At 39.9% G+C, this 138,645-nt stretch overlaps 2 protein-coding genes across 2 annotated transcripts; one reads left to right on the forward strand and one right to left on the reverse strand.

Moving 5' to 3' along the window:
* Positions 1–18,640: 18,640 nt before the first annotated feature.
* LOC139821850 (uncharacterized) lies at positions 18,641–114,951 on the forward strand. The gene is made up of 7 exons (XM_071793207.1): positions 18,641–18,997; positions 23,244–23,812; positions 60,081–60,198; positions 80,945–81,069; positions 112,286–112,527; positions 112,758–112,890; positions 113,164–114,951. Exons 2-7 carry the CDS (start codon positions 23,581–23,583, stop codon positions 113,937–113,939), a joined length of 1,626 nt encoding a protein of 541 aa, XP_071649308.1. The 5' UTR covers positions 18,641–18,997; positions 23,244–23,580; the 3' UTR covers positions 113,940–114,951.
* On the reverse strand, positions 85,656–90,454 carry LOC139822167 (phospholipase A2-like). The gene is made up of 5 exons (XM_071793769.1): positions 90,373–90,454; positions 89,663–90,128; positions 88,685–88,844; positions 88,477–88,620; positions 85,656–88,210 (listed from the first exon to the last, which is right to left on the reverse strand). Exons 2-5 carry the CDS (start codon positions 89,817–89,819, stop codon positions 87,997–87,999), a joined length of 675 nt encoding a protein of 224 aa, XP_071649870.1. The 5' UTR covers positions 89,820–90,128; positions 90,373–90,454; the 3' UTR covers positions 85,656–87,996.
* Positions 114,952–138,645: the final 23,694 nt, after the last annotated feature.

Raw genomic sequence — 138,645 nt, forward strand, 5'->3', positions numbered from 1 at the left:
TAATTTTACAAAATTTTTTTACAATGTGATCATTGGAAATCTTAATGATTGTAATATTTATTAATTATTGCTTTTTCCATGACTGTATAATTTTTCCCGATTGTTGCTCTCAAGAAATAAAATTTCTCGTAATAGGGAGAAAAATAATAATCTCAATTTAAAGCAGCTTCCTGAAAAATTTCCACAATCTTACAACTTCGTAAATCGAGATTTTTATTGGTTTCTACTTGTCCGCCCCCTTTTTTTGTACGATTATTTGGATAACTTAATTGTCCTGTCCTCGTAAAACAGCAATTGCTCGGCAATACCGTGGACTGTAAGTGCGTTACACGTTTCCTATTACGCAAGCCGTGTTTCCTATTGCACCCGGTTCGAGTTATTGGGAATAAAAAGAACAAAAGCCGGCATTCGATGAATTCAATGCCGGTGGCCGCGAATATTGGGCCAATAAAGGACCCTCTATAAAGCGCCGAGGTTGTGTATTTCTTTCAGGATATTTTGTCACAAAGCGAACGCGACTCTATACTCCGTATACACTCGCTTAATTTGTCCAATTGTTTCTATTTCCTTTGCAAACCTACCAAACTTTTTTTCCGTGAAAACGGTATTCAACGCAAAAACGCGATTGCCGCGTACCGGCAAGTGCACAACATATAACGGAACATTTATCGCGGTATTATTTCATCCCCAGCGGGGACGGACGGGACGCACCTTCGATCACACTGATTACCGCCGCTATCGGTGGTCCAGTTAGTTTCAGTCGACCTCGTCGACGATGTTTCGCGTGCACGCGGGCGCGCTGATCTGCGCCCTCGCCGCTCTACCTGGGCGTGCGGATCGAGTGGCTGCGCCGCGGCCGACCTCGTGGACTCGAACCTGGTGGTGCGAAACGTCGAGCGACACATCGACCTGCAGTCCCGGCTGACGAAGACCAGCACCCGGGTGGTGCTGGACAACAGCGGCCGGGACCGTAGTGTCCCGAGCTTCCTCTTCTGCCTGGACGACTCCCAGAGCCAGTCGGTCAGTTACGTGGCGGCGCGGGTGGAGCCCGATAAGCTCGAGCTGAAGGTGAAGGTGGCCAATTCTCTGTCTTGCTGGAGCACGACACTTACCGCAAAGACAAAGACAACAGAGTCCAATTAGCACTATACTAACACATATAATGTAAAGAGTAAAATTATCCATAACGAATCACGTCCGCACTGCGAGTCCGGCGGATTTGATATGATTCGTTATGATTTCGCGAGCCGGCAGCTCCCTCCACTACGCACACGTAATGCTGGGTCTACAATGCGAGTCGTGGGTCGTGGATCGTAGAAAATTGACCAATCACATTCGAATTTAAGGAGAATAATCTTCTTCTTCTTCTTCTTCTAGTTATTAGCACAGCTATTTCCTTTTCGGTTAAGTTAATGAATTATTCAATTCGTCTGTGAAACTGCGTAGTATGGTAGAAACTGGTTCGATTAAATTGTTCTTCAAACTCGGAAATGTGTATATGTTTTTGTGTGCGTATAATTGTGTGTGTATGTCCGCGCTGTCGGGAATTCGGGTTGATGCCGTAGGTTCGTTAAGCCCAAGGAACTGCGCGGATCACTTCCCTCTGCGGCCAAGGAGAATAATCGACTGTGATTGGCACTGATTGGTCAATTTCTTGCGAGTCTCTTTTCTATTTTCACAAAAATTGAACCTTGACATTTTACGTACCAAAGTTTTAGAATATTATACGAAATTATGCAAACTATATTGAAACTAATAAAATAAAGTTTTTAATTTCTCAAGAGCTTTTTATACCTGCGTCATAAATCACAACTTTCCATATCTCATTGCAGATATGTTTAAAATAATGAATATAATTAAGTTTCCTATCAACGACAATCCTTTCGCGTTTTACCTTTCTAGATGCACGACTTTACATCGCCCGCTTTTCTTTAGATCTTTATGTGTGCATAATGCGTCATTTCGCCACATTTATAAATATCACATTTCCTTTTCATAAACACATTAACTTCTCATGAAATATAACGCATCGCACATTCGCACAGTTATTACGACGAATAATTTATTAATTTTATTTTTATTTTCAGGTTTCCCGTTACGCTTTGGATCATAATAAAAGATAAGTACACCTATTACGTTAATTAATCGTAAAACTGAAAATATAACGCATCTTTCGCCGGTACAATAACAAAAATCTCGAATATTGCGTTTTCGAACGTAACAATTAAGTGACGAGTTGTAATTATCAAATTATTCGTTTTGCAGTTGTTGAATTTTTATTATCAATGTGGTTTGCTCTTAGTATTAAACGTGTGTTATGTTATCTTTAATTACAGTTCTATTTTAGCTTCAAGTTTAGCTTCAAGTGTAATATGAAAAAGTATTAACGTTTAGAATTTTTTCCAATAATAAACTAGGCAAATCTTGAACAAGTCAAATACGATGGAACCGAATAGTAAAGCAAGAAGTTATAAATATTCAAACAATTGTTATGTTTATAATCTTTTTCACGAAGATGAGCTCACCGCAATGTTTGCCAAAAAGAGCGGGTGTAGCTTAGTGAATAATCGCACGTACCACTTTTTTCCAATAAATTAACGTTTCAAAAATTTATTAACGCTATTCAATTCATGTTTTTGATTGCATGCTTGCATAGAATTATTCGTAATTTTAATAATATTTTTTAACGGCAATAATTAAAAACTGGTTCGTTAAAATAATCGAAAACCTCATTGAGAAAAATATGACGATGCTTGCAAATTTAATCGATCAGTCGGAGGACCGGAATATGAAACACAAAGGAATTCATATTTAAATAAGGAGTGAGCCCCACGCCGCCGGATTTCTGGTATATTCTCGTGTTTCATTGTATTTTTCAGCTTTGACTACCGGAGAGACGGTTTCAACATTATTTTCTTGCTTCCGCCATGACGACCGCCCTGAGCGAAAAACTTTCCGGAAGTCAAACCAACTCATGCTGGCTCGATTTAACTCGAAACATAAAAGCTTGTTCAGCTTGTTAACTTGGAATAACTGTGGAAGTTATTTTCGCGAAATTACGATTTAAGCGCGCAAAAAGGGCCGGTTGGCGACTGAATCTCTTTTGTGTTTCGTCTCCCATTGTTTATTAAATATAGAGACCAATTTTGACGGTAAGCTTAAATCGCCGAATAAGAGAAGCGCGTTTCTCCTTGGCGTTTTTATTTCATCCCTCCCTCTCGCTAAGCTAGGTCCAAACTGAGGGATTAACTCGGATTTGTTGATCGCGGTAGCTTAAACAAATTCGTCGAGGTAGACTGCTAAACAGTCGGGACACTTTCCGTCGACAGGAAATTTGATGAGGGTCCGGCTGACAAACAAAAGAAATAAACTATATGCAAGGGAGAGAGCGAGAGAGAGAGACGACGAATCGTCCTGAAGGCGATAAAAGCCCTCGGCGCTACCCTCTCGAAGTGTCCTTCACGAAAGTGCGCCCGTTTGTCCCTCAACCCTCATTCACGAGCTTTCGTCGTGACGGCAGCCAAACGTGTTTAGGCAAACGAGCCTTCTCAGCCCGGAGGGTGTGTATCGCCCCGCATCCTCTCGAGTCCCGGGGGGGAAAATTGCTGATGGGTTGCGATGAGAGCGATCAACGATTAAGTTTATGTGTTTCGGTTTGGGAAAAGTGGATGGATCTGTCTGGGGTACGAAATGTTGGGAATTTTAGGACATCAATCATCAACAGCAATCGTCAAAGCCACGAGAAGGAAAGCTTGATTACTTGAAATAATTATAGAATTTCAAAACTAAAATTCTAAATTTGATGTCTTTTTAGGGAACATATAAATAAAATAAAATAAATATAATAAAAATAGAATTATTTACCGTTGAGATAAATTATCCTATTTGTAACTTGTGTAATTGTTTAGTAACTTTTAGTACGTGAAAATTCACTTGCGTCTTCCTTTTTCTTCGTAAAGATATAATAGTTGACTGCCAGCACTCTTGCGTCTGCAATAAATTGGAAAATGTTCTCGCTAAATCAGATACATTGGAGTTTAACTCAATTAACAGCAACATTGTAAATGTATCCTGGATGCTGTATAGGAATTCTAGAATACTTGGAACATTGTACGGTTGAATTTTCAGAACTTTCGATAAATATAACATATTGCACGGTTCGCGCATTGAATGCCTAGGACATTGAATGTTCATATAGCTTACGGCAAAAGAGCCTTAAAGTGCCAGGGAATCCCGAGCGCAGTTAAAGAGGTTTCAAAACGCTCGCAGTTTTGGACGGCAGTAATTGCAAAAGCTTGCAACGTTATATACTCTTATAACCGCGCATTTGCATCCGCGCGTATAAGCGAAGGAGGGATGCTCTCGCTCTGAGCATCATCCGTTTGTTTACGTAACTCGCTTTAACAGAATTTACTGCAACGCGATACCGCCATATGCGTTACGCCGGTAATTGAGCCGCGCGAGAGGAAAAGCGGAGAACGGAGGTAAAGCGAACAAGGTAATGGCCGCGAGATTACGAGAGAGAGAGAGAGAGAGAGAGAGAGCGGAGAATCCTTTCCCGTTTCTCCCGATCCCGAAGAGCCCCGGTCCATTCCTCGAATTTCCTTCGGCGGTAGACGCTGGGATAACAATTTGCAAGGGACGTAAACGTGCCAGATGCCCGCGAGGGCCCGAGGAACGCTTCGCTTCGATGGGAATCGATTCTCTCCGCCGCGCGCGAAGACCACTCGTCCGCTCGCAGAATCCGGGATACTGCATTCAGCTTCTCCGTAATGGCGGCGAAGTTAATAGACCGAATGAGATTCATCGACTGAGATCGTCTTTCCTGGGCCATTGATTCTTTTAGCTCCGGACGCAGGTTTAATTGTTAACATCCTGCAACCGCGTTCAACCGTCATGATTTTTTGATACCTATAGAAAAATTACGCGACGATAATTAACTTGTATAAAAATATTATAACAGTTGTATATTATAGCAATAAGTTACCATTATAACTTTCAAGATACGTAAAATATATGATTAAAAATGATGAATAACACAAGCCTACGATTTAAAGGTCGGAGCAACATAGAGTTTTATGTCCATAGGTTATTATAACCTTTGAACATAAACTTGCCTTTAAAACTGGATCAAATTATGAACTTAGTCTCCGTTATTTACAATTTTATAAGCGTGATAATTTAATGTAATGCTTCGAAATTGCTTTGTTAATTATCTAACGTAAGAAACGGGTGTAATTTCCGTTAAACTCCTTGGTAGATGTGGAAGGCATAGTTTCAGACTGTATCTAGAGGGCCGGTTTATTGAGCTGAGAGAAGAGGAAATCGATTGTTCATGGAGATTCCAGAATGGAGGGCACCCGAAGGATTCTCCAGGATCCCGATGGTTAGCACCTACCCCCGTAATAGCACACTCTAACAATGAAATATCATTGTGTAATACGTTTCAAGTTACTCCGAATAGAACTAAACGAGGCTTAGAGCCTCCTCGCACTCGAATAATAATCATACCCATTTTATTTTCGCGACCCCGATCCAATTTCCGCGATTATTCGAAACTCTCGCGAACTGGACGAAATCTCTGATGAACTTACCGGTAAACTCCGATTCGACGTAGTCCTGATTGTTAATTCAGCCGCTCGGTTTCCGGAACTTAGTTACAGAACATAAATTAAGACTTCGGGAAGTCGCCGGCTGCGTTGCTCGATCATTAGCGGCTCTCCTGCAATGGAAATCACAATTAATAATATTCAAAAACCTTTTCGATTGGAAAGAAGAATCGACGTGAATACAAATTTCGTATATGTATTTCAATCAGTAAATCAATCTTTTAAATATAATTCTCTTTATCTAATCTGTAATTAAGAGTTATAAATAATTGAGACAGTTCTTCTATTTTATAATAATAAAGGCTCACAAGATTAAAAATCAATCGAAGAAAAATGGAGCATTGAGCCGTAACAAGGTGTTTGGTGTTCATATATTCTATACTTAAGTAAAGAAGTAACAAATTATATACATACTTTACATATACAATATTCCAACTTAATACACTGCGCGCCGCAAATTTGTCGGACTTGCAACATAGCTATCTTGGAACATTATATAATACCCTTCCCTCCCCGGAATTAAATCGACGCGATTTAATTGCTTAAAAAACTGTAAAGAATTTATTGCGAAAAATTAATCGATTGACTTCTATTTTATATTTTACATTTATTTGTTTTACTTTACAGATTATTAATTATCCAAAGTGTTATATATATATAAATTATCATTAATTTTTAATTTATATTTTTTTATGTCGATTATTTGTCAGTGTACGAAAATTAGCGTGCTATTATCGTAATACATCCGTACATATATATATATATTTATATTTCCTTTTCACCGGTGTCTCTTCGCGTCTTGAAAAGATATCAGGCGATGGTTTATCAACGAAGGAAGGGAAGCACGATACGGTGCGGCAAAGATCCTGAAGCCTCACAGATGTGAAAGAGTCGATCGTAAAATATCTCGTTTCCCGACAGAGAAATATGCGTTCTTATTTGATATTTACTACGGTTTACATTTCAAGTCTGACATAATATTTGTTGAATGTCGAACGATAATGCAAGAATAAAGTCATCTCTATTTTCGTGTATAATTCGTGTGCAATTATGATTGAGAAAAAGTAAAGTGAAAATACATTTTGATTACTATTATATCATTAGCATGGTTTCATTAATTAATTAGCACGTTAAATTAATTAATGTAATAAAATATTCTTTAAAAAATATATTTATTATTATATAGATACATTTTATGTTACATTAAGAATTTATATATTTTTAGATGAAGTTTTATTATAATATAAAATTTAAATCCATAATATACATTTAATTTATAATGTAGGTAAGTTTTTTATTATTGTAATTAAATTATGGGATAATTTTAATAAAACCGCGGTTGAGAAAGTATCTGAATAAATATCTGTTAATGCATGCACATTATTTGTTTCCCTTTGTTTTTCTTATAATCAGGAAATTGATTAAATTTATTTATACTATTATTATAAAGTAATAAACAGCTGTAAATAAAATAAATAAGAAAAATATTTATTTATTCATTTACCGCTGATTATATTTTTTGTATTTAAAGCATCAGGCTTTTCTACTTAGGACATTAGATAAGATGATGGTGAGAGTTTAAGTCGGTCGATATTATCCTTACCATCCCGGCGCGTAATGATAATTAATAACCGAGGAATGTTGAGGATAATTAATTGTCGGGAAATAATTAATAGCGTGCCGTGGTAAAATAAACATGATTGAACCGTAATTTATTATCTGCGAGCTCTCGACTGGATAAATATTAAACAGCGAATTCTACAAAAGAGCCCGTTAATTACCCATATGACTATATATATTCTTTCATATATATTTCACACGTTGACAGCGCATTCTGTTAATGAACAATTTTTGTTGAACTATATGTATAATATATTTCTGAAAGGTTCATTTCTTGACTACATATGGTATCAGTCACGTTTGGATGAAAACGTACGAGACACATTGTCACTTGAATCGGTATTTTTTAGGCTCTAGAATGCGCGTTAAACAGAGCAATCGTCTTTTTTTATTTTTACAAGGATCTAAAGTATATCGCGACTTTACGAGCGCTTTCATGATCGCGCGAGCGTAACGCGCGACGAGATGTTAAACATAAGACGTAATATTACGCCGTCGACGTTGACGTCGATGTCGATGTCGACATCGACATCGGCGTCGACGTCGACATCGACATAGACATCAACGTCACCCTCGTCATTCGGCTTTAATGCACATCGTATTATACGTTTATACGCGCCCTCATTGCCGCATTTATGGACGGTCTTGCAATTACACAATAGCGAACGGAAAAAGTCGCTCCGGTTAACGTTGTACGATAATTCTCCTTGAAGTATTACGATTTTTTTCTATCTTTTCTTTTTTTCTCTTTCAATATTATTGAGAAATTCTATTTAGAACATTTTATAGATGTGAACTTTATAATAAACAAGAACATATACATTATTAGTAGAATATGTGTTTCTATTAAAAAAAAAAAAAAAAAAAACAATTACAATTTATAGTCTATACGCCAGGTTGATTGAGCATTTTTATCGAGGTTGATGGCTTAAGTTAATGTTTTTTTATGTTTTTTGGGTCGTAGAACAAGAATCTGTAAATAGTTTTTTCGTAAGTCAATGCAATAAAAAGTTATTAACAATTTATTTGCTTAAATTGCCCTAGCGATCAAACTATATATACATCCTATAAAAAAAATAAGCTCGAGAAAATTTGTTCCTCTTTTCACGACGAACAAAACTGGCGTTTGAATTTTTCCAAAATCTTGATTATTGACGGAAATATGTCATTTTTAGGTAATTACTGATGCCTACGCGTCGCGGAGTACCCTAGGCGTGCGCGCTCGCGCTCAATTTTATTGTTAAAACAATTGAAACTCTGAACTTGTCTAAACTTGCAAAAACACGTCTACGTGCGTGAAAGTCCAGTACTCCTTGCGTATGGTAGGGTACTCCGCGACGCGTAGGCAGTAATTACCTAAAAATTAACATATTTTCGTCAATAATCAAGATTTTGGAAAAATTCAAACGCCATTTTGTTCGTCGTGGAAAGAGGAACAAATTTTCTCTAGTTCATTTTTTTACAGGATGTATGTTTGATCGCTTAGAGCAATTTAAACCAATAAATTGTTAATAACTTTTTATTGCATCGACTTATGAAAAAGCTATTTACAGATTCTTGTTCTACGACCCATAAAAAAACATTAACTTAAGCCACCAACCTCGATAAAAATGCTCAATCGACCTGGCGTATAGACTATTAAATTGTAATCTATATATATTTAATATAAAAATAGAAAGGATTGAATTTTTTACATATATCTTATTGAGTGCCATTTCTTGTTATTCATATATTTTATAAATTTAGCTTATGATTAGATTATTGTAATTAAAGATTGGTTTCTTAATTTATTTGAAAAATTTAAATGAAAAAGTTATTTTCATCTTCTAAAGGAAGCAGGAATTAGTTATTTTCTCGTTTTTGCTTCTCAGAATTACGTTTCTGGCAGACTGTACCTTACCCAATTTGATGTTCGGTTTGATTGGTTCGATTTAGGTTCGCCCTAATTCGATCCAGCAGTTACCACGCAATCGGCATAACGATTGGTGTTGGCAATGTTGGCATGCCAACAATTGCATCGTCGAATCACCCGCCAGGATTTTGATCCTTCATTAGCGCGCTTAGTGCTTTTCGCGATCGGGTGACGTCACGATCATATTAATTAAGAAGGCAGCACAGATGAATTTCTATAATTCATCGATTTAACATTATAGCTGTTAAATATAAACGGTCTTAAGCAAAGTTTCAATTTTACGACAAACGAGGGGAAATCAAACCACTCTCTCTCTCTCGAGGCCGTATTTAAATATCTCCGTAATAATACAAATGCCACTAATTTGTATTTAAGAGAGAAAATTTCCAGCGACGACTTATAATAACAAAATTGAAACGTGGCCGCGGGCGACCCATTAAATAATTCCGGCCGGGCAAAACAGCGCTTTCATCGCTCAGTTTCCACATCGTCCGCACAGATATTATTATCCGAAGAATGGTCGTTCAGGTCGCACGGGGCGGGGAGGGGGGGGAGGAGGAGGTAGTAGTTGTCGGGGAAGGTTCGGTTCCCTGAGTAAACCCGAGGCTTTCCTTTCGACGAGCTTTCGGTATTGTACCCGGGCGAGCTCGCGCACGTAAATACCATGATTGATGGGATAGAAACAGCTCTTGAATCGCCCTCCCTTTTCCACTGCCTTCCCCGCCCCCCTTCTTCGCCTATCCTCACTTGCCGACCATCCGCGAGAGAGAGAGAGACCACTCTCGTACGAAGTTTACAAGGAGGCCACAATGGGCCGAGCAGTGCCGATTTTCTGTGCAACCCCTCGCGATGGGCACTTAACACCCCATCCATCCCCGGTATTGTTTGATTGTTCAATGGCACGTGCTACGATCCATCCCTCCGGCCACATCCCCCGTCCCCTCGGTCGCTCGCTCACGGGCGCCTGTTCTTCGAACGGTTCTCTCGCGATTCACCGTTAGTGAAGCAGAGCTCACCCTCGGAGATCCTTAGAGACTCTCGAACATTTTTATAGGGATTCAGCGGCCCTTCAAAGACGCTTCCAAGGTATCTTCGGCGATTTTCCCAGGGGGTAATATATATACTACAGTTTCCATAAATTCTTCGAATAGTATATAACCAGTGTAATTAATAATTCAGCAGTGATAAGAGTTCTTGAATACTCTCTTCTCCGCATCGAACCGAGTATTTTTCTGCGCCGAGGAAATCTAGATCGGAAAATTAATTGCAAACTTGAAATTTTCTTTACGCATCGCAAACGACAGAAATAAGAGAAACAAATAAGAAAAGATAAAAAAATCTCAATTACAGGGCGAAGTCTTCCGTGCTATCGAGTCCGCAAATTATATATTGAAGTTTTCACGTCACACAAGGCGAATAAATTTTACAATTTTTTTTATCTGCAAAAAGGTCGATTTGTTTATGCAAATTCTTTATTTCACTGTTCATAATGCGTTAAAAATTGGTACAATTGTTTAATTAGTTAGATCAAGATGCGAAAAGCGCGTCGCTTTCTCGAGACGGACTAATTGCTCGACTTTACCAGGTGCATCAACCGTAAAACTAGGTATATACCCAGCCCGCAGGTACACCCGGTTAATTGAGTGGGAACAGACTGTCGCGGTTGACAACGCCCACAAAACCACCTCCACTCTTCCACGGGATGTCGATAGAATAACTGCCAGGTGTAAATACACTCCCGGATTCCCTTACAATCGCGAATTAACGTGCCTTTGCACTCAACAATCTGTCGATTATGAAAGTACTTTTGTTTTCGTTTTTTGATCCCTTTGAATTAACTACGTTTGTACGTTATAAGTGACTGACAAGTGGCTCAATTTAAATGGCATTGTGACATATTTATTAAACTCGAAAGAAAAAAACATCCGAAAAAGTACTAATTACTGAATTTTTAATAGCAATAGTTTTAAACCTCTTGGTTAGAAGTTTAGATATTTTTCAAATCTGAAATAATTAAAACTTACATCTCATAGTGCAAACATTATGCTTAATAAGCTGCTTGATAAATAATTGTTTGCTATCGTGTAAGTACCTATAATAACATTTATGTGAAAATTTGGGAAATTATTTGTGTAAATTCATAATTGTACAAAAAGGTAAATTATAATCATACTAAGTCTAATGATGAAAGAATCGTTAGTGTTGTGTTGCCGGAAAAGGGTTGAGACGTTGAGAGGAAGTGCGAGTGCTCGGGGACTTCAATTTAACTGGCGGGGTTCGATGGCCACTCGAAAGGCCGAGTGGGAATAAAACGTATTGCGGTGGGAGATCAAAGATGAAGGTCGTTGATCGAACATGCAGAAGGTATGTAGGTATATGTATGTGCGCGACGCATCGCCATTACCGTTCGAAATCCAAAGCGCCTGCTGGGACATCGCACAGAATTTTTATTCAGAGAGCATCTCTTTAGAGATGCGAGAGATCAAATTAGAACTCGAGACGTCAGATCAAAATATACTTACTCCCCTGCGCGTGAGCTCCTCGTTCAAATCCTTCCTTTTCGCGTTTCTTTATTCCGCTTCAATTTTGACAGCAAATATCGCGGAGTCACTGACGTTAAAAATTACCAGAGATTGTCACAATATAACAATACAATAATAACGATATTGCATTTAGAAAAATGTTATTTTCATTATTTTTTCGGATGTCAATTAATGTTTAAATTTTTGAATGCGCGAATTTTATACCGATGGAAATAGTTGTCACGAATATTTGACGAAAAATATGAAACATTTCCCAAATATTTTATAAATAAAAGCAAGTTTCGTGTACAGCGACGTACACAAACGCACATACACAATTGCACTTTTAATTTATATTATGTCATAAAAATTTATTATTTAATTACATTAATTCAAACTTTGTCGCTTTATTATCGATGCATGTTTAAAAAGTATCCTTTTATTTTTTTTATTACATTATACATATTACTCGTAGTAAAAGAGAGTATTATAAAGTACCTAATATCGCAGAAACATACTTCAACAATATTTACACGTCATATTATTTCCTATGTAATTTAATTAGAAAGCGAGGAAGACAAAAAGAGAGAGAAATTTGCGAGGAGGTATAGCTGAGGTGAGACGGTGACACAAGAAATGCGAGGAAAGGGGATGGGATGTGGGATGGGGTCGGGGCTGGGCTCGAAGCTCCAAGGGGAGATGGCAGGAATATATCCGTAGAATTGCACGTGATGCGAAAATTCGTTTACATGCTGCCGAGGCTGGCATCCCTATAATGTCTACCAATGCCGCGCATTCCATTCCGCTTGGATGACGCGTATTCCCCGAGACTTTATGTGCGTGTACGTGTATTTCGCGCCGCGAGTAGAAAATGCTGTCGCGAGACTCCGTGCCTACGAGCCGACGATTTTTAACAAACCCGTCTGGGATCGATATCAAAATTATATCTGCGATTCCCTTCGGTTTCCGCCGTTAATCGCGCGCTTCGAATAAAAATTCATTTTTTTTATAATAACAAAAACACGTTTGTGCTGTATTTTTTTTTCATTATCCAAGAATAATCTTTCTCGAAACTTTTGTAATTAGGTTGTTATATTTCAGGAACGCAACAATCCGTATTAAGTTCTCTTTTTCTTTACTATCATTAATTTTACGTGAAAATGAAATTTTTCTTCCGCAGCTCTTAAAGGATTTTTTTTTTTATAAGAGTATCATCTCTCTTTTTTTCGAAGAAGTTAATGAAATTGTGAAGAGCTTTTCAACTTTCATTATTTCGGTTTTTATTTTCATATAAACCATATCTCTGTAACATACTACATTAAAGAAATTAAAAGAAAGGTTTATGAGGAAAATTATTACAATATGCAAAGAGACATTTTGTATTCTTTAAAATGAAAATTCTTTAAATAAACTTTAAAAGTCTATGATATTTCACACACACACACACACACACATACTTTTCAATCGGAATTTATCCGTATTTATTTAATTTATCATGGAAGCGTAAGATTTCGAATATTTCTGAATTTTTTCTCGTGTAAGTTTACCTAATAAGTTTTCGTGCTCGCGCGCATCTTTCTGTTTTCCCGAGAAGCGCGAATATTATTATAATCAAATTCCGCTACCGACGTAATAGGTGGATTTTGCGTGACTTGTCGATCGTTCTGTATCGCCCTGCGCGTCCGGGGGATGAATACGAATGGCGAGTCAACGGGGCGTACCTGTTGGTAAGCAGACGCGCAATATGGAATATCGAATGCACTGACTCGGCTGTCTCGGCCAGACATCCCCGCGTAGTTCGACCACCGGATGCATCAAATGCACCAAATGCAGCGTGATAACGTCACTGACAGGACGTAGGGTCGGTAATTCGGCAACGACGTGAAAGGGGGTGGCGACACGGGGGGGGGGAAGGGCGGAGGGGGTTAGAGGAATAGTTCCATCCCCGCAACCCTCGCCCAGTCTGTCGCGAGTAATTTTCGAAATTGGCCTTCCAGGAACGCGACGGTTGATTCGACGCTCGTAAAAAATCGAGAGAGCGGTAGGGAGGGGAAGGAAGGGAGGAGAGGGTTGTGCGTTCGGGATGAATGATCGTTTCGATGGATGAAATACGGCGCCCCTAACAGGAGACTCGATGTGTACCGCGAGGAATAATATTCGCCCGTTTTGCGAAAGGCGCGTATTGAGATTTGTAATACGGTAGAAGTTTTTAGAGTACTCCGGCGCGCGCCATCGGGAGAGATACCGGTTACCCTCCGCGGAACACCCGCCGCAAACTCCGAGACTGATGTTTGAATTTCCGGAACTCCGCTGTTCTTCGGAACTTCAAATTCATAGACCTGGAGAGACTTTATAGAATTTGTTACCGCGGATATATGTCTGACGAGCGGGCTCTACTCCGAGGTGATCCCCCTGTACTCGGCGAGACGTGTGATCGGCGAGGTTGTATATATAGCGTATCTCCCCAAAGTTTGACATCGTTTTTGTTCCGGGGCTACTTATCCGCGCTCCATCATTCACGGTCACACGGTCTGCTCGGCGAGTGTATATACCTATACGGAGTAGGTTTACGTCGTTCCGTTGATTACGGTAAGTGTTCGGATGTTGATACTGCGAATGGTCAATACTCATCTTATCCTCGGCTTTCGCCGCGGAGACTTGTTTGCGGTGAGGGTCGTGCCGGAAAGCTCGCCGCAGAGCTTACCGGAAGTCGCTTCAGGAACAACAAGCGACGCTATACGCCTCGCTTTTTTCACTTCCTGTTGATCCTGTCCAGCGATCAACCGAGGATTATTTCAGTTTCAGATTTCAAGAGATAATGATCGTAATTTCAAATTGTTCAACTGTTCCTAGATAGTTAAATAAATCTTATATTACGCAAATAATACGTAGTATATTATATATTTTCAAAAGAGAGTTAAAATAATTTAATTTTAATTTCATACGTACATTTAATATGAATAATGCAATTACATATTCCAATTCAAACAGAGCTAACACTGCCGCACGTGATTTATTATACATTCTGTAATTAATAATTCCTGAGACACATTAAGCGTGTTAAATAAATTATTCTATTTCAAGGACTGAAATCTTTGCAAAAGTTATAACAATAGCCGCGGAAGGATTTCGTCGACTGCTTCACGGTTGAGATCAGAGGCTCTTTTGTTCCTTATACTTTTTAGCTTCTTCGCGAAGGAGACATCCCAAAGGAAGGGGCGCCGTGCAACGCTACCGCCCGGGGAGCCCTTTTATTGACGGTGATAAACATTTTTATGAACCCCACGCGAATTACTACTTTTTATAACTCTGTCGCTCGATCTGTCGCTTTCTCCAATCCCTAGCGTTTCCTCCCTCGGATGTGTCCTCGGAAAGTTTTCCCCCCTTTAAGGAAATTCAACATCGCGAGAGCTTGACGTAGCCTCCGACCGCGAGAGCTATGACTTTAGAGAGCGAGACTTGAAAACATAAAGAATTTTGCGACTTAAATATTTACGGGATCATAAATTTAAAATTAAAGGTAATCGAGTCATGAATTTAAAGAGCAGATTGCTGATATTGAGAGACATTAATATCACGATTAAAAAAAGATGGACTCAGTAAAGTTTGAAACATTCTGGAAAATTTGTTTGGTTGACAATAAATTACAATTTAAGCTATTAATACTCTGAATTGCTCATTTATTGTTTTTGAAATTTTCTACTTTGCAAACACGACTGACCTTAGTTTATTATTTTGGATTTTCAAACTTTGTACTTTTAAATCTTTCTGACAAAAGTGAAGTAATCGCGGCTTAAAGACTTTGGACTTCCTGCAAAAAGTGTCTCTTCATTATTACGATAGTTTTTGAGATCGTCAGTTTGCAAATAAGGATCTAAAAAAACTCATATTTTATTTATTTTAACCGACGTCGTTGCAGCGACAATGTTGCTGCCGTAAAACAAACAAATTCAACTTTATTCATTTAATTCAACTTCATGACATGTAAATCCCTGGTTCCCGGGATCCTTAGATCCGGGTAGGATTATATTGTGCCGCTCGTAGTCCAGACTGGCGCGCGCGTTCCATATAATTGCGTTATAATAGCCATCGCAGATGTCGGCTCGTTAAATTGTTAATACGGGGGGGAGGGGCGGCCGGAAATTCCCGGAAGTTAATTCTGCAGCCTTCTGGCTCTACTAGAGGAGAAGTTTAAAGAAGTTTCGCTCGATCATTTGCTCATCAGAAATTAATAACGTCCACCGGACACACTTCGCCTTATGCTGTCTCCCGATCGGCGGATTATTATCGGCAATTCTCTCGCTAATCCTGCCCTTTACCCGCGCAAAGTTTGAAAATTTTCGACGATCCCGTAACGAGTACCTTTGTCAAAAGGATCTCCGTGAACTCATCCCTTCTCTTTTCGATCTCCCTTTCTCCTCAGTTAATCCTGATCCCTTACAATGCGGTATTCCGAGTTTTCGTCATTGTTTGCGCAGCGAGTTTCCAGAAATTTCAGAATTCGGAGGAGCTACACGACAGCAGACAAGGTTCAACGACCTGAGATCCTAGGATAGACAGCGCGCCAGGAAGATCTAGGAAAGGAAAATGTAGACAGTCTCATCTTGTCACTCAGCGGTATCTCCGGAGTCTGAGGGAAGGATGTTGGATAAGGAGAGAGAGGCAAAAGTTTTGCAAAGATATTGTATTGTAATGGCGTGTTATATCTCCGAACGCTTTCACATGTAAATTAGCGTTTACAAACCGCGATGGTTATCGATATGTGCATTTGCGATATCTGTCACCGCGTACACACCGGTGTGTGGGCGGGCGATTAATTAAATAAACGGTGTAGACACCGACGTTAAATTCAACTAATTATATGATAAATATGACTTTTCTCCTTGTTTTCGCTGGAATTATTTAACGCATATTGGAAATCCATGATATAGCGTGCCAATTACAAGAGAATATGTGTGTGCGCTGGAGCCAAAATTTGCGCCTGATAATAAAGCGCACTAACATAAGCCGACAAAAATAGCCGTTTGATATCGGAATATTAAGTATCTGTGTATACATCTTAATTATTTCAAGTCAGCCAAATCAATGTGGGTGGAAGATAAACGATGAAATGTTGTTCTCGTTATTTATTTTAAAATTTACTTTAAAATAGAGAAATTTTACTCAAACTTTATTACTTAATTGCTATTTCTGTCAATTTGTTAAAAAAAATCTGTTATAAAAAAACCGAGGATGTAATAGAAAAAAAAGTAGTAGTATTGAACGAAATTGAACATCTTCGCGAGTGTGCGAGTATCATTAAATGTCAATGATCGATTAGACGATTAGAGTAAGCGGGGGGGCTTTCTTGGGGATTGACTTTGAACGTCTATATCGAAATTCAGATACGGACGGCGCCGGCGCTTCGATCTCGCGTGATAGGGAAGTTTTGTCGCGCCATTAATAATAATAAACGTCGCGACATCGATAATAACGCGTTTCTATAACGGCGCTCGTCGACTCGACGCGAAACGCGAAGACAAGGACGGACGGTGGGTAGGAAGAGGGGAACCGACCCCCCGGGGCACATACGTCTTCGCTTACGTTCAACGGGCGTTATTTTATTACGCCGTCCTAAATTTGCTCGGGTGTGTGTCGCGTTCCGTCTACTTCGAAATTTTTCTCCCTTACGACAGCCCACGTGACGCGCTCTATACCCCGATACTTTCTTTTACTACTTTCTGAAATTAACCCTCTAAAATCGAAGTGCTATACTTAAACGCCAAGATGTTGCCAGCTTTTAGTAGCTAATTCTTTAGTAGCTAGTTAATTTTCAGAAGCGAGAAACACACAACGAGAAATACGGATAAATGTCGGAGTGTATTTAATCCTTTTTCGGATACAGCGAGATTAAAATTATAGTTAATGGTTTATATTAATTAATTTTATAGTTATAAAGAAGGTCTTCAGACTTAAGTCAAGAGCAAATGAAATACGATTACAGACCACTTTAAGCTTATTAATTTTCAAGGTAATAAAATTTCATGGTAATGAAGATTGCAATGTCTTTCGCAACAAACGTTCTTTAACCCTCTCACGTCCGAAATATAAATATTCCTGATAAATATTAAATCGTTAACATCAAATAAAGCGGTGTACAATGAGAATTTAAGGAGTAAAATTTGAAGTAATTAATTCCACATATCTGATTTCTTCTGAAGAAAGCTGAAAACGTGTCAAATCTTTCGTGGCTAGTCCAAGAAATTTCAGATTTCGTTACGTAAATAATTTTTTATATTTTATAGTACTTATTATAATATTTTCTGTTAAAATCCAAGCAATTCTTTTAAAAACGAGCCTTAAGCGGTGTCTTTAATGAAAATTTAAGACGTAAGATTTAAGCTTTAAGCCTTAAGCCATAAGTTGACCAGCTACAGTCGAGTATTCTTCTCACATTCGACCGTAATTGGTCAATTTCTTACGGCTTAGGCTTAAAGCTTAAATCTTGCGTCTTAAATTTTCATTATGGACACCGATTAAGGCTCGTTTTTAAGAGAATTGCTTAAATTTTAACCAGAAAATATTGTAATAATTATAACTATAAAATATAAAAAATTATTTACGAGAGAAGTAAAATCCGAAATTTCTTTAACTAGAAAGATTTGATAAGTTTTCAGCTTTTTTAAGAAGTCAGATATGTGCTTCATCTTTATGTATAAAAATGCGCTTTTTTTTTAATTCTGGGCCGTTCTACAAGATACGCGAGGTTCCAAAAACAAAACTGAATAATCTGAAATGTTTTTCCTCGCGGGATCTGTGACAAAAATCGTCCGTAAAAAATCGCGCGGATACAGACACACGCGGCGAGACCCACACCCTCTTGGCTCAGTCACGCTCACCTACCCTCGGCGCCGCTTCCGCCCTCTTCCGCTGCCGTCGCGACGTTCGCCACCCCTCGTTCGGTGGAGGCGCACGTTTACAAAGGGCCAGTACGCCTCCAGCCGTCGGGCGGATCGAACGCGACGGCTCCGCACTCCTCGCGTCGCCGCTGAATCCTCTCGCGATCTCAGATTCGACGATCGGCGAACAATTTTCGCGCCCGACGCCATGGCCACTCGAGGATCGGGGACCGTCTTCCTCGCGATATCCTTGAGAGACACGTGCGCGGCCGTGCGCGTGTGTTACTCACAATGAGGCTCACAGCGACAATCAAGCGCGACTCCTGATCTTCCCTGTAAACGCACTCTCGATTACGAGCGAGGATAACGAGCAACGTGGACTGTCGATGTTGTTAAGATCGAGTTGAGCAACAAGAAGAACGACGCTTAAGGTGTCCTTGTATTGTATCTCCGGAGGTGGGTCCGAATTCTCAGAGCATTGCTTTCTTTCGAACGATATCAGCTCGTCTGCCACAAAACTTTTTTTTGTTATATTTTATTATCGAAGATAATTATTAATATTGATATCGTTAATATCAGGAAATGATAATATTTGAGCTGTGTGCACGAAATCTCCGAAGATAGGTGCGAATTCCTCCCCGCAGGATCATATTCCTAATCCCTAAATTCTTCGTCGACCACAATGCCTGCGACGTGCTCGGCGACGCGATATTCCAGCAATTCCGCACTGTAATAACTTGCGGTGTCCGATTTAGTATAAGTCCGATCGTAAAGAATAATCCGATTGTTAATGCGAGTCATTAGTATTAGGAACGGCGTTAAGGGACGAGGATTTTAGAGAACGCGTTTTCAAAGGGTGTTTCGCGAATCGGTTTGCCTCGGTGGATCTACATGATTATAATTTTCGTGCTTCCTATTTGTGTTTTGAATCGGAAAAACTTTGGCGCCCCAGGCCATTCGATTCGTATACTTTAAATATTGGCTGATCGTCCGACTTGACATCGAGCCGTTTCCCTCAGTTTTTCTCCCAAATATTTACCAACTGTTCGCAGTTTTTCGGGTATATATCTTTGGATTTATCTACAAATCTTTTCCCGAGATGTTTAATCTCGCATGATCGGCCGACCGTTCTTCACGTTTTCACATTCTTTTCCCGAGATCTTGAGATTATGTTAGTTTTTTTTTGTTCTTGAAACCAAGAGCTTGGCTATCATTTTATGATAACTGAATGATATAAAAAAATAATGTAACAAGATTTATTTTATATTTTCTCAAATATTGAATTCTTTAGGGTTCTTTAGGCCCTTATTCGGATCTTTAGGTCTATCTATTTTTAATTCGATTTTCCGTTCTTTCTTCAAAGTTTTAATTATTTCATTCATTGCGTTCTTGTATATTTTTTGTCCTCGTAACTCTATTTTACATATTGTCAGATCTTTCTTAATATTGTTATTAAACGGGCTTTCTTAGATTAGATAGATATATTCGCGTCACTAAACGCTGACACCCTTAGACACGGATAGGATTTTCCCGCATAATCTCGGGGGGTCGGGGTCACACCCCCTGGTCCGCGCCACTATTCACCCATCAGGACCTTATGGTTCTGTCCAGGATTTGGGACGCGAGCGGTCGCTCGTGACAGTAGAAAAATATCGCGCACGGCGCTCTCCGCTTTTTCCGCTCGGAGGGCCGGAGGGATGGCCGTCTGACACTGACACGTCGGTAATGACTTCAAAGAGATGTACAGGGCGGTCTGAATTACGGATTTGCCGCCGAACCGCCGCATTTTCAATCCCTCCGTCCTCGGCGCTCTATCGGGCTTTAAATTATTTGTTCAACGGCACAGTGCCGCGTGGTCCGTCCGTACGTCTTGCCGTAATTATTAAGAGAGAAGTAGAAAGTACAATTATATATTTCGCAAAATGACACCGTTGAACAGAGTGGACGTGCATTTTGCGACACAAAAATGCCCCCGCATTGTGCTCCGTATAAATATATTCTATCGTGAAAAAAAAATGCCGTGCATGCGCCCAACAAAATGTACATTACGCGGGCAATATATCCTCTATACCATGGCGTTTTAACTGCGTGCCTCTCGAAAACGTTAAAACATTCGTCCACCGCGAAATCGTTCTAATGCAAGGTAAATATTTTCCCGCCCGACGGGAATTGTTTTGCGCGAAGCAAATATTTTTCCGGGCGACGCAATCGTTTTAAATTGCATTCTTCTCTCTTTCCATTCTTTATTCGGTTCTCTCGCTCTCATTCCATTTCTCTCTCTCTCTAGGAATTTCTCGATCGACGAACCGAAATTTTCACATCGCGCCGCGCCGGCATCTCCCGGCGGGGACGGACGCGACTTGCTGGTTTTTAATTGAAAAACGTGTAATTTGTAATTTCCCACGGGTCGCCCCGGGGAAATGCGCGGGCGCGACACCGCCGAAATTACTTCGTCGGAAGCCAGCCGCGAAATCCTGGACGAGATTTTAACGATCGTTCGCTTTCCCCGTCGTCGTCGCTTCGGGTTTGATTAGAGCCCATGAACGCGGAAATCGCTCGTCGTCGTCGTCGTCGTCGTCGTCGTCGCGACGCGGAAACCGTAAAAAAATTGTCGCCCCGGCTCGCTCGCCCTCGCACGATTTTACGCTGACTCGTTCCGCCGTAACCGAGCCGTGCCTGGATCGAGCTTAATTAGCACGGCTGCGTGCCCCGCTGCCGTTCGTTAATGAGAGCTACCCAGGGGTGTGGCGCACGATCGCGTCTAGATTCTGGAGCCACGCCGTTTATTTACATGTCGATTGGGTAGCGTTGAGAGAATTTTAGAGCAAAGACTCAGCCTCCGCAAAATCTAGGAATTTCGGATGGAGCAAGTGCGGGTATTGTGAGATAGTGGGGCAATACGAACCATCACGATATCTAGCCTGTTAAATGCGTGTCAAAACTGGGTTCAGTTATTTTTAACGGTTTTCAAGTTGTCTAAAAAAAAAAAAGATTAGGGTATCCCATAATATCCGCATTTGCTCTATACAAATCAACGACGCGAACTTATTTCTCGCGCGTAATTTCACGTGGACATTCGAGCGGCAGTTCCGGATGGAACTGAGTTTGAGGTACCGCGTCCCTGCAGTGCGATTTGAATACTCCCTTGAATTCTCTTCACCGGGACGTTCGCTCATCGCTTATCCGTCTATTCATCTCGTCTCGCCGTCCTCGAAAGCTCACAGCGTCAACGGCGAATCGCGAGAACGCGTCGCAAACGCGCGACTCGCTGTTACGCTGAAAATGGAGGGAATAAAAAAGAGAATATATACGCTCACATATGCCGACCGTTTTGTCCGCCGGTTCCGCAACAGCCATTTTTATCGATGATCGCCGCGCCCCTGATGTTCGATTCGACCGGATGTTCCGACACCGGAATGCGTCCGCAATAAAACGGCGCCGGGATTGGCAGGGGCTGGTCGCTGGAAGTGTCGATGGAATGCGTTTTCAAACCCGCTGGCAAGGACGCCCGCGGTCCAGCCAATTTATTTCGCCGTTTTAACTATTTTTTGGATGCTTGAAAATACAACTGACGTTGACAGTAACAATGGTTATTACAACATTAATGTAACAGTTTTGCTTGTAACAGATATATGTCAGCACGTTTTAAGTGCGCGTAAGAGATTTACCACATGTTATTTATAATATTATGTTTGCAAAATACCATGCGTTAAAACAATTTCAGTGCATGCCTTAAAAATTTATCGAGTTCCCTTATTAGTATGAAAATAAATTATATTCTATCAGAGCGAAGCGCTGGTGAATTAGTTTTGCTAAATTATTTTGGCTTCACTATAAATTATTTATCGACATGTACGATCGAGAGAATTAAATATACGCGTGACACTAATTAGAGCGTTTATTGTATGTGTGCTTATGCTGAAAACAGACACGCAGGATTGACAAAGGATCTTTAAACTATGTCAGAACTTTTCTCCGTTACTCCGTATTCACGAAAAAGAGAGAGCAAGAGGTGGGAGGGGAGAGAAGAAGAAAGTGCAGAAATCCCGTTATGGAATTCTGGACTCTTGGCCGGCCAAAGTTCTCAAGGAGTAATTATAAAAGGAAAAAGAGAGAGGGAGCACGTCGCGGGCCCCCTGTCCCCCCTTTAAATTACGTAGTACGGGAAGTGTCGGAAAAGGGATGGAAGGTTTCCGTCAGGCGTGAATCGCGGTCGGTTCGAACTTTTAATTACGTGATACTCGGGATAGGTCGGTGGAAAGAGGGGGGCGGGGGGTGAGAAAGGGGACGGCGCGGGACGAGCGGAAAGAAAAAGACGCGGAACAGACTTAAGCAGCACTCGAAACTCCTTCCTAACAAGACCGGAAATCTGTCGAGGGCCCTTCGGGAAATGCCGGCGCGGCGCGGAGGTACGCCGTTTTTCAATTAATTAGTTCGAAGCGAAAGAATGACGCTGTAATTGCAACTGCCATCTGCAGCGAACATAAATCGCGCGCGGGCGCGAGCGCCTATTACGGGGTCGCGTCGATATAGATATATATACATTGCTCCGCAAAAACGGATCAGATACTTCCGTGTTTTTGTGTTTTTTACTCTTTTTTTTTTTCGCGGCTCGCCGCTCGTTCCGAGCTCGAGCCAGAGAGCAATTATTGCTATTATTTCGTTGTCAACGAGGGCGGGCGATTTTTATCGGCCTGCACAGCCGCGCGGAGATATGCTCTCGGCGCGGTTTTTCAAGTTCCAGCGGCGAAATCGGCGAGTGTTCCAAATGTTCTCCCGCACCCCTCGCACCGACGATGATCCTGCTGCTCTAGTCAAGAAAGACAAAACTTTGGAAGAACTACGTGGCTGTATGGTCGAGCAGCTGGATTTTTTTCTACAGCACGAAACCATAAACTTTGTAGAATTGCGCTCTTCAAGACGTTAGAGACTTAAGAGTAAAGGAATTCGGGCGGGGCGACGACTCGAAGAGGATCCTTCGCATCGAGGAGGCGATTCGCTAAACGATGTCACCCTGAAGACCGTTTCGGGAAACGAAGATGTGCTGCTCAGGTGGCCCAGGTGGTATCAGACTGACCAGATGTGGAGTCGTATGCGGCCTCGCCGCCCTGGCGGCCCTCGGCGTCGCTCTTTCGGGCCCGACCTGGCTGCATACCGAGGAGAGGCTCGCCGTGCCGGACGTACCGAAGAATGCCGCGGTCAGCGTGCGATTCAAGCTGGGGCTCTTCAGAGTCTGCTCGACGATCGTGAATCCCTCCAACCTGACGCTCCGTGAGTAACGATTATTTTCTTTATAGCGATTCGAGAGCGTCGTAAATGGAGAAAGTTTGAGGAGGACATCTCTAAAGGCCCCCGTATAATCAAAAATATAAGTAACGGAGAACAGATAAGGAATAAGAATTTAGGAACGGTTGCGCTTCAACCTCTTTCTTTTCAATTTTCCAGATTATGTAGTGTGTACAAGCTATAAAACTCATGTCGCTCATATTTTTTATTGTGCGTTGAACTGTTTTTTATTCCTGATTTCTTATTCCTACTCGCTAATATCTGTCCCTTGTTCCTTACATTTTTAATTATGCGGGGGCCTTAAAGAGACACCAGAGAGAGATGTTGCGTGGCTTCCGTTATAGCTCTGCACTGTAAAGCGGTGTCTACAATGAGAACGTAAGGAGTAAGATTTAAGCTTTAAGCCTTTCGAGTATTCTTTTTAAATTCGACTGTGATTGGTTCAATTTCTTACGACTTAAAGGGCTCAAAGCTTAAATCTTACTCCTTAAATTCTCATTGTAGACACGCTTTAACTTGCATTACTTTATCTTATTTTTGAAACTTTAAGAGATTATGCTGTTTAAAGATTTTTATGAGATGCACACATAACGGTTACGGTTAGAACCCTGTAACTTTAATAAATATTCACATTGTGAAAAATCATGGTTTTCACGAGCGCCCGAGGAGCTTTACAATTGGTTCCGCGAGAGAGTTCCGTCTCTGCCGTTTTCTTGACGAAATCTCGCAGCGCGACAGGATTTTCAGGAACGACGAGGAGTAAACGTAAAAACAAATGACAGCGGTTGTAAAGAGCGCGGCAGAAGGGAAGAAGGAAGGGGAATTTGTGGGAGGGGAAAGAAGGAACCAAGGGAAAAGGGGGGGCGCAGGGGAACATCCACGGATGGCGCGGTTACAAGGGTGGGTTGCAGCCACCCGGACGATGACAATTCCTTTTTATTTCCCTCACAGCCTCGTCTCTCGCTCGCTCAAGGCTTTCGACTTTTATTTCTCCCGTCGTCCTCGCCATTTCTTCAATCCCCGGAGTTCACTCCCGCGCTCACCTCCGCGCCGCGCGCGAGGGTGTGCCACCTGAATGCCGTTCACCGCCGTACGCGAGGTGTACTTAAATGTATTCCGCGATCGGGCGATCCATCCTTATTGTTCCGCGTCCTCTATCGGGTTTCAGTTCTTTGCGCGAGCCCCGTCGTTATTTATTCACGGTGATGGGCGTCGCAGCATCTATCAAGTTAGTAAAGGTCCATCGCGCCGCGAGAAAGAATTTTATCGCTTTCTTTCAGTCTTATTAAGATTTGTCGCGGTCTAGCGGACTTTGTTTCGATTGAATATTTAAGCTACTGTACCACGCATTTAACGCACTTTACCTCGTAAAGTGGGTTAAATACTCCAACTCTGTTTCACAACGTAAACTTGACCGAAAGTGTAGAGTAAATCGTTAATTTCTGATGAGTCACAAGTTAGTTCGATCGCAAAATTTCGACATTAAACTTAAAATTTATGGTTTTTAAAAGAAGAAGGCAGACAAGTTCTTAATTGTTTTTTTTTAGCAGAAGACAAAGCGATGAAGAGATTAAAGAAAAAAAGTGAAATTGTAAGCCGGAGTCAATCAAGTTTCGATATGTAAAGGTTGAAATAATTCAAACTAAAAGTAAAATGGGAAACTAAGATTAGTAAAGAATTTAATCGCCAACTTCTAGATAAAACCTAATAAACTCGAATAAAATCTAAGTGAATCTATGATTACGGTAAAATTTAATAATAAACTTTCGACAGATCGCGCAAGACTAAATAAAAGTTTTGTCAAATTAATTATCAGTCTGTTCTTTTTTCTTTCAATTTGATGGTATGGCTTAACTGTTTGAAGTTTTCACGCGAAATAGAAATTAAAAATACTGCACTCATACGTAAAAATTATGAAAGCGAGGGAATTCAAGCTAACAGCTTGGTTGTTAATTATCGGTTATTTACGCGGGCAAAGCCAAGCGAGAGATTTATATTTCGGCGAAACGCCATTATCTGGGTTGCATTGGAAACCCGTACACGCAGCGTTTCCATAATGGAGCCGCCATTCGTGCGCGCGTGGCCGTATTATTCGACGATTAATAAACGGTTTTATCTGCGGCAATCTTCTCCGGCGCGGCTAATAATTAATATTAAAGCTACGGAAATAGCGCGGCGGAAATCGACTTTCATCGAACATTCACCCGCACGTATCGCGGACGAGTATTTCTCAGTACATTTTCTAAATATAGAACTTGGTAGCGTACGCGGCGTATGATCTAAAATTTTATTCCAATTATTATATAATTATTTTTACGCTTGAAACGACTTAACGACGCGCGATATTTTTGCGTCCACGAGCGTCTGCTAATCTCGTTGGGTGATGTTCGTTATTAACACCCAACCTTTGAAGCTTTAAACGCGGAACGATGCGACGCGATTTTGGCGTTATTTCATTTCGATAATTTGCACGTGCTCCGGGAAAGCCTCGGAGATTGACCCCCTTTCGCGTCAACTCCGCTAAAAGCCCCAGAATATGTTACGGCACAGACAGTAACTGAATTAAATTCGAAAGTTCCGCTCGGGGAAAACCGTGGGAAAAGCCGGGGCTCCGCGCGGGGCCGGGTTGGTTCACCTGCAAGTAACCATGCCCTCAAGGCCGTGCCCTCCTCCTCCCCTTCCCACTCCCTTAAGAGAGATTGCGCGCGAGTTATTAGTTCAAATGAACGGTGAGAACAGCAAGGAAATACTTTTAAGCTCCAGATGGAGAGAAACGAGCCGACCGTCTCCGCGGAGACTTGTGATTTAAAGATGGCGAGCTATACCCAACCAGCCCCTCGTAAATCTCCGGCGCCCTTCGGAGTGATTTTTGCGCGTGGTATTTTGCTCGCCCGATAAGCGATCTTAACGGGCGAGAGAAATTTGATTGAAGTGCAAAGCCATATATAATTCACGTTGTTTTGCAAAATCTTCTCGCGTTTCTCCTGAATTTTTTAAAAGATTCGTTTCAAATTGAAGTATTATATCCTTTCATAATTTCTACCCTAAATTTCGCGGTTTTAATTTTAATGAATCTTTCTGTCTGCTGTAATTTCGATATTTTGTGACATAAAATTTTTAAATTCATTATTCTTTAATCCACAGTTTTCTATATCTAGCTGTGTTAATTATTCAATTTATAATACACGTGGGAAAAATGCCAACATATAATTCATGGCTTTAATTTATTTTGACTCATGTTGTTCCAGAAATGTTATTTTAATTCACATTAATTCGACCATCACAAGTTGATTCTGATAAACTCCACGTGTCAGTTAATTTAGCTGTTAGATTGCCGCTTTATATACGACAGTTTGCGCGCAGTGGGTTGCTTCTCCATCGTCCGTAACTGTAATTCACATTAATTCGTAGCGCTTTACTTTTTTGAGACATTCCGAGAAGAATGGGAGCTGAAGCGAGCGCAATCAAGGTAGAAAGAAACCGACAAATGGGGCGACTTTCCCTAGCGGTATCCCGCTGAATCCGCAGGACTAACGAGTCTTTATTATCCTTGTCATCGCGCGGTATTCGTTTCGTCGACAGAGGACTCGAAATCTCACTCTCGAAATCTTCCTCGACGTCAATTGGGTCAATTGGTCGCTTTGATGGCTAATGGCCGTGATGTGAATAGATTTAATAGAGCGATCCCCCGGAATGATACCTACTCCGATAAGGAAGTTCGATAGATCCCTCTGAACCTTCATTGATTAATTCGAATTAAAGAAGCGATATAATTTGCAATCATATATATATATATATATATATATATATATATATATATACACATATGAAATAGATAATTTGTATGTGCATTTGCGGCACGTGTAACATAATTAATCAATTAATACATCCCCAGATATTGCAATACAATTAATTACATTATTTATAGTTATTGTGATGTAATCAATTACATATATTAATGTAATTTATAATATATCTCTCACTTATCGGCATAGTTTAATTGTGCGAATTTAATAAATAAATTCATAAATATAAATTTGATTCAAATTTATGTTTATAACTTATGTATTATTGTTTTAATTGCAGTCTCTCTTTTCCTGTGAAAGAGAAATAATTATTTTAATTAAAACTCACCTTAATATTAATCTGTGTATATATATTAGAACAGTCAAACATAATTAAAATATTAACTTTTAAGCTGTAAATTAAGAGAACAAATAAATAGTGCTGTATTTTGTTTCATTATATTTGTTACCAGTAACTCGCTCTTTTATTTATTATCCATTATTATATTATTATTATTATTGCGAGAATTATGACGATAAAATTACTCGTTTAGTATATGCTAATTAAACAGGAATTCTGTATCGCAGAGAAGTCTAACGGAGAGGGATTTGCCTAAATCGACGCGTGTCGATAGTCGAGGCAGGTCTCGTTACGCGATCGGCAATTAATTACTGTCTTCGTAAAACTGCGGGACGCCAACAATTTGTCTTCATTGCCGGCGCGAAGACTTACCGAAGGGTCGCGAGCGGAAAGACAGAAGGGTGAAAAATAGGCGAAAGGGTGCATGCGACAGAGAGTGGAAGGGAAGGCGCGGCAGATTTTTGACGACGCGAGTCGCGCGAGCGAGATTTTATTCGAATGAAGTTACACAGAGTACAGCTTTTTTTTCTAATAAAGAAAAATTTCATTAGTACACGTTTTCGAGGATATGAATTATGGATGGTAAACAAAAATGGTAAACAAACGCGACGTAAAATTCCGCGAGTATCGGCTGACAAGATCGGACGGAATAAAATTATATAATCAACAAGCTGGAAGAAACGGAAATTCGTTGTTAATGTAAAATCTAAAGGATCTGACGTAGCTTACCGCGTGATCCTCATGTAAATCACCTAATCGCCATGCCGTTCAGTTTACGCCGGTTAAAAAGGAAATTCGGCACTCGGTATAAATCGCGAGCGGCGTGCGGCACGATAATAAGGTTATTTGTAATTCCGGGACTCGGGCTGATCAAATCTTCCTAATTTCCTGGATCTGCTCGCTTAAAATTCCGCTCGTAGGACGCGCCCGCTCCTCCGGCATTGTTGCGGAAAGTGTCCGGAATTACCACCGTGGAAGCCGGGTCCGGCGCGGCCGTAAAGGACTCGAAATAATGATCGGCGCTGTATTACTTCCTATAATGCTTTTTGCTGCTGCGAATCTAATTGTCGCGAGACGCTGCAGGAAACTCGAGAGTAACCAATGCGCGCGGCGCCCGCGCCGCTCTCCCGAGGAACGTCCTCGGGACGTCGTCAGACGTTATTATCGATCAATCTTATCTATTTTACGTCAGCTTCGTTTATTTTACGGCGCCTTGTCTCATTTTATTTTATCTTCTGTAATCTCCATTTCGTTTAATCAAAAATAATGAGCGCGTAAAGAAGAAACAGATAATCAAGTAGATATATATAGACTGACAAGAGCGGCGGGATTAGAATATATGGAAAATCCAAGTAGAATAACAAAGCTAAGTTCACAATTCTGCAGCGGATTTTGCGGCAATTAATCGCGCACGACTGTCGACTACTTTTGGCAGTGAACTGAAAGCGAGCTTTCAGGACGATTAAACGGGAAGTGTCCCTGAAATTCTGACCTGGCGAGGGAAACGCGTTCGCGATTATTAATAACAAACAAAGTCGTCAATATTCCGCACGGTTCGCTCAAAACGTCGTAATGTTTCGCGAAGCGTAAAATTGCGGCATTATTTTAGTCGCACGCTGACATTGGAAATGTTACTCCGCGAAATAATCGAACACGAGAATTGCACCAGATAATCCTTTTCTTTCATGTTTTCTTATTAGATTATTTTTTTGTAATTTAATTCTAATAACAGTACGAAAGTTGTATAAATTGTAACATAAAAATTCTTTTAAGATAAGTGCTCATATTAAAAAAGCAAATTAATTGAAATAATTAATTGAAATAATATTTAAATTATGAATTAAGAGAATGAACTATCGCGTCTTGTTGCAATTATTGGTTCACACAAGATAAAATTTATAATCCTGTAGCAGTAAAACCAAAAAAACATCTCAACGTGATATCGCCTTGACGCGAGAAAAACGAAGAAACTCGGCGTAAGCTCTTCGGAATTTATGCGACGATATTTCTACACGTTTGAAAGGTAGAACGAGGCTAGTCGTTGATAAATCAAGCTTTAATGCAGTCCGTGCAATTCCATAATTTTTCTCCGGTATTATTTTTCCTATCAACAAACCGCGCGACACGTTCCAAACAGATCTCTTTTTCGTGAATATATCATCTTTACGATTATTTCAACAATCGCATATGAAGTAGTCTCTTGCAACATAAAAAAGTAACTAGAAAGTTTGTTAAATTAGAAACCAGAAAGTATATAATATTTTAGTATGTGTCCTGAATTATTTCCTAATTATATAAGTGAAATTAAATTTAAAAGTACACGGAAATCTGAAAATTGATGATTTAGATGACATTTAAAAATATGGTAATTTATTAAAGCAAAATTACAAGTTAAATAACTAAAAATTGTTACGTATAACATTATAATTCAGTGTAAAACCAAAAAAGTTTTAATTATTTTATTAATTGTAGCTTTTTTTATTTAATTCATTAAAACTCTAATTAGTAACTTATTACTAGAATTAATATATCAGTAAATTGAAAAAGACAGTAATATTCTTTCAAGTACGTTGAAAGTTATGAATAAATTTTCATTTTTATGATTTCATATTATACTTCGTATTATATTTCATATTACATATTTATTTTCGATATACCATGAACATATTGTAATACTATTATTGATCTTACGAGGGATCTCTCACGTGCACACATATGGGCACACAAGCTTGAGGGCGTCCACCTTTCGACGTCTCGCAACCCCGAAGTAAATTACACATCCCCTTTGATCTCCCTGGCCGCGAACTCGCTCAGACTGTGAAGCTTCTGATACATTTTTCTCATCCCACGTTCTCGATTAGACTTTCGCGCGTCAAAGGGCAAGCCAGCTTGTGGAAGGGCAAGGGTACGGTTCGCCGTAATTTTCGAAAGGACGAGAAGGCGAAGTCATTTAGCAAAGCAACCTCTTAAAGCGATACATCAGATGTATTATATACCGCGATATTAAATTATGGACCTCACAATATCTTCAAGGTACGAAGAATTATGGTATGCTTAATTGAGTGTAAAGAATTTAAGTAGTTTATACAATTGCGAGATATAACTCAGAACTGGAATAAAAAAACTCGTTTCCCATAAAAACATCCATTTCTTCTTTTCATTTTATAAAACATGTAACATGAAATACGGTGATAAGAGAGTATAGGTGTCTGATGTACAATATTATTTTATTATTTTTCCAACCATTATCTTCTCTGATCTGAAAATCTTGTTTTTCTATCATTATCTCTTCGAAACGTTAACGTGGATAACATTCATGAATTAATTATAAACTTAGAAAAACGAAACGAGAGACGGGCTGAGATATGAGAAAGAAAGAGGAGATGGAAGAGAGAGCGGGGGAAAGCACGTAGGCGAAATAAAAGAAGAAATAAGAAAAGTATAGAAATTGGGAATTTTTCGGTGGGTGGGCTTTTGCAACGCGATTGATCTTACGAGACGTACATCGCATCCCCGCGTTTCCCACCCCTGTGTTAACACACTCGACATCGTGGCGCGGCGCGCGATCGACGTGCTCGGCGACTTTTAGGAGTCCGTGGTTTCGGGAGATCCGAAGAAAATCTCAGGGATTTCCCGGCGGCGGCGGCCACGAGTAAAAAGGGAAAGAATGTCGTGGCAGGGTGCTACGAGGGGTCCCCTGGATAGAAAAGGGGAGAGTCGAGAGGAGAAAGGGCGGAAAGGGGGGGTGAGGGCGGGGGAGAGCAAAGTCAGGGGTATGGGTAAGCAGTAAGAAACCCGGATCGACTACCTGATGGGTCGGCGCCATGTACCAGATGTTCGGTCTGGTTCGCGGCGCCATGGATTCTGGAATCGACAGGATCAAGACGCGCAAAAAACTTTTTTCGATTTACCGCCCGACAAGCGCGTGCGCGCGCACGAGCGCTTCGTCCTGTCGTTGATGTGTATATATACCGCAGGAGGGTGAAAGAATCTTGAAATTGTGATGCACAAGTGATTTTCTTGCTGAGCCGCCCGCTATTGAATTTGACATTGAAATCGCGCGGTTGAAAGTTTCACTGTTCCGGAGAACTGTGCGAGTTATGACAGTCGAATTATATATTTTCAAGTTGGACTGAAAAAATTCTAAGCACAGAAAAACCAAATTCTATATCTTGAAAATTTGAAAGGGTTCATAACTTCGTTATAATTCCGCAATTCCGCATTGCAAGGTTTTGTTTTAATTTTCTTATTTAATTATTCGTATTATTTCAACAAAATTGAGATTTTAATAATTAAATTATTATCCCATAAAAATCGAGAGTTATAATATATTATTTTTATATCTTGGTAATCTTGTTATCGATATGTCGATTTAAAGTTAGGTTGCGATGGAAATCGCAAGTTAGTTGACTTAAAATTGCATTACGATGAAAGATATAATAAAAACATAAATGTTCGGGTTTTAATGGAATTTTGTTTCGAGGATTTCCTTTTATTGGATAGTAACGTGTTGGAAAGTTACTAAAGTTAGACGGATACAAAGTTACTGAGGACGAACGACATGTCGACGCAGTCGCCCGCTATTTTCGCCCGGCTATTTTCTTTTAATCCTCTCTCGCCGCCGTTTTTCCGCGCTAATAACGAGTGGCGGCCTCGATCGTCGCCATTAGCGGTCCAGCACCGTCCTCGTTTCCGTCGCAGACACGAATTAATACAGCTTTCCGAGGGAATCGTTGCGAACGAGGGAGCGCCGCGACAGAAAGCCCGAAGAATTTATGTTTCGTTGGCAATTAAGAGCTGAAACGAGCGGATTACGCGAGTCTACGATCGTCGCGGCGTCCGCGATTATCCCAAGATGAATCGAATCAGTCACTACCGAAGCTACGTAACCAGACAATTACTTAGATTAATTTATTATATTAATTATTTTACTTCAGAGCACTTATACTAAAAAAATATTGCATCAATTTTGACAATATATAATAGTTAATATTAAAAACATATTTTAGTCATTGTAACATTTTTGTGAGAAAGGTTTTTGGAATATTATAAAATTGACAATTATTTTTGGCATTAATTATTCTTTTGCAGATTGCTGTATATATTTATATACTCTTTTTATTTATTAATTAATTTATTTTTTTGTATTTATTTCTTTAATTATTTTATTATTTTAGGAATATTACTATCCTGATTAATATTCTAATAACTTTTAAATACATATAAAGAAAAATTGCAATAAATAAAGAATTATCTAAACGTGTTTAAAATGATGACAAGTTATGAATTTTATTCTAATTAATTTTGCCGATGCTTAAGAAATTTGTTCCACAAGGAAAGAAGAAAATATTCGCTGCGACGATGATTTTTGTATTCAGACATTTTCATAAACGCGAAGCGGAGTTTGAGCACGTCTCTTGATTTAAGTACAAAACCGGTATCATTTTGCAGCAGAATATAAAGGAAAAGGAAGAAGCGCGGATGTAAAGCGAAAAGGGTGCAAGATGGAAGTAGTTCGAGAAACTTTCATTAATCCTCCGCGGCGCGTTCAAAGCGTTTTAATTTCGTGTAGGGTACAAAAGAATTATTCGGATCGCCAGTTGAAAAACTGCATTATACTATTCGCTATTCGTACAGATGGAATCAACGTACAATATTGTTTCAGATTTAACTATCGAAGTTCTTTTCAGCTATGTATAATTGCACAGATTTTAGACATTTTACTGGAAAGATTAAGAACTGTTTAATCTTCCAAAAAATACACAACGTATCTTGAACACAACTTATCTTGAAAATGAACTGTTCATTTTCTTACTTAAGCATTTTTAATCTGGATATATTTCAAAATCCATTAAAAATAATTGCTAACAATAAAAATATGGAAAAATCTTTTTTTTAATTAAGGAATTCATACATAGTAAATGTAAATGTAATAATAATTTATATACGAGACATTTATTTACTTATTATGATTATGTTCGTTTTTCGAACGTAAAATTATTTTTCTTATTTGTAAGAAAAGGCATATCGATGCAATTTTCATTTAAAAATATAATTTCGTAGCAACAGATAACCGTGTGTATGCCAGTCAATAAACTGTCGGTCGCGCGATCAAAGCGTAATAAACGCTTGCGACTTCGGCATTCGGTAGTTGGTTTTTTAAGGATTGGATTCCGATATCGCGCTGACTGCGGATTGGCCGGGCATAGTAGGATTTTGCGGAACCGCGAAAAATACCCGTTCCTTAATTGAAATTCCATCGCGTATTTTTTCGAAACGGCTCGGTTATCGGCTCAATTACGCGTTTCAAGCATATACCCTTTTTCTATTCATCACGTGTCAATTATCATCATTTGTATACAATTGTGGAAAATATAATAGTTTCAAAATTTTAAAGTCCCGGTGTCATAAAAGCTCTCAGCGTTCAGAGGTATCGAGATTTAATAATTCAAAAAGTATATCTTAAGACGATTATGTAAAATATCGTGATTCTCTTGATAGAAAAAATCCTGTAATTTTAATGTTGAATTTGAATTCTCGTATTCTATCCAAAGACAGTCTTTTCACTGAAAATATATTTCTAAAAAATGTTTTTAATCGGGCATTAAACAGAGCTTTTCTACGTTTGTGATGAATTTCAATCTCGCTCATACGCGACCATGCGCGCAGTGAAATATACAGGAATATTATAAATAAACAGCACTTTTTTATTTTTCTCTAAAAAAATAGTTTCATTTCATCAAGAGATTATTAATAAGAATAACAGTTCCTTATCGGGACGACAGCTGAAGCAGAATCCACACGTTAATCATTTTCCACCGTATCGCAGTTCTATTTCTATATATATGTATATGTATATCTCCGCTAATTCACCGTGATTGCGTGACATATCCAGCAGATCTATACGATCGCAATACGCGATAAACAAAATGATGCGCGCGACATATTTCACGCGAGCTATGTCACGTTCGACGTTCAACGGCGAAGTGATCGATCGTCGTCGCGCGATCGATACGCAATACGCGAATCCCCAGATCTCCGCACCCCCGCCCGTTCTCCGCCCAGCGTTTAAGCCGGGAATTTAATGCACGCGCTCCCTTATTCGCTCGCGCATTTACTTTGCAACCCAGGTATCGGTAGGATTTCCGCCTTGCGTCCGTTGGGTTGACAATGGCTATATGGGATTTGCTTCGAATCAATAGCGTCGATCAATAATACTGTGCAAAAATTAAATCACGAATGTGTCCACAGCATGTCGATCGGTACGCGATTCAAAAGCATAAACGTGGAATGTACTCGCATGTAGAATTCACAAAAATTGTTTTACAAGATCCTGTGCATGTTTGACGACCTCTATAATATTTGCTTATTCTATGCTTTATACACAATATATTAGACATACTTAATAAAATTTTATTTAATAAAATAGTAACATATCATATTCGCGAGAAAAAAATATGTCCTTTATATAAAAGATTCGCTTCGCTGTGTCGTACGCTGAAAAAAATAAAATATCACGCGTTTGCACAAACCGACCCCTGAATATTTCTCTTGTTTTTTTCACTCGAATTATTCCATTCTCGATTTCACGGACAGAATCCTCCTCCTCCCACTCTCCCTCTTCGCGAGCTATTACATCCCCGCGCAGCCGGCGCGCCTTTAATGGCTTTCTCGTTACAACGAATGTGTTAATAACCATCAAGAAAAGTTCTCGCAGCGGCACGAACGCAGCGTTGTCTTTTTGTTCGACGGAGACTCGCGGGTTTACCTCGTCACGGCTTATTTAAATAATTTTTTTTTATAAGAAAATTTTATGAAATAAAGAGTTTATTCGATCTTAAAATATAGTAATTTAGATAACATTGCTTAAACCAGTTATTTAAAAAACCAACTACGAAAAACTTAACTACAAATTTAATAACTTGTAGGTAATAATTAATCACAATGCGAATAATGGTGTGCAAATTTTGCAACCATTTGCCGCCATTTAAATACCAAAGTTCGGAAAAAAGTGATGTGAATATAATGTCGGTTATTTCAATATTGAAACTTTGCACAGGATAATATCGAAAATGCAGATTTTTGTCAAAAAGATCGGCTCGATACTTTTCATGTTTGTTGATGTAAAAAATTGATGTAACAAATTAATAAGACTTGTTTGTTGACGTAAAAAATTGATGTAACAAATTAATAAAACTTGTTTTTATCGATATCGAGCTAGAACGGATTTTCCCGGACCGGAAGTTCTGAAGTGGAAGAGCAGATAAGGCAGATTCGATATCAGAAATAATATCTCGCGCCCAGACTGGTAATCAAGTGACTCGACCTTCCGGTGTGGCGGCGCTTCCGGTTTCCCCGCCCGTCGCGGTCATTAAACAATGCAATTCGCGATTGTACTCGACCGAGAAATTAATTTTCCGGCTTCGTTAGTGCCATAATGAGCTCGTCGGCGCCGATCGTGCGGCAAAATGCACGACTCATCGCGCTTTTCGCCAATACGTTCGACCATTGTCAGCAGAATTTCCGCGATGCAATTTCGATTGTCGGTTATTCTTTAATAGACCGAAATACCGAAACGTTCCAAATAATAAACGACCGTTTCGAGTATCGCGAACATTTTAATTGTACAACTTTTGAAATCTATTCATTAATGAATGAGTTCAAAAATAATAAATAACTAATACACCATATTTAAAGTAGGAGAATTTTAATTAATCTTCAAACAATTTTATTAAATATTAGAAATTTGCATTATAAAATATTTGTTGAAACTTATAAAATAATTATAAAACAATCTCCCTGATTTAGTGATGTCATTAAGTCAAAAAGGTCATAAATATTGTAGACTGTTAAAGTGTTTAATTTTTGCTTTATGTGTGGCAGCTTCATATTTTATTATTAAACTCCCGCCAGGAGAGATCAACGGACTTCATAAATGCAATTAAATATTTTATAGCAAGTTCTAAATCTGCGAGAGCACCGATATAACTCTTTCCCAAGTCACGTATTAACATTTCCTAGTCAAGTTCCGATCTAACGGAACAAAAGTAAGAAAAGTACGCAACTTTATTTGTACAATTACGTTTTTGTTTTTGCCCGCGCGTTAAACAGCGTATAAAAGATCGCACTAAATTTCTGCGATGTCAAATTTAAGCAAATGACAAGAGGAAATCGAGTTTTTCGATGAAACGCCAGATTCGCGAGTCGATATTATTTGAATGGCGCCTTGTGCCGGATGCAAGAAAGCGTAGCATTTCCGCTAAGTTTCTCTATACAGATGATCATTAACATGTTAACTTTATGTAATTCTGAATACACATATTTTTCAATTTATATATATATTTTTTTAAACTTTACAGAGTTTTTTTGTAACTGTTGGTATAACCAAAAGGGAATTACACATGAAAAGATAAATAAAAACGTAGAATAAAAAATATGGTTTCTCTTTTTCGAAAAAATCAACTTTAAAGTTTAGACGATTAATTATATATCTTTGCTTTTTTAACATGTAAATTGTAAATAAGACAGCGCAGGCTTCTCTGTTTCATTCAATTTATTAATATCTTGAAGCTTCCTGGTGCACGGGCTCGAATTTCGAATAAACGCCGTGAATTTCAGCGCATTGAAACTAATGCGATATCCCTGTTGTGTGACCCGAAACGAGGACGCTTAGCGAAAAGAACGGCGAAATTAGAGACAGAAAGAGAGAGAGAGAGAGAGAGAGAGAGGAGGAATGGGGGACAGAATGAAAGAGACAGAGAGGTTGGCTTTTATTATGCCGCAATTCTACACTCGCGGGGGTACGACATAGGATATTAAATTTATTCGCAAGTCGACGCCAAGGGAGAAATCGAGCGTGCTCGAGCTTCCTACCCTGGGCCCTTCGTATATATATCCTCCGCCGCACGAGTTCCCTTTTCGATTTGCCTTGGCAGCGGTCCACCTACAACCGTAGTCCTCCCCCTCGCTTTCCACCAACCGATTTACATGATCTCGTGGAAACAACTCTCGCAGACGATCTTCTTGTCCGGAATGAGAAATCTTCGGTCTTTAAGTAAGCTTTCAGCCCGGTAAATTTGGAGGGCTCTGCCTCCCCATTCCCGACTACGCTTCATCATGTCGAAGAACGAGGCATTTCACGTCCGAACAGTTGAAGATTATAAGGCGGGAAGATAAAGCTCATGGAAATCACTAAATTACATTTAAAGTTCAGAAGCACGGAATTAAGTGACAGAAATAATTTTTAATATTAAAAAAATATGACTTTTAAAAAGAAACGTTTTAGGAAATATTACAAACATTTCCGCGTGTAATGAACTGTGCAGGATGTCAAACTAAAGTAACAATACAAGGCGAGAAGATAAAGCTCATATAGAAATCATCAGTTTACATTTAAAATTCAGAAGTTCGGAATTAAATGTAAATTAAGTGACAAAAATAATTTTTATTATTAAAAAATATGAAGACTTTTGAAAAAGAACCGTTTCGAGAAATATTATAAACACAATTGTAATCGTGCAGGATGTCGAACTACCGATAATCATGAAAACAGAGAATTTTAAAAAATATTTATTATTTTTCTCGCAGTAATCGTAGAGTTCAGAATAAGTTAGCAAATATTTACAAAGCTCAAATTATTCTTAATACGAGTGTTCTTATTTCACGCGTTACCGTAGTGCACAACAAATCTTGACCAACGTAACGTTGCCACACTGGATGTAGCATTAATTCCTGCAAAAAGTTTCATTAAACCCAGACGGCATCCGATAAAAGGAGAAATAAAAGAGAGAGAGTGAGAAAGAGAGGGAATCGCGGAGAGACCGTCACGATGCAGTTCACTGCAGTCGGCTTATAGCGTCGCTAACGTAGAAAACCCTCGGAGGATTCTGCACATACGTCCTGCAGGAAACTTCCAGATGGCGAGTCTTCCACGCCGGCGATGGCGGAGCCGGGGAAAAAGCGCGGAAAAAGCGCGGGCACGGGGAAGCTGGAGGGTGCAGGAGGGCGCGCGAGAGAGGGTGTGTAGCGCTGTAACTTGTCGGCATTAAGCCAATTAAGATGACGCATGGCTGCGAAACTTTCGCCACCGCCGGAACGATCAATTTCGCTGCCGCGCCGAGTCCTGCATGCAACGGCAACGATTCCATCGAAGAGCTGGTCGGGAGCGCCGGACTCTGCTGCGCTTGTTCGCATCTTACAGCAGAAAGTCTGTCCGGGGAGAATTCGACGCATTCAATCGGGGAATTTCAATCTGCAAAGATTACGAAGTAAATGCGTTTTAAACATATAACTGAGAAAAAAATATTTAGATAAAAAAAATTATTTATTTAGATTGTTAGCTTATTTATTTAATATAATACACATATTTATTTAAAATTAAATATTTTTATTCAATTTAAATAAAAATATTTAATTCAAAATAAATATGTGTATTATATTAAGTAAATAAGCTCTTGGCCACAATCTAAATAAATATTTTTTTGCATCTAAATATTTTTTTTCTCAGTGTACAATATACATATTAAAAAGAAAGAAAAAATATACATCTATATATACATACTATTTTCTTTTCAATTAAGTTTGAGATTGCGTTTTTCTCTCAATCATATGATATATATTATAAATATGTATTTTCTAGACCCAAGAAAATAACACAAGTTATACGAGAAGCAAGTTGCAAGGTTTTCCATTTTAATTGGTATAGTGAGTTATATTTAGAACATTTTTGAGAGAAATGTTTGAGACAAAAGCCGTAGGGTTCCGAGGGAGCAACAATGTGGCGTAATATATTGCTGGAAAAACCATCCCTTTCGAGAAGTGACAGTAATTTTAATTTCAAATAGCAATCTCTATTTTTTTGCATATCTTGAAAGGACTTTTCAAAAGCCTTTCAGCAGATACTAAATCCCTCGCAACATTAAAAAAAACTCATTCATCAATTCCAAGAAAAAAGTAATATCTTGCAGGAAGATTTTTCTTACAAAAATTGTGGTAACTTGAAGAGCCAATAATACAGCTTGTTAGATTATTTTCAACAAGCTATCATATATATGAGGTCGAAAAGAATATTTTACGCCATGTTGTTGCTCTCCGCCCCGGGAGCTACACAACTTTTGTTTGAAACATTTTGCTCAAAAATGCATTGTTTTCGAAATAATACACTACATCAATTATATCAAAATAAATCACCTTGTACAACGACTCAAATAATAATGTATACTAAAAATTTGTTCTTTATACAACTTTTAATTAATTAATTTTTTTCAGGGCCTATTGTATTTAACTATCACTATAAAGTATAAACTTATTAAAGAAAAGAAACGACATTAATAAATTAATAATAAATAAGTATATAATAATTTTTAGACACTCACAAACAAAATCTACGATCCATAAGATAACTGAGCGTTACAATTATGTACTCTAATGTACATTAACTAGAGAAAAGGATAAATATCGGTAATACGGGAATACTGATAACGTATAGGAATTCGAGAGTATTTCGAAATTGTTAAGCGAAGTATCGCGCGAGCGAGGAAACGTTCTGTGGTTAACTGTGCACAATGATGCTGCCGCCTGGTATTTCTGCATCGTGGCCTAGCGCATCCAGGGCAACCCGATCGCGTACAGCGCGGGTGTGTACTCGTTGATTTTCCGCGAGGAAAACGACGCAACGGGGTATCGATTGTCTCCGGCCGCGGCGGAAGTGTCTTTCGCAGCGAGAGACGCCGCGCCGCATTCCCGGCGCGTATCTCGAATCGAGTTCTCGATTCTGGAGCAGGTCGGCTTTCAAATGCGGTTAACTAACCGGAAGTGACGAGCAGGCAGGCGCGTTGAATGCGCCGGGAATCGTCCGTGAAACGCGCCGGTCGATTTTTCGCGCGAGCGCGAGAATACCGCGCGTTTTTTCTCCCCCGTGCGCGCATCAAACCTATATCGGCCGTTGCACGTCACGTTCCATTGCGTTAAAGAAGATATCAAGAAAATAATTTTATTTATATCTTGTATACGATGTACGAAAGCAGGTATCATTTTTTTTTTAATGTAAACTCACGTAGAGAATATTTTGTGATCTAATTGGGAATCAATTCAATTGTTTAAAATATTTAAGGTTTTTATTTTACATTAGAATTTAACGAAACGTTTAAAACTCTTTGAGTGTTCATCATTCACAATTACACAAATATTTAAAATATTTATTGCTAATAAATACTGTAAGTATTTAAATAATAAAAATATTCGAAATGTTTCAAGTGTTTTATTTAAATTTTTCTACATTATAAGTGAATATTTTAACTGAAACTATATATTATATTTACGAGTCAAATATGTTACTGTTATTGTTTTGCAACTGTGGAACATTTTACACATTTTTTAAATTTTATATTATAAATCCCACTACAGTAATTTTTGCTTCCTCATAGAGGAAGCTTTGTTTTTAATATAAATGTTTATATAATAATTTTTAATAAAATATTTGAATTAAAATGTTGAAATTGATCCTGTAGGTACATTTTGTGAAATAAAAATACTTTATATTTTAATTTAAAATATAAACTTCAACTAAAAATAAAAATTGTTTTATCTTTATTATATGAACAAAAATAATTTAGAATTATAATCTTAGGACTTCACCCTTTTTTTGCTTGTTTAAAAACAATTATATTGTAATTCATTTCAAATTTTATTTATATAAATTTATGTATTTTTTAATAATTTTTAATTAAATAAACAAATATTTTTCATAATTACTACTATTTTAAAATATAACAATTAAATAATATTGTGATTAATATATACGTAACTTTCATTTTTTATTCTGTTGAATTTGATACAGAAATGGAATTCCTCTCATTTCAGTCCATAAAAATATTTTATCAATTTCATTAGTGAAAAAAAAGATGCAATTTCTGCATTGTTTAATTTTAAAGAAAGATCCGTGCTTATGACAAAAATATATTCTAATTAGTATTTATTCGAGCCAAATTTTGACATTCTGTTCTAAACCTGTGATATATCTGAAAAGAAAATCACCAAATTCCACGAGTTTTTACTATAGAACAATTTTATCTAAATCTTTTTTCTATACGTAAAAAAAAATTTATAGACAGATTGTCCTCGGAGGACTTCGGTTCCTGAAAGACTCGGTCGGGGTGAACGTCCGACCGAAGATCCATCTCAGTTTAGTTCGTTTCTTTTTTTAATTCGTCTTTTTCACTTCGTATCCTTTTTAAAAGGCCTAATATCGCCGACACGTATCGCTATTCACTCGAGGAAGTCTCGCTTTCTTTTTGCCGTCTTCCTTCTTCCGTCGGCGCTCTCCTCCTCGCTCTATCCTGCCTCGGCTCATCGATTTCACTCCCTACGTCGCCCGCGCTCTTCTCTATACGACCACTTCCGTCAGCGCGAATACGAAAGGGACGTCGAAAAGTTTTGTTCTCCCGCCGCGATGTCTTCCATTTCCATCGCCGTATCCTCCCCTACCTCCAGCCGGTCCCATTGCACCCTCCGTCCTCGCTTCTCTTCGTTTTTTCGCGTGCAGATTGAACTTTACAAGCGCGTATCCGCGAAAGTTCGCCACGACGAGGGAACGAAAAGGTAAAAGCCAAATGGAAATCAGCTACGCTGTTCCTTAAAATCGTCCGTGAAATTCATCGAGCATTTGACTGTGGGAGTTCCCGCGCTGTTTCCCAAAATCGCCTTGTGTCTGACAATTTTCAAATCTGCAGCTCAAGCGCAAAATCTTCGAAGTTTACTCACAAAGAAATCTATGAGAAGCGCTTGATGGGAACAAAAAATTACGAAGATATATTGTAGTGGGAGATTCGAAGCTGAGATATGCCGAGAACTTCAATATTGGAAGATTGCTTTAATTGTAAATAAAGTAAAAGATTGGCAATTTTTAAGTAGCGATTTGTTTAATGTTGAATTAAAAATTTTTTTTAAACCTCTCAAAATCGTGGCATTTAAAGGTATAATAATTTCTAAAAATGAGAAAATCGAAAAATATTATCTATCACTTCAAATGTAAAACTTTCGAGAAGTCTGGTAACTTGATCATTTTAAATAAAAAAAGAGGGTAATAGAGAGAGAGAGAGAGAGAGAGAGAGAGAGAGAAATATTGCAATTTTATATCTAAAATTTGTAGAAATATGCGTATTGAAAATTTCTTCTGAACGCTTGCTCGAGTGCGAGGAACATTAACTGTGTTTCCGGTGCATCGCCGTTGCTACATTCCCAAGAAGTTTCATCTCGCTGGAGATACCAACGTACACGTCTCTATCGAGCTGAGACATTGGCTAACTTTTAAAGTGTCATTACGTAGATGCGACGAGGTATCTCTCTCTGTATATTCCGAGTCTCGCAACGCTTGGTGTGTACCCAACAACGAATATAAGCCTCGCACGTGTATGTACGCGAATGTTACGCAACGTGAAAGTTTCCGTTTAAATTAAAATAAACTCTTTGAGAAGTATAATTAAGTGAATATAGCACTGTAGAGAAAAAAAGAGAATCAACGAAGAAATAAAAATAAAATTAGAATATAAAAATATTCAGTTTTTGTGCACGCAAAAGTGAATTCTTCTCTGGAAATCATAATTGCTAATCTATTATAAAACTATTTTACCATTATTACGAAATAACGTGTGTTATTAAAAAATTTTGTATATATTACATTTATTAAATCTTTTGACGTGTACACTTTGAAATTGTTAAACAATTTTGGCGAAGTCTACTCTAAGATTTTCGTCCTATACTTTATGAATTAAACATTTGAATATTGCGAAAAGTCACCGGGTGCAGCTTTGAGCTCTTCCATTCCACGTACCGCGACACCTTATATTTTGGTTATTGCGAATTCCCCGGAGAAAGAATTTCATAACACGCGCAAGCGACGGCGAGAGCGACGAATGATAGAGAGAACGCTCGCAAAATTAATGGCGGCAATTAAATTACTGGCTATTTAATAACCGTGACTGTGTGTGTGTGTGCGGGGAAAAAAACGCGGCCGTTGTAACATCGTTGTTTAAACATAAAATTTAGTGCTTTCGTAAATAATGTTGCTCGCATTGTTTTGTTGTTGAGATATTTCAACGTCCCTGATGAAATATAAACTTTGCTGTTCATTTCGCCTGTCACGCACGATAATTCTGGTGTAACAGAGATCCGTCAGTCATTTTCATTGTGCAAACAAATCATTTTTTAAGCATAACTATTACGACTAATTTTGCAAGATTATCTCGTAAATATTAAAATTTTATTTTAATATTTATCAGATAATTAATTTTATTTTCTCATAATAAAATAAGAAAAGAAATATTATATTATTATGCAATAGCATCTTCATTATATTTTAATACTTGTTATGAAGTCGTCATTTAAAAAAGTTAATGCTAACAGATGTAGCCTGTGTTATATATAATAAACACAAAAATACTGTTTTATAACAGAAATAAATTTTTAGATAAATCAAGATTGTCTAAATTATTTACTTTATTCATTTATAATTTTATTATACTTTCGTAATATAATTAAATATGATATTTAATCCAGTATTCGATTTTATTTAATTTAGATATAGATGACATTTTTGTACGAAATTAATTATTTCATTGCAATTGATGATATCATACATCTGGAGGAATAATCATTAAAGTGATTAAACTTTTAGACGTCAATGCGTTTTGATCGCAATTTGCGTGGATAACTTCCAATTAGATTATATGATTTAGGGCAAACGGCTAGTAACGTAACCGCGTTTATTTACTTTAAAACTTAATATTAGTTCGCAACCAACATTTTGCTCCACGTTGACGCATGTTATTGTTGATAACATCGGCGCATCTTGTTCGCCGCTGCACATACAAATGCACACACATCTATATAGAGCTCACCAACACCGTGAGCCGAGACTGTCGGAGATTGCAGGGAACGGATAGGAACGAATGAGAGCGTGATGGAGGGAGACTTTGCTCCGAAAGTTTCCAAGGAACTCCACTTTTTTCTAATTTACACCTGGACCCCGGTATATACCCGCGAGGAAGTAGATCCTGGAAAAAGGAGTAGCGAAACGATAGTTTTTACGTCCCGCTCTCGTTGCTTCGTCTATCAGAACTCATATATCTAGCAGTATCCAAGTATCTCAATATCCAAGGATGTGAGAAGACCCGTGAAAGACGTGAAAAATAAAGAATTCAAGTTGAATTTACCAAGTTGTGTGTTAAATTAATTCCGGTTTCTCGAGAACTTCAATGATTATTCCTAACACGCAAAACGGTAAAAACAAAGCTCGGAAAGTTTTAAACTATTAAATGGAAGTCTTCTAAATTTTTATATGCTAAAATTATTTTTCTAACATCTAGTATTTTCCTAAGAATTTTAATAATTCGTATAATATAATAACACATTTAAAATACGCATTTTTTACGTTTAATCATCCAAATTCTTTGATAATATTATATAGAAATCGTAGAAATTTTGAGAAAAGATACATTTTATTAATTACTTGAAAATTCTAAAATTGAACTGCGAACAGAAATTTCAACATTTTGCAAATGCTAATCATTGTTTGTATAAACTTTAACTTTCTGAAAATTTGTAATTTTCAATATTTCTAATTCTTTAGAGATATGCGTGCGGCATATATTAGCACGGCTGGAGAGAGCGAATTTATGTGAACAAATTACAGGGGTTGCGCTTCAGCGATCGATCGTCCCTTTTCGAGCCCGAGCTTGCAAGTACTAGCTTGCGACATATTGTGCCGCGATAAATCGAGCTTCGACGAGCCTCAGAGTCTTATCGAGAAACCGAGGATTAACTGACGTAGCTGGGAAATGCTGAAGCTCGCATTCACTCGTCGACTAGAAAATCTTGCAGTAAACTTCGACGGTTTGAATATTCGCGAAAATGTCTACGACTATTGATCGGTATAAATTGCAAGCTCTATAATTGACCGAAATTTACGATTAACAAATTGTTTATAATTAAACTTTACTTGCCAAAAGTCGAAACAGAAATTCGCTGAGATACAAAATTAGAAAAAAAGAGTATAAATATAAATCAAACTCTTTATATTTTTCAGTCTTGAAATTTTCCATTTTATGCTGTTAATTGTATTACTAGGTACATTTTCAATCTTTCTTTTTCCCGAAGCTCGTTAAAGTCTTGAAAGTTTAAAAAATTTCAGACGTGTTTACGTTTGGAAACTTTGCGAAACGACTTTCAGTAATTTCTCATGTTTAGAAAGTTGAGCAACTTTGCGTTCCAAGATCGGTATTTTCGACGTCGCATCGGGGCGAAAGTTGGAATTAGCGAGCGGGAAATGTTTCATCGGGCTGAATTTTGCGAGAGCTGAAGCTCTTACTAATGCGAGTGCGCCCCCCGAGGCGGCTAACCGCTTAGACGGCGCATGCTAACAACGCGAGGACTTCCTTTTGGGAGATAACGTGACAAAATCTCAGGAAATGTAATTCGTCAGACGAGACCGGAGCGTGTCTGAGGAATCCTGAACCCTCGCCGGAGTAAAGGCATCCAGGATGCAAGTAGAACGGACCGGGGTCTCCGAAGGATGCAGCGGGAATGTTCTCGAGAAATTGCAACCCTGGCATGGTATTGCACATGAAGAAAGAGGAAGATAGGGAGGGAAAGAGAGATCCTCGAGAGAGAATCGCGCGGCTGGACCGCGACATTCTACCGCCAACGTGAATCTATTTTCTTCCCGTGCAGAAAAATGCAAAGCCGCAGGACGATCGGGAAACTCGAAGATTGGAAAATCTGAATATCTAACAAGTTGCGGATTTTTGATAGTTTGAATAACTGAATCCCCCGTTTTAAATAAATTGACCGATTTATATAAAATGATTGAACCGTAAGCGAGAGACGCCTCTTTACGTAAATGATAAAATAACTATACATGGTATTAAATCTCTTTTCAGAGCATCAAGTTACATTTACCTTTTTATTTCTTTAATTTGTTTATTTCGCAAATCCAACTCGAATAATTGGTAAGTTGCGAGCGGCGAGTCGAGATATTTTCAGTGAAATTCCCCGCCTATTACATATGGGCCATATCCTCTAAAGCTGTAAGCTCCGATCCACTAATGGCGAATTTAACTTGGTCCAATGAGTATGCACGATACTCGCGGACTCTCGTTCTCTCGGCGAATTCCGCATTAGATTTGCATTCGTGGCTTCGTGGCTTCGTGGCTTCAAAGACTCTCTCTTGACTTTTTCAAAAGTCTTCGCGGATATCACACGAATGGCTATCCGATCGGAGTTCTTTCCTCGCAATTCGGTCAGCTGACTTTCTCTACCTTTAAATTCTCAAACTTATTGTTAAAGAATTCCTGAATTCCTTAGCCGAGAGAGTTTCTGAGTTTTCTATTAAATATAACCGGACTTTTCTGGTCTGAACATAAAAAGACTTGAAGAAGATTTGAAAACAACGATAATAGAAATCTCCTTTTCTCAAATTTTCGGCTCTTGTCTTCTTCAGAGAGACAGCAAATTTCGGAGAATTGTTGAAAATTTATTTCGCAGATAGACGATCTTCCAAATTTTCATAATTTCTCGAATGGCCGGGCCGATTAGCCTGCGATCGGGCAATATCGCGCGCTCGCTCGCGCTTTGCGCGAGGGTGGTTGCGAGTACTCCAACTTAACGAGTATAATACGTGTCAAAGTTCTCTCAAAGCGGCCGCACCTGCAGCTCGGTATACGAGCACGAGCCTGAACTAGGCGGCAACTTGCCGCTAACTTGCCGGCAAAGTGCGTGATCCGGAGCTGGCGCTAAACTATGAGAAGGAAACGAGCTTACCCGTTTACTTACTTACATACCCCGGGAATGCCGTATATAGTCGTTCCGCCGAGCATTTTTGCATTTGCATTCCGAAATTTCGGCTCTTGACTACTCTTGTTCCTTGATGTGAAATGTAATCGACATCAGCTTGATTATACTTAGTATATATATATATTAATATATGAATAATATATACAATTAAAAAACGTATATCATGTAAATTAATATAAATTATTATATACATAAAATTATATAACTATAAATATACGTAAGTATATGCACATGTATGTTATACACACATTTCTATATACATGTATTACAAGAACGATTTATCTTGTGTGCTTGAAATGTTTAGTGGCGCTATTTCTGCCGTGCGCCATTATTTTTTGAAAATTCACGCTACTCGCGTACGTAAGGAGTGTAATAGGGAATAAACGATTCTCGAGTCATGTGATGAGACTACTTGCGCTGAAAGACTGCACTTAACCCACTCTTCCCCTCCTACATTAACCATCTCTTAACTTCTTACTCCTCATTGCTTTCTTCAAAGACGCTCCGTGAAATGCGTCGAATTGCAGGGAGTAGACGGCCGCCCCGGAGTGCATGAAATTGCCGCGCGTATATATGCCGGCGTATATGCTGCGTTTAGAAAACTTAAAGTGCCTCTCACGGGAGTCGATATTAAAAGTAAAGAATCTACTAGAAGTATTAAAGCTCGGAAATTTCTCAATAAAAGCGATTATGGGTATTTGAAATATCGACTTTTAATATTTCGTATTTCCTCGAATCCTCGATTTCTTCAGTATGTTTCTTCAAAGAATTTTCCGATTAAGTTCGTCGCAGAATGCAGATATATTTTCAAAATGCTAAGTCTCCCTTGAAATGAGAAAGCTTTTAAGGTTTAAAGCTCTCCCGTGAAATGCATTTATTCCAGCTATCTCTCTTCCTATAAATGGTAAATATTAAATCACCGATAGTTATGAGGCTACATTCGATAAAATTGAAAGGCCACTTCGAATCGACGATAAAAATGTCGAAATACAAATTTATAACCTCGCAAAAAAAAAAAAATAATTACAGCGCAATATTTTTAAAGAGGCATTTTAAATCTTGAAAACTTTACTCTCAAAGTTTTTCTCTAAGCGATGCTTCTGCTCCAAGTTGCACCATTTCCAAGTCAGCTGTGCAAAATTGACAAAAGTCTTCGACTTTGAGATCACGCGCAGAAGAAAGAAAAAATTATTTTCAACTTTGTCTTTAAAAGCTTTAAGTTTTCTTCTTAACATTGCTTCTTTGCCACCGATTTGAATGCTCTTTTATTTGGTTAAGGAGTGTATATTTAAAATATCAATTATTATTTATACCTTGCGACTGAATTCCGATTATTTAAAAATTTTTAATTTTACAATAATATATCATGTTACGCGTGTATTATCCCCGATCAATAATTTCTACGAAAACAATAACGAGCACAAGACTTCGAGAACCACTCGAATTTCTCGTAATTCTACGAGCTCGGTAGATCTGAAATTTTCCACATTCTCAAAGCTTTCCGAATCACGTTGCGTGTAATATGTAAGCTATTCCGAAATCCCGCGATTTGCTGGCCAACGATTTTCGACGAAGCGGACGAGCGAAGGGATGAAATTACGCGCGCAAACAAGCACAAACAATCGTTTTATCCCACAGATTTCAAGTCTTGATCTTGGTGGGGAGGAGAGAAGGGGTGGAGGGAGGGAGGGAGGGGGAGAGCGGTCTAAATGAATTTCTCCGGAAACGCGTTGAATCGATTAAACACGATGCGGGCGGTCGGTTGATTGAAATATCGAGTAAAAGCCGAGGGCCGATTCCCGCACCTGAGGCCGCCCGCGCCGCCGCCGCCGGGCGTCGCGTTGCGGAGAGCGCCCCGTTTACAAAAAAGAATCGTTACGAGGAAGTGTTAAACTATCGCTTAATAGCCGGCGGGTTCTGGCGCGCTTCCGGCCGCCGTTTACATAACGGCCGTATTTACGTGCAACGTGGCCCGATAAAAACAAAAATGGAGGAAGGGGGACTCGCGCATTCTACCGGTACTTTTACGACAGCGCGGATTAATAATGCGGAGCCGCAGCATGGTGAAATTTCAACTTTTAGTGCTTCGCTCTTTAAGCACTCTAGTTCGCGCGTTTTATGCCGCTGAAATGAGAATTGATGACGGGAAGCTGTGATGATATTAACTTTCACATCTCCCAATGTTTTTGAGGAAGAGTTAGGGGAGAGGGAAAAGAACTAACTTTATCTCGTAAATATCCAAAATACAGCGTTTGTGATTTGTTCGAAAGCAAACGGATAATTTTTTAATGTCTTGATGTCTTCGCGCAAAAATTGTCACGTCTGATCACTACTCTAATATTACTACTGAGAAATAACTAAATACAGAATTTCAAAGAAAGTATTCAAAGTTCATTGTTCGATTATTCGAAATGAGGCAGGTAACTTGGTACTGTCTCAGTTTTTACGAAAATTGTCATGTCTGATTACTGCTGTCGAGAAATACAAACAATTAAAATTTTCACTTACCATTGTCTTATTATAATTCATGAACAGCGATTTGTTCCAATTTGTTAAATATCCCAGTTTTGTGTTTCACAAAAAAACGAGACCACACGTGATATTCGCAGGAGCAACCAGAAAAATCTCTCTTTTGCCTTTTCAATGTAAAAATGTGAGGAAACGGAAAGTTATCACTTTTCTTTCTTCATCATTATTTTACGGCGCCTATGTCGTATTCGCGTTTCGAGCCGCCTCTCGTGGCGTTTCCGGTTGCAAGCGGGAAGCGAGAAGAAAAGCGAGAAAGAGAGAGGATCGTGGCGGGTGGTTGGAAGGGGGGAGGGAGGGGGACCGCGGAGAGCGATATTGATTTTGCAGCAACAAACCGGCGGCGGACGCATTTCATAGCCTACCAGACGTAGCCAGACGCACGTTCGACGTGGCTACCGGCGGGCTTACCGTTAAAAAGCTCGCGGAACCTTCGCCGGGAGTCTCGGCGAGAGATTTGATAAGCCACGCCCTGCAACCGCCGACCTTATCACCTACAAGGTTAGGCTTTATCGAAGTTTACAGGTCGGCGAATACGCGCTGGAGTCTTCCGAACGATTGCGAGTAATGCCGTCTCCCGCGCAAGATCATTCCTCTCTCCCTCCTCCTCTCTCTCTCTCTCTCTCTCTTTCTCTCCGCGTGTTCTTGGATATTTTTAAAAAGAGAAGAAACAAAGAGAAGAAGAGAAGAAGAGAAGAAGAGAAGAAGAAAAGAATAAAAGAAGAAAAGAAGAAAAGAAAAAGAAAAGAAGAAAGAAGAAGAGAAGAAGAAATAAATGTTTTCGAGGAAAATCCCGAAATCTTCATCTTTCCATTCCTTTATTTCTGTCATTTATAACTTTTGTTTATATATCCTGCGTGAGAAGGGACGGTATCGCAATTTTTCGAATTATTTTGGATAAAAGCGAGTGCGGGAGAGGTTGAGAAAAAATTCCGCGCGAGAGCCCGCTCGCGAAATGAAAGTTGATTCTTTCGCCCGTCGCTGTTTTGGATTGCCGGGAAAGCTTTTTCGACCGCATTGTCGGTGCAGCCGGCGACGTGACGTTGTAAAATGCATGTCAGCGCGGGCTTTATTAACGATCGCGCGCGCGCACGCGTGACGCGCGTGTATCGCACGGCGATACGCGCCATTGTCTCCCTGATACGCGCGATGTAATACAAATCGCGGCATAATGGAAGAATAGCGGCGCAGAAGTCGATGCCGACCGCTTTATCGCTTTATTATAAACGCTCAGACAAAGGGGATTTATGTGAAGACCGTCCTGTCACCGGCGGGAATTTCCATCCAAATGACGCGGAGCTATGTCAGCGCGACGTTTCATAATTTTTTTTTCATGCATATATATATATGTTCTTCAAAGAGATATATTTTTTCATATACGTTAACTTCAAAGTGCACATTTCAGCGAATAAAATTTTGTATGCAATAACGTGGATGTTTTTTTCGACATTTTCCTTCCCTAACAATAATTCCGCTTGGTATCTGAAGAGAGAAAATGATTTCACATGAGCTTCTACATATATTAGTTTCGTCAGAAGTCTTATAACTTTTGAGTTGAATCGGACTTAATAGAAGCGATACGCGAATGAATGAAATATTACGAGCGACAATCGATGTCATCAAAGTTGTCCGCGGATGTCGACAAGGAGGGATGATTACAGTCGATCAGAGGAGATCGCGTGATCAAAGGCCGGCTGGTAAGCGAAACACGTTCCTTCTGTCAACAAAGACGCTGGTTCACTTTGGCGAAGTCCTTGTCGATATCCTTGCGTGGACAACATGATGACACAAACACCGTCTTCGTCCGCGCAAGGCAATCGATCGTCGAGATCCCTTCTCGATCGCATTAGAGCCGCCGATAACGATGCGTTTGTTTGAATACACAAAGATGGTGGGTAATATAAGCACAGATACCATACACTGGAATTTTTCAATTCTCCTCGCGGCGTAAAATTCGAGCGCAATTAATCGCGCGCGTCGCTTTTAAGGCTAAAAAGCGACGCCCATCGGAAAATTATCAAGCTCTCTTAAATCGATTATCAGCTAAAAAGCACTTAGCGGCGGCCATTTCCACGCTAATAGACAGATACGCTTCAGCGCCGGCGAAGTGGAAGTGAAAAAAGAAGCTAATTATCAACAACTCATTTTGTCCCGACAACTTTCCATAATAATATGAAGATAAATAAAAAGAGCTGAAAGTCGTTTTCTATTTTCTAAACTCCGAATGTATCATATATTATCATTATAAAAAGAGATTGCTTTTCGAAACACATATGATTACAAAAAATTAATAATGTCTTTTAAATTTAACTGTGCCTATATCGAAACGTATAAACCGAAATTGTAAGTTTATATAAAACAACGTAATCGTAAATTTATGTGATGGAAAGAAGATTTCTCTTCAAGCGAAGATTCGTATAATTTTACGAATTCCAAAAGGCTCAAAACATTTTATCATCCTCGGATTCGCGGCGACCCTTCGCGCATCTTGGCGCTAATAAATCTTCGCTCGCGTGATGAGCCCGGCGGACTCCATTAAAATAAAACTACCGGGTGTGTGTGCGAGAGAGAGAAAGAGAGAGAGAAAATCATGGGCTCACTCGCCCGCGATGCGATGAGTCGTAAACGCGCGCGGCGGACCGGAAACGTTGGACCGGCGCCAAGAATCGAAGCTGCGCGCGTGTCTCGACAGATTTGTTGATGCTTCCTGATGTTGCCGACAAAAGGATCGCGAGCGAGAGCCGAAAAATGGTGGATCGACGAGGTCCTCGTCGATTTATTTCCCGTCAATACGCCGCTCCGTTGTTTATCATCCTATCCTCCTCGAGGATGCAACCCGTGCAAACTCGACCGGATGTGGCGATCTATTCTCCGTCGCGGGTAGGATGCGAAATGACTGCAAGAACATGAAGAATAGTTGCAATAAATAAATAAATAAATAAGCAAGCAGAGCGCGGGTACGTAATCTTGCAAAATGCAAGACTGCAGTGTATACGGATGCAAGACAAATGTCTTGGAGATGCAATTACTGCAGAAAATATTTAAGGTGTTTTTTTAAATCCTTTTTTCAATCTTTCTTTTCTCTCGAATATGTATAATATCAGTTTGTGTTGATTTTTGCAAATTTTAATATTTTTCTATATCTTAACAATTGAATTAATTTCTAGATTAGGAAATAACACGTTTAAAAATGGCCGTGTTTTTAAATAAATAAGCAAAAGTACTAATAAACGTTCGTAATCAGATAAATATGAAGATGGAAGAACAGCTCAGGCTCACCGAAAGAAGATAAAATGACAATTTGCGGGAAGTGAAACTTGTTGTGCGATAAAAACGAGGGCGTGTGTAGCTTTTTTAATTCCCCGCGTCTTTATCTAAATCCATCAAAAATGAATCAATGTCGGATTAACCGAACCGGAGACACCGCCGGAAGCATAGACGTAATCCCTTTTTATTCCTATCCTCAATCACGCCGTATCAAGCTATCCGCCCTCCCGCGCCCTCCGACTGCCCCCCCCCTCCTTTCCGTAATTTGCCGACTCGGCAATCTTTCTCTGATCACGGTATAGTTTGAATTTACTGCCTGATCCTGGGAGACGCCGACTTTTACGACGCAAGTAAAGGCGTGTCGCAATGCTCGACATCCCTCGACGAGTTTCCGAGCACTATTTTCGATATTTCTACATTTTTTATGTACGTCGTAAAACTCGAAAAATTCTCTGACGGACTCGAAGGTAACTTCCTCGCCGAAAAAAATTTAGCTCAAATTGCAATTACGGAAATATTGGCCGTGGGAAATTAGGGGTTTGCGGCAAGAAAACTTCCCAAGTGTGCAAGGGAATAACGAAGCGTTACCTTTTTTGGAGTAGTTTCGAGTGGCTCTTACTTCTCATGAGTTTTAATTTTACGAAGTTTCGCAAATTCGAAAAAAATTCAGACTGAAAACTTGCACATCAACGTATAGCTTAACGTATATTTAAAATCATTAATATTCGAAAAACGCTTTAAATAAGAAACTTTTATTCTTAAACTTTGCCACATATTTCTCAAGAAATTAATTTACTAAAATATAACTATTTTTTAAATGATGATATTTAAATAACTAAATAACGATTAATTAGAGAGGTATTCTATTTTTTGGTCGAGATTTCAGCGAAAGTCATTCGGTGTATCAACGCGCTTGGTGAAACATATAAGATCGTTGCCAGGGAACGTCCTGATGGGAAAGCGTATCAGGGCGGAAATGTTGAAAAAGGGGTGCGCGGCAGCCAATTTTTGTGAGTGCATCTTGAAATAATCATAGCTTCGGTAAGTGGAGTTCCTCGTATCTACCATATTCCGCGCATACAGGCCAATTCAAAAGAAAGCTCCTGTTTCGCGCCGCACAAAGGTCCAGATATTCCGAAGCTATTCATTATACGACTTTATATCGTCGGAACTTTTTTTAATAACACTTTGGCGAAGAACTGCGATTTTTGTAGACATCGTCGATGGAGTTATATTGCTGCACAACAGCACTCTGCCATATCTATATTAGATTTACTGCGATATTATACGTTATGTACAATTTTATATCACATGAAAGTAACATATAAACGTTCTAACAATCTCGTAAAGTAATATTGAATACGATAGAGGGTATTACACGCACGAGCAGAAAACATGGGCTGCGATCAGAAACATTGGTAACGGAGTTGCGTGAATTTCCGGGCCGTTCGAACCGGTGCGGCGATTCCTTTATCATGCGGCTTTTTCATTAGAATTACAAACAATTGCCTCGAGAATGCTTTTTAATCCCGGCCAATAAACCAATCGGGCTCGTTCCCGTAGCGGCGTCTTCCAGCCCGGCTGAAGAAGCTCTCACCCTCTTTTTCATCCCTCTCGCCAGAGTTCGACTCTCTTTTGTACTTTCTCTTTCTATTTCTTTTTCCTCATCTTTCCTCTCTTTCCCCTCTTTTTTCCTCTTTCTCTCTCTCTTTCTTCTTTTCTTTTACTCTCCCGAGACCGCCGATAGCGATGCTCGGCTCTCTCGTCGCTTTTTAAAACAATCGGCGCCCGTAAACAACGTCATTCCCAGCCTTTTGTTTCTGCCGCCATCTTGCAGCGAGCTGCAGTTAACATGCTGGTTGTTACTACACGGACAATTATTTTTATTGCTCGCAGTCCGACGTGTTTCCGGCGGCGACGGCGGTTTTAGACATTCATTCATCCTGAGGCAACGGGGTATAATCCGCAACGTTCGTTGCACCTCTATTCGGCTTTCAACAATAAATGTTTATTTTACTTTTCTTTACAAGTCTGTATGTACAATCGCACATACTTACATTTTAAGCGCGTTAACGATTTTTTTTAGTCATTTTACATTTTACAACCTTAACTGTTATTGTGTTTTATTACATACATAATTGTAATGTATTTTTTGATATTATTGTTATTTTATTACGTTCTCGTCACGTAAAAATAAGAATTTAATTTTAAATAAATTGTTGTTCCTAAACAAGAACAAATGTATCTTGCGATATTTAATATAAATATAAAATATTAACGAATGTATGTAATTAAAAAGTAACAGATTTGCAAATATTATTTATAATGACAATTTCAAATATTATTAAACAAATAGGGAGTATAAACACAGAAATAAATATTGTAGAATTTATAAATTTTATATTATATAAACATATACACATATCAATTTACTTTTTACGTTTGTGGTTACGGAAACTTCTGTTAATACTCTCTGTAAGCTCTCTTTAGTTGCATCCACTTAATTAATATGTTCTCATTATCTTCTTTTTCACTTGAAGCCATTGATTTTCTCTCATTTCTTGCTCACGTATGGCCGATTCGAGAAATTGTTATTACCATCGCTATTGTTGTTACTTGGAAACGACGAGAGATTTAGCTAGCGGTCATTCCGCGTGAAAGCTTTAAAGCCTTTGAAAGAGTAGACGAAAGCTCTTAGCATGTCGGAGTCGGTTAGCGGCGAGCGCTAAATGGAACTCGACGATTTAAGAGCGGTATGCAATCAGGTGAAACGCGATTATTTGTCGCAATATTCACGACATTTTCAGCGTTAGAAGGCTTCAGTAAATATGTTGGAAAAAACAAAAAGTTGCACAAAATATAAATCAAAATTTAATTTAAATCTGTATAATTCTAAATAAAAGTTTAATAGAATTTATATATATTCGTGTGTGTGTGTGTGAGTGTGTCATTTAAATTAATTTCTTATATAAGAAATTAAAATATATATGTAAGAAATATCATATACAATATACATATATGCATCAGGAATCTGTATAAAAAAATACGTAGATATTTTTGTTATTATTTTTTTCTATGATATATATTTTTAATATTTAATAAATGACACTGAATTAAATATATTAAAGGATTAAATAATTCCCTTTAATTTAATGTAACCCGAGGCACTTAATCAGACGCTAATTCTCAGTTCACGCCGTTGTCTTACTCGCCGTTTAGACAAACGCCATCATCCCGCGATCATCCCCTTAAGGGGGCTTGTTCCGGGCGCCGGAACGCCGCCCGCCTTTTAATTTTCGCCACGGCAAAAATCTCGAAATCCCGTCGCGATCCCGGGGCGCGAGGGACTCCCGAGGATTAATGGTGCAGGGCTGGCTGGGTGGGCACGGGTGTTGAACAGCGACGATTAAGCGTCGTCGCATAAGAATGCATCCCGAGCGCATAATAATCCCGGGCGATGCCTCATCGTGGCAATAAATGTCTCGCCGAGCGACGCCCGGTGTCATCGCCGCTGAAGGGAAAAGGTGGATAAATTGAAATTATCTTCCGCGCGTACCCCTCCGAAAGAGGGGGGGGGGGACGAGCTGCAACCCACAACTAAACCCGCCATCGCTCCGTCGTCGGTGTTAAGTCATCGTAAACAACGAGTGACGGCTCTGCGAGAGAAAAGCCGGTTGACTTATTACGTCCATCAGAGGACGCGTTCCGGATGACCGGACAATTTCGCGGAGTCGTATAATCTCATTCGTTCAACCGGTAAATATACCAGCGATATACGGCATACGCTATAGCGAGCGAATTTATACCTGTAGCGATGTTCGAGGCCGAGAAGAGAGACGCTTCGTCGAAACGCATCGCGGCGAGGTTTACCGCAAAACTTGATCATTTATCGCTATTTTCATACGCGAGCTGAAGTTCAACCGTGAACGTCGGTTTCTTGCGCGAGTGTGCACGCGCCACGCGCCTTTCATTAGCGGGAGTTGCCAGCCGGAAGGCAGAAGCGCGGTTAAAGTTGGGAAGCTGATTGGAGTACCTCGGCGGTTTACCGCTCTTCCCCGTTCTTTCCCTCCCCCACCCACGTTTATCTCCGCTTCCTCGTCTTTTCTCCCTTCTCCCGCCCATTCTCTCTTCGATCGTTTTCCAACTTTTCGAAAAGTGGCCGCGCTCATTAAGCACCAAAACAAACAATCCCAATGCAATTCAATGATCTTGTTTATTCCCACGAAAGTTACTCTCGCCATATTTGGGCGAAAGAAGCTATTGTTCGATTAGCGTTTCGAATTGCTTTTATCTTCTTGCCGATCGTCTCCCAACTTTTCAGACTCGAGGAATCTCCTTCGCCATTCGGGAATTCGACTTTGCAATTATTTCTGCGGTATGCTTCTCTCTTGGCAGAGAGAGGGGGGGCTTTGTCCGATTTCGCAATTTCAGAATTCACATTTTCGAACCGCGGCTCGTTTCATTTTCAACAAATTAGGAAATAAATTTTATAATTCTATTTTAGTAGGCAAAGTAAGGGCGTTCTAGGCCAGTTTGTGGTGGGGGGTATGACATCACCGGCGTGGTGGGGATGACGTCATCGGCGTGAAGAGGGGATGACGTCATCTGCGTGGAGGCAATGGCGGCATGTTTGCATCATTAATTAAATAATTATATTAATTAAATTAGGTTATAAAAATTATATTAATTTATAGGTTATAAATAATTAAATTAATTGAGTTAGGTTATGATTCATTATAACCTAATTTAATTAATTTAATTATTTATAACCTATAAATTAATATAATTTTTATAACCTAATTTAATTAATATAATTATTTAATTAATTCACGCTGATGACGTCATCCCCACCACGCCGGTGACGTCATACCCCCCACCACAAACTGGCCTAGAACGCCCTTACTTTGCCTACTTATTTTAAAGCAATTTAATTTGACGGACGTAAGGCTTAAAGGGTTAATCAGCGGGGAAAATTAACGGGTGATTTTTTTGCAATAAAAAGATCCGGACGAAAGTTGGCGAGCTCGAAGGAGTCTCATCGATTTTACAATCTACCCCCCTCGCGCAGACTATTATCCCCCTTTCTCTTTTCTTTCTTCTGATAACCCGACGTCTCTCCGCTCCTTTTCTTTTTCTTAATGTAGGTACGTCGCTGATTCGCAGTTAATGAAGCGAGAATGAACGTCGGCAGAGAAGAAAAAAGACGCGTTTTGCAGAAATGGGGAACGTGCGTCCCTAGGAATTTTTTCGCCCCGGCCGTCGAGATAGGAATTTTTTTTGCCGCTCGCGCAAGCGAAAATCTTGCGCGTAAATGGCCCGGCCAGGTTGAAATTATGTAGGTACCGAGAAGCGTGCCCGCGCCGCACTTTTCCCGCTGCTGCAGTTGCGATTCTTCCTCACGTTAGTGTTTCGGAGGAGGGGGAGGGGGCTATCGAGCGCAGAATATTGGACGGTTCATTTCCGGAGTATAATATTAATTTAGATAAAAATCTCATTAAAGCGTGTACGAAATGTGAATTAATCATTGTTAAATTAGTAAATAGCTGTTAATTAATTAGCTAGAAAAAAATAATATTGAAAACAGATATAAGTATAAGATAATCTGACATTTTTCGATAAAAATCATACTTTTTATCAAAGCCGATTACATCAATACAGAACGTCATCGCTTTACTATTCATTTATGTAGTAGATGTGATGTGTATTTCAGAACTTCTTTAATTTTTAAGAAGATGCATGTGTGTGTGAGATGCGTTTTTTTTTTAAGTCTGATACCTCCGGAAAAAAGCTAATATAATGAATCACTGAAGTCTCGCGCTTCTGATAGTAATTTTAATGACAGTTTTCCTGTATAAATTGATTTAAATTTAAATAAACGCAATATTTTCATATTTGATGTTAAATATACATGGTTGATACTAAATACATATGTATTAATACTAGAACTACCAAGAGGATCAAAAAATGATTTGTTTGACATTTTAAAAAATAATTATTATTTATTTTTAAAACATCACAGTTTCTCTGAAATTTTTTCTGATTTTTATTAAAATATACAGATAATTAATTTTATAAACTTGTTTTCTCTTTTTCTTATTTTGATTCCTTCGGTAGAAACAGCTATAAGTTAATCTTTGGTAGTTCTAGTGTTAATATATTTAGTGAACAAAATATGTTAAACAATAATTGTATTAATATAAAATATACATTTTTGAAAAAAGATTTATACATCATATTTATATATTTTTTTACAATACAAAATTAAATTCTAAATTTTATTTCTTCTTATTTTTCTTTTACAACTTGTGTGTATATTTCATGTCGTGATTATTATTTTTCTAAAGCAAGAGCAGCAACCCTCCAAGCTATTGATGAAGGGCTTCTATTGAAATTAATTATTCCGTATAGTAGAATAAACTCCGATGCTCTATCGACTCGTCTGCTTTAATTTCTACTCTTGTTACAGCCTTTTCATTACCGCCGCCTTGTAGTTACGTGAGGTACAGCAGCCTGGAGGATGTGAGGCCGAAGGAGTTGGGCTTCCCTCAATTAGAATTCACGCCCACGGTCGTCTCAAAAATACGGTAAGGCTGCTCTGCTTGCCCCGTTCATTCCTATATAATCACAATCACGCCATTGTTAACTCGCTATTAAAAGGGAAGCGAACGCGCGCCCGCCCTTGCGAATTGTCAAGAGACGGCTTCTTAAAGGGGCCCGAATTTAATTATGCCGGGTCGGTAAGCCCCCCCTCCCCCTTTCCCGCTCTCCTTTCCCTGTCGGAGAGGGAACGGAGTGCCTTCCGCGCACCGAGCGAATCTTCTAATTAGCGATGCGGTGGCTGCCTTTTGCACGCACCGGGGAAAATTTGCGTCGCAAACACGATAGGGTGGGTCCGGGGTCCGGCGTAAAGGGCGAACTCGTTTCAGGCGCGACGCGCGGGCGGAGGGCGTCGTCCTGTTTTGCTTACAACGCAAACTAATTACGCTCGGTAATCGAACGCGCGATCGAATCAGTCAATCAGGAAATTCCACGTCTGAAATCCGCGACGTCGCGGGACAGAGCGATGGCACATGGGAACGCGAGTTAAAATTGACTTGTTAATTATAGAGTGGGATTTTTTTGCGAAACGAAAAGAAACAAAGGGAAAGAGATATTTCCAAATTTCCAGAAAAATAAAAAAATATCTACAGATTGCTGAACTAATTCTGGTCAAAATCTTTCTGTGGAATAATTTAAAGTAGCTTGAGAGTTGCATCATTACACTATTGATTTAATCAGACTCATCGATTATTCCTTTTACATAATTTAACATTTATCATTTACTAGTTATTATTAATTATTTTTTATTATATCCGGAAGAATGAGAGGCGAGACTAAATAAAATTGGGAACATCTGAAAAGTCCGCCGTGAATATTTCGTTGTCAATTATATTAGTAAAAGTCGTACAGCTGCAAATAACAATTTATTAATAAAAGATCGATTTTTATACATGCTGCAATGCGCGCGTCGCGCGAGTATAAAACACGTTACGTATTTTAATTAGACTGACGACATATGTGGAGCAATGTTCGGCGTTCGATATTAATTAACGACTAATTATAAAGCAATATTTGTGCGACCGAAATCATACGACGTATTCTCGTCAGTGATATCTCTTAGTACGGAGATGATGGACTTAAATATCCTATATATGCAAACCGTGAGCGATGCAAGGATATTTCACATTACTATTATTATTATATTATGCATCGTTATTATTATCACAACCACTTCTGACAGAATCTGCGAGCGGCTGGTATGATTTGCAAATATTTGCCGTTGACTTCGAATATCGATTTTGAAATACTGATTACACGGGTGAAAGAAGAACCAGCGGGCGGGAACGGAGGTGGGGGGAATGGAGAAATGGAACGATGGGTAAAATTGATTCGTGGGCAAACAGGCGGTGGACGCAGCGAGCTAGAAAAATTGTATTGACTGGCCAAATAATTCGCCGCGCATGAACCTCCGTTGCCCGACATTATTTAAACAAGAAATGTTTGTCTGCGGTGCCGGCCGCAAGAATGCACATTTAATTGAAGGGCCCAGGCAGTCGCGCTATTTCAGCGGCGAATTTTGGAGATTCCCGAGGTATCCCGTGGATCCGGTGAAATCCTCAGGATTCTCAGGATACACACACACACACACACACCCACCTACGGATTCTCAAAGATTAGCTATAACTCACAGAGATTCCGGGATGTCCTCTGAGATCTCTCGAGATACGTTATAGATATGACGATCACGTTTGAATGCGCGCGAAGCCAAGAGTCGAATTAACTTCCTCGTCAGATCGAACGTCAGTCGGCGCTCTTGAGCTTTTTGCTTAAAAGAACGCGACGTTTTACGTAATATGCAAGATACGAAAGTTCGAAGAGTTATTCAAATTTAAAGAGCCTGCTGTCACTTATACGCTGTTTATTATACGTTTTAATAAGCTGCTCTTCTTTAAAAGTTGAGAGCGCGAATTTAATCTCGAAACATGTGCTCGCAACGTCATGCATTTTAGATCTGATTAAAGACTCTTGGAAACACATAAATATATAGATAAAGAAGATTTAAATACGTATAAAGATAAAGATAAGTTTTAAAGAATCCAGATTATTTATTAGATGAAATAAGTAATATTAATCAGTAACAAAATATGCTATACATACATTTAGTTACAAATAATAGCCGGTATATTTGGTAATCCTGTAATTAACGTTTATGCGAGAAGAATAAATTAATTATTATTAATCACTCCACTCTCTATTTTTCTGATTACCAGTTTGACCGAGCGTCAGTCTAGATCAGATTCAATTTATGTTTAATAGATCGCTGTTTAATAAGGCTCCCAATTTCGCTCCGAAACGACATTTCAGATCTGAGGTAAAGCCGCAAAACACGAAGGCACCTTAGTCGATCGTCTCGATATTCCGCCGTCGTAGCGACGAGTATTACAGAGCAGAGGCGCGGCTGCGGTATCGCATCGTGCACACTCATGCATCAGGGTACGTCCTGATACAAAGGAACGTGTCCTGTATGACGTGCCAAGGCTCCGACTGATCTCTCTCTATCTCTCTCCCTCTCTCTCCTCCCCCTTCCACCCTCCCCCATCACTCTCTCTGATTCTGGCTTTCTCTTTCGCTCCTAATATCTGTCTTCTCTTCTATACATCGCGTATAGAGCAACAATAATTTAGTTATTGAGACCGCCGATAACGTTGCGGCCGGGACGGCCACTGATGTAGCTTGATTAACGAAAATTCTCCTTACTCCACAACGGGCACGTGTTCCGTGTGTATGTACGAGCATTCGCCCGGCCGATGTTTACGCGGGCACCTCTGGACGCCGCGGGCGGAATTAACCGGCGCGATGCGGTGTAATTGAAGCACCACCGGGGGAAATGGTATCTCCCACCTCGTGGAGGATAATTATCGCAGAGAAAGGGAAAAGGTTCGGTATAGCGCGTCTTGGTTTACCTCTAATATCTCTGTAGATAATTTTCACGGAACAATCGGTAAATATCAGAAAGTGTCAGATTTATTTAACATTAATTAACGTTTTGCTATCATTGTTAGCTTCAACTTAATATACCCTGTTATTGTTATCTTTGACTTACTATAAAAGATACATGTGAAACATTTCCGGCGTTATTCTATGACACTTACCCACTATCTTTTAAAGAAGATCTTAAGCGGCTTACAAGTTCATCTGATGTCCCTCCATTAAATTTTTTCTTCAGAAAAGCTTGAAAAGTAAAATTATGCCACACTGGATTCTATACAAGATCTACATCAAAAGATGGTGAATGAACAATATCGCCGGAAATATTTCAAAATCTCCAATATTGAAAAAAGTCTTTATTATTGTATAAATGTATAGAGACATCCGCTCAAATTAAAAAGAAACAATTGTAAAGAGAATTGAAGGATCTTTAACCTTTGTTGTGCACACCTCTTCAAAATTACGTATTGTGCACAGGGGGTCTATTAGACCCCAGTCACTTTTAAACGTTTATTACAAACGTACAATTCGTTATTTTGACTCAAACAAAATTGCTGGCTATTGTTCAAAGCTTCCAAAATAAGGTCTAATAGGTTTCATTAATATTTTGCAACATAAAAGAATTATAAATGATATGTTAACTAAAAAAACCGAAAAATGGACTTTTCACTTAAAAATGCATAAAAAATTCAATTTTTAATATTTTTTAATAATTTTTGCGGGATTACTTTCTTGAAATACTACACTTTCAAGGAAAAATATTAGTTTATAGCGGAGTTGAAAAAAGTATATTTATATTGCTATGAAATCACGCGTTTTTCAACTTCTCACCACTGCCAAGAGCAGACTAAAGCCAGGCGGGCAAAACTATGTATAGAATCTTGAAGTGTTATCCCTAAACTACAGGTAAATGGCAGCACAGGTCCCGATCCGCATTGTACGTATTAGAAAAACGCGTTTGAAAATACGCTGGGGTCTAAAAGACCCAGTGTGCACAACAAAGGTTAAAACTGTATCACTTAACTCCTATTGCCGTTTCAGATTTTTGAAAGAGTAGCTACCCTGATCAAAAGAATGTAGCAGAGCACAGTTGAATTTATCACAATTATATTTCTCTTAAAAACAAAATTGATGTTGACTTGTTCGAAAATTTTTGTTGACTTGTCCAGTATATATAGATAAATTCATTTTAATCACAAAGCGAAAAAAAGGCGTGGTATTCTACAGATATCTTCTCATATTTTTTTAGCAATCTTTTGGAAAAAGGTTGAATTCCGATATCTCAATAAACCAGAGAATCCCGTGTAGGTCTTGTATTTTAAATAGCTTCACAGATTTTTCAGAAACGCTCTTAGAAAACTTAGATATCCTGAAAAAAGTCTAAGAGGCTTATGAAGAATTCAAATCATTTTCGATCCCAGAAAGAAGACTCCCAAGAAACGATCGGATCTTCTCGGTTTCTGGAGCAGCTGGGAATTTCTGTATTCTCGGAGCGAATCCCGCGGGAAATATTGTCGGGCGTCTCCGAAGATTTTTATAGAGCGGACGACGAGCGGGGAATGTCGAACGAGTAACGACTATTTCTCGGCGGAAAATAATCGCGCGGTCTCGCCCGGGGTCTCGCGAGTTCGCCGTGCGCCAAGCAAACGTGCCGGGAGTTACCCAGTCGAGAGGATTCCGCCATTTTAAACGACAATTCGCATTAGCACGGGCTACAGAGCGACTGATTGCCACGGACTTCTCATCCGCTCTTTGATAGTTCCGCGCGCCAAGTTTTGGCCGCGAAGCTCCGTCAAAGCCACCGGAACTCAGCGTAAACTCATCCATTCCGGCCGCAAAACTTCCCCGGGAACTGTCGCTGTCATCGTGCCAAATCGTCGTCGTGCCGGGGAACTGCGGACGCGGACGCGGACGCGGAACGTCGGGAACCGGGAATCGACAGGCCGACTGCCGGGAGATTAGCTTAAAAGTTTAACTCTATAAGCCTGTGTGGAACGACGATAATGATCATAAATCTATGAGGATTATGTGCATCTTTGTTTCCAAACCAAGTTAAATGGCGAGAACGTCTTACAAGTTCTGTCTTGAGTTAGTGAACTCTCCGGAAGGGAGAGAGATTCATTCAAATTTTATAAACCAATTTTAGAAACTGATTTATAAGTTATGATAAATAATTTTGGGCAAATTCATGTAGAAACAAATCATATCTACATTTTTATATTACTATGATGCATTACAAAGAATAGGAGTTTTTCTTCAAATTTTCTCGGATGCAATGACACTCCCTTTGTTTAATAACAAAGGCGACAATAAAAAAAATAAGAAAAGATAGAAATTCCAGCTGAGTGCTGTTCCCGGAAACGTATAATTCTAATTCCTCAAGTAGCAATTCATTCCATCCCCGAAGGAACGATAAAGGGCGAAGGTCGGACGAAGGCTAGACATTTAAATTAAGTGGCTTCCTTCGAAATTAGATCAGGGAAAATGTTCACCGTGAGTGTTTTCCGTCGCCATGACTTGACCAGAATATTTCGATCGAATAAGAGAGTGTAATTGGACCATATACGATTTTGAGAAAGAAATCCAGAGAAAAGAGATTTTTAACAAAAGTTGAATGATTTGTATGCGTATGTGAGTATGTGTATGTGGAATTTTTTTTAAATATTGTTATATTTATAATGAATTTTTCACGAATTATGAATTTACTTCTCCAAAAAATTTTTGTCTTAAACTTTCCTTCCACTTTACTCGAAATTACTTAAATAGTAGTTAACAAAACTACTATTTAAGTAATAATTTATAAGAAATAATAAACAGAAGTCACACATATAATTTAAAGACTTTTAAGTATGTGATTTGGATGAATAACTTTTGACAATTTTAATTCCAAATTCTAAATTTGTTCTGACTTTTTCTGATTCGTACAAATAAATGTAAAATAAATTCATTCTTTATTTTCTTTTTGATTCTCCAATCTATTTTTACTCCTTATTATATTGGCTAATATCTGCGAGATTTTTCCAACGGTAAAGATGATACGCTTGATAGGTATCGGCGAGCTGATAACCTGAATTTATTTGCAAAGTATATGAGAGAGATCGCCAATATTTGTTATTAGCAATTATACGTCGATTTCAAGGAAATATTCCACTCTCCGTGCCTTCAAGCAGTTTACAATATATATCGTGTTACAACATGTAGAAGCTGTGTATCGATAAAGTTGGGATACTCGGAGAGCCTCACATTTTTCGACATAATTAAATTTATGTTTTCATAATTTTTATATCTTTTATAAGTAAGTACTTGAAAGAAATTCTCCATAGCGATACAAGAGTTTCGAGAAATATTCTACCGGCATCTCTCTTAATATATTTTAATAATTACATAACGCGTTTAAGCCTTTATTTTATTCTTACAAAAATAATTAAACTATTTCAACTTGAAATATTTTAGGTAAAGTATAATTTGCACACTATTTTCTGTGAATTTAATTTTATTGAAATTACATCATTACGTGGCTTCTCGATTATTGAGCTTTCACAAATTGTATTGTTAGATTCCACTTCAATCTTGCACGCAACGTTTCAATCGATTGTTAGTATCGGTTTACGATTAAACGCTCGCGCTTTCCATAACGTGCTTTCCACAACGTGCGAGATAATTTTAGTCATCAAGACGCAAATCGACGCCCTTGTTTCGCTCACGCTACATTTATTCGCTATTAGTGATACATGATTTAGCCCGGCCTCTCTCCCTGACCCTTTCCGGTCTACGAATTCTCTCCGCCGTTCCTTCCGCGCTATCGCCGCACTATCCCTCATAATTCGCGACGATATCATTATTATGCGTCGATGTTCTACAATACTTCAGATAACATTAAGAACGTAAACTGAAAAAAATTAAAGTGAAATAAATAATTCGTTAATTGTGAGACACATTTAATAGAAAACAAATTTATGATGTAACTTTTAGCAGTTTGTTTCAAATTGATTCGGAATTTCTCTCTCAAAAGTTCCGTTATTTTCAGGCAAACTCATTAAATATCACGCAGGTTTTTGGGAGCGTCATAAATCTCTTTTTCAAAAGACAACCGAGTTCGATTCATAGTTTAGCTAAAAATAATATTGATATTACAAGTTCGAAAGTTGAGTTTTTTAAATTGACTGACGATAAAAAGTTCAACTCGGTTTCGGAGCTTGAGATCGATCAGTACCGGCGTGTTCTTGCGAGAACCGAAAGAAGCAGTTAAAGGCGCCTCCGTTGACGCGCGGGACGCTCGCACATGCATCGGAATTGCAAATGCTATCAGTGGGATAAAAATTGGCTGTCACCTGACGCGAAACGAAAAGAGGAAAAAGAGTGGCAGCTCGTCGTCTGGAAAAAGGCGTGGGGGCAGATGATGGGGGCGGGAGAGGGTGGAGAGCGGGCGTGGAGCGCCCGGTTGAAATTAATTTCCATCGCGCTTGCTTTCTCTCTCTCTCTCTCTCTCTCTCTCTCTCTCTCTCTCTCAAATATTCCAAATTTTGTAAAAGACACGTCTCGTGCCGTCGGATATGGAAATCGATCCCTGGCGATTATTTCTCGATCGAGGGGGTCGGCGACGTAACGAACTCGGAAAAATGCGTCGGGACGCGCTGCAGTGACAATTTACTCGGCTAAATGCGTAACAGACTATCCGGGATGTATTTTAAATCCCCGGTTCGTGAATGTGCATGTGCCATGCGCGCGTAGGACATATATCTATATTTTTTTAATAATAATTTTTCTTTCAAACGCACGCACGACACTCTTGTGTGACAGGTTGTGTGAAACCTGTTAAATATTTAAATTAATCCTTTTACACACACACGCGCGTGCGGTCGCCGGTCTTTTTCGAAAGCCCGCAATAAATAACTCGACAGCCCTGTTTCCGTTGCAAAACTAATTTCGCGCCGCGCCGGCGGGGACTCAGGTGGGTCGCGACAAACCGCGCGCAACTCTCGGCTTGAATAATTTCTGTTTTAGTGAAAAAAAAAGACACGGTATTTCGGAATTAAAGCGGCAGAATCGGACGGACGTGCAAATTATCTGTTCCTATTTATATTTGATGTATCAAATTACAGTCCTCGCGGAATGTTTGACAATCGACGACAAGCGAATATGTGTTTCCTGTGAAATTTTTAGAATTCTTTTTTAGTAAAAATGTTGCAAAAAATTCCTTTTATACTTATTTAAATTATAACATTTTATGCAATAAATCTCAAATTAAAGCTCTATTAAAATAAAATTATAATTGTTTGCAAAACCAATTATATTGAAAAGAAATATATTCTCTTCAGTGTATTCTAATAAAATAATATCTGAGAAAGTAACTTTCTGAAGAGACGTCACGTTTCGCTTAGAAAAAAAATCCACGAATGCGATATAAATATTACGATACAAATCGTTGAATTTATACAGATGATCGGCGATGAGAAAGTCGCACGGTCTCTTCGAGAGTTGATAATCGGCCAGAGAGATTCGCGAGAGATAGGCGCGGCTGCAATTCTAATAATGCACTCGAGGAAGCACGTCGTTTTGGTGCAACAGGTGACGCGACTCGAAATTGTCAGCGTTTCATCTGATGATAAAATCAGGCCACATAGGTTGTACAATGCAGACGAGGAGCTTGCCTCGTTCCTGAAATCGGCCCGCGATGCAATCAGGCGTTTCAGCGCCGATATGCATCGGACCAGTTGCACTAGCGCGCGCGTCGCCTCTGTGTTTTACAAATCACGCGATTCTCCTTCTATCAATATATACTTTATCAAATAACGTAAAAAACTTCGTTAACGGAAGATCTCCAGGAAGGAAGAGCTCAAATTGTAATTTAAACCGTTACAGATATATATTTTTAAATTAGATACTATATATATATTTTTATTCGCGGAACGAAAACACTAAATATTTAAGCGATTTTAAAGAGGATATGTGAAAGTGATTATATTAAGTAACAGATTATTTCTTGCAGTCTTGGACATTTTAAAACTTCAAACCAGGAACATCACATTTTACCCTGTCTTTCTTCAACACATAAATCGGACACAAGTGGAAGGATTAATTTATTGTAATACCCGTGGAAGATTTTGGCGCCACTCATCATCCACTTTGCGAACGAGCGAGATAAGATTTTTCGGAAATTTATCGGGGCGTCGTAGTGCTGCCGTTCGAGCTTTAGGGCTCTCATTTTCGCCGGCACGCTTATCGAGCCGAAACCTTATCGAGTCGCGAGAAAAGATCGGGGATCTATCGGGGTGGAGGCGGCCGAAAGAAAATGTCCGACCTGTAAAATGCAGAGACGCGTATAGGTAACTCTTTCCCCCCCCCCCTTCTCCTTTGTTTTCTCTCCCTCCTCGCGTTCTTGGACAATTTATCAGGGATTTCGGTTCGAATCCTGCGGGCTATCGTTTCGCGCGCACACGACCTATATTTTTTACAATTTTTTTTTCCCTCCAAGCCGTTTTTCACGCCGCGAGTCCGTGCGGGTTTTATCGAACTTATCCCGAAAATAACGCCATATAATTTACCGGACAGAATGGGGAGGAGGAAAATAAGCTGCGGCTTATTTTATCGATCCCTTGAATCTTCGGCTATTAGTATCTTTTTTGCGTTTTTAACATCTTCAGTACCATTTAGTTATAGAGTCAATAAATCTCTGCTTTTTATATCTCGAAGCTATTAAATTTTCAAATTCCAGAGAAAGAATACCAGAGTATCTAATTCCTCGAATAGGTAAAATTGAAAATTTTTGAATTGTAAGTTTCAGCTTAGAAAAATTTTATCTTTGTGTTAAAGAATGCTCTTCTCTTATCTTTCATTAATAGAAATTAAATTTTATAAAAAATATATATTTATTAGAATTGGGAGATAAATCGTTTTCATATTCAACGAGTTTATGAAGTTAGTACATCGATCGATACCTCCAATCGTGTGTGTCAAGTTATTATAATGTAAACTTCGCTTAAGGGTTCCGATCGTAAATTAGTCTCCCCGCGACACGGAAGTCGACCGCGAACCCGCCAATAACTCATCACACACCATCGAAAGCCACTTATGATGACGACTCGACTGTCTTTCTCCGATCAGGAGAAGGGTACCTTATACCTTATCTAATGCAGGATCGCGATTCAATAAGTTCAAGGAATTCGCAGAGAAGGTTCCTAAATTTATAAGAAAAAAAACTAGAGGCGGATCGCGTGGGGGATCCGATGGCTCGATAAGTCCGCGGGATCTGAGGGTTTGATCAGATGGAGCCAGAAATCTATGAAGTTCTAAAAATCTCTAGAATCTCCGGAGAGTCTCAGAATAACCCTCGGGGAGAAAAACGTCGCGCCACTTCGCGGCCGCCATTCAGCCCGGGGAATAACGGGCGAGGAGGGCGATTTCCAATCTTTGTGCCCGAAAATCGTCCTTTATCCCTCAGCCAGAATCACCGGCCGGGAGGAAAGAAGTATAAGGATATAACATCGTCCGGGAAAACTTCCCCCGTTGCCCTCTTTCCCCTGGCCGGGCCCAGGCCAGGAGCCGAGAAGACCGAGTTCTCGAGCCAGAGGGTATAGTTCGGATTACAGGCAAAATACGTCGAAATCGAATTCCTTCATCCCGTGCGGCCGGCTTTCTCCCTTCCTTTGTGCGTCGTCTCCTTGCGAAAACATTGTGATGAAATGTCCGTTCTATTTATCTGTTTTATTTATAAAAATGATAGAGTAGTGTAAATCGCAACCTGACGTTTAAAATTGCCATTCGTATGTTAAATACGAAAAATTGCCATTCGTATGTTAAATTGGGATTAAGATATATAAAATTTTTTGTAGGAGCGCTTAAATAAGGCGAAGATACAATTACGAAATTATAGCAAAACTGTCTATATTTTTATATTCTCCTCTCTCTTTCTTATCACTAGATTAATATATTCAAATTATCTGTTTTGTTAACTCTTCTACTTTCTCTCTTTTTATGCTTTTCATTGATATGATCAGCTATTATTTTCCATCGTTTTTTTTTTCAAAATAAGCTCTTTTGAATTTTAATTACGGTTTAAAAAAGTAAGTCTTTTTTGCAACCTTGATTGTGCTCGTATCTTTTCACAATTATAATTTTTCTTAACTGATCAAAGTATAGTCTATTCATTTCTGATATAAGAAAGGACTTATAAGAATTGGTTCAGTATATAGGAGAAAAGGTATATAAAGATGAAAAACATGATTTTATAGGAGAGCACTTCAAAAGTTTTGATGCTTTGGTGTCACGATCTCATATTTCTTGCAGCAATTTGTCCTCTTTTTCTTTATCTATTTCAAATCGAGACTGCAGGTGAAAGCTACCAAGAGACAATTTAAATAATGAAACAAATTTCTTTAATTATCTCTTAATAATCTACTTTTAATTATTCAAATGAAATTATTCGAAAGGATTATTTGTCCAATTTTATTTTGAGATAGATATATTAAAAAATTATTTTATACAGCTAAAAATGTTATACAAGAAACAATGTACTTCGGTAAAGAAATTTTTTAAAATTAATATTCTTGTTATTTTTAAGTGCCGTACTTTCTCTTGAAATACGTGACCGCTTAATTACGTGAATCTTCCATTCACTCTCTCGGATCTTGAATCCTATATTAAGCCAAATCCTATATGGTAAGTCGGGATAAAAACGGCCATCAAAAATAATTAAACAACGTACGCGGGACTCGCGCTACGACAGAGGGATTGTAGCGAATAAAGTCTCGAAATTTCGTGGCTTCCATCCATTTTGTCGTTTCGCCCTTGCCTTTCGCCGCTTTACTCTATTTGGCGCAAGAATAAACTCCCGTTGAGAAGATAAAGAGTTGGCCGGCTGCACAGAAAAAGAAGGATGCGAGAGGAACGTGACAAAGAATATTGCGGAGGAAATAGATCGGAGGATGCGACAGCAGTTTGACAACGTAAACACGGCTGCCTTATGAGTCAAGAACGCTTAATCCAGTCGAGAATGAAAAGCATTTTTGCAGATATCAAAAATTTTATTTGATAGAGGGGGGAGAGAGAAAAGAGCATTCTAATTATTGTCTTTGCGCATTATCTCAACAAAAGATAAAAAAATAGTTTATTATTTGATTTAAAAATTATTTTCAAGTATTTTTAAAAAGTTCTCTTACGTCATTAGTTACAAATTTGAGATACCTAAATTGTTAAATGGAAAATAAAACTCAAAGATTGCTTAAATAATAGTCTGTTTAAAGTCACGAGACCTCCCCGTTTTGTTTAGTTTTTAAAAAATAAACCTAATAATTACTGTAAAATCATTAAAATGACATATAAACGTCTATATACAGTGGTTATCAAGGAGTTTCTAAAAACAAATCTTTTTTCATCTCCTTATCACTCAGAGGATCTTTCTTTATCTCGATATGATTTTATACATGAATTTTGAGGGAATATACCTTTTCCCCAGAAATTCCACCGCGATAATGGCGTCCGACTCGTCTCTTTTTCGGTCGAAAGTAATTCAGTGATCGAGGCGTTGAAGCGCCGCGACGGATGAAATCCCGGGGGGGATAGGAGAGTCGGGAGGGAAGACAGCCGAGAGTTCTCGGGGAAGAATCCATTCGCCATTCTTCCAGATGGCTATTCAGCTACATGTTAAATGGTGGTATCCCCTCACACCCCCTGGACTCGCCCGGGACTCATCATTTGTCTCATTCTGCATCCCGCGACGTCCTCTTTTCGCAACCGTCTCGCAACGAAGAGCTGTGCACTCTCTCTATCTCTCTCTCTCTCTCCCTCTTTCTCTCTGTGTCTGTCTCTCTGTCGCTCTCTCCCACCGCCACACCTCTGGACACCCGCGGTAGCCATCTTGCCGCCCTTTTCTACGTGCCCATTGTTACTGGCCCTTCATTGTCTCCCGTCGACGTAACTCGCTCGACCGGCACACGCTCGCGTCGGAAGCGGAAACGTTGGGGGCGCGTCTGCTCGTGTTCCGCGTTCCGCTCGCGAAAAAAAAAGAGAGAAAAACAGGGAAAATCCACGAAAATTGCGGTGAGGTGAAAGCTAAAACGTTATACGTGCATAGTCGACACTAATTTAAATGTCTAATTAATTACTGAGTGATACTACTGATTACATTAAGGTAGCATTTTAAATATGAGCGGAATCAGTTTTTCTCTTTAGAGTCGAAATTTCACGTTAAATATATATATATTCCGTATATTCTAAAAAACTTCTTAACGTTCTACGTCGAATATCTTTATGAACAATTTAATTAAATTACTGTTTTAATTAAAATAAAATTTACAAAACAAACAATTTATCAGTATGACTAACACATACTTATAAAATTTTTGTCAGAGAAGCTGTATTTTATAATGTAATTTCAGTCATTTGATGTAAAACAATCTCGCAAAAAAATAAAAACCTTTTTTTTTTAAATGCAATTAATAATGAAATAAACGTATCGAGTTTTCGCCGTCTGACCATCAGATATCGTTATTTCTACTCCCTCCCGCGTATATGAAATCACGTCGAGCAACCACGCGTGCAAAACTGGCATGATCGACGTACGAATAAGGGCAAAATTCACGGATGAATTACATGGCGCCAACCGAACGTTTGGAATTCTCGTTTATCAAATACGTGACGTCTTTAGCCGCTTAAATTAAACGAGCCCCGTTGTAACTACTCCGAATACGAACATTTATCTTCGTACAGTAACCGGTCCCCCTGTTTCCCGACGTGCCTTTAGATGCCCTTTGCGATACTCGTTTTTCGTTATGTCAAACGGCATCCCCCTTCTTCCATTCGCCACGACCCTTAATGATCCCGATATTCATCTTATTTAAAGAGATGCGAAGAAATGTGCCGCGAGAGCATTGATCATTAAGCCCACTTTAGACGATTTATAACTCGCGTGAGATTTCATGGTGGAATTTTATTTATAATTTTTTCGTGCCATATATCCTGACGTATATGATGTATATTCTGATTTTTCAAGTATCTTTTACATATATTGTACACGGCTCATGAGATTATGAATAGAATTACATCCTAAATTTAGACGCGAAATTTCAGATCGCCTAAAGTGGATTTAAAATTGAACGAAGAAACGAGGCTTTTTATGGCCTCGCGCGAAACACGTGCATCACACCGAATGTACTGAAATAGGAATCGTTCGATTTCCTTATGCTGAACAGGTTGAAAGGAAGCCCGTGGGATTTCGCGCGATTCTGCCGCTTTCGCGCCGTGGATATATTTTTGAAGATTGGCAATTCGCGAGGTATCGCGCGCAGAGCGCGTAATATCAGACGAATAACATTAGACGAACAGTCGGAATTTTATCCGAATTAATAACGGCGAGGCGGAACCAACGTTTGACGTTAGCTACGGCTTCTTCGAGCTTTCGGGGATCAAAGACTTAGTTTAATTAGAAGCGTTCTCTATCTCCTGTAGGAAAAGCGTCGCGCGCCGGGGCGCGCTTCAAAGCGCGGCCATAATCCGCGCGTTAACGAGCCTGGCGCACTAAAATCGTTACTTTGACGCGTCGCAATTATTTATTGTGACGAGAGTCTGCTAAATTGGCTTCTTGCGATCTACGACGAAAGACACCGTGATCAAAGCGCGTATTTACTTTAATCAGTCGGCGGGATCGCTACGCTGCGCTTACTATTTGAGGGGATTAACGCGAATCCGGAATGTCGTGCGAGTATTTAAGTGACAAGCAGCGAGAAATAATTGTCAGCTGAAGGATTGAGAAAGCGATTTTACAGACCTTTCGTCCAGGAGCGAAATTAATCATCGAAATTAATCTTCGCGTAATAAATTAATTTCAAAACAAAAAAATGATTGATCGTGTTATTTTTTTCTTGTAATTTAGTTGCAAGACAATATATATTTTTGGTCTAAAAGTCCAACACGTCTATCTTGATATTATCTTTAAAATAATATTGAAGAAGAAATTACATACATATATATATATATATATATAATATATCCTGATGTTATATACCGAAAATCTCCTCATTAAAGTTATTTAAATTTAAAAATAGAATTAGTTATAGTTAACAAAAAAAGTCGAGAACAAAATATATTTTTGATCTGAGAGTCCAATACATCCTAAGTATTATTATTCGTATAATCCACCTATTTTGTTATTATCTTTTTAAAATAATATTAAAGAAAAAATTGTACATATAATATCTTGATGTTAACAAATGTTAACAATGTTAACAATGAGCTTCCCTCATTAAATTTATTTAAATTTGAAAATTAGTTGTAATTAACAGGAGAAGTTGTGCTTTTGAGCCTATCAGAGATGCTGCGCGACGAAGACAAATAATGGACCGAAGCAATAATTGTATCGCTCTGTGACTAAAATGATGAGGCTTCGACCATGAAATGGGCTGTTCTCGTGACAGCACTCTTCAAGCAAAAAGCGGAGGCATCACCCGCATCACACGAGCTAGAGGTCAATAATTCGGGGGAAGATGCAACGCGATGCGACGCCGACACCGGGTGAAGTGGCACTCTCGCGAAATCCGACGCTCTCTCGACGCTCGCGTGACAGCGCCACGCCGCACCGCGCCGCGCCGCGTCTTCTGAAATTTCACGCCCAAGTGTAAGATGCTGTAAGCTGGAACGCCCGCGTCCGCACGCGGACGGAGATACATTAGCGCGAACGTGACGCGGACGAATTGATCGAGTTTGTCGGCGGCGATAACGAGATAACTTTTAAAAATATATCCGTTCTCACACAGGCGCGCGCGTTCTACATTGTGCAATCACGTCCGGCGCGCTTTCTCTCACGCAAAGATTTGTTTCTGCAAAGTTTCCTAATTCGATTCCGATTTGTACGCTGCAGCTTGCCATCGGCTGCAAAATTAACGACAATAAAAATGGAGATGTTTCTCCATTCCGGAAATTGCACGACGTTTCACTCTTCGCGCTTCTCGCTCGTTTTGGACGAAGGATTAATATAAATAAATGACAATTATTAATCGATTTGTGACAGAGGTATTGCGATGCATCTCTCTGCTGCTTGGTTTCACGTACCAGTTGATAAACCTCGTACAAATATCCAATATGGTAATAAATGCAAAAAACGAAAAGAGAACGAGGCGCTTAGCGCGCGTGTTGGGTTTGCAACGATAAACACGCGTGTACATAACGAGAGAATTAACGGGAAAAAATGATTCATCGCGTAATAATACCCCGCGTCGCATGGGGAAAACGGAGCGTTATCGCGCGGATCACAATCGCGGCGATTTACGCACGACAATTGAACGCGCCCCGATATTCGCGCGGACGAATATACGAACGGCAAATGAAATGGGCGCAACGAGTGGCGTTTAAAGTAGCGCGTAATAAAATAAATCGAACGCGCGGCGATTAATACGCGGACGGGTTATTATAGCGGCGGGGGGGGGGGCGTGTGAAGGGGGCGCGTGGGCGCCCCCTTGCCGTAAATAACAATAAAACTCTATTAATGTGGTAGCGCTGATAGTTACCCCGGCCTGGCGTCGAGCCAGGAACATACCGCGTCGGCTATTCACCCCGCGAAATACATGCCTTCCCTACCCACCTCGTGCTCTCGGGAGGGTGGATGATGGCGCGCGCGCGCGCTCCCGGGCGTGGGGCACGAAGGGTTGCGCGCTCTCGCATACCGATCCTACGTCCGTATGTAATGCAGAACGGTTATGTGGCATTACGCACCGGGATAGGCACTCCGAAACTGGGCAATGGCGCCGTATCACTGACCGGCCGCTCGTCAAATTGTCCAAATTGGTCCGGAGCAAACATCGGGATGCTTGCGGTCGATGATGTAACGCATCCTGATCGTCGTAAACGTCTTTCTCGGGTTGGACGAGCGTATTTCTTTCGTAGAGATTATATTTGGACGTACGTAGAATCATATTATCCGTATTAAAGAGATAAGAGACATTGAGCGGTAGTTAACGATCTCAGCATTTGATATACATATATTGAATTATATTGCAATTAATATACATATAAGATTAAAAGACAGATGAAAGATTCGCGCACGTATTAAATTGATTAAGGTAAGAATATAGAATTAATTAAGATTGGATTTTTATTTTGTATTATAGACTAAAATTACACTCTCAGCATTATTTAAATTTATAAATATCTAAAATGGATACATGTATATTGTATATAGGGTGAGACATCTTGTATAACTTATGCGTTGTATGAAAAATTTTTATATACAAAAGTTGGATGATTTCAAGAAGGTCATTATATAGTAATATACTTTTTCTTATAAATAGATACGTTTTAGAGATTTAAAGTCAACTTTGGTTTTTAAAATAAAATGTATTTTTTTTATAGGAGGTAATTGAATTCTGAGTATAAATGTATTATCGCTTATTGGCCCCGAAACTTAAGTACTTAAGTACTTGATTACATTTTTTATGTAATTGTATTTTTAGATTGCAAAATAAAGTATGTACTACACACAGTAACATATACACAGAAAGAAGAGAAGTGTCAAATCAACACTTTATACTTATATTTATATACTTGTAGATACGCAAGTATATATAATCTTGAAATGAGATTATATTGCATTAAACGAAGAAAACTTGCTTGAACGAAGATTTATATAGTTAAACGAAGTTTTATATAGTTCAATCAGGAAAAAAAAGTTGAAATAAAAAGTTGAAATTCTTATAAGAAGATTATATTTTCTTGCGTATATACAAGTATATCAGTGTTGGTTTAACACTCTTTTTTTCTGTGTATAAAGTTTTATATATAAAACATAGTTTACTGTCTTAAAAGCATTAAGAATCTGAATCCGAAACCAGGCACGTAAAAATTGAGAACCTGGGTGTTTGCCATTCAAATAGGAAAAAAATTATAATGTTTGCTCGAGGAATATAAAAAAGTTAGCTTAAGCCGCGAGGGTCGGAAAAGACGCGAAAAAAAGGATCGCAGAGGCATCGGTGGGATAATCCATCCTCGGCCCCTCGAGCGAGAGCGTTTGTTTTCCCTCGATTGCTATCGAATCGAGGTGGAAACGATATTTGTCGCCCACTCGGAAAGGAACTTTCGTCGACTTCGTCCTCGAGGTAGCCCGAGGACGTTTCGCGCCGCGATCCTGGAAAGTCTCGACGATTTTTCCTCACGTACTTCCAAGGGAGCTTAATCGCGTCTTAACTACGTCTTCAACGAATTTTAACTATCTCGTACAAAATCATATCCAACATATGCCCACGCGACCAGGGTTCCTAATTCAAGAGTCTGAACAGCGTCGACAGCCTTAACTTTTTAAACATTGCAGGCATACACGAGAAAAAAAAACTAACTGCAGATATATTGATATATACATATATATACAGAATTATTTATATAAAAAATAATTCTGTATTATTTATGAGTTCGTTTATTTCATTTTTAAAATGTTGCTCTGTCTCAAGGTTGGAGATTTGGTAATATTCTAAAATATCCAAAAATTTTTGTGTTCTTATTTAATTTTTATTGGAAGTATTTGAAGCTTATATTTCCCCCAGAGCACTCAAGGGATTAACTGTACACAATATTCATCCAAAATTCAGATTTGCGAGATATACTGGAAACGCGATGTTGTGATCGATTTTCGCGGAGTTTACGTCGAAACATCGGTGAAACCGTGTCTTGCGAGACTTCTCGATTCCAGTCGCTTTGGGAGCAATGCGCTTTATTACGGTTAAACAGGCTGACCGAGCAGTATATTACCGCGGGACGGCTTTGATTTATTGCTCAGGCAGGTCTGCCAGCCCAGTGCCCAATATCCATACCCGGTCCCATCGGCGAACAACGCCGGGCGTCCCTATTCCCTCATCGCCGCGTCGACGCGTAGCTTTTCTCCTCGCCGACCGAAACTATTAATTCCCATCTCCCGCGGCGACCGACGCCGCATAATTCGATTCCACGGTATTACCGCACGACGACGGAACTGCGAGACGACGCGCGATTGCATTGTGGCGTGCAAGCCGAGAGTTTCGAGCTTTACGCTCTGAAACCTTGAGTTCCAGAGGCGCCAAAAGTGAGCCTTAATTTCGTCAAACTGTTCCGGCAGCCGTCCGACGGTCTCTCGATTTCGCGGAAAATAATTTATTTATGGCAAATTATGGAAATTTGTTACAATATCTTAGTTAATTGAATAATCATTTTAAATATCTTCTAATAAATAAACAAATTATGGTCAGTTCGTTCTTTATTTTTAATGTTCTCTTCAATCAGATTCTAAAACTAATGAATAACATTCGAAAAATATTGTGTCTTAACTTTAGACGGTTATTTTGCTGCCTTAAAGAATCCAATTGCGGTTGTTCTATACTGGATGACAATCATAGAAAGCCGCTGAAATTGCACAACTGTTATTCTATGATAAAAAAAATAAACAGAATGAAATAAATTAAACACTAGTTTGCTAATAAAAGGATAACGGGTTTCTCCTACAGTATTTAATTTATTTTATTCTGTCCACTCCTTCATCCCCAAATAACAGTTATTTAGCTTCAGCAACTTTCCGATTGTCATCCCGCATGCATGTGTTCAAGTTTCGTATTTCCCCCCTCCCGGAATTTCCAGATTACCAAATTTTCCTTGTTAAATAATTCTCCACGGCTTAACGTTCCGATCGTGCGCGAATGCCGCGCGATCGTCGATTCGATATCCAGAGATGCTTGGCTCCGTGCTCGCGCGGAAACAAGAGGCGCAACCGAACAAGGAGCCGAGCCGCCCCGTGAAATTGCCGCGCGCGAGATCGAGACTTAAACGTCGTCGAGGCAGGTCGATAGGCGGGCTGCTGCGCGCCGTTACCCGGTATGCCCCATTTACCCCGATAGCTACGAATACGTGTATTATAGCGCCCGCTTCGAAACTCGTCCCGCCGCGCCGGTGGTCGACCTCCACCTGCAAACGACAATCCCTCGCGATGTAACGACTCGCGTTCCTCCGGGGACGCAGGCTGCAACCGCGTCGTAAGAGGGGGGGATGAAAAGCCGGGGTGGGCGAAGGGTTAAGGGTGGAGTATGGCAGGAATGTTGCGAAACGTTTCGCGGAGTTGTAGACGCGCCGTCTTCGTTGAATTTCCAGCGTGGGAAATGTACTCGATATTCCTCGCGGCACTCTCGGGGTTTTTCTTTTCTTCACGGAATAAATTTGAGTTTATAGACGCGACTATTCCTCGCTTAGAACTAGACGTGTTCTTTTCCTAATCATTTTTCCAATTTAAGATGCATGGAACATTAATGGAACATGTTAATTCAATATCAAAGAGAATACTCGATAGTGTAAAAAATATATCCAAATAAATTAAAAATAATAATATACCTAAATAAATTAAAAATATAAATTAAAAATTTGACTCGGAAAGTCGACATTGTGTACAGAATGTTAAGTGGAGGAAGTCGCGATAGCTAAATCGCAATATTCATGATAGATATCGTCCTATTCGCTCTCGACGCTCGTAAAAATGATCTCGATCGATTATTCCGACTTTTACGATTTTTACTGGCAGTTTGACGCGCGTGAAAAAAAAATAGTACGACGTAAAGTCATACTTCAGCACTCTAATAAGGCTGCTATAAATTGATATCGATTCCAAGAGCGGGGTTGCAGCAATGACGGCCGATAGCTGCTGGCGTTATCGCTTTTTCTTCCCCCGGGAAACGCGACGTGGAAAAACATTTAAAAATAACACGCTTGAAATCCGCGGCGTTGCGAATGCACAAATGGAACCGTGGACACGGTTCCTCATCTTTAATGATCTATCTGATGAAATGTGTATTTTACTTGTTTCAGGATCTCCGCGCCCTTCCAGGTGGTCGCCGCGATTTTGATCTTCGCCGCGACGGTGTCGGCTCTGATCGGCCATTGCTATTCCGATCACAGGACCCTCGTGGCCTGCGGACTTTTCCTCCTAAGCGGTAAGTAAATACGTCATCGAACTTTCTCCCTTAACCATTTTTTTTAACTAAAAATCTTTACCGTTAATTATTCACTGTAACGAAGTAAAAGTTATTGATTTCGTATAATAAAATATATTTTGTTATTTTGATTGCGCAACTTAAATTGTTTTAGTTCCGTTCGTTTTCCCGCGTTGTCGGCGTCAATTCATCTCTACATGTTAAACATAATATCTATAGATTTTGTGATAACGATTCATTATGTGGGAAGCGCACGTATTTGGCAGCTCGCGGCTTACTTTACTTTCCCGGCAACTCAATTCTCGGGGGAGCGGGAATAGGGAGGGTGATGTCTCCATTCACGGCGAGATGCACACGTTCGCGCGCTGCAAAGGGGGTGGAAATGATCTATCTGCCCCCGCGGTTACAGGGGACCTGCGGATTACGGGCTGAGATCGGGATGCGCAGCGATCTAAACGCGTCCGTCGCCAAGGAACGCCGACGCCTTCCCATTTCCAAACCTTTCAGGACGCCCCGACCCCCGTATATCTTACCCTCCCGCTCGCCTTTCCTCACTTCCGCGACCTTTCTTCCTTTTTCTCATCCGGCAGGTGAGTCGATATCGTGTGCGCGCATGATTCAAACGAAATCGAAATTCGGGCAGGAGTGACGCGGGAATCGAAAGGGGGATGAGAAAGGGTCGGTAATATCGTCGCGCGGAGTCGAATTGATTTCTTCGGCGGCACGAGGGGGAGAGACGGAGAGAGGTATGGGTTTCAACATTTTAATAAAAACCACCCGCGGTTTTGTCGTCGGTGTCGATGAAGGATAGCGTTGCATGTATATGAGGGTAAAGTGGCGTCACGTGGACCACGCCGCTTCCTTCTTCCGAGAAAATCGTGCGGAAAACGTTCTTTCAAAATACATATAGCAAACACTTTCTTGCAATCCTTCTTCTCGCCGTGCCAAATACGACATTAATTGTATCCGATCTAAAACGCCCGCAATACTTTGACAATATTCTGGAGATTAATTAGGGTCGTAAATCATGGCACGAAAAAAAATGTTGTTTCAGAGAATAAGCGTGAAATTTGACGTGAAATCGATTACGTATTGAATAACACAGATAAATACGGGTATCAACTTGTCATATTGCCAATTTTCCACCAGAATCATTTCCGTATGACGTAGCGGGAATTATTCCAAGTACTTTAAAGTAATCTCTTTCGCAAACACGCTTATGCAAATCCCCGTTATACTGCCAAGTGCGCCGAGTTACAATCGTAGGAATGACATGTGATCTCTGACGAATGTTATACATATATGTAGCTTTTCAAGTTCGCTAACTCGCAATCACGCGAGATCTGACAAATTTAAATCGCGACGTATATGTTATCAATCTTTTCATCTTTTTATCTCTGTTTCCGATTAAACGTGCACTTTCAATAGATATATGCGAGAAGGTGTTATACGTCTATCTCATATAACTTTTCTAACTGATCGGTATTGTACGTCTACTTTGGGTAACTTATTATTCCGACCGCGTCCAGGCGGAGATCGATAGCAAGAAAAGCTCCTTCTGCTGGCAGCTAATTGTCACCACCGGTAGATAATTAACGTTTGTTTGTTAGACGTGCGCGTGTCGATTATGTCGAGAAAGGGGCCAGAATATTAATCAACTTTCACACTTTTTCGCATAATGAACCTCTTTATTTCAGAATTATACTAAACAAGAAAAGATTTTGATTTAAACTTTAATTTTAATCAGAAACATATATCTTATTCTTTTGAAATCAATCCTATTCTAATGAAAAGAACTTTAATATCTCGTGAATATCGGAGAAATTGAACTACACGATATGAAAACTATATACAATGAAAAAATGGGACAATAATCGTCGGGAAATCAATGAAATATTGTTAGCGCGAACCGAGAAGATTTAAGGCCCGTTTATAGTCGTTACTTGAATTTCACCTCAAAAGCGTGTCGGGTAAATATATTCAAAACAAACGAACGTGAGATCTGAAAGACATGATGCATTTTCCGCACAATCAGTATTGCTGTCAATATATGAATTTTTCATGCTCTCGCGCGATATATGTCTTTATGAATTTTCATATCAATTCATAAACATTCCATTGTTACGTTATCCATATGCTATTCAATTGATTTTTAATATATGTTAAAAATAAACGTTGTTTTAGAAAATCATATATTTTAAAAGCAAAATGATAAAAAAAATGTTAATATTTTTAGAAGATTGCAAAAGGGAGAGTTCGTATTATTTTTTACCGAGTTTATTAAAATATCGTTTATTATTTTTATACTTTCGAAATCGCTCTGCAAACGTCATACGACTAATATATCTTGCAATTAGTGTTCTACTCTCTAATAAAGCACTACAATGTGCTAATCGGTATAGCAAGCTCTTTGTGAACTCTATGTATGCGTATAAACATATCTTATTGTAGCCCATCCATTTCAAAGCATTGGATCTATGAAATGCTATATTTCTCTGATATTGTATCTTCTTGATTCAATATACGTGCATGCTACATGCACCCTGTGTGCAATATATCTGATGCAATATTTATTCGCAGATACATTACAGATCCGTTACCTCACTGCATGTAAAATAAAAGTTAATTTGTCACTCATCGATATCGTATGTAGCAACGGAGTTGCAAACAACATTGGAAACTACGTTGATCTGTAAAAATATCTCCCGGTTATTACGGCAAAATAATCAATGTTTTTAAAAAATATTATTTCACACATTGAGTTTTGCATTCATCTCAAATACAAATATTTATTTAAAAAATCATGTAATTTCCGGAGAATTTTTCATTTTAATAACGTTTTATAAACACAAATAAAGCTTTCTCTCTAATTCCTTTCCAAACAATTTGACTGAATAATTCAAGTGCAGAAATAAATGATTAATTCCGCATATAAGTTTATAATAAATATATTTATAATAAATTATATAGATATTATATATTATTACATAAATTAAGAAGATACAAAATATTAGAAAAATATATAATAATATGCCTCGCCGTTGCCCGATGCCTCAATTGCACACATAACACTCGCAGTTAATTACAATTGCACGACACTTTATACACAGCACTCTATGAAAGTTGAAATTAATTAAAATCCAATCTCTCGCAAATATACGAAGACAACACTCGAATGCCACACGTGAGTCATTTGGCTAAGTCAATTACTGCTCCATCTCATCGTGGCAATGCAGTGTTCTGAGTGAATAGCTTCTCTTTCAAGTACTGAGCATCTTTCATTAACATCAAGATAATGAAATTAACATCAAGAACATGCCTGCAAGAAATTATTGCAGAAATGTGATGCATGCGACATGTTGATACCAAAAGCACTAACACGAGCCAATCCGTCACTTTAGAATATTTAACGCGTCATAAAATAATTACTGTCAAATATCTTGTTCGACTCATCGCAAGTTGATTATTAAAAAATGATCGATTATATGAGCGGCTTTTAGTTATTTTTGAATCACTCAATCCGCGCGTTACTCTGCGCTCTCAATTTTGAAAATAGTGATAGAAAACTTAACTAGGTGGAAAAATTTAAATCGCGAAGCTAGATACATTCGATATACAAGCAAGAATTAATCGCCCGTAAATATTACAAGGTAATAATTTATCATTCTCGTTTCTCATTACTTCGATTCTTATCTCACCCAAATAAATAATGGTGCGAGATATCTAAATATAGTCATCGTCTGGCTTGTAAATCATTAATCACAAGTCAATTATTCACGCTGGTTGTGATTATTCATGCTTATTATTGTTTTTCTTCCCTGATAAGGCTGCAGCCCGAATTGAGCCTCCTAGAGAAAAGCCGCGCGTCCTACGTGGACCGGACGACTTTTTCTTAGTTTCGTTACAGTTGCAATTTTTATGAGAAGCAGTTATAAGCCCTCGACCTCCGTTCCACGGAGAATCCTTTATTTTTAATTCTTATTTATTCTTGTTGTTACTGTTTGGAGATTTTCCATTCTCCAAGGAACGGCGCAGTACTGATTTGTTTATCAACTCAGTTATCTTTGGAATTAAGTTCATGTTTCTATCACAGTGAAGTATTTACATACTCAAAATTCCTAGTATCGTATATACGAGATGGCAATTCCGGGAATCGAAACCGGATCTTTTGCTCGACAAACGTTGCTGTTGCACTGAGATATCCGGCGTACCACTATTATTATGCGATGCTAATTGTTCGCAAGAAACGATCGCGTTTTGTGAAATAATAACGTGATGGTATATATATAGAGCGGCTCGTGCTGCTGGTTACCGCCTCGAGCATCACCGAATTGCGAACGATAACACGATTGTTTACGCAGAACACTCAGTATGCCGCAAAAATAAGTGGCCGAGAGCCAGCCGAATATTAATGTCAAAATATTTAACGCATCATGGAATAAATTCACGCCGATTTATTCTCTCATTGCGTTTGACATTGATTACTCGATGAACGAATTATTATCGCGCATCATATCTGACATCTTTATTTGAAAACAAGATTATTTAATTTATTCGATCAATCCAATTAAAACAATTTATTCTGCATTTCTTATTTAATTTTTTACGAGAAATCATTATCGCTACATCGATGTGTCATAATTTATGGCATCTCTACAAATGAGGCCACACAATGTAATCTCACACTTCAAGATTGCGCCTACATCGATAGAAATTAAAAGACTCGAGGAAAAAAACCCTCAAAAGACTCCAATTAAAATTCTGTCAGCATCGCCGTTTCAATTCCGCCGTTAAAACTCCAATTAGAAATCCTGTGCAAACTGCAGTGACAATCGTGCGAAATATTAGGCGCTTTCATGCTTTCCGCGAGAAACATCAGAGAAAGGACTCACTCCTTGTACAACTTTTTATATTAGTAATTGCCATTTTCTTCAAGAGGACTTTATAATATGAGATACTTAAGGGAGGTTTTAAATATCGAGCGAGCCTCGAGTCGCGACGATATTTCCAACGGTGTTTTAATAGCGCCGCGGAAGGATAAAAAACGTGTACTTTAATGAAAGAAACTTGCCCATGCGAGGATCCGCGAAATAAAAAGCCGTCACGAATAAAAGGAGATTGATTTTTTGGGGGAAACTTGGTTTCTAGGTCGGGTCGATAGAAATGGGACGACCCGCGTAATGGATAAATCAAGCGCAAAACTCGCAAAATTTTATTCTCTATTATTCCTTTTCTGTGTAAAACACACATATATATAATATATAATTTGTGACTTATAATTGTTAATGTTTTTAACGTTGGTCATTGTTAGAGTACATGAGTAATATTTATAATTCTGTATTTTGTGCTAGGTGATAATAATTTAAGAAGCGGATCCAGAAAAGCATATATCATGCATGCAATAATTAGTTCATAGTCCAGCAAAATATGAAAGCGAGAATAAATTACATATACATGGGGTAGAAATAAACATATCGTTTGTTGAAAAATGAACGCGGAATGAACGTCCGCGAGCAGTAACGTGCGTAATAAGAGAAGTCTAAAAACAAGAGACACAAATTCTCGAACAACGTGCCGACTGTTGATTCGCATTAGCCACCCCTTTCCTCTCTCGCCTCATCTGATATTAATTCAGAAACACCCTTCGCGCGGAACGAGAGCGCCTCCGGCGAAACTTTCGCGCGGATTTTTGCATAATTGAACATTCTTTTCGCGTGAGAGGCGAGGGGCGGGAAAGGGGCGCGGAAGGAGTCGTGGGTAGTATGACTCCCAAGTTGCAAAAGGTAATGGAGAGAGAGAGAGAAAGTGAGGAGGAGGGAAGAGAAAGAGAGAGAGAGAGAGAGAGAGAGAGAGAGAGAGAGAGAGAGAGAGAGAGAGAGAGAGAGAGAAATCGCAGAATGGAGATAGCTTTGCTCATTCGCCCGCGTGTCTACAGCCTCGCGATAAAATTCTCGGCGGATTTTCAAGTAACCTCCCCCGTTCCCCGTGCCGCACCTCCGAACATAGCCGCCAGACTATCCGAGACGAAGCAATTTCGGAAGCGGACTTCGGAATCGCACTCGAGGGGCACGATTGCGCCAGTGCCGCGTTTAGACATGTGCCGCGCGTATACGTGTCAGCCTGAGGCCCTCGGTGTTTAGGAAGCGGAGAAATTTGCATGAATCAAAAAATTTTTATGCTGTTATTCCATTACATATGGAGCGCTTACAAGCCAGTTAATTGTGTTTAATCGTCATAAAAAACTTATTTTAAACGAAAAACCGACTCCCTAAGTGTATAAAATATTTCAGATATATGTGTGAAATATTTTCTAAGCAAAATCTAAATAATTAAAAACGTAGCTATAAAAAAACAATATTCTTATTGTTATTTATTGTAATAATCTCTCATTTATATCGCTTTCTCATTTTCATTTTTAAAAAAGCGAAGACAGTACATTAAATTGTTATGAATAATGTCATTGAATTTAAAATTTAAATATCTTAAACTCTAACTCTAGTAGCTTGAAGTTAAGTCGGAAAAGCATTTGGATGTAAAATATGTTCAGGGTGTTAAGGAGATCAATAATAAAGCGTTATTTTAATACGTTATTCCATATCATTGGAACACGGAAATTTCGAAGTGCTTTTAAGTGGAACAGTTAAATCCAGCGTTTGGATGTTATACAAAAACTATTTAATTAATACTTAGCTCTTAAAATGAAAAGTACGAGAAAACTAATATTTCTTGGAGTATAAAACTAAACATTGATTTTTATATAATTGACCTTATTACATATTTGATTTGGCGAATGTTTTTATACCTTAAAACGGTTGAAACTTTGAAAAGAAAAATTCTCCAAAAAGTCACAACACTCATAACTCATTATCTGTTTTCGATCGTTTTGACAGAAATGTGAGCCTGAACTGTAGCATTAAAATGGATTAATTATTGTTTTCGTTCGATCATTTCGTCCTTAAAACTGAAGCGCGAAAGTATGTATTCATCATTCTCATCATCCCAGGTTGAAACTTCGATGGCGGAGATCGATTTCGGCGTGGTGATGTTGTGTCGGTGGCCCGATTTTGGATCAACTCGGTCAAACTTCGCGCAGAAAACACGATGACCCTTACGGTCCATCTCTTCGATTATGTCAAGTCCCCTAATCAATGATATAATAATTAATTAATGATCGATGAGAAACTGATTGATGGCGTGCAACAAATAATTTCGACTAGTCGGTTCCATTTTCACTTAAAATTAATTGATCGATAACAATTAAACGAACATAATGCGTTTCGCCAATGGAACTTTAATAAAACGAGGATGACGATGCGCAAAATCATCAATATTATCGTCATGTCGATATAAATGATAAAACAATAATGTAAGTAATAAAAAAAAACTCGCGTATCTCACTGTACTTACTCATTTATGCATTCCTGAGGATCGTAGAAGGTACGGAAGCACTGCTTGCATCGTTTGAAGTATACTTTTCTCACGGCATATGGGTAAAAGCCGGATATTTGCTTCAAACAATCGTAAAATTGCAACTCGCACTCGCATAATGAGCTGTAAAAAGTCGAAAAGGAAAATGCACTCGCGCGCTTAACGAACCCAGTTAGTATTACGGTACCTTCTGCAAATTTTCGCGTTAAAAAGCCCATATTTTGTAGTTTTCGGTCTTATGTAGTCTTCGCAGCGATCGTGAGCTCTGCAACACTTGTCCATCTCCGAGTACATGCCCAGCTCGGAGTCGTCGCGGGCAATATTTCCCCGGCCGCACCAAAGAGTGCCTAAAGAAAGAAACGAAGCCGTGTAACAAAAAGATCATATAATTTATAATAATAAATATCAAAAAAACAAAAAAATAAAAATAATAAATTGCAAATTAACAATTAGTCGAGAAATTTTATATAAAATATGAATTACAAGGTACATTGTTTTTATAATATCAATTACAGGATATTAATATATGTCCTTTACAATAAAAATAAGATACTATTATTTTTTAAATATTTTACTGAAATTAAAAATTGTTAATTAAAAATTTTATCTTTATTTATATATAAATCAATTTATAATTTTTTAATATAAAAATTAATAAAATTAATTGAGCAGGAATTTTATGACGCACACAAAAGAAGCTAAATTAAAAATAACAATTAGCAATTACACATAAAATGTTTCAAAAGGAATTTCAAATAATTTAAAATTGTGTTAAGTTATTAAATTTTTAATGGTTTTAAAATAAATGAATGTCTTTTTCTGAATATAAATTCAGAGCTTAACAAATTATTTTATTATACATTTCTCATGAAATAAAAAAATAGTCGTTAAAAAATTGTTTGCAAAATATGAATAAAATACAAGTTACAAGATATAATGGTTTTATAATATCCATTATATAAAATAAACCATATAAAATAAAAACAAAATACTATTATATTTTAAATATTTAGCTGCTTTTGCTCAGCAAAATAAAAAGTATACATTAGTATGCTATTTAAATAAATAAAAAGAAATAAAAACGATTTAATTATCACAAATTCTAAAAGGCCTAATTTCTTAAAGCAATTAAAACTTTATTCAATATATAAATAAGGAAAATTACCTGGGAGGATTCCATGTCGAAGATTTGTAAATGATTTTAACGCGGATAAACCCCGTAAATAATCTTTCACACTGTGACCTTCCGTTACACCGTAATCATTAACAAACCGTGCAAGCACGCAAAATGCGATTAGACTAATCACACTGATCCCCCTCATTTCAAAATAATTAATGGAATTTATTAACAAGAACGTGAATTGCAAATTAATGTTAAGCCCCAAGCGTTCAATCCCAATGTCCAGATGAGATTTTCATAATACGTTCTATGATTAATTCACGTCGAAATTGCGCGTGTTAACATCGCGCGACACGAAACGAAACTGTTACGATGATCCGCTAAAAATACAAATTATGATACCGACGTTTAGATTTTATTAACGCGTACGCGCGATACTCGTTCACCGCACAGTATTTCCTGCCCGCGCGCTTCCTCACCGCCAGTTTCCTCGCGATGCCGACTTTAGTATCTAAAATTAACCAGATTTCAAACACATTGACTTTTCGACACAGATATGTGTGATGATAACACTTAATAATAGAATTATAATATGGCGTTATGTAATAAATTATAAATTAAAAGTAGAAATAAATTATTATTGCGTAATTTAACTTTCGTTTAATTAACTTTAACACAATTCACTGATATTCTTCTATCAATAATCACTTGAAACAAGAAGAGAATAATCAGGCAGAGCCTGAATGTGGTTTTACCGAGAGTCTTAATAAGACTGGCGAGTCAAGCAGGTAGCAGGCCAACGAGTTTTGTGGTTCTCTCTGTGGATCTCCCCTATTCAAGACACGTGTCTAAACTGAAGATAAAAACGGCAGTACGTGTATGCCAAAGAGAAACAGATTCCTGAAAGGTGGAGTCCCATCAGGTAGACAATTCTTATTGTTAGATAGGACAACACCTGAGTAATCGTTTTGAGACACAAATCAAGGCCGGAGACTCCGAGTTGTTGTCTTTGAAACGGTATCACCCAATATCAAATATCACTCTCTGTAAATTTAAACGGCGATCTAATCTCTTAATGCACAGCTCCTCAGATGTCTCGTTTTGACGTTTATGACGAGAAGATACCTCAGCCAAAATGTGCACGCCACTCCGATGATGAGTCATAGATAGATTGTGTACGATTTATTATTACTAAAGTTAGAAATCAGTTCTTTTTATATAATTTTCAAGTTCAGAAATCTTTGTTTTTAACATTGTCTTCACGACTGTAAATGTATTATTTTTCTTTTGTCACATAATAATCTTTTATTTATATAACGTAAGAAAATTATTAATTGTTTGCTTGAAAAGTTTTTAGACAACTTAGAAAAAAATTATCAAGTATAAGTTTCGGCGTATTTAATATTAAATGTTAAAAATCTGCCATCCGAGTTTTCACCGAAGAAAATATTATCCGAATTCGTTTGAACGAGCCGTAGATGTGATTGATTAATATCGCATTTATAAAATTACATCGCCGATGCAGGATTGAAGCTAAAGAGAAAATAAATCGCGGGGAATTCTCTTCCCTCCGAAAGTCGAGGGGAACTGAAATAAAATGGGGTGACGGGGGGTGTCTTCCTGGATTTCTGGCGGTGCTTTTTAGAGCTTTCTCTACATTATTTCAACTGGCCGACCGCTCTCCATCGACCTCTCGAAGCCTCTTTCGCTCGACTGCGCATTCCTTTTAACGATTTCGTCCCTCTCGGCCGCGACATCCGCTTTCGTTTCACGTTCTACTCTCGTTCTTCAAGGTTTCCGCCCGCGCCGCCGCCTGCCTTGCGTCTACCTTGACACCCTCACACACCCCGAGGATCCTCTTGGAATCGCGAGCGAGGAATTGTTTGGTAGGATATGAGGCTGAAGCGAAGATACGAAGAAGTTAACTGTAAATTTAACCTGACCTCTTTCCCCAAGTAACACTGGTAAAGGTTCGTCCTCACCTTTTAGCAAATCTCGAATACACTTTCTTTTTGTTTCAGTAACCTGTAAATTTATACCATCTGTATGCCTAACTTATTTCTTCTTTTTTATAACACATTTTTTAATGAAATTTTTAACAAAGTTTCGCTATTTTCCAATTTCTTTTTTACGCTCCTTATCTACAGAACTTGAACTTTTCTTAGGCTCTTTCTGTGTCTGATTCTTTGTAATCTAATTTTTATATTTTCGCTATTATTGTTTTTACATGTTTTTTTGTTTTTTTTTTTTTCAATTTTTGTATACATATATCTGTGCCTTTGTACCTTAAGAGTCTCTGGTTCTTAAATCCATTTGATACAGAAAATAGACCGACATTTGATATCAAAATAGACTTGACTAAGCGACAGCAAACTCGTGACAAGCCTCGTTGCAAAATACATTGCCGTAATTTAAAAAGGAGATAACGCTCCAAGGGAACAAGATCGGTGTAAAATTCAGTGGAAAAAGTCGGCGAGTCGAGCAATTGCGATTCAACTAACACGGAAATTGCGCGTGCAGGACGATTAAGGACGGGGTCGCGAAAGGGACTGCCGGCAGAAGAAAAGGAAGGAAGCCGCCTTGCGTTTCTTCGCCGACGGGCGCGGAAGGTGGTTTGCGTTAAGCTCTCGGCGCTCGCGTTTGTGCCGCATCACAAAAGGTTTGACATAGGTATGCGTGCGCGTGCTGCGGCCCGGCCTGGGTTAATGCACCGAGAAGCGCATTACCGCGAGGAGTGCTTACCGTCAAGGGAAGGAGCGAGTGCAAGGCCAGCAGTCACCGATGCACGCAGTCCCGCCCCTGCCGAGGCGTAGGAGGAGGGAGGGGGGGAGGGCGAAAATGTCGGCGAGCTAAAAACCGGAGGGCCATCCCTCCGTTTCGGCTGATGGGAAAAAAATGTTCACCACGATTTTTCTCGGCCGAACGTTTTATGGAATATATTTAAATTTCGTCGTTCTTTTATCGTGACGTTAAAATATTTAAAAATATTTGCCCCGCGCGCGTACGCAGAGATCGGTTCCCAATACGGTCTACTCGCTGGCCTAGATTTTTTTTTTTTCACAAATTCTATATTTGATTACTTGTGTTAATATTATACTTCTCTCTCGTGCAAATTAAAATGCAACTATGGTTTTCATTTCCATTAAAAAAAATTCTAGATAAATTGAACTGGAGAGGTCTATTCGCTGGCTGCCTGGATTTTTTTCACAAATTCTATTTGATTATTTGTGTTAATATTATCGCGTAAAAGAGTCACGGTGCAGTCTCGCTTCGCGTGTACTTGGCGCGAGACACTACCCGTGTCTCTTGATACTTCTCTCGATTGTATAAATTAAAATGCAGCCATTGTGTTAATTTCCATTAAAAAAAAATTCTAGATAAATTTCCAAATTTGGGGGGAGGAAAAATCATAATCGGACCTGGTGTCTAATTTTGCAGAAAGGAGTCGATATAAAATTATCAAATATGTATGAAATACATATATGTATTTAGAAGTGCATTTCCTAATATATTTTGTCTATTATCTTTATATTTGAAATAACATTTTGATTTCATTCCTTCTTTTCATGGCATTATATTTTAGCTTCTCCCTTATTACGTTTTGCACAGAAACACCATTAAGATGATTTCATATATTTCAACGTGTATAAATCTTTCCCCCATGTCTCCAATAGCAAATTTGTTGTTTTCCTCTTCCACCGTCTTTCACTTCCCGGTAGAGGTAAGAAGATGCTAATTACTTGGCTCGCGTTGCTGACTACGCGTAATGCGACGTTATCCTATCACAACCCACGGCTTTCATGCGAACTCCAGTTGACGACCTCGTCCCTCGTGCAGGTGGGCCGAGCGGAGCGGAATTCGCCCCGGCGGACAACCGAGGGAAATTATCTGCAACGACTGAAGTAATAACATTTAACTGTGCAGGGTGCACAGGGCGAGCCTCCCGGTGCCGAGGGTGCGGTGAAGGACCGGCGCGGCGTGGAATTATAAATTGTTGGGGCATAGTTGCGATTGTTTCGAGCCGAGGGTGAGAAGCTGCCGCGTCTTCCCCCTTCCTCCCCCCCTCCTCCCCGCCTCTGCGCGCGGGAGTAAAGACGATTATTTTCGTTCCTGTTTGCTTCCTGTTGTTTCCCTAAACGGGGAAGCGTTGCGCGATCCCCGCGGGGGTATAAGCCCGCGTTGTTTGCGACTCTGCTGCCGGAAAAATTATTTCGACTACGAAACCGACGGGTTGTAACGTTTTGAAATTCTACGCAGGAAAAGCGCGAACGTGGAAAATAAAAAAATGTAGAAGGATCGAAATTGAAGTGAAAAAAATATAACACGGAAATGAAAAGCCGTGTGTTTTTTTTTTAATTCTCTATATCCTTTTTTTATCTCTGTTTTCACTTTTAAAATAGAAACTACAGAGATAACACTTAGGATTATTTATTTCTGTTTTTAAAAAAAAAAGCTTCGCTCGCGTACGCTCGTGTAATCTGCGAATTGTAAATATGCGTAATATTTCATTATTCCGGTGTAATCCGTGATTACATTTGGAAGTTAAATATTCCAAATTGCAGCAGTAAAAGCCCTCGATATACGCTTTATCCCCTCTGTTATCCTCGCAATCTTCGAAAAGTGATTACCTTCTCGTCGTTATCCAAGGCTATCGTGCTTTTACGGGCAACCACCCGCGAGAGAATCCCGCTTTAAGAAAAGCGGGAAGGCTTTTCGGACCTTAAACATTTCTCTTTCATTGCGCGCGTGTTCTCTTTTTGCGCGGGGGGAAGGGGTGCGCGGCGGGGTCGGCAGTCACGAGGGTGGAAGAGCTCGTAAGTTCTTCACCTAACGCCCGTAATTACGTGTCCGGGAAACGGGAGGGGCGGGGGCAGACGGAAGAAAGAGATGGACACGAAAGATACCGATGGAAGACGGGAGCCGCAACGGCCGGCGCTTCGTCGGACTCTGATTTATATTGAGCTTCGCTGGACCCTAGTCGTCCCGACCTCAAACGGATTTTCGAGGGTTTACGTCGCGCAGCTTCCGAAATTCCGCCGAGGAATTTCCTCGGAATCCACAACCTCAGCCCGGATTGATTCATAGCTTTTACTTCTAATAGAAAGCCGCGAGGGGATCTGAGGGAAAAAGTGCACTTGCCGGAAACTGTCTGAATGTCTGCCAATTTTTTTAAGTATCGCGACGTTAAATTATGCATTTCAATAACCGACGTTAAATAAAATGTTAATTAAAAAATGTAGATAAGATGTTATCTACATTTTTAAATTAACATTTTATAAAAGTATAATAAGGAAAAGGAAATAATTGGAGGTTGCTGGTTTAATTATTCTAGCAAATTAATTCGCTCATCTCCAGTTGCTTTGCTCCGAAACTTGAAAGGCTACCGAGAAATGTACCCCGACATAATGATAAAAAAATTTGCTTTTATCTTTAAAATTATGCGTGCGGGCCAGAATTACAGAATATTCCGTATGTGAACAAATGCATCGCGCGAGCATATATCCGAGCTATCGCTATAGCTGCGACTCCGTGACTTTGCAAGAAGAGAATCTCGGGCTGTGTCGTTGACTCGTCTTCGGCAAGTCGCCCGTTCTCAGATTACTTCGTAATTCTCGTTATTCTCGTCATGTCGCAATCTGCAAGAAAGACCTCGTAAGAGGCACTCAAAGTTTCAAACGACAACGCGTGACTCCATTAAAAGTCGTCGCAGGAATCCGCGCGTTCGATTATAATAATAACTCTAGCTCGCCAATGTGCTCGCGAACTCTCCGCTTCGTACCCACTTTACGCCTCTCTCCTTTGAAGAAGCGCCCGAAAAAAAAAGAAGAACCCGGTGCTCCACGTGTAAAAAATTGTGAGAGCTTTTAGAGAGACAATAAAAATTCCTTCATTATTCGTGCGTCTTCCTCAGTTCAGCGCGGTTAAAAGCTCGGAAAGGGTTGCGAGCGCGTTCCAAGCTTCGTTAATGTGCATAATTTATGTTTTTAATAAATGTTAATCTCCGCGCCTCGCGGGGCAGAAATCGCGGCGCGGCGCGACGCCGCGCCGCACGCCAAACAAGCAGATTTAAAAAAATTTCCATATATCCCATAAACGCTTTGAGGTGGCGCGTTCATTAAAACGCCGTAGTGTAGAACGGAGATTAAGCTTTATTATAAAGACCGCAAGGGAAAACTGTCGGCCGCGCGACTAAATTTCCCAGCTGCATTGTGTCGTGGGATAGCCGGCCCGCAATCCTTCAGGCGTGACGAAAAGTTCGAGATTAAAAATGAAGGATACGGCGTAATTAATAATTTCATTTTTAAACAGTTTATAAATGCCGAAAGAGATACTATGCAGCATCTTCTTGTCCGCGTGTTATTTTATCTGAATAATATATTTTAATTTGTCACGAGGAAAAGATCTGACACAAGCTTTATGTCGATTATTTTTTTAACAATAACATTCAACAGAACGTATACAGTTATAGAAAGGTTCACCGAAACCGAGCGCTTTTAATAAAAATTTTTTCCAAGTTTACATACATCTCGAATATACAAACATCGATTTAAACGTTTGTATATATTCGAGATACACGTGAATTCTCGTTTTATCTTAAAATAAATAATACCGCACACATCGAAAACATCGTTTCGTTAAAATGGGTGAATTGAAACAATGAACTAAAAATGAAACTCGGGATGAAATAAACGGCTCGAATAAATGATCGCCTCGTTAATATTTTTTAGAATATGTATATATATATTTTTTTTTTATTATTCACTGATCTGCGCACTTCCGTCATTGTTATTTATGTTTTCCAGTCGTCCGGAGTGGTGCCACCGCCGCAATATCTAGAATCAATGCGGCACCGCCGGGTAACGGAACAATATTTTACCTGTCGCAACGGGCCCGTTTCCCCTCTCTCCGGGGACGGCGGCGGACTAGTTCCGGAAGTACCGCGGCTGCGAACTTCGACTCAATACGTCAGCAAACTTAAAATGGAAAGTTGACAATCCGCGGGCACGCCAGACATTTCGCCTCTGTCGCGTTCAATTTGAATAAACTCACGTCCGCCGGAGCCGCCACCTTCCCCCTCCTCCTTTCGCGCCTCTCATAGACGGCGGACGAGTTGTGTCCCTTTCGAAATTTATTTAAATTGCGTCACCATCGCGGCGCCCTTAAATAGGGTGCCTCTATTCAAGGAATGCCGCGAAACCCGACCGCCGCTATATAATATCGAGCGCCGAATTATTCTAAGCCACCATATTGGTGATCCAGCCACGCTCGGAGAGAGCCGTTAATAATTTACAATGCAAGTTGCGTTAGCTCATAATAACTCGCGCAAAGTTGGCCGCTCCGGTTGGTAATGACCATAATTAAATTAAGCGGCCCGCGGTATGAGACACGGCCGCTTTCTGTTTGCTTCAATAATAGCGTAATTCCTCGCAGCCGTGGCAAAATAATATATGATTTCGATGAAACGTCAGTCTCTCTACCTGGGATAAAGATTAAACGTTACTGTCATACGTATCCTTCAATTAGAATTTCATATTGTAGAATATTTCTCCAGTTTAATCACGATTGAAAAAGTAGCTATAAGCACGTTAATTAAATAAACTCAAAATTAGACTGGAAGTTCTCTATCTCAATTACATTATCCTTTTGCGTAAAAATTCCCGTCGTTTTCAAGCGCAAAAATGGAGATATGAAATATTTCGACTAAATTTTAAAATTCCACCGCGAGAAATTTTTTTCAGAGTCGGGGAAAACTAACTATCTTAGTTAAATAAAGATTTTAAATTCTACAAATAAACCATCTATGTTTAGATTAATTATAAATAATTACTCTAGATTTAAATAAAGATTTACAGTAAATTTAATAAATTTTATTAAGGTATATTTTCTATTTATTGGGGGAAGAAACGATTTCTTCTAAGCAACTTTGGTCTATTTTGGTCTTCTGCTGCGAGATCTCTTTCGCGGGGACCAAAATAGACCAAACAAACCGCGAAATCAGTAGGCGTATCGTCGATCCGAAAGTTCGCGCAATGATTAACGGGAATGTAAGTAAGACGAGAGGAGGGGAGGCGTAAATGAGATGGAGCGAATTAATGAGGCGCGAACGAATGCACGTACTTGGCGCCGATCGCGGCTTCCTCGGGGCAATTGGGAAATTGCACGCGTGCGTGGTGCACACGACGTGTCCCAGACAAACACGGAATATGTATCGTGAACTATATACGCGTATAGGTTGCCGCGCTTAATTGTCAGAAGGACACCCCAAACAACCGCAACTGCGTTCCTTTACCGCAATAACATCCATTGTTCTGCTAAACAAATTTTCGGCGCTGCATTACTGCTACAATTTGATAATGCACGACTTACATTATTACCTCGTGATCCAAATACATTTAGTTTCGAAAATTACATGTTAATCTTGAGCGCTGAAATCAACAAGTTGATATTTGCTCCATGATACTGATGCTAATGATACTAGATATCCGAGAGAATTAATTTTATAATAAATTGGTATAGTACATGGCATAATATAGTATACGGTATATTATACATATACAGTATGGAATATAGCATATAGTATAGAGTATGATATATAGTATAGCACAGTATATACAGTTGATAAAATAATACTTATAATTTTAATATACCTAATACCTATATTTAATAAATAATAATGATAATTTTGGCAGTAATGTTTTCAACACATTAAAATTACTTAATGATTTTGTTTCAATTAATGGTAATACGGTATGGACATGGATTTCAAGATTTTTCCTGATTATTATACAGAATATATTTTCGTACATTTCGCGTCGCTCCTCGACCGTTAAAAAACTTCATCAGGACCAACGACGTAATCCGACGTGAGAGCGGAACATGATAAATTGCAGTATATGTTTGTATATAAAGCGCGGTTTCCTGCTTGTGCAAATATTTGATGCGCGTGTGATTAATTGCGGTCGCCTAATTACCAGTGTACAGCTCAAAATTGCATCTGCATGCATACAGGATGAACCGTCGTTCTTCCCTCCGCGAGTTCTTTGATACAGTTCGTTTGCACTCGAAAATACGGCTCACCGCTATATTTCTTTTTAATATATAAGCTTTCGATTATTTTATTTTAATATTTAAAAAAGTGGCAAAAGTGTATTTTGTTCAAAACCCTTTGCGAAAAATCTTAATCTACGAGGATTATCTTTCATGTTAAAAATAAAGACATGGTATATTGAAATAGATAAAAAAATATATATATATGTATATGTAACATATTGGATCAATCCTCTTTTTCGTTTCTTAGTCTTAACTAATTTTAAATTAATATTTCCTTGTCGTAAGTAGTTTCGGTTTTTTTTTTACAAAGTATCGTTTTTTCTTTCCACATATCTACCGCATTTATAAGAGGATTTGTAACTGAAAGAGAAGGACGGTAATTTTCGGACACTCTGTAACTTGCGAGGCGCGCGACGGACGACACTGCGAGGGCGGTATTATTATTTGCAATATCACCGCGAACGGCCGCGAATTGCAAAATTTATCGAATATTCGTTGGAATATTCGTAAAAGCGCCCTCTTGCTAAATTAACGTAAACGAAGTTCAACGTACGTGAATAACGAGTAACTCACTTAATATCGCTAACGAAATAACGGCGCCGGCTTCACTAGCTTACTGATGATTTTGGCGGTTTGGGCATCGAGTTTTCCGAAAAAAAGAGAGAGAGGACGAGTAGTCGTAAACGAGTACGGGAAAAAAAAGACACCGTGTCCTATATAATAGAGATGTATAACAAATTACGCTTGTGTGATATATGTCGTTCATGCCCTTTCGATGATTTAATATTCTCCTCGTGAACATATATTGTATCGACATGTTGGCTACGATTCTCTTTTATGATATATTTTAAAGAAAATTCTAGATTCTTGGCAAATTCTTCTATACATGTCTGGAATCTTCCTTGTCCTTTTCTTCGAAGCATTTATTTATTCGGAGAAATATCTAAATGTTGATCATAAATTTGTAACATATGTACAACAATTTTATCTTTGTTTTTTTTTTTAAATAAGAAAAGGTAAATTGCGAGAAAATAACAAAATTATTAAAAACAAATAATCCAATTTTTAAGGTCAATTAATCTCGATTGATAGCAGAGAGTTTGCAGAATAAAACAATTTCAAATAAACCATTAAGTTTTCTTTTTCAATCTCAACGTTGTCGTCATTGTCTAACACAACAATAAATCTTATTTTTTAAAGACACTTATAAAGCTCTTTAACACTTATAAAGATCGAAGACACTGCTATAAAAAACTATAATTTGTCAATTACAATTTTTCACGTTTCAATCGTCGAAGAATGAAATTATAAGCCATGTGAAGCTTTTAATACAAAAACGTAAAATGTAAAGAAAATATTTGGGAAGCCACAAACAGCTAGAAGATATAATGATTGATATCTAATAGTGCACTCAGTGTTCTATATAGAAGGTGTATTATATCTATAGAATAGAATAATAGAAGATATTGTATACGCTCTTTGGAGATGAAACGAGGACGGCCCAGGGGTGGGAGGTACTCTAATGCAGCTTGTTATTGCGTTCAACGTGCAACAATGCTCGCTCACGCTCGAACGAACACAAATATGCTCCACGTAGCTGCTCTAAGACGCTACCGGGTGAATCGATTGTTTGGTTTCTCGCGTCGCCGGCTCCGTGTCCCCGGCAAATTGTGCGCAAGTCGTTATCAATGGGGTTTGCGACGGTTGCCGGTTTAAAGCGAATCGTCTCGTGCCCGATCATCCGGGATGGACTCCGCGCGAGCAAGCGTTATACCGGAAGTACAATAGTAATCCGCATTCGTCGCGAGAGTAGTATCCGTGGTTTCGTTTAAACACCCTAGGTATATTTCGTGAATTCTGGGGGACCGCGCATATTCCAGACTCACTGGATTCTACGGGTCATTGTGAGATGAAGTGGTCCAGCCGCCTAACGACGTCGTTATTATCACGCGGGGATGTACTACTTCTTAGTACGTGCTCGACGTTACGCCACTCGACTCACAAGAAAAGCGACTGCGCAAACCCCCGCTTCCGGTGGGAAGCATTCGGGGAAAGTGGGATACGGTCTACCTCCGCCTTGAGAATCCTCCATGTATTCTTTACTTTGAAGACATTCGTGTTTACAAATACGCAAAAGTGGAACTATTTACATCTCACGAAGTTCTGTTGTACCTTAAGATAAGTACTTGAGATTTATGTATGTGCAACCTATTGTGGCACACGCGAAACTTTATATTTTTGAAAAGAATTTTTTTAACTTCAGGCAATAGGCAATAAAATTCATAATGTTGTATTCTTACTTGGAAATTAAAGAAAAAGAACCCATCACAAGATTCCTTCAATTTTATCGAAAAGTGGAGAAGATTGTGATTTCGCTTCTGTAACTCTAAATAAACAATAAGTCAACATTTATCTTCTCGATAGATAACCTAGCTCAGAATTGATCATTTTTATGCAGTTTTATTTACTGCGGGATAACGGGGTGAGTTAAACGGTGCGAATCGATTCGGCGGCCCTTTGACTCGTGATCCACGGAAAACTCCGATGCAGAATTGATAAGGGATGCTGCATCGCGACCCTTCGGTGTGTCCCAATTTGTTAGAGGCCCGTGTGAATTACTTCGAGATAGAATCGGAGTATCGACGGGTACATTTGTACACATACATACATACGATAGGCCGATAGCCATTCCGTCGCAGCCTTCGCGCGTATAACTTCCGCGCGAATAGCGACAAGACTAATAGCGTTTTTCATTGGCAGAACTGGTGCGCACTCAGTGCACATTAAAGCAGTCGTACACAAATCAACCTAAAGTGTATGTTTAATACACATATAAACGAGTCACGAAATCTTCAATATTCTTTATTGTAATAATTGGTAAAATATGTATTAGGAATTTTATCAGTCGAAATATTTGCATTTTACTTTAAATATTAGAGATTAAATCAGTGTACAACTTTAATGTGCACTGAGTGCGCACCAGTTCTACCAATGAAAAACGCTAAATGCTCGCGGCATTGATATAGCACGATGGCATGCGATTACGATTGAGTAATACTGGTGTTAGGTGTAACGCGAATTCGTTTACGTGCCGCTTAATGTTTCCTGAATAATTTGGCGTCGCTGATCGCAAGTAAGTCATCAGCCCTATTGGCACTTCTAAAAGCCGATATTACTATCCTGTTCATAGACATATATAATGGACTAAACATTGGAGAGCTATATGCACTGCAAATCGAAGTGTTTCAATTTCAAGCGTTATACACGCATAATATAGAACACCAAAACCGAATTAAAACAAAACACTTATTAATCGAAAAAGCGTTTAAAGTAACGTTTAAAAAGTGACTACAAGAAAGTGTATTAATTAAAACACTTCGTACATACGTCTATGATCTTGTCAGAGTCAACGAGAAATATTTAGGACGATGGAATATAACGTGTGATGACAAGTTTTTTTGGAGATACGTATGTCGATGTCGATCATGGATGATAGTGATGGAGAGGAGTGGATGTTGGATGTAACGATGGTATGTGGAGGATGCGTCCCCAAAAATACCAAGCGACTCTCTGCGTCCGATGAGATCGTCGGTGAGAGTGTCGATCAGGGCGATGAATATTGTTGTCGAATTTGTATATATTTAGTCGGCGCGGTCGACCGCTCGCGAGAAAACGCAGCTAATTAATGTGTTGCCATCTCGGTAAGAGCCGCGCGCGGCCACCACACTTTAATTTTACCAAAGAATTTGTTTCTCCATATGAAAGATGATCAATCAAATCAATCGCAAAGTTTTTATATTAAATCCGATGGTTTATGCCCCAACAATAATTAAGAAGGAATACTTAGAATAATGGGATATAACGCATGCGTGTAATGACAAAGGATATAATACTTTAAAATAAAAAAATTTCTTTCTCCATGAATAAAAGATAGAATGATCAATCAAAAAGTTTCCGCTAAAATATCAGGAAATTTTGTATTAAATCCGATACTGCGACGATAATTAAACGCGGAAGGAATATTTTGAATAATAGGACATAATGTGTGCGTGTGTGATAATGGAGAAAAATATTTTTAATTTGTTAAAGAATTTTTGTTCCTGGATGAATAAATAATCAATCAAATCAATTGCAAAGTTTGATGAAGTATCGGAAGGTTTTGTATTAAACCCGACGGTTTATGCTGCAACGATAAATGTAACGGAATTCAAGTGTTGTTAATTCGTGCTGTGGAGATTGGACATAATAGCGATATTTTGCCGTAAAATATAGATGACGTTTCTGTTTTGTGTAGCTTACTCTAATTCAGTCGATAATAAAGTGACTTTATGCCGCAGTTATATATCGTTAAATTTGTTCGTTGTTATAGAATTGGCGCGGAGGGGTCAGGGGGTCGTGATCGGGGGTTAAATTAAATTCTAGCTGCACGTGGCATTGTGCTGAATTTTTAATATCCGACATTAATAGCGCATCGAGTGCCGGAAAGATATGCGATAACGCCGATATGCGCGGCGTTATGAAAATTCGCGCAAACACCCAAGGGCGGCAGGAGTGACATTATTTTCGCGCATTATTTCCCATATTTCGTGTCTTCCACCGTGCGGCATTAATCATTTTTTTTTTAATGAATTACGTAGTCGCGGTGCGCTAATATATTTTATTTACGCGTGTACAAAGCGCGCCGTTTTATCCAGCGCGGCATTATAAAATTAATCGCACTTCGACGATGCCAAAAGCAATACGCAATTGGATATCGCGTTTGATTTAATCGCCGTAACACGACCGCGATCGATACGTCGCGCGCGATATATTCCGATACACGGAGTGCGTAACAAATGCCGGAAATATTCGGATTATTAATCGTCAAAATAAATTTACAAAATAGAGACTGCGAAATTTTTTTTTATGAATAATTCGGCCGCCTGTGAGAGAATGCGCTTTAATAATACGAAATATAACGGACAGCGTGATCGTTAAAAGGCCAATTCTCTCGCTTAAATATCTATACCCTACTCTATATCAATATTCTGCATTTTACGTCAAATAGTATCCCTTTGATGTATTCAAACTCCATAATTTATTCGACTTTTCATTCGATTCGTACGTATAAAAAAAAAAGTAACAGAACATTTATAATTTGTATCGCGAGTGGACAAATCGGGCTGTTTGATTTATGGAAAATGACGAGGAAAGCCGGTCACGCGAGAAGAAAATTTTACAACAGCAAACTTCGAAGAGTGGATGAAAAAAAGTAGCCTGATCGAATCGCAAAGTCCGCGGAAAATTCGCAATTTCGCAGACGCGAAGCGGAGTAAAGCGTGTCGATGTACATCACGCGTTATTGGCCGCATTTGGGCGTGTAATTTCCGCGGCTAACGTCGGCTCCTCGGCAGGTCCGGAATTTAATATTAATACAGGGCGTTCGAATTTCGAGAATATCGTCTGCGATATCGGATGACCGATCTAATTCCCACGACAGCGCCAACGGCGACGGCGACGAGCGGTCGCCGCAAGCCCCTGCAGGAATGCATTTGCCTGGTTTTAGAGCACGCTCTCAAGACGGACGAGACGAGGAATGCGCCGACACGCAAACGAACCCGCTGACAGGCAGCCGCGCGCGGTTGGTTTTTATTCCTATTTTTTAATTAATTTCAGATCGCGACTAAAAATACCGAGAAAAATACCTTCCGTCTGCCACGGGAGTTCTTTCTGGGATTTAATGTTAATTAATTTATCGCGCGTATTAAAACTACAGAAGACACAGAGAAGCGATCGACAAACAGACAGAAGCAAAAGAATAATTCCGCATAGCGTGGAATCATCAAAGGCGAAAAAGTATGTAGTAATTATATGAAGTGAATTTTAAAGAAGAGAAATGTGTGAGATAATTCCAAGATACGCCGCCAAACTTTTCAGACACATCCAGGTTAACTGAGAGCTTCGCGTTAAAATTCTGTTAAAATAAAGTCCACTTAGAGCTAATGAAAAGGAGATTATCCTTCATTTGCGCTCGCGAAACTTGATTAGCCGAGAGAGCCGTTACTTTCTGTTATCAAATAATTATAATTTGCAACAAAATCTGATTGAGTTTGCGAATTCTTCGAATAAGAAATTCGCAAAACAAAAAAAAGGAAATCCGTTTGGCACAAACGGGGCAACCCTGGTTAGGCATTCGGTACACGATAACCGCAGATAACGGGATAGGCTGAGCGCTGAAAAAAGATCGCAATTGTTTATGCAAACAGCTGGATCGGAACAACGCGCGCGCGACGAAATTTATCGCGGTCGCTAAAAAAAAAAAAAAAAAAGAGGAAAAAGCGCGCGATCTCGGAATATCGAATTCTGTAAATCGCGGAATAGCATGGGGGAGAGCCGCGCGTCGCTTCCAGCGGGTTCACGTAACGCCGGGGCACGGCGCGCCGTCGCGCCGGGGACTGACGATGCGGGGAACGGTCCTTCCGGGTAGGGCGTGCGCGCGAATATTTCGAGCCGCGCGGCGTGCATTTCTGGCGCGGCTCCGGTGCATAAATTTCGGACGTGCCGGCTATGGTTTATACCAGCGGGATTAAATAACTTGACCCGCCAGCAACATATCACGGCCGTGTACGGCACGCGCGTCGACTCGGCCCCCTGCGCCCCCTGTCCGCTCCAACACCGACGTGATTGCAATGTACACGCGCACCCACGTCGATCTGCACGTCGCGATTTTTATTTATTCATGCAGTATCTCGCACGATTATCTCCATTATCGTTGTTGTTACTATACCTTTCTGTCATTAACGATATTAACGCAAAATCTATCGTAATAAGCTATCAATATTAATATTAACAACGGTGCTAAATCGTGCTAATTAATAAAATACTAATTAGCATGATTTTTGTGCTTTTTAATGGCCTGCTGTAATGTGTCAAAAAAGAACAATACACAATTTTTATTTTATTAAACATTATCGAGTTACTCTTTAAAAAAAAATCCTGCTCCAGAAATGTAAATGCGGATTCTCTCCGCACTGTAGGTGTTAGAACAACAATTTTGTTTATTTGAATAACAGTAATGAAGTTTGTTTGCGCAACTCGAGCCTCAAGCAATACGTGATCGACTATCAGTAATTTCTAGTATATACATGCGCCGTGCTCAATCGCCTGGCGCTTCGCGGTAAGAAACGAGGGATCTCCGGCCACTTCCGGCTGGAATGTCCGGTTCCGTAGTTTGATTAGCCAAGATTGGCAAAGCGTGTTACAAGTGCCGAACTAATCCCTACCGATACCTAGGTGAAAGCCCAGGCTCCAATAAGGTGAATCAAGTTTGTCAACTTTGATCTAAGGGACCGAGCACTTTCAAGGGACCGAACACAAGGGATACACGCGTGTTACGTTACCGGGAGGAGGGGGGAAGTCATAAGCAGGCCTGGATGAAAGAGAGTGCAATGACCCGACAACTTTCGACCCTGTTTAACCAGTAGATTATAATTACCGCTGACGAATTAGGTTTCGATGTACAGGCGAAGGATGAGCGAAGCGAGGGACGAGGAATGAGGAGGAAACTCGGTGAACTCTCTCGCATGAGAGAGACATGTAAATCTAACGACGATCTTGAAAATCTATATAATAAAAGCTTATTGGTGGAAATTAAACCTAAAAATCCGAATAATCGAAAATATCGAGGCTTTAATACATTTTTCAAGTTACAAGGAAAAGAAATTGACCAACCATATTGGCGTAGAATTCACGCCTTGAAGCCCATAATTGCGCGTACATACGTATCTATCAGTCTATCCTCCGTATCAATTTTCACAACTCGAGCAATATTAATTCTTTTTGCTCGGTTGATTCTATCTCAAATTTTGCTTTGTTTAATAAAATGGTATAAAATTAAGCTGTCAATAAACCTAAAAGATTAGAATAAAATACAGACTTTTATTCAAAAAATATTTTGAAAGAAAGAAAAGAAAAATAAAACAATATACACTTAAATAATAACAATATTTTCTATTATATCTGCAAGCATTAATTTCATTCTTTTTCTTATTTTTTTTTTTCGATATCTAACAATAAACTAAAAAATATATATATTTAATAGATTATATCGTAGTTGATATTAAAATTAATCTCTTGCTGTTTTTTAAAGATCTTGTCACTATATAGAGTACTATATAAAAAAATGGCAGAGGCGAAAATGTCTACTATATATATATATATATATATATATATATATATATATATATATATATATATATATATAAATTGAGAAAGATATAATTTCTTTTCTCCGGAAATTACTCTGTTTCTACTTTTTACTCACAAGATAGCTGTGAAATATTTTCCCTATTCCTTTTTCATTTACACGCAATACAGGTGTAAATTTTCTCTAAACAATTTGCGCTCTATGAAATTACTTCATTGCACAATACGACACCAAATTGCACCGGTAAATGGTTAAACCGATCAATAATGCGTCTATAACAATTACCTCTATTCTATATGAGCTTTGAATGTGTATATTCTTGTATGCACAATAGATCAACAGACGGTTATACGTGCTCAGACTGGTTTAAACATTTGCATTAATCTGCCCTATAGCCTATTTTAGTATACATATATAATATTAATATGTGTACAATGCATCTGTGAGATGTTAAATTTATCGATGAGTATATTCACAGATCCATTATCTCGGATTAAAATAAAAGATAATATGCCATTCACCGATACGATGGGCAACGCCGCGGAGTTGTAACTTCGTTAGAGCGGCATCGATTTGCAAAATACAAATATAAAATTCAAATTATAGCGCTTAAAATAATAAATATTTGCAGAAATATCGTGCACATCGAGTTTTTTATATGTCTACTTTATATTTATCGAGTCAATATTCACTAAAGTAATTATACAGTTCGTGAAAAAAGTCCTTTTCCTGAAGGTTTGATAAGGCATGATAAATAAGCTTTTTTCTTTCATTTTTCTCATACAAATATATGACTCAAATAAACGGAAGAAGACGTTTAATTAAGCAAGAAACAAATAGTATATAAATAATGAATTACTGTGGTTACATTACATGGTTACTTCATTCAACCATTCAGTTCTCTTTCCCAATGTTAAAATACACGAAATATTTTTAATTAACGGTAGATACGTTACTTTGCGTTCTTAACTTAAAAATAACGATGCTAAGGTCAACAGAAGATTCAAAAGCGCGATGCAAGATCTACTCGAAATAAATATTTTTAAAGAAATAATTATTGCCCGTAAAAATCGCAACAGAATGAAATTAATTTTTAATTCTCATTGTCCGTCGATTCTTTACTTCGAGTGTCGAACGAAATATCTGTTTTGGTAAACAGCCATCGCCTTGATGCGCTTATGAGTCGTTAATTGCCGAATCAATTAATCGCGCAGATCAATAGATAGTAATTATTCACTGGTGATTATGTTCCGAGACACAGTAATGGAATGATACATGAAATCCATCGATCCGAGTATCGAATGGTAGATCTTGCGTATGTAACAACTGCGCTATATGCGCAAAAAAACTGAAGAAAGAAACAAATATTAAAGCTGTATGCTAGCCAATGTATGCTGCCTCGAAATATTCAATGCTTCATAAAATAATTTCACATTTAATATATTTTAATAAAGCGTTATAATTTCACGTTAATATATTTTATTCCTTAATTTTCAAATTAATTTTGACGAATAGACTATTGTCGCACATTAAACCAAGCATTTATTTGAACAATAAAATTTATTTTTTTATTAAAAAGCAGTATTTCGGTGAATTATTTTTTTTTATTATTTTGTACAAAATTTTGTATCCCGAAGGCGATAAAATTATGGTGGTTTAAATGAATTGTGAAAAATCATTTTTGTGAATCCAATAAAAGAGAATAAAAGTATAATAAATGAAAGTTTAATAAAAGAAAATGAAATTCAGTCGTCGCGCAAGAAATATGGCGATACAGTTTTATTCTTTTGATTTATTAGAATCTCGCAATATTTCGTTTCATTCAAGATGAAAATTTGAAGGAGAAAAATAATAAGTTATATCATTTTCAGTTTCTAAGTATAAAACAAAGATAAACTTTATTTTTTAATAAAGTAGTTAATTAACTATTTACATTTTTACTAAAAAAGCTAAAATAATTTACGTATAACGCTACAAATTTGCTGTTAGTAATAAACTTTTCATTTTTCAATAAAAGCTGATTGTTATACTCTTATACGTAGCTCCAATGCATAAAAAAAATAGTAAAAGATATAATGCAAAAACTACAATAACCTCAATATTTCTGTATTATAATTTTATATATTCTAATCAACTATACATATATTATTAAAGTATTATATCGCATGTAATTTATGTAATTATATATGAAGTAATTTGTGGATACCTGTCTTTCGAAACATTTTTAATTTTATTCCACGTTGATGAGTAGAATATTAAAACTAGCTAAAATTAAAATTAAAAATAGCTCTGTGATGACGACTTATGTGTATGTAAAATCTGAATTTACTAATTAAATTCTTAAAAAGGAATGCAAAATGTTCGCTCACTCTTTTATGAGAGATAAACCTCTACTGAGAGAACGAAATATTAAAGAATTGCAATATTAAAGTACCAGGATCAAAGCTAATTTATGCTTTTTTTACGAGCGCTTTTAATTTACGAAATAATATACACAAAATGGAATCCCCTCTCCTGTCCCTCTCTCTCTCTCTCTCTCTCTCTCTCTCTCTCTCTCTTTCTCTGATTTTCTCGATTGCTGGAGATTGTCAGGACCTCCATTTTATTTATATATAACTTAGCGGAATTACAATCGACATGCTGATTTAGAATTTTTTCCCTGGTGTAGTCGCGCCTTGCTTTGCGTCCGCCGGCAGCCAGGACAGATCTTTGCTCAATTAATTAGCAGTAATTGCAATTTAGTCGACGAGCGTTGAAACAAGGACAGAGCTGGAAGTTTCCGCCGGTGTATTCGTGGCATTCGCTCGCAGTCTAATATTATTCGACTGCGAGAGCGGTACACAGGTACACCGAGAATTGCCAGCTGTAACAATAAAATTAATCCTTTGTTCGCGCGCGCAAAGATAAACTTATACAATCCATCATTGCGAAAATGTCCCTCGCGATTAAATCCGCGCGGAAAATTTGCGCGGATATTACAAACTTTTTATTTACGTGACTCGCAACGAAACCGTGCCACGTTAAATTCAGTTCTTAGGCAACGGATCGTATTTAAAGCACTCATTTCGAGGAATAAACGAAACACGAGAATTTTACAGTAACAATGGAATAAACTTCACAATCTGTAACATCCACTCGTGTTGAATTTTGCTGCACGCCATAGAAATTCAAATCGTAAATCACCCCGAGACGTCTCGATCGATGGAAGATACGCAGCAGCTATTAGGTTCCTCGTCGCAAATAAATTGATTCCCAAGCGAAATTATTATCTTATCATGTCGGTAAGTCGCTTTGTCGAGGAGGTCGAAGAGGATTCGGTATCCGGTGAGGCGGCCGCGTTGCAGCGACGAGCGAAAAGACTGAAGGGACAATTTCTTCCCCTTCATAAGCTGTCTCTCGCGGGCCGCCAATCCCGCTTTTATTATGACTCGATCGTTCGTATACTTTCCGTAAACCGTGCGGCGCTTCGCAATACGAGCGGCGTCGTTTCCTCGACAAATGCGGGATACTTATTCCCATGACAACGGTGACCGGAATGAAATCTTTATAGCTTATCGAACCGAGCGATATCCGGCTTCCGAGATCGCCACGTTCTAAAAGAGAAGTTACTTTGTAATCGATAGTCAATTCCTGATCTTCCTCATCTTAAAATACTCCCACGAACATACACGAACAAACACGTCGTTCCTTAGAGCTATAATGAACTCATTTGATCGTAGGTACGTATTTGCCAATTAAAGCCAATAATTTCAATAATTATCGAGGATATGCCAGTCGATCGCTGTAACGTTAAGCCCCTTGATCGTCTAACGTGTCACCGGCAGTCACCAGTGACCAGCACAAGCGTGCCCAATAACCGTTAGATTATCCTCGTAGCAGTGATCGATACTGACAGCATTATTGGGTTCTCCTCACTTTTCCGGACGGTGGTGTAATTGATGCGCTAGTCAATTAATATAACATGCGCGCATGACGGCGCATACTGATTAGACTCCAGATCCTCATTCCGCCTAGATTTCGACTTGGCGCTAATTTAGTTTTCGATCTAATCGCGTCCTTTCCACGTTCGCCAAACGGCGAACGTAAAAATTTGCATAGAAAGGCCGACGGTCGTTCATACGGCCAATTCAATCCCGACGATGCTACGTTAGCTGACGGGAGCTAAGCTGTTCCGTTATTGCGTTCTTATAACTGCGGATATTCGAGATGCGCACGGCGGACTGTTGTCGTGATATAGCGCGTACGGGGGCGATGCTCCGAATCCTTGAACATGTCCCGCGGTCACGTCTTACTTACTAGTTTGGCAATTTTATCCCGCTCCCGGTAGTTGCGCTTCAGCTCCTCGCTGTGTGCAGAGTGAAACTACTCGTAATTGAGAACTTCGTGTAAGGAATAATATATAGATGTCTTTAAAATGTATTTAGTAATGCAATTCATAATAGTTAATATGCACTGTTAAACTCGTAATGTCTAATTATATACTCAATTTGAGACGTTTTAATCATTCTTATAGCATTCTTATCGCCACTGTTCCTATTCAATATGTCGTTATGGTCAATAATAAATTTTGACACACATGGTAGTTAAAAATAACATAACGTTATTTAACTCAAGGTATTAGTTTAAACTTCATCTTTTAATATTTAACCCTTAAATGCCACACCTCTCATGAATCTCGTAAATGACGTGAGGGGTCTAAAAGACCCCAGCATGAAACATGTCTCCTTACTCATTGATTTTTTTATCTTTAGTTATGAAAATTTTTTTCAATGTTGTTCAAGGCTTAGAAAAGAGAATAAAATGCTTATATTGTTAAAATTTCAATTTCAACATAGTATAAAAAATTAATTAAACTTAGTACTGCTAAGTGTATAAACGGTCAATCACTCAACTATCATCAATGGGAGCATGAGCTCCATTTTTGGCAAGACCATTTGAAAATATATCATTTGTAAAGGGTCTGGGGTCCGCTGGACCCCGGGTGGCATTTAAAGGTTAACAGTATGGATTTTATTTTTTTGTTTAAAAAAAACCCCATATTTCTTAAATTTCTAACGATTTGACAAATTATTTCTACGAACAGGCAGTTTCAGTTATTTTACCGCATGTAATAAAAATGATATAATCTATATTTTTAATTTTAAGCGTTAAAAATAAAAAAATTATTACTTTGTTGAGATCTCAATTAATATTTTTACACATTGCTAATTAAGATTTTTCAAAAAATATCTTGAATATCTTGAAATTTAGTTGAGAAAAGTGCAATGACTCAATTATTATTAAAAAGAAGAAATATTTAATTTAGCCGCTATATATCATTTTCAAAACTGTCTCAATAATCAACCATTATTAAGAGAAAGAAATATTTAACCTTGCAATATATTATTTTCAAAATCATCGCAATGCATATAGAATGTATATGACTGTTCCAGGACTTTCCTTGGGCGGCGGCTTGATAGTTCTGGCGGCAGCGTTGTCGGACGCATCACTAGAATTACCGGGGAAATACAGTTTGCCGTCGACGGCCGGCATGCAAATGGACGATAACGGTCTACCTCAGTACCATTACGGCTGGTGCCTACAGCTCTCGGGATTAGCACTGATGCTCGCGGAAGTGGCGGCCGTTTTAACGATGTCCGGTTACATGGCGCGGTTCTCCACGGTCGAGGAGATGGTGAAGTTGTCGATTAAAACTCTCGCCGCGCGGATCGGATCGCGCGGTTTTAGTTAGGAATCCACTTGGACGCCCCATTAAAGGACCCACTAAAATGCGAAACAACATCCGTCCCGAGATCGCCCAAGTGGATTCCTAGCTTTATCGTCGACCGTCGTGTGTGTATTTCGCGCAGTCGCGGTTCGTTTAGAGTTTCGGTGGATATTCATGCTCTCTGCTCTCCTTTTTAGGTGAGGGTCATGGTCCCGGGCGCCGAGAGAAAGCTGAGGGAACAGAGGGGGTTCAGCTCGGAGTATCTCGTGAGGGCGCATCAGAAGTCGCCGGGACCGTCGCAGGCCCGACCCTTCGGTCAGCCAACCAAAAGTGGGTGAACTTATCGCTAAAGAGGGTGTCCCGCATATGTGCGATGATGCGGCGCACACCGTACATTTACGTAATTGCAAAGACCGAGGGATCCGTAGAGGTCTTACGATTGGCGAGTATACCCAAGATCCTGAGATCCGAGGAAAAATTCCAATGATCCATAAAAAATTAAAAAAAAAAAAATCTCCGAAGTGCTGCGGGACACCCTGTAAAATAATAAGCGCTCTTTCTTATGCCCACGGAGGAAAGTAAGTCCGCACTTCTGTGTCCTAGCGCCTCAAAAAATAGCCGAGGAAGGAACCTCGCTGCTCTGCAAGTCGGCGCCCGATATCTGCACGTCGAATCCACAGGCCATCAGTTACGTCGATAAGGCAGACCTGTCGCATGTCTTGCCGGTCTACCCGGACGGCAAAAACATCGACCCGCGATACAACAACTTCGACAAGTCGGAGGGCACCGTCATAGATTCCCGACTGAGCGGCTTCACCGATAAGGAAGGCTTCATCGACTCCCGGATTCTGTCCGAATCCAGGCAGAACATGATCGCCTTTACGGACAACAAGGAGATACCTCCCGACCAGGAGCAGCGGTACACCGAGTTCCCCGCGAGGAACACCGATCAGACTATCGTAGATTCCAGACTGAGCGGTTTCGTCGACAAGGAAGGTCTCCTCGACTCTAGATTGAGCGGCTACGTCGACAAGAATGAATCCTTGCTGGACACCCCGTTCGGTTATGACACTAGATTCAACAGTCTGGCCGGGCAGACCGTCCCGATTACGTTGAAGAATCAAAACGCCTCGGTGTCGGCCATTCAATCGCAGTATTTATATCAAAACTTTGGAACGATACACTCGGGCATTCTGAAAGTCTCGGAACCGGGCACCAGCTCCAGCTCCAATTCCAGCCAACGTAGCATGACCCTGCAAAACCCGAAGCGAAAGTCGCAGATCGCTCAGAACACTTTCAGCACGATGGAATGCGAGAAGAGAAAGCGAGCGTCCGGGCTAACTGGCAAGGCGAGCTTTTACACCGGCAGTGCTGTATGACCACCACCCCCGCCTCCGACCCTGAGGTAACTCTTAGAAGAGGACACCCCACTGTAGCCGAAACTCGACGTACGACTTTCGACTTAGGGGTTGGAGGATATATCCGATATATATTCGTCACTTGTCACTGATCGCGCGCAAAGAGGAGAGAAAAAAAAAAGGGATTTTTTTACCAGCTACAGATAACTCTCTGCCACATTTGCTAACAATGCGCTTGCCGATGTACGGTACATAAACGAAACACGCGTTCTTATCGACTATCGGCGTTGCAGGTTCCTACTATGGAAGAGATGCCAAAAGAATGTCAGAATTACGGCTATGGGCCGATATCACAGTCTCCGATTAACGTGATCCTCCGATTAAACTCACTCACTCTGCATCTCTTTCTAACTGTCCCCCTAGAAAGAGACGAAGAGTGAGTTTAATCGGAGGATCACGTTAATATCAACCCTATGTCGTGATAATGCGTTAAATTAAAGCGATATCGAGATAATTGGATTCGTAGTAGAATCTTCAAAAGTACAATTCGTGCAAAAGAATGAAATGCAAACGTAATTTTCCATAATCTGTCGATAACGTTGCGAGAAACGCAACTGATTAAATTAATTAAATGACAGATGAAAATGATGAACGATTCAGATTACTCTCTCATCATTTTATATAATGAAGAAGTAAGATAATGTCCGTCATTCGCTGTTAAGACTTTAACTTTAACTCAACATCGTAATCGCGTTTCAGCTGCATAACCAATCGAACAAAGCTGTAAGGTGTGAAATATTAATGTAGTCAATATGTTGTAATATAATTGGTGGTCGATATACTAAAGATAAGTTGGGCGCACAACTTTCGTATACTTTCATTTAATAATAAGTACCACGAAAATGCCGGTTGATGAAATTTCAAGTGTAATAGCTTATGATTAAGGATTTCCCTGATTTTTCTTTCAGCGACGTACACGCTCTAATTGTATCACTAATCGAGGACATATCAGAAATAAAAGCGTTTCCGTTGATTATGCTATGATTATTGGAAAGTCGATCATTTATTTTTAATTCGAACTTTACTGGCTTCGAATTCCTTCTGTAATTGGAATAAACGATAAATGTTTTATGCGCCCGCATAAAAAAGAATTAATACGTACATCAATATGCTGTAACAATCGTAGTTGAGTGTAATAAAATATTCCTTTTCTAATAACGTTGTTCTTCTCTCCTTTATCCTATTATATATATCATTTAGCATTCGATGCATGATAAAAGACAAATATTGATTTAATCTCACAATATATATTACTATTAATTCATTACGATGTAAATACTACTTTATTTACATAAGGTTATTTAAAAATATTAGCTGAATTCATCAATAAATTTTAAAATAAATTGTTACCTAGTAAAATGTCAATAATAGTATGTAATAAACATGTATAAATTTCATTCAAAGTTTTATCCAATAATTTTATTTTAAGTTCGCTCTATAAGATCGTGTCATAATTTAAGATAGAATTTTATGTGTCATGTAATATAAAAAACATTTAAAAAATTAAAAATACACCATTATAATAAATATATTAATACGGATGTATTAAAATAAATGGTGTATACATATAGAATTCTATTTAAAAACAACTAAATTTTTTTCTGGATATCTCTGATGCAAATTATAAATCTAAAGTGATGGGTCTTATGGATTTCTAGTCGGAGTGCAGCAAATATATATACAGAAGAACAGAATCAACTGATGATATATTGAAAGTTTGATGTAAATGCAATTTCGATTCAAAGATGGCACCGTTTCTAACACAAAACTCTGTTTAACTCGACGAGAAATCGGATAGATGGCGAAATGGTGTTCACATTAACAGCCGCTGCTTCTAATGTTTAATTAACGCCGCATAATTGGCCGGCCAATTAGCGCACGCCGTTTAATATTAATCTGCAATTTGAATTCATTTCAATGCGTTTAAAATTTATTGAATACATAATTAACGCGGCGTGTTGCGAATGCAGATGCGGGCGCGTGATGAGGATTGCTCGGCTTATCGTAGCTCGTTTTGAGAAATCCGAAACAAAAACCTATCCCCGTATTATTTGCAAAAGTATATTGCATGTGTCAGACGTTGCGAGCGATAACTTTCAGCTTGAATTGCAAAAAAGCAGTGTCAGTGACGAGCAAAGCCGTGAGGACCGGCGATTTTTCAAACGCGGCATGAAATTTTCAATGGAAGCGAATTTAAACCGCGATGGAAAAGTTAATTTCCTCATTTCCGGCGACGCTGCTTCCCTTCCGGCGGCGGGCATCGGTGGAATCGGCTGGAAAAGGGAACACAGAGTTGCTCATCTCTGTCATTTACCTCGCTACCTCGCAAACTACACCAACTCCCCCCCTCCTCCCCGCGCCTCGCCCCGAAATATCCCGTCAACCCCCTTCCCGCAATCTCGCACCCTCGAAACGAGCCACCTTCCCCTCGGCCGCTCTCTAGCCGTCTCACTCTAATCCAATTAAAAACGTCGGATCGCGCGAAACAGCGGCGCATCGACCACGAGAATTTTAATTGATGTTACAGGTACGAGAGAGGGTAGCTACCCCCGGGGAAGGGATCGTTATTGCATGCTCGCGAGACAGAGATGCACGCCAAGATTTTGTTCCATTGCAACGTTGCAACATTTATTGCCATAAACTTATTTCATCTCATTTGTGTCTCATTTTATATAACGATGAGGCAAAAAACACAGGAATAACATAAAATAAAAATTTTCCGCGTCGCGACGTGTCCGTTGGATATACTGGAAAATGCGGAAAACACGAAATAAAATAGATTACTAATAAAGAAATCTGTTTGAAAAAATTTCGGCAATTTTGAGATTTAACTTGTTTTAAAATTTTTCTCCCCTACACGCTCTGCGGAGGAAAAAAACTCTCAACATACTTTTGTATATTTACTAAACGACAGTAGATTTCGTATTTGCCAAAAAATGTGACGCACTGAAAACACAATAATAAAGAATAACGTATAATTATTAGCGTTTTGTTTCACTCGCGCCGGAATTTATAATATTAAGGGACGTTAAAAATTGGTGTGCATCGAGGAAAATCTGCGCGATCGTTCTCGCAATTCTTTCTGGGGAATCGACCGGCAAAGTACGGCCAGGGCTTTTTATTGCGTGTCCGACGGAAGCGCCAATCGGAATACTCGAGGTTCTTCCGCGTGAAAGTCACCGACAAGGGTGAAATCTAAGGGTGAATAACCCCCGAGGATAAAGCTCGGAAGATGGACTTCGAAAAAATCGGACTCCGTCCCGCAAATGGAGACGTTTTCACGACCATTCTCTCGACCGTTCTCGTGGGAAGGCGCGGACCTTATTTTTTTCTTCACCCTTGTCCCGTTTTGACCCGTAACACCACCGTCGCCGCACCCCCCGTTCGGCTTCGGACGGTTTATCACGTCCGTGAAAGCTCGTAAGCCCGTCGCATCGCTCTTTCCAGGGAAAGTTCGGCTCCCTCCATATCGAGAGGGAAAAAGTTGGGCTTTTCCCGAAATCCAAGAATTGTCAAATAAATTTCATTAACTTGCGTTTTGTATCAAGGCGTCAGTTTTTTTTCCACGACAAGATGGCACGGAAAACGGAAATTGCGACAAGAATAAATTCCGCGGTGGATAAAAGAGGAGAGCTAGAGAATGAGAGAGAGAAAATGGCGGCCAGACAGCCCGCGGGCGGCCAGGACTCGCTTGCCAAATGAAATTATCCTTTGGAAGCTACGGCGATCTCGAGGGTTAATTTCGCGAGACAGGATTGTCCTGGGGAGGCCCTCTGCCATCCCCGTCTGCTGCGCATCGGTATCACTATGGCCGGCCTCCGGCTTGACCATAATTTAATACATAATATGCCCCTCTAACCCCTGATAAGAGTGAATTTCACGTCGTCTCGAAAGCAGATTGCCAGAGTTTGTAAATATCCGCTGATAATCATAATTGACTATTTTTAGCAATACGGCTTATTAACATAATACTGTTTAAAAAGTATACAGAGTTTCGTAAATTTTCTTTATTTAAAGATTCCTTGATTTTTACTTTTGAACCTTGTAATAAATGCCATAATAATTACAAAGATGATAACAATGATATTAATAAGAATATGGGAAAGAGCGATTTAATCTTCAGCCGATTCTATCTCCCGGTCTCTTTTTCGTCAATCTTTTGTTACCTTGTTTAATAACTCGTGATGAATGTACCTCGCCTTCAGGTTCTCCAAGGAAAAGAATCCCCCGGGTGCCCGCGATATCTTTATTCTTTCTTCCCGCTTCAATCCCGTCAGAAATTAAAACGATAAATCCGGCACAGCCGCCGGCTGAAAAATACGACGCCGACGTCGCCGAATGAAATACGACGTTGTCGCGACGATGACAAAATTTCATGGTAAGAATTATTATTTTAATAGACAAAGCTTTTCGAAATTGTTAGGAAACTTGAATAAAGAATTCAAGAGACCAAACACAAATAAAAGAAGTTCCAAAGATTATAGGAAAATAAATAAGTGGAATAAGGATCTGAAGATTGTCGACTCCAAGGAATGCAGAAAGCCAAAGGATCTAAACTTCCTCAGTTTATATAAAAAATCACTAAATTTATAAAAACTAGAAGATCCGAAGATTTTGAAGAAATAAGAAAGAATGCGAGAATTTAACGATTTAAAATTGCAAAAAAGGTGAAAATATAAAATCTTAAGAATTCTATAAACCTTATACCTACATTTTATAATTTACAAGATCAGATTGTTTTCGAATATTTTCAGATGTAGCAGCGCTAATTCTTTTGCATTAAATATTTTTTAAATTTTAATTACATTTTTTTAAATATGCAACAGCTTCTTTTCAAAGATTTATTCCTACTTGGTGCCAATTTCTGATATCATACTATTTTTAGGTAGACAGACGCGTACACTTGGCACCTTTCTTATGCCTTTTTTTATAAAGTAAGTTTTTATAGATATTATTTAACCAGACGATCGCCGATATAATTAAAACGTTCAATTCACTGCCGAGGCCTATTAATTTCGACGTTAACTTGAGCGAAAATTCTCATCGCTCCTCTCGACCCTCGCTCACGGTTCGGCTCTAAATCTCGGGAACGTCGGAACAGTGATCCATCCGTCTCATTCTTCTCGCAAAATACGTCGGGATCGGGGGCTGCTGTGGCACGCAATTGGCACTTTAATCTGTATTCAATGACCGACGCGCGCAGTACGGAGCGAACTTTTTACGGGGGATTTGGCGCGGCGCGGAACGATCGCGTTCGTATCGGCCGTTTGCGGCGCGAAAACGCGCGTTCCGGTTCGTGCGCGTGGAACAAGTTCGAGAGGCTGGCGTTCGCCACCGGTTGCCATGGCGACCGGGGCCGTCTAAATCCGCGAAGCACCCTTCGCCCGCGGGGGGGGAGGAAAGGGAAGGGGGAGGGGAGGGGGCTAGAGAGCGAGGGAGGAAGCGGGAAAAGCGTAGGGAAGAGAGCGGGAAAGGGCTGCCCGGGGGGAGGGTGACAATGGGGGCGCTAAGTCTGGAGATTTGCAGGGAGCACGCCGGTTGGTCGGTTCATTGTTTCAACGCTGGCTTCCGTTGGAAAACGTATCGCCCGGCCTCGCCGTCGTCGGCGGAAAAACTCCGCCGACACGAAACTTACGCGGAGACGAACGACCGGCGTCGACCGGCGAATATAAATCGCGACATCGAGTCGCGATAACCATTCCCGCATCCTTTCGCCGAAGAAGTGTATATGTTAAAACAGAGAGAGAAGAAATATTGCGAATCGATCTTAATAAGAAATGCTGAAAAATGTATACATGCGATCGCGTGAACAATTCGATTTCAATTTTGAGAGAGATGCGTCGAAAGAGAAACACTGTTAAATATTAAAAGATGAAATTTAAACCAATAACTTGAGTTAAATAACAGTTTGTTGTTTTTAACTACCACGTGTGTCGGAATTTGTTATTTTAACATTAAACAATATTATTTTGACTTCATTGATTTAGTTAAATTAACGACATATTGAGTAGGAGCAGTGGCGACCTATGGAAATAATTAAAAATAAAAATTGAGTATAATTTGACGCTGCAAATTTAACCGTGTATAATATAAAATAGAATGTTAAGAATAAGATGCAGGAACAATAGCAAATATTTTTTCAAATATTTTGTAACGTATCCACTTTCAGTTGTCTTTCCACGGACTAATTACACGGCAATACGTCTAATTATCGTCGATGCGTAACCACCGCGATATTTTTTCGTGGCTACGAGTGTCTCTTTCAAGGGCCGTCTCTTCAGATCGGACAAGACGAGCCGGTAAAAGAATGAGCGGATAAGAAGAAGAGAGTGTAGAAGAAGAAGAAGTAGGAGAAGAGGGAGAAGAAAGAGAGAGAGAGAAAGTAGAAACGAGATGAAGAAGGGGGTGAAGGAGCGCGGCAGCTGTTGGCCAAATTAAGTGATCATCTCGTCATCATCAGTGAAGCCGCCGCGAGGGGGGAACGAGCCGCGTTGCTGCCACGTTGCTGCCGAAGCAATAGGCTTCGCGAGCCCCGTGAAATTAGCATCGGTGGGACTCAAGGGGGGGGAGGGCAAGAGGGACCGCGAGCGTTCCTCCGCATCCGTGCCGCTGATTGGAGAACCGCCGCGTCGTCGAGCGAGCTAACAGCGGAAGGGGTGGGGAGAACGTGGTCCGCGGGCCCGGGGACATGGATGGGCACGACGGGAGGAGAGGAGAGAATGAGAGAAGGAGACCGGACTTAGACGGATTTAATAAGCGCAAACGATAATCGCCGTATTTACGAGCGAAGCCAGAAGTCCATGGGCCCGAAATTAAATTATTGTCACAATAAAGATCGTCGAAGTCACGTGACGTGATGCTAGGATTACCAACAATTTTATCTTTTTTTTTTTTCAAAACGTATTAATTATATATTTTTTAATTGGGGATTTTTTAAATATTAAATTAATATTTTATTAATCGTTTATTATTATCGTTATTTTTGAATTAATTAGAACATTTGATAAATTTTTAAACTAAAATAGAAAGAGAATACTGTATTAAATTCTTCAAAGGGTTAATTATGATACTTCTGTAATTGCCATAGAAATGCAGTTATCTAGCATTACTACAAATGAAATAAAAATTTCCAATTCAATTGCAAAATAAATTCTATTCTTTTCAACTACATAAAAATATTGAAAATACGTTAAGAAGATCAAAATAAAGATATATATTCGAATGTCTCTAAGCATTTAAAATAATTCTACAAATGGCTGCAAAGGACATTCACCCAGACTGTGACGTGCAATTTAATCATACATTTTATCAAAATATAACTACCCAAAAATTATGAAGCGTATGGGAGCCAAGGAGGAGCCCAGCATTCAAAGATGCTAAAAAAGTAGCCGAGGTTATTCGAGCGTGGACGCGGCTTCATTACCAGATCCTCTCTCGAGGCGGGCTCTCTCAAAGCGGTGCCGAATTTCCGGGCCTAACACACGGATTCCACGAGTGCCGCTTCTCTCCTTAATCCGAGAACGATTATTTATGAACATAAGAGGCAACCTAACTCTGTCGCCTAAATAAGGTGTGGGTCGCGCATACCTGTACGGGCCCGTTATTAAATTATTATACGAGCGTAAGATTTACCGAGTTCTTTCGTCATCGGGGGACCACCGGGCCCCCGATGATTTCTTCACGCTTCGTTGTACCCCGTTGACGAATCGAAATTAGAACGACGAGACGCCGAGATGAGAGCGTTAGGTACGGCACGGATCCTCGGGATCCTGTAATTCGCAGTCTGATAAATAGACATCCAGTCGTGAGAGAATGCATATACAAAAAAATTTCGTTTTATGCTCTTTTCTCTTTATTTCTTTCCACTTTTTTTTTACGCTATAGGAATTTAATTCTCCGACGCGAAACTCCGCTGTTCGAACTTTGATCTGTCCTCTATCAATCTCTCCTCGCAGATTCAACGTCGATCCTAAGGCTGTCTAATCCTCTAATTATGTCACCCGCATAAATGATCACCATCGGCGGGATTATTCCAAGTGCCACACTGCCGTGTAGAAAGCGGATCCGCGCCGAAGAGAGAGGATCCGTACGGCACAGATCGAGATATCGGCATGCCGTAATCCCGCGCTCGGCAGCTCCCCCAAAATCCCCATAAAGTTCATAAATTTATCGCGCGGCGCGTCTGTCCTCCGCCGAGTCCCCCGCGCTTCTCTTCTTCACGTATACGCGGTCCGCCGTGTCCGCTCCGCGTCTCTTCTCTCCCCGTTCTCATCGTATAACTCAAAAATTCAAATTATGTATTCTATTAGGTGCGAGCGGTGCCGCGCTCGCGCAGGCGGCTCTCTCGGAGCGGAGAAAGGGTGACGGGAGCGAGGTGAGCGGCGCGGGCGCGACGCGACGGACGGAGAGAAGGGCCCCGCTTCTCTTCTCTCTCGTCGGAGAGGGTACAAAAGGAAGGGTCCGGTAGGTGCGCCGCGGACGCGGGGCGAAAGGTCCGGAAAAGAAATGAGAAAGAGTGTAATAAATTGGCGGTGAGATTATTCTCGACGTGCATTAAGACGTCAAGCGGCGCGACGGACGACCTGGAAAGTATTGCCCGACACTTTCCGCGCCCCTCCACGGGGCCCTCTCCTCCCTCTCTGCGGGCTACGTCGTCCCCCTCACCCCCACTATCTGGCGCGACGGGCCCCGCGGCTCGTAGAGCCCCGATATGACTTGGATCTTCTACGGCCCTGCGAGCGCGCGAGCACGAATAAGCTAATCGAGCGAACGTGCGAAACCCTCTTGAATTCGTTAGCGAGTCACACCATGTGACTTTTCGACACTTATCTAATCCCCCGGCAGGTTTTCCGTATTCCCATTATCTATCGTGTTATCTGCCTTAATAAATGATCGAGTTTAGTAATTGAGATAGGTTGTAGCTCTTTTTTTAAGTCAAAATTAGAAAAAAAAGTTATTACACTGTTAAATATTAAAGGATGAAACTTAAACATACCTTGAGTTAACAACATGAACATAAAAATAACATTTTGTTATTTTTAATTACCATGTCTGTCGAAATTTATTATTTTAATACAAGACAGTATTATTTTAACTTATCATTGGTTAAATTAACGACATATTTTATTTCAGTAGAAGCAGTGGCGAATGATTAAAAATAACTCGGAGTATATAATTTAACATACAAATTTAACAGTGCAATATCTTAAGAGACATTTGTCTTTCGTTACAAATCGATTAACACAAACGTTTTATAACTCTCTGTAGAAGTAATTAGTCAACAATGCCGTGCATGTTATGCATAAATCAAAAGATAAAATATTTTTCCACGATGAGTTGAATAAAACTGTTAAAATAATGAATGCTTATTTCATTGGGGCATAATGTAAAAAAGAATAAATTCTTCGATAAGGAGGCCGCGGCATTTAATCCGAACGAATCAGTTTTGTTGGATCTATTAAAAAAGGGCAGGAACGACGGGTTCCAATCTCGCCGGGCGATCTCTGTAGGGGTAAAGTTAACGTCGGTGGTTGTGTGTCGGAGGGTGTTAACGAGTCACGATCGTCTCGGCCGAAGGGAGGCGGCTTTTGTGCGGTCATCCGCGCGCGGTTCCAGGTGTTGCTCACGTAATATATTACTTAACACTTCTCTAGAAGATGGCCACGGGGGGTCCGTGAGGCCTAATTCTCCTAGTCGCGTCATCTTTCCGCCAGTATCAAGCCATCGATTCGGTGGAAGGAGAAAAAAAAAGGATTACCGGCCGTCAACCAATTTCGTTTTTGTGGAATCGATTGGATTCAACCAGCAAGAGTGATACATCAGTTGATTCATTATTCGGCGTGAGGCTCAGGAATTGATGAATAACGATAGTAGATGCGATTGAAAATGCAATCCCGTGTAATTAATGGAATCGAATTTGCACGATATTAAACTTATTAACACCACTGAGACCATTATTTTTCAAACGTCGAAACCATAGAGAGCAGCATTTATTTTCATCATTCATATAAAATTAAAAAATGATAAAAGTTGAGTATAAGATTCTAAATGTTTATTAAGAACATAAATATGAAATAAATGTACTTTAAAGAATATAGTTGAGACAAGAGTGCGAAATTGCTTGAAACATTCCGGGACATGTAAGGCTATTAGACAACGCTCGCATTCCCATGTGTTGTTTCATTCTTTTTGTTATGTTTCAAGCAAACTTTATATGATTTAGTTGGATATTGTTTCTTGACAGGAAACGGAATACGCGTCTTGGGAACTGCGTTCAATTATACTCGTCAATAAATACTGCTGTCTGGTTTTGACGTTTGAAAAATAAATACGACATTCATGGATTAAATTCAAAATTTGTATAGCTTCTTATATGATACAGCATTTTTTAAGAAATATTACAGTTTAATATAATTTTCAATAAATAACAATGCAAAAAGATTTTTTTAACTATTTACCGCAGAAAATCATATAACAAGTCGTTGTTTTCATACGTGAACGTAAGTACATATCACGAGTCAGATTACGGTCTCAATGAGTTAAGTGGCAACGAAACTGACTATCGGACTACTATTTCTGTTGCGGAATAATCATTTCTGATAGAAATGCGCCGTCGAATGTCCTTGCGCAGATATACCGCGTTGACGTGTTGACGCAAATGACAGTTCGTCGTCAAAATTCGCGAATGCAGGTTTGTTCGCGGCTTGCTATTGCGGCGCCGCGTTTCCCATGAAAGTCGCCGAAGGGTGTTATTTAAAAAGTTCGTGTTGCCGCGGCCATGCGGCGCGCGGTGCGGCAGGAATCGCGCGGCTCGGAAACGAGCCGAACTCGAGGAATTTAGTGACCGGTCCCTGGTCTGACAACCAATCATCCCGCCGAGGCCGAGGGAATGGGGGCGCGGAGAAGGAAGAGCGGCGGCAGGGGGGGAACAGGCCGGAGAACGTAATCTTACGTATCAATTAGCCCCACGGTCCGAGTCGGCCTTACCCCCCGCGGGCCTTTGACCGCGCGCCGCACCGTCTTCGAGGTGTGAGAACCGAGACACAGAGCGTGCATTCGTTTTACAACGTCTTCATCGGACCGATATCTCCTCTCTCTCCCGAGAAAACGGCGGAGGGAGGTGAAGGGGGAAGACACACCTGGAGGAGATGCACCCACGCCAGAAAGCCGATGAGTCATTGAGCCGCGACGGTGCCGGTTGCGATTCTTGGTAGCGGATTGGTCTCGATTGGAATTCCAAGTGTCGCGGCTCGTTCGATTAGCCTCGCGCTTAACGCAATTGCGCCGAAGGATTAATCAGGGTTAATCAATCCCCTGTAAGAAGATGAAAATAGAAAAGTGAAAGTCAGTCCTGAGATAAAAGATTAGTTTAACGAATAGGTCTAGTCGACAAGCGGTAAACTTACCAGTTTAAAATGTTAATTGAAGCTTTATTTATTAACTCTAAAAGTGGGGATGCCACTATACACACTGAAATCTAATTACAAAAAAGAGATCTTAAGTATAAGTGCACCGCAACCTGATAAGTCAAACTTAATTGTCATGGAAAGCTCAACGGGGTCTCGCGAGATGAATTTCTACATCAGACGCGGTATCCATCTGGCTGTTTAGCGAAATTCGCAACGGTACTCCGTCTGCCATACAATCGCTATCTTGAGCACGTTGATGTTTCTATTAAATACAGCTGCAATTTTCTCCCAACGATGGAGAGGATAACCCAATCCCTCGTTTCAATAACGACGTTGGATTCGTCGTAACGGTGCCCCGGCTCCGATAGGAGGAAACACGCATGATTAGCGCTAATAAGCCGGTATTTGCCGTCTTATTAGCTATATAATATCTATCGGTCACGTAACACAGTATAGAATGAACGAAGGAAGTTCGTGACATAAAATGATCGGCGTCGAGTTGCCCGCGTGACAAGCGAACAGGTATATAACTGTTAACTCGTGGCCGACTCCTATTCGACTTACAGGAGAACCTGTTATTCCAGCCGTCAAGGTAGAGGCCTTCCAAACAATATTCGCTGGTCTAAAATCTATGGATATGAGAATCTTGGGAATTTTTCAGTAAGGACCTGACGTGCTGACAGGTGGGGGCTTCGTGAATTGAAAGGGGGTTCGAACGATCCGGGGAACTTGAGAATCTGAATATCTAAAGATCCCGAAAGCCCTTTCGATACCTAACTATCTAATAGCACTAAGATTACCAGAGAGAGAGAGAGAGAGAGAGAGAGAGAGATCGCTATTTATTATGCGCTCCAGGATAATAGTTAGTATAATAATTAGTGACTAGAGAACTTAATAACGTGTGTGCGCGTGCTATGTACACGCGCGTTCGCAAAGCATATACATAAGCATAAATGATTCTAAGACTAAGAGTCTATACAAAGCAGAGAGAGAGAGAGAGAGCGAGAGAGAGAGAGAGAAGGATAACGACACTTTTTTCACAACAATTAGCTCGTTGTGAAAAAATGCAGGCTTTAAATATGCAATTAACGCAAAGCTTTTTGTTGAAAGAGGTTAAAGCCGAGAGGGCTCGTCTTTATTAATTTAGCAGATATTCATTTAGCTTTGTGCATGTATGTAGCTAGCGAACTCTCATTTATGAGCCTCGTCTATTATGTATCCACAGTCACCGGCTGGCGCGGCTATTATCCGCTAATTATATAAATGCGGCGCGTAACTAGCGTCGTCTAAACTACGTAATTATAATTGCCACTATTATTTGAAGCAAAACTGTCGGCCGCTTTCAGCTTAACGCGCGTTACGATTTTAAAGTACGATTATAAATACCGAGCGAGAAGAGAAGATCGGGTCCTTAGATTGGCAATGTCCCGCTTTAAGGATTTTATGTCTTGCTCTCTTTCGATTCAGCAAATTATTACCGTGCGGCAGCAATCATTTTGCATCAATCGGGATGATAACTCAGTGATAATTTCTGCGTCGCGGTGGAATTACCGGCCGGAAATTGCCGGCGACTAGCCTCGCAGATTCCGCCAGAATGGTCGTCTTATAATTAGCACGATATAGTCAACGAGAGAGGGATGGGGGACGGCGGGGATTTAATCGGGATCTAATAGAGCATGCGAGAGCATGCGGAATTTAAGGTGAAGGATCCATCGAAGCAGCCATCAGCGAATTAAGTTTCAATATCGGGTGAGCTCTATATTCGTATAAAGAACGGATAGATTGGCTGCTAAGGGACTGATAAGGGTGCTCGCGATAGTTATCGTGATACATCTTCATGCTTTCTTCGTGACGAGCGCTGCACCGGCACGCGAGGGGCAGCCGACTAATAGAGGTGCGAAAATGAATGCGGGCTCATTTATTGTAAAATAAAACGTTCAGTTTATCTAAAACATCGATCGACTCTTCGAAAGTTTCAACATCCAAGATTATAATCGTCCTAGGATAGATAGACAAAGATTTGGAAAACTGATGAGCTGAAAAGTTGGAAATCTGAAAATTCAAAGTAAAACTGTGGAAAATCGCCGAGTTTGATGTAGATAAAAAATATAAAAATACACATTCGAGACAAAAATATGAATTCAAGGACAACTTTTCTATTAAAGTGGAAAATGGCTTGATGATTCGATTAGGATACGTTGCAACCAAATCATCAAATTTGTAATGTTCGCAAGAAGAGAGAGATCGAACGTCGTCGTGCGGCTATTTCTTCGTCTGTCGCGAGAATTTCGTGGAACGCATCTCGAAGGATCAGCGAGCGGCGAGGAGGGAAGGATAGGAAAGGAAGAACGGGATAGGGCGTGGTTACGGAGTGATTTAACGTCGAAGGTGCGTGTCTCTATCCTGGCCGGATTGCGAAGAAACGCGTTTCGCGCTGCTCCCACAACAACAACAGCAACAACAACGGAGCGAACAACGTCGGAGCGCCGACGGACGCGCGTTTCGGAGCAGCAGCTTTACAGCCGTTTAGTGTTTTACGGCCGTTTTATGAACGCCGCGTTGCCTTTTCGTATGGGGGATCCACCGGGGGTATCCTCGCGGCCGAAGATTGGACATAGGAGAGAGAGGGCAGAAAGGAAGAAGCGAAAAGAAGAGAAAGAACGGATGCGGGGCGACGTGGATTTTCACTCGTAAAGGAGTTTCGGTGATTTATTGGAAATCGTTACCGCGCTCTTGTGGATTTGTCGCCTCTCCTCAGAGAAGCGTCTTGCGAGCCTCGCTTGTCGCCAAGAAGGACGCCGTGTTGCGTGTACAGAAATTGAATCTTTTTTGCGCCTCGGATGCGAACCTCTGATGCTTACGCAATACGTGATTATTCCTGTTATACGCAAGTCCGATTATGCCACTTCACTTCGCAAACAGTAACAGAATGGAAAATTATGTACTAAAAAATTTACAAGAAGTACCAATTATTTATTTTTTAATATTCGGAAGAATAAAAAGAATTTTACACATTCAGTAAATCGGATTTTTCGGGAGGAATGGAAAAAAAAGCGACATAGATATTGTTGCATGTGGGTTTCCGTTTGAATTGAGATATTTGTATGCTTCATCGAATTTGTGATAGAATAAAAATAAACCTGTTTATCTCAGTTTTGAAAAATATACTGAGAACGTGTATGGTTTTTCTGATTTGCTAGATTATACAAACTATTATTTTGCTTCTTGAAAAGTATTATTGCAAGTGTCTGAACTATAATGTTAGATCTGAGAGAGAGAGAGGAGGGGGAAGGAGGAATAGTTTAAAATAAATTTCGTTCCTACCTTCAGCGTTATTTTCAAAATAACCGATTCAATTATCTAAAGACACCGAATCAAGTCGCGTCTTTCGCAGCTCCCTTGGAACCTCACCAGACCCCAATCTCCCCGTATACCATAAATTCGCGCACGTCCAATCACAGCAGCGTCAAATCGCCTAGGCCGGCTTCGTAAAGCTGCCCCCCCCCCCCCCGAAAGCTGACCGAGAATATTATTCGATCGGCCGACCGGTACGTTTGACGTGAGGAGTTTCGCGCCTGGCCGGGTCCGGGCTCGGCTTTAATTAAAAATTAATCGGCGCAAATTAATTTAAATGCAAAAAGTGGGGCCGGGGTCCTTCGGAGGTGGAGTCGCCGTTTGTTGGGGGCGGGCCCACTGAGTTAGGCGATCGTTACGGTGCCTGGTACCGGACGATAATCGAAAACCCCGAGACGATCCGAGACAAAAGGCCCTCGCCGCGGAGAGTGGGTAGAAGAGAAAGAGAAGAAAGGAGAAGAGACAAGGGGAAAGAGAGAGAGAGAGAGAAAGAGACGCGAGATCGGACGGGATGGCCTCGGCCGATCGGTTAAACGTGAGCCTCGTCCGTGAGCAACCTTCCTTCCTTCCTTCGAACTGGTTCGGCTCTCCGATCGTTAATACCTCGTTATCGCTCGGGTCAGCCAGGATCGGCCCGTATTGATCACTTTTTGATCGCGAGGCGGATAAATGCACGGCCGCGCCGCCGATCCGCTTCGCTGGTTCTTTCGCGGGCTGTAATCTGTCAACCGGCCGCTTTTAAACGGAAGAATTAAAGAAGCGAATCGGCGTGTTTAGCCGATCGATTCTTTGCACGCCGGGTTTACCGACAAACGGGCCCGTTATCATTATCATCCAATGATATATGCAAATTGAATTTTGAGTAGATCTAACATGTGATTACGCCTCGAATGTGATTTTTTTTTATCGTTTCTCTTCGGTTCCGATAGTCTCTTCACGTTTATTACACATATGAGGTAACGTAGTTTCTTCAGAAAAATGCGACAATCTGTTAGGAAACCCTTAATCAATCACACGATTATCGTGAATAATTAACAGAGTTTCGAAACTTATTCTGCCTTTAAAAAAAAAACTGACTACAAAATGATGACTACAAAACTGACTACAAAACTGACTACAAAATGATTATACTATAAATAAGTAATATATACAAGGAGAGAAAGGGAAGTAAAAAATATATAAAGTACTTAATCATTTACGACAAATGAATAGCAACGATTATAAGGACATATCGCGCTATCGGGGAAATTTTATTCAAAACGCCATTAATCATTGGCCCGAATTTGCTTACGCAAGACGTTGTGAATGTATGCAATCCCGCAGCCGAAGGGCTTAAAAATTGAGAAATACACGAACGCGGCGGAATGTTGATAAATTGGAGCCGGCGGAATTATTCCGCATCGACCGGCCGCGCCGCGCCGCGCTGGTTCGTGATCGAGGGGAGGCAAGAGCAACGGAAGCACCGCGCACATTTCCCCCAGACCCATTCTCCCGGTCATCGTGAATCCGCTTTCAAAAAGAGAAGGAGACGAGGCGAGGCGAAGCAATGCGTGGCGTGGCGAGGCGAGGCGAGGCGAGATGACGGCGGCGGGAATCCCCGCCTACCCATAACGATATTTTAATTAAACCGAGGCGCTGGCCGAGCCGAGGAGAAATTCAATCTCGAGATAATAAATGATCGCGGCCCAACACCTTCCTGACTGCTGACGAGCCGACACCTCGGCAGCTTAAGGAGTTCACACCTTTTCCCGTGCGGCCATCGAAAAAATGGCGAACGCCAAGGATACTCCGTTTCTTCCCTCCCCCCTCTCTCTCTCTCTCTCTCTATTCTCTTTATTGTTTGTTTGATAGATACGACTCCGGACTCGCCCTTATCATTAGTCTCGGCCGGCTACATGAAGTCGTTAACGCGAGATTAAAGCGCCCGGCGGTAGCTACCGTCCTTCGTCATAATATTCCGCCCGGTGTATTTTTCCAAATTCCAACCGCGCGTCTTCGCGCTTTTCAGACAACGCCTCGCGAATACGTACGGCAATACATACGGAATCCGCGTCGCGAAATCTATATATAATTGAACTGACATTGAAAATTAGCATGCAAAACGACGCCCCGCATACGCATGCCAGTCAGATCTTCCTTTCTTCATGAATGTCCCTATTGTTCTTGTCGCCGTGGCTGACGACGGTAAGATCATCTATATTCAAATTTCCACGTGCGATATTAATTATCGCGGTAACTTTGAGAGCTGTAATAAAAATACCGCACGGCCATTACGTAGGCGCTTAGACGTCAGTTCGATTTACGCGAAGGGAAGCTGCGAGGCGTGAGTAACCGATTGAGCGAATCCTTAATTAAGCAGAGGACCGAGAGAAATATCCCGAGTAACGGTATTTTGCGTAAATCGCGCTGTGCGCGCGAGAGGAAAATAAATCCCTCTCTGATCGCGCCGCTCATAACACAACCGCTCGCGATAACGTATTTTAATGCTTTCGCACTCGCGTCCGAAAGCGCGCGCGCGCTCGCCTCGCAGGGGGGACGCGCCGGTATCGGCGATGCGTTTCCTGATCGTTCCCAGAAGGATTCGTAATTAAACGCGGAGATCGCATTTCGATACACGCGGCCGTATCTCTTTGCGTATATGAATTCGTATGAACGGTATGTCCGCTTCGCGAAAAATATATTATAGCAAGCCGAGAAACCCCTTCGTAAACATGGTACCGCTCGCTCGTTACGTTCCCCAAGTCGATTTTTAATCTCGCATTGCATAAAAAGCAGATTTAACGTTACCAGCGATGCTCCTAAACGTAACTTTCGTTCTTTATGGCAAAGACGTATTTGTATCAAAATTTGTAAAAATATTTAGGGTAAAAAAATATTAACAATATGCAACGAAAACACCAGCATTTTTACAGCTTAGATTGCCGGTTAATTTTATTGACAAATTTAAGATAAACTAGCTAATGAGCCAAGTTAAATTAATTGGAAAAATTAAATTAAAACATGTAAATTATATGTAAAATAAACTTCATTTGTATTAAGGTGTAAATAGATAGTAATAATAAGAACAGTGTTTAAATATTATTTATAAAGCTATTCGGTATTAAAAACTAGCAGTCCCACGAAAAGAATAATATCGAATTAGATATCTATTGAAAATGAGAAGTGTGTGATTCCGATATATATAATATCCTTTGTAATAAGCTCATTTCGCGCGCTCGGTTGCAAAATATATCTGACGTAAAAAAAAGATTATTAAAGGAATCCAAGGGAAAAAACCGATGTTATTCTAGCGTGGCCATATTTGCGACTTGGGATTGAATTCCCGGCAATAATAGATCAGGAATATTCGCTTTGTCAACCGTGATGAAACCTCGGGAGAATAGCTTTTGTGCTTCGCGCTTCATAGACGCGATTGGTCTTGGCCTCGCCATTAGTCTCGCCTGTCTACGCGAAGTCGTTAACGCTAGATTAAAACGTAAATCACCTACCGAAATGTTGCAAAAGCGGTTTTTGCACGGCTACACCTTGTTGGAATTCGAGCGGGATACAATCGCCGCTTCTTCCCTCGTTTCTCGCCTCCATCGTGGCGATCGAGAGGCTGTGAGACCCGACGAGAGGAGGCACTCATAAAAAGGAACGCTCCTGTAATACGGAGAGAAAAATAACGCGATTTCCATCAAAAAACCGGGAAAAATTGTAAACGGTAATATCATTGCGCGCGGAACGACAATAGCATTATTAACTTCGTATTCGGACAACGAGCGGCATAAATCATCCAACACAATTGAAGGCGCTTTTCTCGCGGCGCTGAATAAATCATAAACATAGGAATACGCGCGCGTAGAATACAAATGAATTGTGGTACCTGAAATTTACAGCCGTGTTTTATGTTCAATCTAGAGTCTATCTTCGTTCAGCGGGAGAGTAAGTCCGAACGACACTTCCCGAAATTTAATTTAACTTAATGAGAATCGTATAATGCACGATTCACTCTGTCGGAGTAACGCGCCAGGTGGCCCAAGATTAATTTTTCCGTATTGACGATGAACGACGAATAAAAATCTAAGGTATATTCTTCCTCGGGGATTTTCCAAGATTCCAAGATTCGAAATTGATTCCGGATCGGATGGTTGAATTATTTTACTAGATTAATTGCAGAGACGGGGCGATCAATATTCGCCGCCGCGCCTCGCATGATCGATCGCGTTAAGCTACGCGTGATAGATAAGATACGAGGGAGCTCGAGGTGAATCGATGGCGGGCGACTTGAGTATGCATAAGTTTCGCGGGCGCCATTGCCTGATTAATTTGGCAAAAACAAATGGACACGGCCGTGGATCGTTCGCGGTGATTAATGAAGTAATGAAATCTTGACTAACCCTTTAATGGGGCGACGCGTCGGTGTATACCGGCCGGGGGAATCGCCTCGCCGCGGCGAGGAAAATCAATTTGGTTAATTACAATTAATCGCACGTTTTGTTGGAATCGCACGTGAGTTATTTCGCCAATTAAAAATGTAGATTGCCCCGGTTCGGGCGGCCCGTCGGCCTCGTCTCGCTTTATTTTCGGTTAAACGCGCGCGCTCGCTTAAGCTGCCGGACGCTTAAGCGTCCTCCGCGGCCTGATGAGTCTATTATAAAATTAATAACTATAAATCTCGGCGGCGTCGCCGACGGTAGCACGTGGCGGACCGTTTTTCATACTCCGGTTAATTATACGCGACTGCAAATTGAGCGCGACGAGTAACGAGTACCTTACCTCCGTTCGTCTTTTTTTTCCCTTACTTTCCTTCTCCTTACACCGGAGCTGTCTCTACATCGGATCACGTGGACGCGGTGACTTTTCCTAACACCCTGTGGCAACGAGACGTCCATCTTCTTGTCGCAACAGTCGCGAATGATTCTCTGCTTCGTCGAATGTTATTCGCATTCTTACAAATGACAGATTATTGGACACTATACAAGTTTTTTAACGATATAGCTTTTATAGATAATGATACTTTTTCTACGCTTTACGGACCTGCGTCGAGTTGAACACATGCCTTCCAGTATAGCCTATCGCATAGCTCTTCTACCATTATACGCGATTGTAATCGATCAAATATGTATATTTTTGAGAGCTCCATAAATTTCTCCAAATAATAAAAATTCTTTGTTAACCCAATTAATTAGATAAAATAAAGGATAAAATACTTGATTATCGTTTATATTTGCAAGGGCTAGAATAGAATTATTTTCTAAAGTAATGCACTCTTTTTTTTGTTAGAGAATGTGCCCGATAAAATTCTTCCCATCCCTCTCTTCCTCTCAAGCTTCTTGTCTTCGGTCTTACAAAGTTGTTTGTGACAGATCATCGAATGACTAACGAGGCAGTTTTTCAGGCAGATGGGATGAACGGACTTTACGTGAGCTGCCTGCTCGGAGGGACGGAGACAGAGAGGGAAGGAAAGGTAGATCTTTCGGTATCTCCGCGCGCGTCGCACTCCGACGCACTCACACGCGATCTCTCGCTCTCTCGCGTGCCTCACGGGCATTACGAGGAACGCTCACGGCAGCCAGTTTGAATTTCGGAACGTCGGGGGTAATTCCATCGGCGGGGTGTTCTAATTGGCCTCTCATTACCGATGCTCGGCTTGTTTCGGGCCGAGGCGAGGCGAGGCGAGGGTCCCAGCAGCGTCGAAACTAACCGGTGGCTCCGGCCGATTATTACCAGTTATTATCTACCGCGGGATCGTTCGATTTAATGGCCGATTGTTTCGAACGCCGCGCCGTTAATAGAAATTTACTGAGGACTCTGGCCTGGCCGAGGTCCTCTTCCGCCATCCTAGTGACATAAACCGGACGATCGTTATTGAAAATCGAATCGCTAAAGACGCGGCTAGACGCCTCGAGAGAACTCGGGGACCGAGCCCGTCATAATAATAAGTTTTCCTTTAATTTTGTGCCTGTCCTATACAGACATACCGGAGATTTCATCTAAATTGAAGAGAGGAGCATATCGCGAATATTCTTATTACAGATAAAGTATTCTCTTATCGTCTACGTGTCGCGAAATATCGAATAGCAGCGGACGCGCTACGCAATTTCGGCTCTTCGTAGAAGCCGAAGACCGGGAGGAGTCGAGTTTGCGGCTCGGAGCCGGCAAACCTGTAATAAAGTGGCGGAACAGTTTTTGACCATACACCGCGCGTAATTGGCCGGTCATTTTGGCCATGGGATATACCTAATAGAAATAGGTAAAGGGGTATTTGCGTTCTACGCGGGATAATTATGCGAGGCGTATTAGAGCCGCCCTCCGGAACGCACGCTACTTAGATTTAGTTCTGATTAGAGTTATAGTTATTATTTTTAAATACTTTTCCAATCTCACACACGCTACGCTTTGTATCTAAACATAATTGCGGACAAGGAGAATTGTCATCTTTTTTAAATTGCCTTATTATTTTAAGATATTCAGCGCTGCGAGTGAATAAAATTTGTTTTTTAATCATTATCAAGTTTCTTGTAATGAAGTTTCTTGTTAAGAAGAAATGTTATTAGAAACTAATCTATCAGGCGTATTCTATCGAACGGTGTGTAATGATTAAGTATAGTCCGGTCTATAAATTCTGAGTAATTAAGAATGAAGGGAGAAAGATAGATTGTGAAAGAGAGATATTACGCGAACGTCGCGGATCATTAGTTGCAATAATACCGAGTCGACTCCGTAATTTGTATACACAATCGTGCCGAAAGATCTCCTGAAAAATTACTTAACCGACGGGTCAATTAACGTGCTAGGTGATCCCAACCACGTTGGTTTCATCATCAAAAATTTAATCGTCGGACCGGTTGCGCGCGGTTTCCGTTTATCGAAATATATGAAGTAAATTAATTATCAGTTAGTGCGCGTTACTTATACGTGCCGATAACCGTTACAAGTTTTCTCGCTCGATCGCGAATAACTTCAGCCTCGTTCTCCTCCAGGGTGAGCCGAGTTGAAAACAGGACGCACACGTCAAACGGCCGATCGATTGATGAATCGAAATCCCATGTGATTACGTTGTAGGCCCCGTTCGACAGCTGTCGGTTACATCGTGGGCCATTTTAATTGAAAAAAGTCGTCGCAGCGGAGACGAGGGGGCATCAATTTGCTCGATTATCCCGACCGGGTTAGGAGAACGGAACGCGCGCGCGCGCGCGCGGGGGGTGAAAGGAGAGCGAAACGCGCGGGGTGAGGGGCAAAGGGGACGGGGGGATGGGCCTGGCAGGTCGGTCCTCAGACCCGGGATAGAAAACCTACTATAGATTATCAGGCCTGTTATTACGACGGAGAGCGGAGGTTTTTTCGGGACTAAAAATTGGTTTTTAATGCGGGGTTCGTCGCTTTCTTGTGGCCGCGGGGCCCCCTGTTGGTAATAACTATATTATCGGGGGCCTGTGACCACGCGTATGGGGCCCGATGCACGCTACACGGGGCTTGCGGGACACGAAAGACGCGCTCGAAGGCGTCCGGCCGACCTCGTCGCGATACAATGTAACTAATGCCGGAGAATATATTCGAGACATGCGAGAGAGAATATCCACGTCGTTCGCCACGTAATGTGCTGCAAGGCGCTCGAGATTACAGATTACAGCTGGGCCCCTTCCCGTCCCTCATCTTCGTCCCTTAACGCGACTCGCGACTCGATTCGGATCTTAAAATCTGATCTGGAAGAGGCAGAGAATCCTTAATTGTTGGAAAACTGGATCGCACCGGTTGCGAAACCGGATTGTGTGGAAGTGATCTCCGCGGACCATAAAGATCCACGAAGATTTAAACATCTCGAGATGAATGATTTCCGCGAAGAGAGTCCGCTTTCATAGATTCGCCGGGGCACCGTCGGGGATCCGCCGGCCGCTCGGCTCTCGGGAGATGCAACAGCAACGTCAGCAACGCCTTTCGCAACAGCGGCGGTTTCGCGATCTGGGTCGACCCATTGTTACGAGCCCTTCCCCTCCCTATCCTTTCCCCCATCCCCCCGTCTCACGCCTCCCCTCCTCTCGCGAACCCTTCGATCCTCCTTTTGGTCGGTGATCCCTTTGTATGTGGAGCGGGCGTCAGTTGTTCGAGGCGATTTATTATGAGAATTATGAGGGGCTCGCGCTCTCGCGGTGCCCCGTGGTACTCGGGGTAGTGCTCGAGGAGGTGCTAGTAAGAGGCGGTACTGCCTCGTAAACCTTAGATTTACTTCTGGCTGGCCGCCATCAAAGCACCATGCACCACTACGCAGATCGTTCCTCGTGTTTCGCGGAGTCGGAGCCGAGAGATACTTATCGCGATATTGCCGCGAAGAGAGCCGATTGCTTTCCGTCTCTCTCCCTGCGTCGGAAGAGAAACACACACCTGGGCCCTCTCCCCCCCTCCCCCCTCCCCCATTCCTCTTCTGACTTTTCGTTCGAAGACTGTCGGAAAACTTGAAGAAGCTGAAGACGTAAAACTAGGTAAACTTCTCCGGATCTCGCCGGAAAACTAAATTTCAGTGGAAAATTTGAAGTTTTGTCACAAAATTCGTTGTTCGTTCGTTCTATTTTTAATGCTTGTAAAATTGATTTTTTTCCGCGACAGATTGCTTATGAATAATTTAAGACTTGCTTTTGCTCCAGGCGTTTACATGCACACGGATGCCCATTCGCACGCTGCGTGATGACCATTCAGCACTTGCACATAGATAGCGTGTGTAATTTTTACAGCCTGTCAAACTTACGCACTGTTCTCGAACTGGCGGTGTAACTACCGACGTTTGACGTGAACGCCACGTCGCAGACTCCACGCACTTGTATAGGGTGTACACTGGGTGAGATGACCGATGCGGTGGCACGACGCACTTATTACGCCTTATAGCTTTGTGATTAATAACTTGTTTATTGAGACGAGCAAGTTTGCAGATCTCGTTATGAACTTGAAAGATCACTTTCTCCAAGAACGCACCTTTTCGACAAGCTTCCCAATCGTTGACGCTTCCAGGAAAGAGGTAAAACAAACGTGAAGAAAGAAGCAAAGTGGTTGAGAGATTTGTTCAATGTTGCCTAATTGGCGAACGGCTATTAGGGCAGTTCTCGCTTACATATCGGCGAACGTGTAGAAAAGCTGCTTCCAGGAAGAAGGGACTGCGTCAGCAGGTGCTTGATAAAATGACGCCGGCGGATAATCCGCTCGCTCGTCTCCGAGGACATTCTCTTCGCAAATGGCGATATTTCGCGCGGCATCCTCTTTCGCGGACCGGTTTTTTTCTCCGTAATAACGGAAAGATTTAGCGCTGGCATATGACGCGGCCGTGTCCCTATATCGCATGCAACATTGCGAAGAGCTTGCACCGACCATTTCGCATTAGCATAATACTCAATTTCATTCTTTGGCCGCTCGTCGCCGCTGACACATTCGTGCATTAGCAGGTGTCGGGCGAAATTGCCGATCCCGCGGGATGATTGCGCCTTCCAGCATGACGCTTCGTAGAAATTGTATGAATTAGCTGGGAAAGAAAACACCGTAATGGAAGGCCCTAAGAAAGTACGGCGACTCGGGCACAATCTCTTGCGTTTTAACCCTTTGCTTCTGGATTCTAACAATCGTAAATTTCTATTATCACGCGTTCGAGTGAAGAAGTAAAGTATAAATTTCTATCCATTTCCATTCCACGCCATCGTTTCATTTGATCTTTGCAAAATCCCAGATCTCGAGGGATTGAAATGTCGTATTGATGGATAAATGAATGAAACGTCAAGATTCCGCGAAGAAAAGACGACGTGATATTACGCAATTTACACACAATACTTAGATGTTATATGCAAATAGAGAAGCACGATCAAAGTGGAAAGATCGATGATGCGAAGTCGATATTTAAAAAAAAAAGATATATAATTTATAAGAAGAAAGTATAATAAGCT

Source organism: Temnothorax longispinosus, chromosome 11, assembly GCF_030848805.1.
Source record: "Temnothorax longispinosus isolate EJ_2023e chromosome 11, Tlon_JGU_v1, whole genome shotgun sequence".
Taxonomy (NCBI): Eukaryota; Metazoa; Arthropoda; class Insecta; order Hymenoptera; family Formicidae; genus Temnothorax; species Temnothorax longispinosus.

Bases quoted from the DNA above. Each gene is read 5' to 3' on its own strand.
- LOC139822167 (XM_071793769.1), bottom strand. From the start codon at position 89,819: ATGAGGGGGATCAGTGTGATTAGTCTAATCGCATTTTGCGTGCTTGCA. The intron at 88,845-89,662 runs GTAATTTTCCTT...TTCTTTCTTTAG, and splicing joins TCGACATGGAATCCTCCCAG to GCACTCTTTGGTGCGGCCGG. The intron at 88,621-88,684 runs GTACCGTAATAC...GACTTTTTACAG, and splicing joins AACGCGAAAATTTGCAGAAG to CTCATTATGCGAGTGCGAGT.
- LOC139821850 (XM_071793207.1), top strand. From the start codon at position 23,581: ATGTGCTGCTCAGGTGGCCCAGGTGGTATCAGACTGACCAGATGTGGA. The intron at 81,070-112,285 runs GTAAGTAAATAC...TGACTGTTCCAG, and splicing joins CGGACTTTTCCTCCTAAGCG to GACTTTCCTTGGGCGGCGGC. The intron at 112,891-113,163 runs GTGGGTGAACTT...TCTGTGTCCTAG, and splicing joins CTTCGGTCAGCCAACCAAAA to CGCCTCAAAAAATAGCCGAG.